The 127672-nt window shown below is 36.2% G+C and overlaps 1 protein-coding gene across 3 annotated transcripts; it reads left to right on the top strand.

Moving 5' to 3' along the window:
• Window positions 1-46625: 46625 nt before the first annotated feature.
• On the top strand, window positions 46626-122460 carry LOC136390835 (membrane cofactor protein-like). 3 transcript variants are annotated; one of them, XM_066361860.1, is made up of 12 exons: window positions 46626-46789; window positions 58829-59011; window positions 61799-61846; window positions 62671-62706; window positions 87108-87207; window positions 92343-92428; window positions 94431-94628; window positions 110571-110753; window positions 114541-114591; window positions 120649-120684; window positions 121177-121237; window positions 122172-122460. In XM_066361860.1, the coding sequence occupies exons 1-12, from the start codon at window positions 46657-46659 to the stop codon at window positions 122383-122385; spliced, it is 1329 nt and encodes a 442-aa protein (XP_066217957.1). In that variant the 5' UTR covers window positions 46626-46656; the 3' UTR covers window positions 122386-122460. The 3 variants fall into 3 exon arrangements, with proteins under 3 accessions (XP_066217957.1, XP_066217958.1, XP_066217960.1); XM_066361861.1 differs by lacking the exons at window positions 46626-46789; window positions 58829-59011; window positions 61799-61846; window positions 62671-62706 and adding exons at window positions 83174-83226; window positions 86193-86378; XM_066361863.1 differs by lacking the exons at window positions 46626-46789; window positions 58829-59011; window positions 61799-61846; window positions 62671-62706 and adding exons at window positions 83977-84094; window positions 86193-86378.
• Window positions 122461-127672: the final 5212 nt, after the last annotated feature.

Genomic DNA, 127672 nt, shown 5'->3' with positions numbered 1-127672 from the left:
CTAGAACAGGAGGAATTTGAGTTTGCATTGTTAAAGCAAAGTCTAAGTTTAAGGAACATAGGCAACTCTGCTATTCAATGTAGTAATAGTAATAATACATGCCTGACAGCGAATAGTGTAACTCAGAATACACTATTTTACATATTTTAAGACTTTGCAAATTTCTATTCAAGAACAGGATTTAACATACCATACTAACTTCCAAAAAGCATGCAAAATAGAGTGGCTACACTCATTTTTCTTTCTTTTCCCCCCCCTAAGCTGCAATGCTTTTATCATTTCCAGGCTCATCTATGAATGGTTACACTGAAATGAATTCTTTGTAAATTGTAACACCGCTGCCCTCCTGTGGACTGTTAGGGCATTTAACAAGCCCTTTCTTAGCCCTTCAAATTGTCTTTATTCAGAGGTTTATCATTTATTCCCAAAGATCATTTATAATTTTTTTTATCTGGTATCAACTGGTCCTTTTTTAGTTTCCTTTTTTGAAATTAACATCTTTAAATGACTAAACTCTGCCTCTTAGTGCTTAATATGGAGAAGTATAACATTGGGGTCTGAGGTCAAACATTTTTCCTTCCCTCTCATTTGCATACCAGCAGAAAGTGAACAATTACCCTATGCATAATTTAAAAAAAATTTTTAATTTTAATAAAATTGAAATTATTTGTAGTACAGTGTCATTTATTTATTTATTTATTTATTTTCACGGAGAGGAGGAAAGGCAGAGAGATAGACTCCCACATGTACCTTGAATAAGATCCACCCAGAAACCCACTAGGGCCCATTTGGGACGTTGCTCTATTGCTCAGAAACTGAGTTCTTCTTAGCTCTTGAGGTGGAGGCCATGGAGCCATACTCAGTGCCTGGGGCCAACTCACTCCAATCGAGTCTTGGCTACAGAAGGGAAAGAGAAAAAGAGGGAGAGAAGCAAGAGGGGGAGGGGTGAAGAAGCAGATGGGTATTTCTTCTGTGTGTCCTGACCGGGAATCAAACCCAGGACATCCACAACCAGGCTTATGCTATACCACTGAAAAACTGGCCAGGGCCAGTACTGTATCTTAAAGTTGGAATAAATACAAATTCATTGATCATAAATTGCAAAACTCAATATAATAAAGATGTCAATTCTTTGTAACTGATATATAAATTGAGTATAATCCAATTAAAATTCCAGCAGATGTTTTATAGAAATTGAAAAAGTGATTTTAAAATTTATATGAAAAGACAATAGAATTAGAATAGTCTAAATCATTTTGAAAATATAATTAAGGGACTCATTCTACTGTCAAAACTTATTATAAAACTTACCAAAAGTGCATATAATAAAGACTGTGTGTTATTGGTAAAAGGATTATCATAGAAAATAATGGAACAGAATAAAGAGTCTATAATATACCCTTTCAAATATGTCTATTTGATTTTATTACAGATGTACAAACAGCTTAGTGGGAAAATAGCAAAAGGACAAGCACAACTGAACATACATATACCATAAAAGAGGAACACAAGTATGTTAGCACCATGTGCGAACATTTACTTAAAATAGATCTTAGACTTTCCTAAATATAAAATTATAACAGTTTAACTTGAAAACAGAACATATTTATGACTTGGCAAAGATTTCTTAAATTCAAAAGCATAATTTTTATATAAAAAAATTAATAAATTCAAAATCTTAAAAACTCAAAGCTTCTGTTCTCAAAGACTATGTTATAAGAATTTTTTAAATGAACCAAAGATTGGAAGAACATATTTCCAATACACATATCTGATAATGGACTTTATATAAAGAAATTCTCAAAACACAAAAAGAGGCCCTGGCCGTTTGGCTCAGAGGCAGAGCATTGGCCTGGCGTGCAGGAGTCCCAGGTTCAATTCCCGGCCACGGCACCCAGGGGAGGTGCCCATCTGTTTCTCCACCCCTCACCCTCTCCTTCCTCTCTGTCTCTCTCTTCCCCTCCCGCAGCCAAAGCTCCATTGGAGCAAGGTTGGCCTGGGGCTGGGGATGGCTCTGTGGCCTCTGCCTCAGGCGCTAGAATGGCTCTGGGTGCAACAGAGCAGTGCCCCAGATGGGCAGAGCATCGACCACTGGTGGGCATGCCGGGTGGATCCCAGTCGGGCACATGCAGGAGTCTGTCTGATTGCCTCCCCGTTTACAACTACAGAAAAATACAAAAAAACAAAAAAAAAAAAAAACAAAAAGAAAAAAGTCACAAATTTTAAAAATAATCAAAAGTTTTTAATAGGCCGATTACATCAAAGTAGATATATGGATAGCAAAAAGTACATGAAACATTGCTCAATATAATTAATAAATACACAAATATAATTTAAAATTATAATGAGATACCATTGAACAACCACTAGAATGGCTGGAAATAAAAACAAGAAAAAAAATAACAATACCATATACTGTCAAGGATAGGTAGCAATTGGAACTCTGAAACATTACTGTAAAGAATGCAAAGTGGCCCTGACCAAGCAGTGGTGCCGTAGATAAGAGTGTCAGCCTGGGATGCTAAGGACCCAGGCTCAAAACCTCAAGGTCACCGGTTTGCACACAGGCGCATCTGGCTTGAGCGTGGGTCACAAGCTTGAGAGTGGTATTTCAGTTTGAGCATGGGATCATAGATATGACGCCATGGTCACCGACTAAGCCCAAAGGTCGCTGGCTTGAACCCAAGGTCACTGGTTTGAGTAAGGGGTCACTGGCTCAGCAGGGGCCCCCTGGTCAAAGTACATATGAGAAAGCAATCTATGAACAGCTAAGATGCCACTGCCACAACAAGTTGATCCTTCTCATTTCTCTCCCTTCCTGTCTGGAAGGAAGGAGGAAGAAGGAAAGAAGGAAGGAAAGAAGGAAGGAGGGAGGGAGAGGGGAAGGAGGAAGGATCAGAGGGAGGGAAGGAAGGAAAGAAGGAAGGAAGGAAGCTTATTTCAGAACACCTTTTTGTAATTTCTTATAAAGTTACACATACACTTTCAAAAAAACTCAGCAATCCAAGTGAATTGAAACATGTTCAAATAGAAACTAATATAAGAATATTTATAGAAGCCTTACTTATAATCATCCCCCATTAGAAACATACACATATTTTTGATGTGGTGAATGGCTGAACAAGCATGATACATCTATATAATGGAATAACATTCATCAACAAGAAGAAATAAGCTTCTAATTCAAACAACAACACAAATGAATATCAAATGCATTGTGCTAAGTGAAATAAGCCACACTCAGACACTGTATTCCCATTCTGACACTCTAGAAAAAAACATTATAGAGCTACAAAACAGATCAACGGTTGGCTATTTGGGGAAGGTGGCTGGAGGTGACTTTGGGAGGGTTGATTACAAAGTGTTGTGAAGAAATATTGAAGAGTAGTGGAACTCTTCTATGTCTATTATGGTGGGAATTACATGACTAGTGTTTTCATTTTTTAAGCTTCATACAAGCTGTCCATTTAAAAGGCTATAATTTACTGAATGTGAATTATATCCAGTAAACCTAATTTAAACCACTACTGCAATTAACAGCAGTTTAGCACAGCATAGAAAAAGATCAGTGGACCTTAAGTAAGTACAATAGAATTTCAATATGTTTGAAAGAAAAAAAAAATTAACATAGAGGGAAAGACAGCCTGGGGAAGAGTAGCAAGCAGGTCAAATATGCCTGTTAATGGAGTTTCATAAAGAGAGTAGAAACAACAATATAGAACTATTTGAATAAATAATGTCCAAAAATTACCCACATTTTATCCAAACAACAATCTATAGTCCAAAAAATTCAGTGGCCCTAGCAGGATAAGTAAATGTTTAAAATTTACTATGAAATGCTCACATTCTGAACACACCATCGTTAAACTTCTAAAAACAAAAGATAAAAAGAAACACAGCCAGTGAGACATCAGAAGCATATAACTTTCCCCACTTCTTTAAAGAATGACAGCTGACTTGTTTTAGGGAACTGTGGAGACAGTAAAACAATAATATCTGATAATGTGATGAAAAAATAGATAATAAATGTCTGTCAAAAAAAATCTTTTAAAGCTGAAGATTAAATTTAAAAAATAAAAACAAAAGGAAACCATTTTGCTTGACTATTAATGGCACAGTAGATAGAGCATCTACCCAGGATGTTGAGGTTCCCGGTTCAAAACCTCACAATCTAGACTGAGCATGATCTTGCCAACTTGAGGGTAAGTCACCAGCTTGAGTGTGAAATTCTCAACATAATCCCAAGGACAATAGCTTGAGCCCAAAGGTCACTGGCTTGGCTTGAGCCCCTGGTCAAGTATGAAAAGAAATCAATAAACAAATACAGTGAAGCAATTATGAGTTGATGCTTCTTATCTCTCTCCACTCACACTCTCTCCCTCCATGTCTGTCTGTCTGTCTGTCTGTCTCTCTATCTCTCTCTCAAAAACAAAAAAAGCATTCTGAAATAAAAGCTAAGAGAATTGTCACTGCCCTACCTGAACTACAAGAATTGCTAAACAAAGTTCTTCAGGCTGAAGGGAAATGATGCCTGATGGAAATTCAGATCCCCACGAAGGGAGGAAGAGCACTCTCCTGGCTTAAAACACTGTGCATTGTGGGCCCTTGTCTGTTGCTCAGATTTAATCTAAATCCCAGCCAGTGTTTTGCTGTGTTTTGTTTTGTCTGTGATTTTCCCCAAATTCTGGCACCCGTTGTGGATCCTGAAATCAATCTGGAGGGTCATGCCCAGCATTTTACTTTCTAAGATGCAGAGCAGAACAGGAGATACCAGAGTATATGGGTGCGAAGGCGAAATATTAAATTTTAACTTTACCCCAGGTTATGAGATTACAATTTACAATGTGATTTTTGATCTCTGAGTTCCAGTACAAAATATTTGGAAACGACAGCCCTACTTCCACTGGCCTTTCTTTTTCTTGAACATCCCAGTCCTGCATGCTGTTGAGACATGATGAATTAATTCTCTTTGCATATCTTTGCATGGCTAGCTTCTCTCCAACTTTTACACTTGAGCTCAAGTATTACCTTATTAGAAGACTTTCCTGCCTTCAAAAAGGTCAGGGTAGTAAATCAGTGTCAACATGGATTTTTATTTAAAAACAAATCCTAGAAGTAAACAGCATCAAAAGTTATATTTGAGCTTACCTAAAAATTGTCCATGGTAGTCAGACCTTTCTCAAAACTTGTCAGTTATGGAAAAATAGAGAAAACCAATAATCTATAACGGCAGTCCTTTCTATGGGAGAAAAGATTATATCTCTTTATCTGGAATTAAAATACACAAATAAAATATTTTTATAAAAGGTTAACATCCCACCTTCAGGTCCTCGTCTCTGTGTTCCAGGGGAAATTACTATTTTGTACTTGATTTCTTTCCTGTGTTAAAGCAGCTTTGCATTAATTCTGGAATTTCTCTGCTTTTCAGTGGTCAAATGTCCGGATCCAGTAGTCAACAATGGAAGAATTGTGTCAATAGTTGGAACAAAATATTCCTACAGAACGAGGGTTACATTTCAATGCCTGAAGGGATTTTTCTTTGAAGGCAGGAACAGTGCTGTGTGTGGAGCTAACAGTACTTGGGTGCCTGGGCTGCCAAAGTGTACTCAAGGTACAAAGGATTTTTTTTCTTTTTTCTTTAGATTTTATTTCTCTGACAATCATTATCAATGACATGGGATTTTCAAAAAGTAGCAGTGTTTGTAATTATCTCTGTCTCATATTAATTTTCTTTTTTTTAATTTTTTTTATAAATTGTTATTAATGTTAATGGAGTGACATCAATAAATTAGGGTACATATATTCAAAGAAAACATGTCCAGATTATCTTGTCATTCAATTACGTTGCATACCCATCACCCAAAGTCAGATTGTCCTCCATCACCTTTTATCTAGTTTTCTTTGTGTCCCTCCCCCTACCACTTTCCCTCTCCTCCTTCCCTCCTGCGCCCTTCCTCCCCCACCCCACCCCCTAACCACCACACTCTGGTCCATGTCTCTTAGTCTCATTTTTATATCCCACCAATGTATGGAATCATGTAGTTCTTGGTTTTTTCTGCTTTATATTGCAATAATTTCACTTCGTATAATGTTATCAAGATCCCACCATTTTGTTGTAACTGATCCGATGTCATCATTTCTTATGGCTGAATAATATTCCATAGTGTATATGTGCCACATTTTCTTTATCCAGTCTTCTGTTCAAGGGCTTTTTGGTTGTTTCCATGTCTTCGCCACTGTGAACAATGCTGCAATGAACATGGGACTGCATGTGTCTTTATGTATCAATGTTTCTGAGTTTTGGGGATATATACCCAGTAGAGGGATTGCTGGGTCATAAGGTAGTTCGATATTCAGTTTTTTGAGGAACCACCATACTTTCTTCCATAATGGTTGCACTACTTTACAGTCCCACCAACAGTGAATGAGGGTTCCTTTTTCTTCACAGCCTCTCCAGCATTTGCTATTACCTGTCTTATTGATAATAGCTAATCTAACAGGTGTTAGGTGGTATCACATTGTAGTTTTGATTTGCATTTCTCTAATAACTAATGAAGATGAGCATCTCTTCATATATCTGTTGGCCATTCGTATTTCGTCCTTGGAGAAGTGTCTGTTCATGTCCTCTTCCCATTTTTTTATTGGATTGTTTGTTTGGTTGTTGTTGAGTTTTATAAGTTCTTTGTAAATATTGGATATTAGGCCCTTATCTGAGCTGCTGTTTGAAAATATTATTTCCCATTTAGTTGATGTCTGTTTATTTTGTTGTCAGTTTCTCTTGCTGAGCAAAAACTTTATAGTCTGATGTAGTCCCATTCATTTATCTTTGCCTTCACTTCTCTTTCCTTTGAAGTCAAATTCACAAAATGCTCTTTAAAACCCAGGTACATGAGTTTAGTACCTATGTCTTCTTCTATGTACTTTATTGTTTCAGGTCTTATATTTAGGTCTTTGATCCATTTTGAATTAATTTTCGTACAAAGGGACAAGCTGTAGTTGAGTTTCATACTTTTGCATGTGGCTTTCCAGTTCTCCCAGCACCATTTGTTGAAGAGGCTTTCTTTTCTCCATTGTGTGTTGTTGGGCCCTTAATCAAAAATTATTTGACCATATATATATGGTTTTATTTCTGGACTTTATATTCTGTTCCATTGGTCTGAGTGTCTATTTTTCTGCCAATGCCATGCTGTTTTGATTGTCGTGGCCCTATAATATAGTTTGAAGTCAGGTATTGTAATGCCCCCAGCTTCATTCTTTTCCCTTAGGATTGCTTTGGCTAATCGGGGTTTTTTATAGTTCCATATAAATCTGATAAAGTTTTGTTCCATTTCTTTAAAGAATGTCATAGGGATTTTGATGGGAATTACATTAAATTTATATGTTGCTTTGGGTAATATGGCCATTTTGATTATATTTATTCTTCCTATCCACGAACAAAGAATATTTTTCCATCTCATTGTATCTTTTTTGATTTCCCTTAACAATGCTTTATATTGTAGTTTTCATTATATAGGTCCTTTACATTCTTTGTTATGTCTATTCCTAGGTATTTTATTTGTTTTGTTGCAATCGTGAAGGGAATTATTTTTTTGAGTTCGTTTTCTAATATTTCATTGTTGGTGTATAGAAAGGCTATGGACTTTCGTATGTTAATTTTGTATCCTGCGACCTTATGGTATTGGTTTATTGTTTCTAGTAATCTTTTTGTGGAGTCTTTGGGGTTTTCGATGTATAGGATCATATCATCTGCAAAAAGTGATACCTTTACTTCTTCTTTTCTGATATGGATGCCTTTTATTTCTTTGTCTTGTCTGATTGCTCTGGCTAGAACCTCTAGTACCACATTAAATAAGAGTGGAGAGAGTGGACAACCCTGTCTTGTTCCTGATTTAAGGGGGAAAGCCTTCAGTTTAGTGCCATTTAATATGATGTTAGCTGATGGTTTATCATATATGGCCTTTATCATGTTGAGATATTTTCCTTCTATACCCATTATGTTGAGAGTCTTAAACATAAAATTGTGTTGTATTTTATCAAAAGCCTTTTCTGCGTCTATTGATAAGATCATGTGATTTTTGGTCTTTGTTTTGTTGATATGGTGTATTACGTTAACCGTTTTACGTATGTTGAACCATCCTTGAGATTCTGGGATGAATCCCACTTGATCATGATGTATTATTTTTTTAATATGTTGTTGTATTCGATTTGCCAGTATTTTGTTTAGTATTTTAGCATCTGTATTCATTAGAGATATTGGTCTGTATTTTCTTTTTTTGTGCCGTCCTTGCCAGGTTTCAGTATGAGGGTTATGTTGGCCTCATAAAATGTGTTTGGAAGTATTGCTTCTTCAAATTTTTGGAAGACTTTGAGTAGAATAGGAACCAAGTCTTCTTTGAATGTTTGATAGAATTCACTAGTATAGCTGTCTGGGCCTGGACTTTTATTTTTGGGGAGGTTTTTAATGTTTTTTTCTATTTCTTCTCTACTAATAGGTCTGTTTAGGCTTTCTGCTTCTTCTTGACTCAGTCTAGGAAGGTTGTATTGTTCTAGGAATTTATCTATTTGTTCTAGGTTGTTGAATTTAGTGGCATAAAGTTTTTCATAGTAATCTCAATAATTCTTTGTATATCTACAATGTCTGTGGTGATTTCTCCTCTTTCATTTTGGATTTTGTTTATATAAGTTCTTTCTCTTTTTTCCTTGGTAAGTCTTGCCAGGGGTTTGTCAATTTTGTTGCTCTTTTCAAAGAACCAGCTCCTTGTTCTATTAATTTTTTCTATACTTTTTCTGTTTTCTACTTCATTTATTTCTGCTCTGATTTTTATTTTCTCCTTTCTTTGGCTGGTTTTGGGTTGTTTTTGTTATTCTTTTTCCAGTTCCTTAAGGTGTGAAGTTAAGTGGTTCACTTGGGCTCTCTCTTGTTTATTCATATAGGCCTGAAGTGATATGAACTTCCCTCTCATCACTGCTTTTGCTGCATCCCAGAGATTCTGATATGTCGTATTGTCATTTTCATTTGTCTATATATATCTTTTGATCTCTGCGCTTATTTATTCTTTGACCCATTCATTTTTTAAAAATATGTTGTTAAGTTTCCACATTTTTGTGGGGGTTTTTCCTCTTTTTTGCAGTTGAATTCTAGTTTCAAGGCTTTATGATCAGAAAATATGCTTGGTACAACTTCGATTTTTCTGAATTTGCTAATTTTATTTTTATGACCCAACATATGGTCAATTCTTGAGAATGTTCCATGTACACTAGAGAAAAATGTATACTCTGCATTGGGATGAAGTGTCCTGTAGATGTCTATCATATCCAGGTTCTCTAGTGTTTTGTTTAAGGCCACTATATCTTTATTGATTTTCTGATTGGATGACCGATCCAGAGCCGTCAGCGGTGTATTGAGGTCTCCAAGTATGATTGTATTATTGTCAGTTTTTGTTTTTAGGTCAATAAGTAGCTGTCTTATATATTTTGGTGCTCCTTGGTTTGGTGCGTATATATTAAGGATTGTTATGTCTTCTTGATTCAACATCCCCTTAATTATTATGAAATGACCATTTTTGTCTCTGAGTACATTTTCTATCTTGTAGTCAACATTATTAGATATGAGTATTGCTATGCCTGCTTTTTTTTGGATGTTATTTGCTTGGAGTATTGTTTTCCAGCCTTTCACTTTGAATTTGTTTTTATCCTTGTTGCTTAGATGTGTTTCTTGTAGGCAGCATACAGTTGGATTTTCTTTTTTAATCCATTCTGCACTCTGTGTTTTTTTATTGGTGTGTTTAATCCATTTATGTTTAGTGTAATTATTGACACTTGTGGATTCCCTATTGCCATTTTATAAATTACTTTCTGTTAGTTTGTATCTTGTTTGATTCTTCTCTTTTGTTTTCCTATCATTTGTTTTTGTTTGTTTGTATTCCATTCTTCTTTCCTCTGTTGCTAACTTTTTTAAGTCATGTGCTTTTGAGGTGGTTTTTTCAAGGGTGGTTACCATTAAGTAATGAAAAGTGTACCTACCATATTCATTGTAGTACCCTATCTTGCGAGTGTTTCTGCACTTCATCGTCTTTTGCTACTGTTAATCTCTGTCCTCTCCCCTTTCTTTTTTTTGCTTTTGTTGTCATTGTTTAAATTTGGTTTTATTGTGTTTTTGGTGGAGCTTTTACTTGTAGTTTTGTTTTGTTTTGTTCTTTGAATCTGGTTGGAAAACCCCCTTTAGTATTTCCTGGAGTGGGGGTTTTCTGATGATAAATTCCCTCATCTTTTCTGTATTTGTGAATGTTTTTATTTCTCCTTTGTACTTAAAGGATTACTTTGAAGGGTATAGTATTCTTGGCTGAAAGTTCCTCTCTTTCAGGACTTTAAATATTGGGGTCCACTCTCTTCTAGCTTGTAGAGTTTCTGCTGAAAAATCTGATGAAAATCTAATAGGCCTTCCTTTATATATTGTATTCTTCTTTTCCCTGGCTGCCTTGAGAATTTTTTCTTTGTCATTGATTTGTGCCATTTTCATTATGATGTGCCTTGGAGTAGGTTTGTTGTGGTTAAGAAAACTCGGTGTTCTGTTTGCTTCTTGAATTTGAGGCTTTAGTTCTTTCCACAGGCTTGGGAAGTTCTTGTCTATTATTTATTTGAATAAATTCTCCATTCCATTTTCTCTCTCTTCTCCCTCTGATATACCTATTATTCTTATGTTATTTTTTTTTTGATGAAGTCAGACAATTCCTATAGGAATTCTCATTTTTTTAAATTTTTCAGTCTCTCTCTTCTTTTCTCTGTTTTGCCTCAAGTTGCTTGTCTTCTATTTCACTAATCCTACCTTCTATCTGGCCTGTTCTATTAGTTAAGCATGTTACCTTGTTTTTCAGTTCATGAATTGAGTTTTTCAACTCTGTTTGATTTGCTTTTATAGTTTCAATTTCCTTGGTAATATATTCTTTGTGTTCATTGAGTTGCTTTCTGAGCTCCATAAATTGCCTTTCTGTGTTTTCTTGTATATCTCTGAGTATTTTTAGGATGTCTATATTAAATTCTCTGTCATTTAGCTCCAAGGTTTCCAATATATTAAATTTTTTCTCCATAGATTTTTCCATATCTATCTGTGTTACTTCTCTTTCTTTTGTATGCATGGTATTTCATTTCCTTTTTCTTAATGGTATCTGAGAGTGGTCTTCATGATACCAGTTCACCTTCTGGGTATGGAACTCTCAGATGCTCCAAGGATAAATTTTTCTATTTCTGGTTGTTGAACTTGTTGAAATTTTGGGGAGATTATTTGGTCCGTGTCCTCACGGCGACATTTCTATGACGTCACTCCTGTCTCATATTAATTTTCATGACAGATGTATGACATAATTTATTTTATAGAGTCTCAGCACATTACATACATCACAATGGTGTCTAAATTGCTGTTGTTTGGTGTTTCTCATGTGGAACAATGGATCACAATCATATATCAGAGGAAATTGAAGCACTGTAATTTATACCTAAAAAAGGTTGAAATCTAAAGGCAAGATTTATATAAATTTTCAAAAGTAATAATTACCAAGTAGTTGCTCCTGTCTTCATTTTCTTTTCCATGTCCAGAGCTCCCTGTGCAAAACCTACAATTTTCAGTTTCTCAGGTTTAGTAGCAATCTGCTCATATTTTTCAAACTTCTTAAATGGCTCCTGATTTTTTAAATTCTTTAAATATCTCATGATTTACACCCATTTGGCACTTTTAGTAAGAAAGGAGGAAGAACATATTTATAACCATTCTAGCCGTTATACTTTGTGGTTCTAAAACTATTTGCCATGGTCCACAGACATTAGTACAAACTTAGACAAGTAATATAAACCTTTAAGGTGTTTACTTACTTATAAAATGATGTAATTCCTTCATCACTGGTTAATAGTAAAGTTAAAATGGGGTGTATTTCGAGCACTTAGCACAACACCTGACCTATAGGAAGCTCTTAAAGGAAGCTCATATCTAATTTACAGCATCACTGCAGTTAATATTAGTGAAGAGGACGGGCCATCGCTAATATTTTTTAACACATATGTTTTCTATGTCACCAATATTGCTATTTTATTATTTTTAAAATGATCTGTTGACACCTTTACAGGTTATCTTTGTGATCCAGGATGACGTTTTATTACCTGGACCACAACCGATTTTATTCTTTTTATGTAGTACCTTTTAAATTGGGAAATCTCTGCTGTCCTAGAACAAGACCCCACCTCTCCCTGCCTCATGTAATTAGCCTTTTTCTTTTTACTGATTATTTTTTTGGCAATAGAAAGTAAATTTCACATCAACAGAAAGACAGGAAAAGTCCTTATTTATTGAAATGAAATGGAGGACTTCATGAATGGACTACTCATCAGCTGCTCTGCTTTGGAGGTTATTTTGACATGGTAGATGGAATTATTTTTCTGTATTCCAATCTCTGGCTTCTCTTTGATTTCAGCAGGAACAAGGGGCAAGAGCTATATAGCAGTCACCACTTATCTGCAGTTTACCTTTCTGTAGTTAAAATTGCTTGGAATCCTGGTGTGGAAATATTTAATGCAAATAACAGGAAAGAGTAATTCATAAGTATAAGTTACTTGCCATTCTGAGTGGCATGATGACTTCTCACACTGTCCCACTATTTCCCTGCTAAGAGGAGAATCATCCCTTTGCTCAGTGTATTCACCTCACTTCACATCATGTGGGCACCGTATCATCTCACATCATCACGAGGAGGAGGGAGCGTGCAACGCAACATGATATTCTGAGAAGAATATCACATATTTTTATTATAGGATAGTATTATAATTATTCCATTTTATTAGTAGTTGTTTATCGCTTATCTTCCCAAATTTATGAATTAAACTTTATTATAAATGTGTATATACAATAAAAACATCATATATAATATGATTCAGTATTATCCAGTTTCCCGGGCAGGGATGAGTATCTTGTTCCATGTGGACAAGAGGGGACTGTATTGGGAAGAGCTTAGCCTGACTAGACCTCACACAGGTTTTAGTTTGGCTCTGCTTATTATAGTAACATCATTTCTTTGGGCTTAGTTTCCTCTTAAACATAAGGGTATTGATCTCAAATTTAAATGACTAGCTCTTGTTTGTTTGTATATTTTCTGTTGTCCTAACATTTTAAAGGAATAAGGGGAGTTACCATCTAATTAACATAGTAATTACAACACCTTTATATAATTCCTCTATACCTGGAAACTGGTAGCTTCCTTGAGTACTTTAGTTGCGTGTTATAAGGTTTTGGAGGGAAACTAATGCTTTTTTGGTGAACTGATACATTAAGATTCTTGTGACATTTAAATTCATTGACCCACCCATGTTTATTCACATGGTCCTAGTGAGCACACACACTGTGGGATACCGAGTTTGTTAATATGCTCTTTCAAAAGAGTTGACCATAAGTATTTCATAAAGGTTTTATAAAAGAACAGATATTTCTAGTGTTTCAAAGAAGAGAAGATTGTGAGGAAATGTATATAGGGAGGATAAAATACAGGGTTCTTTTCTTAAAATCAAAAATCAAAATTTCATATTAGACTGTTAATTATATTTTATCATCATTGAGGAAAGACTATGAAAAAAGGATCCATAGTAACATAGAATGATGACAAGATAGATATCATTGTTTTAATATGAAAAACTGTGAAGTATTAAACAAAAAATAAAATAATAAAAAGTATGTAGTATGATACAAATTAGACAGTTAATTTCTTAGAGATACATATGTTTATGTTGAATACATAATTTTAATGATTTTTATTACTTAATTTCTAGATTTCCATTCTAGAATCCAAAACATTCTTATGCAAAATTTATATGTACTTGTATAGATATATATTTAGCTAACTTCCCAGAAGAGAAATTGTAAAGAGAAGAAAATAATATATGTTCCATTTAGAGAAATAATCTTTTTTTTAAAAGATAAATCAAATTAAATCTCTAATTTTGTATTGTTATTAAATGTAATAAATTCCATGTTTCCAGGTGTTATGCCTACTGTTCCAGAAATAACTCCAGTTTCAAGCAAACCAGGTCCAGTAACTCTTCATTCTATTAATATTATTAATAATGTCATAAGGTGATGCGTAAAAATGAATGTATTGTGAGGAAACAGATGGCTTTTGGTGGACAGATACATTAAGATCGCATGTGAAGTTTACATTCATCGACCCACCCGTGTTTACTCACATGGTCCTCATGAGCATATGCACTGTGGGATACCGGGTTTGTTGATCTGCTCTTTTAAATGAGTTAACCATAACTGTATCATAAATGATTGATAAAACACTGATACTTCTACTGTTTCAACAAAGAGAGAATTGTGAGGAAATGTTTATAAAACGATAAACTACAGAGATCTTTTCTTAATTATCAAAAATTAAAATTCCTCCGGTGACTGTCAAATATCTTTTATCAGTTAGACAAAACTAAACAAAAAGAATTCGTAGTACCATGTAATGATGAAAAGGTAGATATAATTGTTCTAGTGTGGAAAACAGTGAAATGCTAAGCAGAAAACCAAAGGATTAAAAATATGTAGTATGATACAAAATGGACAGTTAATTTCTTAGAGATACATATGTTTATGTTGAATACATTATTTTAATGATTTTTATTACTTAATTTCTGGATTTTCATTCTAGAATCCAAAACATTCTTATGCAAAATTCATATGTACTTGTATAGATATATATTTAGCTAACTTCCCAGAAGAGAAATTGTAAAGGTAAGAAAATAATGTATTTTCCATTTAGAGAAATAATCTTTTTTTAAAAAGATAAATCAAATTAAATCTCTAATTTTGTATTGTTATTAAATGTAATAAATTCCATGTTTCCAGGTGTTATGCCTACTGTTCCAGAAATAACTCCAGTTTCAAGCAAACCAGGTCCAGTAACTCTTTTTTCTATTCATATTGTTAATAATGTCATAAGGTGATGGGTAAAAATGAATGTATTGTGAGGATACAGATGGCTTTTGGTGGACAGATACATTAAGATCGCATGTGAAGTTTACATTCATCGACCCACCCGTGTTTACTCACATGGTCCTCATGAGCATATGCACTGTGGGATACCGGGTTTGTTGATCTGCTCTTTTAAATGAGTTAACCATAACTGTATCATAAATGATTTATAAAACACTGATACTTCTACTGTTTCAACGAAGAGAGAATTGTGAGGAAATGTTTATAAAATAATAAACAACAGAGATCTTTTCTTAATTATCAAAAATTAAAATTCCCAGGTGACTGTCAAATATCTTTAATCGGTTAGACAAAACTAAACAAAAAGAATCCGTAGTACCATGTAATGATGATAAGGTAGATATAATTGTTCTAGTGTGGAAAACAGTGAAATGCTAAGCAGAAAACCAAAGGATTAAAAATATGTAGTATGATACAAAATGGACAGTTAATTTCTTAGAGATACATATGTTTATGTTGAATACATTATTTTAATGATTTTTATTACTTAATTTCTGGATTTTCATTCTAGAATCCAAAACATTCTTATGCAAAATTCATATGTACTTGTATAGATATATATTTAGCTAACTTCCCAGAAGAGAAATTGTAAAGGTAAGAAAATAATGTATTTTCCATTTAGAGAAATAATCTTTTTTAAAAAAGATAAATCAAATTAAATCTCTAATTTTGTATTGTTATTAAATGTAATAAATTCCATGTTTCCAGGTGTTATGCCTACTGTTCCAGAAATAACTCCAGTTTCAAGCAAACCAGGTCCAGTAACTCTTTTTTCTATTCATATTGTTAATAATGTCATAAGGTGATGGGTAAAAATGAATGTATTGTGAGGATACAGATGGCTTTTGGTGGACAGATACATTAAGATCGCATGTGAAGTTTACATTCATCGACCCACCCGTGTTTACTCACATGGTCCTCATGAGCATATGCACTGTAGGATACCGGGTTTGTTGATCTGCTCTTTTAAATGAGTTAACCATAACTGTATCATAAATGATTTATAAAACACTGATACTTCTACTGTTTCAACGAAGAGAGAATTGTGAGGAAATGTTTAAAAAATAATAAACTACAGAGATCTTTTCTTAATTATCAAAAATTAAAATTCCCAGGTGACTGTCAAATATCTTTAATCGGTTAGACAAAACTAAACAAAAAGAATCCGTAGTACCATGTAATGATGATAAGGTAGATATAATTGTTCTAGTGTGGAAAACAGTGAAATGCTAAGCAGAAAACCAAAGGATTAAAAATATGTAGTATGATACAAAATGGACAGTTAATTTCTTAGAGATACATATGTTTATGTTGAATACATTATTTTAATGATTTTTATTACTTAATTTCTGGATTTTCATTCTAGAATCCAAAACATTCTTATGCAAAATTCATATGTACTTGTATAGATATATATTTAGCTAACTTCCCAGAAGAGAAATTGTAAAGGTAAGAAAATAATGTATTTTCCATTTAGAGAAATAATCTTTTTTTAAAAAGATAAATCAAATTAAATCTCTAATTTTGTATTGTTATTAAATGTAATAAATTCCATGTTTCCAGGTGTTATGCCTACTGTTCCAGAAATAACTCCAGTTTCAAGCAAACCAGGTCCAGTAACTCTTTTTTCTATTCATATTGTTAATAATGTCATAAGGTGATGGGTAAAAATGAATGTATTGTGAGGATACAGATGGCTTTTGGTGGACAGATACATTAAGATCGCATGTGAAGTTTACATTCATCGACCCACCCGTGTTTACTCACATGGTCCTCATGAGCATATGCACTGTGGGATACCGGGTTTGTTGATCTGCTCTTTTAAATGAGTTAACCATAACTGTATCATAAATGATTTATAAAACACTGATACTTCTAGTGTTTCAACGAAGAGAGAATTGTGAGGAAATGTTTATAAAACGATAAACTACAGAGATCTTTTCTTAATTATCAAAAATTAAAATTCCCAGGTGACTGTCAAATATCTTTTATCGGTTAGACAAAACTAAACAAAAAGAATCCGTAGTACCATGTAATGATGATAAGGTAGATATAGTTGTTCTAGTGTGGAAAACAGTGAAATACTAAGCAGAAAACCAAAGGATTAAAAATATGTAGTATCATACAAATTGGACAGTTAATTTCTTAGAGATACATATGTTTATGTTGAATACATTATTTTTATGATTTTTATTAGTTAATTTCTGAATTTTCATTCTAGAATACAACAAAACATTCTTATGCAAAATCCATATGTACTTGTATAGCTATATATTTATATTTAGGGTAACTCCCAGAATAGGAATTGTAAAGATAGAGAAGAATGTGTATTTTTCATTTAGAGAAATAATTAATCTTTTTTAAAAAGTAAAAATCAAATTAAATCTCTAATTTTGTATTGTTGGTAAATGGAATCAATTTCATGTTTCCAGGTGTCAAGCCTACTACTAAACCAGGTCCAGTAACTCTTTATCCTATTCATATTGTTAATAACTTCATAAGGTGATGAAAATAATTTTATATGTAAAGTAGCACTTATTTAATTATAAATGAAGTTAAACTTGTTTTGGCCCACTTTTATTTATTCCTGTTCTTCACTCATTTTTTAATTAGGTTTCTAAAATGTTTTTTCATTGATTTGACAGAATTCATTAAAATTTCAATACACTTTTAACATGAAGTTAACATTTTAACTAGTTTTTATTGCCTTATTTTTTGGTGAGTATATTTTTAAGAGTTTATATGTTTGGATATAGTTTATATAATTTTTAATTATGTAAATAGTATACAAATATAAATTCATAAAAATTAAAACATTACAAAAATATACAGAGCAAAATATTGTCTTCTCTTTCTCTAATTCATTATCTGAGTTAATCTCTTAATAGTAGCTCTGGCTGGTAGGCAAAGTGGATAGAGTGTTGGCCTGGCATATGGATGTCCAAGGTTCAATTCCCTGTTAGGGTACACAAGAGAAGAAACTATGCCCTTCTATTCTCCTCCCTCTCCTTCTTTTCACCTCTCCGTCATTCTCTTCTTTTTTTCTCTTCCTTTTCCTGTTGCAACCAGTGGCTCACTTGGTTCAATCGTGGACCCTCAGTGCTGAGGATAGCTGGATGGTTCCAGCATTGGCCTTAGGTGCTAAAAATAGCTCAGTAATAGAGCATCAGCCCCAGACAAGAATTGATGAGTGGATCCCAGTAGGAGTGTATATGGGAGTTCATCACACAATTTTCCCTCCTCTCACTAAAAAAAAAAATCACTTAATAGTTTAGGTGTCTTTTTATCTGCTTCTGTACATTAATATTCTCGTATGCATATACATACACATATTTCAGTGTTCTTTTTTGTTGTTGTTGGTAACCAAAAATGGAATCATGCTCTTCATATATTTCTAAACTCTCATATTTTACATTTACTATCTTATATTGGGATTATATTTACATTTATTCCCACATTTTTTTCTTTTTTTTTTTTTTTTTGTATTTTTCCTAAGTTGGAAACGGGGAGGCAGCCAGACAGACCCCCACATGCACCCGAACAGGTTCCACCTGGCACGCCCACCGGAGGGGTGAAGCTCTGCCCATCTGGGGCGTAGCTACGTTGCAACCAGAGCCATTCTAGCACCCGAGGCAGAGGCCACAGAGCCATCCTCAGCGCCTGAGCCAACTCTGCTCCAGTGGAGCCTTGGCTGCAGGAGGGCAAGAGAGAGACAGAGATGAAGAACAGGGGGAGGAGTGGAGAAGCAGACGGGCGCCTCTCCTGTATGCCCTTCCCGGGACGCCCGCACGCCAGGGCAACCCTCCACCACTGAGCCAACCGGCCAGGGCCTATTCCCACATTTTTAATGATGGCTTCAATATATACCATATTTATTTAACATTTTCTATCTGTGACATTTATATGTGCAGAAATTTTACATTAATAGTTAGTTAGATGTATCAGTTTCTCTCTCTAGTGGCTATATGTGTTCAGTATCTATGGTGAAAATTGGAGTTCATCACCATGCTAAAATCATATAAAAATTTCAACCATATGTCCTTATTGCATTCTTTTTTTTTTTTTTTTTTTGTATTTTTCTGAAGCTGGAAACGGGAGAGACAGCCAGACAGACTCCCACATGCGCCCGACCAGGATCCACCCGGCACGCCCACCAGGGGCGACGATCTGCCCACCAGGGGGCGATGCTCTGCCCCTCCAGGACGTCGCTCTGCCGCAACCAGAGCCACTCTAGCGCCTGGGTCAGAGGCTAAGGAGCCATCCCCAGCGCCCGGGCCATCTTTGCTCCAATGGAGCCTTGGCTACGGGAGGGGAAGAGAGAGACAGAGAGGAAGCGGGGGTGGAGAAGCAAATGGGCGCTTCTCCTATGTGCCCTGGTCGGGAATCGAACCCGGGTCCCTGCACACCAGGCCGACGCTCTACCGCTGAGCCAACCGGCCAGGGCCCCTCATTGCATTCTTTGCACTTAAATCACTGTTACATCTCACCTTGGTATATACACTTTTTGTCTTCTATCCAACTGCTTGCAGTGCCAGTTTTTATCATAGGTTAAATTCATAGGTGTTCTTCTTGTCTCTCTTCCCTTGAACTCTGCCTACACCACATCTTTTATGCTTCCTTGTACTGCTATGATATGTTTTAATCTCTGTCAGAACACTGGTTTTTCAGAAATGTTCAAGCCACTTTCTATGCTAATTTCTACAGATCAACTTTTATTTTATTTTTACCACTTAACCATTTCATGGGTACATGTCAGGGGCATTAAGTACATTCCCACTGTTGTGCAACCATCACTTCTGTACATCCAAAACTAAAACTGAAACATTATATACATTAAACAACAATTTTTCATCCGTTTTGGCCCCTGCCCAACCCTGACAATTGTTATTTAATTTTCTGGAAATTGACTACCTTAAGAACCTCACAGAACTGCAATCACTTCTGGCATATTTCATTTAGTGTAAGGCTTTCAAGGTTCATGTACCCTGTAGCATGTATCAGAACTCTATTCCTTTTTATGATTGAGTAATATTCCATTGTTTGTATATACCACATTTTTTTATTCATTCACTGATGATAGACACTTGGGTTGTTTCAAATTTTGGCTATTCTGAACATGCTTATCTGAATATTGGCATTTGAGGACCTGTTTGAGGCCTGTTTCAATTTGGGGTACACACCCAGGAGTAGAGCTGCAGGGTTACGTGGGTATTCTCTGTTTACTTTTTGAGGAACAGCCACATGGTCTCCATAGCAACTGCATCATTTGACATTTCCATCAGTGATGCAGGAAGTTCCAATTTCCCCACCTCTTTACCAATACATGTTATTTCTTGTTTTTGATACTAGTCATTCTAATGTATCTCACTGTGATTTTTATTTGCATTGTGGTTTTTTTTTATTAGTGGTCATGTTTCCTGTGCTTCTTGGTGTTTTGTATATCTTCTATGGGGAAATATCTATTCATGTCCTTTGCATATTTTTGTCTGGGGTTTTTTCCATTACTAAGTTTTAGGAGTTCATTATGCATTTTGGATATTAATTCCTTATCAGATGTATTCTTTGCAGGTGTTTTCTTTTATTCTATGGATTGCCTTTTCAATCTATTGATAATTGTTTTTAAATTTGGTGAAGTCCAATTTATCTATGTTTTCCTTTGTCACTTGGACTTTTGGTGTCACACCCAAGAAATCATTGTCAGATTTATCATCATGAAGCTTGTCTTCTATGTGTTTTTCTAGGAGTGTTATAGTTTTAGCTCTTATTTAGTTCTTTGATTCATTTTGAATTTATTTCTGTATATAATGTAAGATAAGGATCAAACTTCATTGGTTTGTATGTACATATTCAGTATTCCAAGAACCATTTGTTGAAAGATTGGTCTTTCCCAATTTAATGTTCTTTGCATCCTTTCATTCAATCATTTGACCATATATGTGAAGCTTTATTGGTGGGCTTTGTATTCTATTCCATTAGTGTGTCTGTATTTCTGCTGTACCACTGTGTTTTGATTACTGTAGCTTTTGAGTAAATTTAAATTCAGATAATGTGAGTTTTTTCAACTTTGCTCTTCCATTTAAGATTGTTTTGGCTATTTCTAGTCCCTGAGATCTCATATGAATTACATATAGATTTTTCCTATTTTTGCAAAATGTATATTCAAGATGTTGATGTGGGTTGTGTATAATCTGTAGATTGCTTTGTGTAGTTTAACATCTTTACTATATAAGATCTTCAAATGTATGAACAAAAGTTGTCTTTTCATTTATTTATATTATCTTCTGTTTCTTTCAGCAATGTTTTATAGTTTCCAGTATAGGAGTCTTTCAGCAACTTAGTTAAGTTTTCTACCTAAGTAGTTTACTCTTTTTGAATCCTATTGTAACTAAACTGTGTTTTTTCTTTTACACTTTTATTTGATTTGCTCATTGTGACTGTATAGAAATGCATCTGATTTTTACTTGTCAATTCTGTAGCCTGTAACTTTAATAAAATGTATTTATTAGTTGCAGCAGGTGAATGATGTGAGTGCCTGCCTATGAGTATAATCTTTTCAGTTTTGTACTTCAAAAGATCATGTCATCTAGAACAGAGATAATTTATTTCTTCTTTCCTAATTTGGATGCTTTTTTTCTTGCCTGATTCTCTAATTGTAACTTTCACTATTATATTGAATAGAAATGGCAAACATGGTTATCCTGTCTTGTCCTGATCTTAAGGGAAAAACTTTCAGTCTTTCACTTTTAAGCATGATGTTAGCTATGGATTTTTCATAAATGGGACTGATTATGTTGAAATTTCACTGTATTACAGAGTAACCTCTACATAATTTATTAAGCCTTTCTGTATCTTTTCATTGTAAGTAGAATTTCTTTTACACCATAGACTATTATTAACAATACCCCAATGATAAATTTGCATGCTATACCACAGAATATTGTCACAGGAAATCTTACTGGAGAAGAAGACTTATGACATTAAATATAAATTTATAATATTTTATGATAATACTTTAAATGAGAAACATTAACATAATTTATGTAAAGAAAATAAAATTATGTGAGATTCTGTACAAAGGCAAAGATCAAAACTTATTAATTTAGACTTTTATAAGCTTTACTATTTTTTACTTCTTTTTAACATTATTTCTATTTTTTTTCTTCTTTTTAGCACATTACAAATCAGCAGCTGAACGATTTGAGTATTTAGGTAAAGATATAGAAATTATTTTGGTTTTTATACCCCTCCCTGATGAGACCTTAGAGTTCTAAGTGGAAATATCATATTTCAATTTTCCGTACTTAGATAAACAACCTGTCACAAATGTGATAATGGCATGTATGCTTATTTTAAGAGTACAGATAACATGACAGATATAAGCAGAAGTAGGACTGCACACATGTAGATAATACAGTTTTTAAGGGTGCCTCAAATGAGAATTCCTAATAGGATGAAGGGTTTTCTCAATTGCTGTGTTTATATGGAGGTTATAATACATAAAACTGCTTTGCAGGTGACAGTGTTCTTTTCTGTTGGCAACTTGTAAATCAAGTTTTTCTATTCATACATTATATACACATAAATTGGATTAGTTTTTGTTTTAAAAAGGCTGGTGGAGCACACTTTATGTAGGCTCACAAGGTTCACACAATATATACTAAAGGAAATGATAGAGTATAGTTGTGATAGTTGAATGAAATACAAGGATGTTTGATGAAAAAATGAAGAAAAATATGTACTACTTTTATTTACATTAGACTACTTTAGTAAGGTTAACCTTTTTATAAAATGCACCTTAGGCCTCTTATATTTTCTCTCTGAATACTGTGGTTAAACTGTCATTGTGTCAGTAAATCTGAAGTCATGTTGAGACAATAAACATGTCATTATTTTTTTGTAAAAGAAAAAAATCAGAAGGAATCATAACATTGTATGTTTTGACTTGTAGAAATATAATAAAAATTATAGCAGCTTAGAAGCAGAGATAATACTTACTGACATTTCTAAGAATTAAGATTTTGTGGTATTATATATGGCTCTCTGGATAGTCAGAAATGCATGTTTAAGTTTCTATGTGTAATTTATCCATGTACCCTGGTGTTTCATTTGCATTCTTAGAATGTTTTTGGTATTGGAAATTAAGACTGTGTCTTAAATTGGGGGTGGCATGCATGAAGAAGGATTGATGATGCGATAACACATTGTTTATGACATTGCAAAATGTGTCTATGTAAACAATTAACAGAACTTCATTTACAACTTAGTCCACAGACTCACTTTAAGGGAACAATATAAATGAAATTGCTAACAAATCATAAGAATGATAGACTGAATACTAAATGCATTATAATAAGATAACATATTCTTAAAATGATTTTCCTCTAATCTAATGAATTCTAATTTTTATAATAATTTTTAATTTTTAAAATATTTCTAAATTTTATAATCTGATTTGGTGACTGAGCACAAAACCTTGACAAGTGAGGCTCCTATTAAGCATTTCACAAGTTAGACTCTAAGCCTGGAATCAGATGAGAAGGGTTCTGGGATCAAAATGAGCTGGAATCACTAGCAGTCACACAAAACTAGATTGATAAACATTTTCTTTGCTGTAGTTTATAGATGATCTGATAAAAATTAAAGTAAATCTTCTCTCCGGAGATACACATGTGCTCAATTTTTCAAACTGATTTTTTTTCCTCAGGTGGCCAACTCACAGCTTTGACTGTTCTTATGGTACGTAGTGTCCCGAACGTGATTGATACTTAAATCAAAGTATTAATGTGAAAAAGTACATTTTTAATGAGTTGATTAGTTTCTATATTTTTTATAGCTTGAAATTAAGTAAACTAGTCTAGAAATATCAGACCTTTGTATGATATTCAACCTTGTGTTGGTGATTATGTATTTATTTGTATTCTATATGTCCACTTAGTAACAAATCCTAAATAACATTTTTTTTTCAAGGTGATTGGTCATATGAGTTTGCATCCCAAATATGTTTTGAGTAATATTCTAAATTAAGCAAGAACTCTTCTCTGGCATATTTAAGTGTTTTTTTGTTTGTTTGTTTGTTTGTTTTTTTACAGAGACAGAGAGAGAGTCAGACAGAGGAATAGATAGGGACAGATAGATAGGAACAGAGAGAGATGAGAAGCATCAATCATCAGATTTCTGTTGTGACACCTTAGTTGTTCATTGATTGCTGTCTCGAATGTGCCTTGACCGCACATCAGCAGACTGAGTAAACCCTTGCTCAAGTTATCGACCTTGGGTCCAAGCTGGTGAGCTTTTCTGCTCAAGCTAGATGAGCCCGCGCTCAAGCTGGCGACCTTGGGGTCTCAAACCTGGGTTCTCTGCATCCCATTCTGGTGCTCTATCCACTGTGACCCCACCTGATCAGGCCTGAAGGTTCTTTAAGTGATTCCAGGGAATGGCATTTAGACAGTGAAGTATCCAAATGGAATATAAATGTATATTTGCTTAAATACAATAGCATTCCTGGACACTGAAATGTAATCAATATTAGTTTCTTCTGCTAGATTTTGAAACTAGGTAATTATATTTTAGAGTAGTATGTCATTTGTTTTCTGCTTTCTTGTAGTTCCTGGCATTGCAGTAGTTGGAACCTGTGTGTACAAATGTCTTCATGTCATGAAGAATGTATTAATTAAACATGTTTCTTGAACATATTGGTGGTTTTCCTTCTTGACATACTTTCATGCAGATTTTGTTTGCATTCTATATCGTGTTGTTAAAAACTGTGCCTGTGTGAGTGTGCTGTCAGAATTGCATTTCCTTACTAAAAATATTTTCACCTACTTTTACTATCAATATAACAAGAGCAATCTGTGCAGAATTGCTTTAGCTTTTACGACTGTAAGAAAAATTTCCATGGGGTTTGAGGTTAAGCTCTTCAGAATATTATGGATCATTATGGGGCCTTTCTCACCCCAGGTATATCCTATTTCTACAGTGCATTGCTGTCTGAGACTAAATTTAAAATTGTTCACTGTGAGACTTTGACAATTCTATTCACTGTCATTTTTAGGAGAAAGCCATGTTTGAATAACTCAAGTGGCTGTAAGATACAATATAGGTGTCCTGCTCAAATACACAATATGATTTTTTTGTTGTTGTTTAGACTTGTTATTTATACATGTCATACTAGAGAATTAAAAGCAACACTCTTTGATATTCTTCTTATGTTCTATTAATTGACTGTGTTAAACTTAAAGTTGCTGCAATTGGCCAATTACCAGGTACTTCATTAACTTCATCTGCCTTGTTAATCTATAAAAATGGAAAAGGGAGAATTTAGGGTAGAAAAATGTTCAAATATATATCTCGTAAGGAGAATAAGATTTGTAAATATCACACTTAAATTTTAATAAAATAATTTACAATGTAATAAAAGATTTAAAATAAATCTGGAGCATAGACCAAGATTAAAATATTGGATTGCCAGCAATTTGTTTTTGCTTGTCATTTTGGAGATAGCTTCGAAATAAAATTAATATTTTTAAGATGTTTTATATTTTTGGTTTTATAATATATTATTCTTTTATAATAATTTTTGGGTTTGGGCTATGTAATAAAAGTACACTTTTCACTTATAAAAAGCTCAAACTTTTTTTAATGATGACATCAGATCATTTCCAATAACATGAATGGACCTTGAGAACAGTATACGGAGTGAAATAAGTAAATTAGAAAAAACTAAGAACTATATGAATCCATACATAGATGGGACATAAAAATGAGACTCAGAGACATGGACAAGAATGTGATGGTAACAGAGTGCAGTGTAGGGGTGGATGGGGTGAGGAAGGAGAGAGAGGGGGTGGGGGAGGGGGGGCACAAAGAAAACCAGATAGAACGTGACGGAAGACAATTTTACCTTGGGTGAGGGGTATGCAGCATAATCAAATGTCAAAATAATCAAGAGATGTCTTCTCTCAACATATGTACCCTGATTTATCAATGTCACTGCATTAAACTTAATAATAATAATAATAAATCAAACTTTTTGTATATTATTATCTTTTAAATATTCACAAATCCTTCACTTGAATCTTAAATCTTATATTGTAGAATACACAATATACATATTACTCTATTTGTAGTACAAAATATTCTTAAAATAACATATACACAGCTGTCTGAGTAGGAAATAATCTTGGTGGATTATTTTTACAATTCCTAAAGGTTCAGGAAAAAATAACTTCTAAAGAAAGCAAAACAAAATAACTTTGTGTTTCTCACTTTCTTTCCTTAAAACATCAGTGTGTACTCAGATGAGCCCGGACAAACCAAGTTGAGCATAGGGTCACTGACTTGAGCATGGGATCATAGGCATGATCACATGATCTCTTGCTTGAGCCCAAAGGTCATTGGCTGGAAGCACAAGGTGTGACATTGAGCCCAAGATCGCAGGACTGAGCAAGAGATCACCAGCTTGGCTGGAGCCCCTGGTCAAGGCGCATATAAGAAAGCAATCAATGAACAACTAAAGCGCTGCAACTACTAGTTGATGCTTCTCATCTCTTTCCCTTCCCCTTCCTCTGCTTCTCTGTTTCTTTCTCTTTCTCTCTCTCTCTCTCTCTCTCTCTCTCTCTCTCTCTCTCTCTCTCACCCACACACACACACACATACACACAAATTAGTGCATCAAAATACTTATAAGTTTTTTAATACAAGTTTAAATCAAACACTCTAGCTATGCTGAAACTCTTGCTATCAATTTAATGAATGCCAAAGTTAATGTAAAATAACTGTGATTAGAAATTCAGTTTTAGGCCTGGCCAGAGAGTTTGGTTGCTTAGGGTATCATTCCGAAGCACAGAAATTGCTAGTTCAATGCCTAGTCAGGCCATATCCAGAAAAAATATTCCTGTTTCTCTCTGGCTCTCTAAATTTCTCTCTCCAAAACCAATAAAATAAAACTTTAAAAAAAAGAAATTCAATTTTATATCATCATTTTCTTGAAATACAATCATTTTTTTATTAAATAAATGTTTCTTTAAATTTATATTAATGCTTACTTATCTTCTTTGTTGATTGTATTTCTATATAAAAATGTATCTGTAGAAAAAGATTGTACTACTACAGGAAATAAAATAAATGGACTTCAAAATACAGGAAAATATAAGGGTCTTGAAGATTCCGGGATAGGCCTAATTATTACATCAGGCCCACAACAGTCCTCAGGCAGTTGCTCTAGTACAACTGCAGTCCTTGCCAGTAGTGGTTCACAGTGCTGCCCCCATGTGAAGGGATTCAAGTAATTTAACAAGCAGTTCTCTGCTCTAATACCAAGCATTATCGACGGTGCGATTTATCCTGAACCATCTTTTCACTGGAGGAGGGAATTAAAATATGTATTCCATCAAAGGTATAATGAGTTTCATGAAATGAATTAATAAGTATTACAAGCATACTTCTATAAGATTTTTCCACCTATAGACAAAATGAACATTACTAGGGCTGCTTAGAATACACTGTTGTTCAGATGAAAGTTAAAAAAGAGTAAGGAGTGTAAATTTGTGATTTCCACATTAGGCAGCTGAGGTTCCCATCTTAGAACCCTGATTACAAGTGCTATTTTAACCGGTTCACTGAACTCAACAAATTTTAGGTATCCCTACTGCCAAACCCATGAGAACTGGCTGAATACCACAACTGCTAACTCTTACCCCCCCCAAAGAAAAATATTCAATATCCAAATGTAACACATAGTTCTGACACTGGGTGGGTATCCCAGAAGTATTTGCTGTGACAAGCACAATGACTGGCACTGTTAGTTTTAGTCTGTCTGTTACGGCCTGTTTACTGAGCAATTTTGACTTCCTAAACTAAAAATATTATCAGAAAATTGTTTTACAGTAAATAGGGTAAAAATGCTTTTTAAAAATATTGTTTCAGGGACCTGAAGATGGCAGCAGAATAGGCGGACACACAGACGCCCAGCTCTCACCACCATCTGGAATACAAATCAATTTAGGAAAAATCAGCGTGAAAAACCAACTTTGGACTACAAGAACAGCTCTCAAAAACCAAGGGCAAATAAGAAGCCACAACAAACCTGGAAGGGAGCACCTAAATCTCCCCTGCTTATAGTAACGAAATGAGGGGTGAGGTGGAGGGCCCAGAGGGGATCTCACTCCAGGGAAAAGAGCAGAAAATACTGCTCACAGACACCTGCCTGACGACCAGGGAGCAAGGTGTGTTGAAAAACCAGCTTATCTCCCAAGTGGAAAGGAGAGAGAGAGGGACAGACTGTGAGGGGCTAAGGAATGCAGGAGATGACCTAAAAAGCTGACTCATCTGTGCTGGAGGCAGCCATAGCTGGGGGAGGGAATGATCCTTCCACAAAACAGTACTGAATTGCTTCCAGATAAGAGATTTCCAGACATCTCTCCAGCTCCAATCAGCGCAAAAAGACACAGCTGAAGCATGACCAGTGGTGGTGCAATGGATAAAGCATCAACCTGGAATGCTGAGGTCGCCGGTACAAAACCCTAGCCTTGCCTGGTCAAGGCACATATTAGAGTTAATGCTTCCTGCTCCTCCCTCCCCTTTCTCTCTCTCTTTCTCTCTCTCTCTCCCCCCCCCACTCTCTCTCCTCTCTAAAATATAATAATAAAAAAGAAGTAAAAAAAAAGACATAGCTGAAAACAAGAAGTGGGGAGGAGGGGCAGTAACTCAAGACTCCATGGAGATCTGAGAGACACCTCCCCCTACTCAAGCTTAGAAAACACCCCTTTTCCAAGAGGATTAATTGGTGGAAGAGTCCTTCAGAGTCTCAGGTTATACCCACCACATTTCTGGATACAGTTTCAAGGAAGCCCCCTGCTGAGATCAGTAAACAAGACTATCACCTGTTAAGAAACAAACAAATCAAGACTTCAAAGCTGCCCAAATCTGAAAGTGGATTACAGATAATAGCTGATACCAACCCAAGAAGACCTAGAAATAACACAATTGAGAACTGGAGGCAGACAACACCAAGCCTAGACTCAAACAACTCTACAAAAAAATACCCAAACACATATAATGAGAAGACAAAGAAGTGCAATCCAAATGAAACCACAAGAGAAACCTTCAGGAGATGAACTGAGTGATATGGAAATAATCACACTTCCAGATGCGGAGTTGAAAACAATTATTGTAAGGATGCTTAGGGACCTTAAAACAACAATGGATGCTCATTATGAACACCTAAATAAAGAAATAGCAAGTATAAAAAAGGATATTGAAATATTAAAAAAGAATCAGTTGGAGATAACAAATACAATATTATAAATAAAGACTACAATGGAAGGAATTAAAAACAGGATGGATAGAGCTGAGGATCGAATCAGCGAGTTGGAGGACAACTTGAATAAAGGCAAGAAAGCAGAGAAGAAAAAAGAAAAGAGACTCAAAAAGTCAGAGGAAACTCTTAGAGAGCTCTGTGACAACATGAAGAGAAATAACATCTGCATCATAGGAGTTCCTGAAGAAGAAGAAAAAGAACAAGGGATAAAGACTTTGTTCAATCATATCATAGCTGAAAACTTCCCTAAATTAATGCAGGAGAAACTCTCACAAGTTCAAGAAGCACAGAGGACTCCATTAAAGAGAAACCCAAAGAAACCTACACCAAGACACATCATAATTAAAATACCAAATCTAAGTGATAAAGGGAAAGTATTAAAAGCTGTAAGAGAAAAAAAGCTATCACCTACAAAGGAGCCTCCATAACGATGACATCCAATTTCTCAACAGAAATACTTGAGGCCAGAAAGCAATGGCAAGAAATATTCAAAATAATGCAGAACAAGAACCTACAACCAAGACCACTTTATCCAGCAAGGCTATCCTTTAAAATCGAAGGAGAAATAAAAAGCCTCCCAGAGAAAAAACAACTCAAGGAATTCATTACAACCAAACCAATGCTGCAGGAAATGTTAAGGGGCTTGTTGTAAACAGATCAAAGTGGGGAAAGAATATAGCAAAAAGGAATACAGCTTTAAAGAATAAAATGGCAATAAACAACTACATATCAATAATAACCATAAATGTAAATGCATTAAATGATCCAATCAAAACATAGAGAGTAGCTGCATGGATAAGAAAACAGTACCCGTACATATGCTGTGTACAAGAGACACACCTTAGAACAAAAGATACACATAGATTGAAGGTAAAAGAATGGAAAAAAAAAAACATTTCATGCAAATGGAAATGAAAAAAAAGCTGGGGTAGCAATACTTATATCAAACAAATTGGACTTTAAAACAAAGGATATAGTAAAAGATAAAGAAGGCCACTACATAATGATAAAGGGAGTAATCCAACAGGAAGATATAACTATTATAAATATCTATGCACCTAATATAGGAGCACCTAAATATATAAAGCAGACTTTGATGGATTTAAAGGGCAAGATCAATAGCAATATTATAATAGTAGGGGATTTCAATACCCCACTAACATCACTAGATAGATCCTCAAGAAAGAAAATTAACAAAGAAACAGCAGACTTATTGGACACACTAGATCAACTCGATTTAATAGATATCTTCAGAACCTTACACCCTAATGCACCCTATACATTCTTTTCAAGTGCTCATGGTACATTCTCTAGGATACACCACATGATAGGGCACAAAAGGGCTCTCAACAAATTTAAGAAGATTGAAATCATATCAAGCACTTTCTCCAATCACAACGACATGAAACTAGAAATGAACCACAACAGAAAAGCTCAAAAATTCTCAAACACAAGGAAACTAAATAGCAGGTTGTTAAATAATGAATGGAATAAGAATGAGATCAAAGAAGAAATTTAAAAATTTCTAGAAACGAATGACAATGAGTATACATCAACTCAATATTTATGGGACAAAGCAAAAGCAGTACTGAGAGGGAGGTTCATAGCACTACAGGCATACTTTAAGAAACTAGACAAAGCTCAAATAAACAACTTAACCCTGCATCTAAAAGAACTAGAAAAAGAACAGCAAGTAAAGCCCAAAAGTAGTAGAAAGAAGGAAACAATAAAGATCAGAGCAGAAATAAATGACATAGAGGCTAGAGTAACAATACAGAGGATCAATGAAACTAGGAGCTGGTTCTTTGAAAAGGTAAACAAGATCGATGAACCTTTAATTAGACTCACCAAGAAAAAGAGAGAGAGGACTCAAATAAATAAAATTAGAAATGAGAGTGGCGAAATAACAACTGACATAACAGAAATACAAAATATTGTAAGAAAGTATTATGAAGAATTGTATGCCAAAAAACTAGACAACCTAGATAAAATGGACAAATTCCTTGAAATATACAATTTTCCAAAAATCAATCTAGAAGAATCAAAAAACCTGAACAGACTGATTAGAACAAACAAGATTTAAACAGTTATCAAAAAACTCCCAACAAAGAAAATTCCAGGGCCTGATGGCTTCACAAGTGAATTCTACCAAATATTCAAAGAACTAACTCCTATCCTTCTAAAACTATTTCAAAAAATTTAGAGGAAGGAAGACTTCCAAGCTCCTTTTATGCGGTGAGCATAATTCTGATTCGAAAACCAGGCAAAGACAATAAAAAGAAAGAAAATTATAGGCCAATATCCCTGATGAATTTAGATGCTAAAATTCTCAACAAAATATTAGCAAACGGGATCCAACAATATGTGGAAAAAATCATACACCATGATCAAGTGGGATTTATTCTGGGGAGCCAAGGCTGGTACAATATTTGTAAACCAATCAATGTGATTCATCACATAAACAAAAAAAAAAAAAAAAAGAAAAACCACATGATAATTTTAATAGATATAGAAAAAGCATTTGATAAAATCTAGCAGCCATTCATGAACAAAACTCTCAGCAAAGTGGAAATACAGGGAACATACCTTAACATGATAAAAGCCATCTATGAGAAACCCACAGCCAACATCATACTCAATGGGCAAAAATTAAAAGCAATACCCTCAAGATCAGGAACAAGGTAGGGGTGCCCCCTTTCACCACTCTTCTTTAACATAGTCCTGGGAGTCCTAGCCACAGCAATCAGAGAAGAAGTAGAAAAAAAAGGCATTCAAGTTGGAAAAGAAGAAGTAAAACTATCATTATTTGCAGATGATATGATATTGTATATAGAAAACCCTAAAGTCTCAGTCAAAAAACTACTGGAGCCCTGGCCGGTTGGCTCAGCGGTAGAGCGTCGGCTTAGCGTGCGGAGGACCCGGGTTCGATTCCCGGCCAGGGCACACAGGAGAAGCACCCATTTGCTTCTCCACCCCTCTGCCACGCCTTCCTCTCTGTCTCTCTCTTCCCCTCCCGCAGCCAAGGCTCCATTGGAACAAAGATGGCCCGGATGCTGGGGATGGCTCTGTGGCCTCTGCCTCAGGCGCTGGAGTGGCTCTGGTTGCAACATGGCGACGCCCAGGATGGGCAGAGCATCGTCCCCTGGTGGGCAGAGCATCGCCCCATGGTGGGCGTCTCGGGTGGATCCCGGTCGGGTGCATGTGGGAGTCTGTCTGACTGTCTTTCCCTGTTTCCAGCTTCAGAAAAATGAAAAAAAAAAAAAAAAAAACTACTGGACCTGATAAATGAATTCAGCAAAGTGGCAGGATATAAAATTAATACTCAGAAAATAAAGGCATTTTTATTCTCCAACAATGAACATTCAGAAAGAGAAATTAAGGAAACAATCCCCTTCACTATTACAACCAAAAAAATAAAGTATCTAGGAGTAAACTTAACCAAGGAGACTAAAGACTTATACTCAGAAAATTACAAAGCATTGATAAAAGATATCAAGGAAAATACAAACAAGTGAAAGCATATACCGTGCTCATGGTTAGGAAGAATAAACATCATTAAGATGTCTATTTTACCCAAAGCAATCTATAAATTCAATGCAATACCAATTAAAATACCAATGACATACTTCAAAGATATAGATCACATATTCCAAACATTTATGTGGAACCAAAAAAGAACACGAATAGCCTCAGCAGTCTTAATAAAGAAGAATAAAGTGGGAGGTATCACACTTCCTGATATCAAGTTATACTACAAGGCCATTGTACTCAAAACAGCCTGGTACTGGCATAAGAACAGGCATATAGATCAATGGAACAGAACAGAGAACCCAGAAATAAACCCACAGCTCTATGGACAACTGATATTTGACAAAGAGGTAAGGAAATACAATGGAGTAAAGACAGCCTCTTTAACAAATGGTTTTGGGAAAATTGGATAGCTACCTGCAAAAAAATGAAACTAGACCACCAGCTCACACCAGTCACAAAAATAAACTCAAAATGGATAAAAGACTTAACTGTAAGCCGTGAAACGATAAGCATCTTAGAAGAAAACATAGGCAGTAAGCTCTCTGACATCTCTCGGAGCAATATATTTGCTGATTTATCTCCATGGGGAAGTGAAATAAAAGACAGGATAAACAAATGGGACTATATCAAACTAAAAAGCTTTTGCAAAGCTAAAGACAATAAAAACAGAATAAAAGACAAACTACACAATGGGAGAACATATTTGACAATACGTCTGATAAGGGGTTAATAACCAAAATTTATAAAGAACTTGTAAATCTCAACACCAGGAAGACAAACAATCCAATCAAAACATGGGAAAAACAAATGAATAGACACTTCTTCAAAGAGGACATACAGATGGCAAATAGGCATATGAAAAAATGCTCAACATCACCAATCATTAGAGAAATGCAAATTAAAACCACAATAAGATATCACCTCACACCAGCCAGAATGGCGCTCATCAACAAAACAACACAGAATAAGTGCTGGCAAGGATGTGGAGAAAAGGGAACCCTCCTGCACTGCTGGTGGGAATGCAGACTGGTGCAGCCACTGTGGAAAACAGTACGGAGATTCCTCAAAAAATTTAAAATCGAACTGCTTTTTGACCCAGCTATCCCACTTTTAGGAATATACCCCAAGAACGCCATAGATCGGCTCCAAAAGGAGAAATGCACCCCCATGTTTGTGCAGCATTGCTCACAGTAGTGAAGATCTGAAAAGAGCCCAAGTATCCGTCAGAGGAAGAGTGGATTAAAAAGCTTTGGTACATATATACTATGGAATACTACTCAGCCATAAGAAATGATGACATTGGATCATTTACAATAACATGGATGGACCTTGATAACATTATACAGAATGAAATAAGTAAATCAGAGAAAACTAAGAACTATATGAATCCATACATAGATGGGACATAAAAATGAGACTCAGAGACATGAACAAGAATGTGATGGCAACAAATGTGGGCTGTGGTGGGAGGGGTGGATGGGGTAAAAAAGGAGAGAGGGGGTGGTGGAGGGGAGGAGTACAAAGAAAACCAGATCGAAGGTGACAGAAGACAATTTGACTTTGGATAAGGGGTATATAGCAAAATCAAATGTCAAAATAATCAGGAGATGTTTTCTCTCAACATATGTACCCTGATTTATCAATGTCACTGCATTAAATTTAATTTTAAAAAATGGAAAAAAATATATAAAAAAGAACACCTTAGGGGGAAAATACATAATAGGTACAAGTTATTTTAATCAAGGAAACTATAATTAATAAAGACCATAATATCTGCTGTGCTTCAGACATAGATAACAATAAATGTTACTAATTCAGAGATCCTGGAAAAAAATATTTTTCAATTTGTTGGCAATTTATTTTATTTTATTTTATTTATTCATTTTAGAGAGGACAGAGAGAGACAGAGAAAGGGGGGAGGAGCAGGAAGCATCAACTCCAATATGTGCCTTGACCAGACAAGTGCAGGGTTTCGAACCGGTGACATCAGCATTCCAGGTTGACGTGTTATCCACTGAGCCACCACAGGTCAGATCAATTTTTTGGCAATTTAAAGAAGCGATTCAATTAATGTATGGCATTTGTTGTTTACTTAATCTAATGTCAACAAACAAAAAGTCTAAAAAAGTCAATAAAAATTTAGATCAGTTGCGTACTTCTACAATGTGTCCGTAAAGCCGTGGTGTACTTTTGACCGGTCACAGGAAAGCAACAAAAGAAGAAAGAAATGTGAAATATGCACCAAATAAAAGGAAAACCCTCCCAGTTTTTGTAGGATGATGTGGCAGCATGTGCGCATGAGCAGATGATGACATAACACCGTGGAGCAGCCCACGGCTATGCCAGTCAAGATGTGGACAGTACAGAGGAAAGTTCACTGTGTTCTGTGGCTCGCTAAACTAGAATCCATGACCAAAGTGCAACATGAATATCGGCGCATATATAAAGAAGCGCCACCACATAGGAATAACATTACTCAGTGGGATAACCAGTTGAAGGAAACCAGCAGTTTGGTGGAGAAACCCTGCTCTGGTAGGCCATCAGTCAGAAACGAGTCTGTAGAGGCTATAGGGCAGGGGTCCCCAAACTTTTTACACAAGGGGCCAGTCCACTGTCCCTCAGACCGTTGGAGGTCTGGACTATATAAAAAAAAACTATGAACAAATCCCTATGCACACTACACATATCTTATTTTAAAGTAAAAAAACAAAATGGGAACAAACACAATATTTAAAATAAAAAACAAGCAAATTTATATTAAGAAACTGACCAGTACTTCAATGGGAACTATGGGACTGCTTTTGGCTAATGAGATGGTCAATGTGCTCCTTTCATTGACCACCAATGAAAGAGGTGTCCCTTTCGGAAGTGCAGCAGGGGCCGAATAAATGGCCACAGAGGGTTGCATGTGGCCCGCGGGCCTTAGTTTGGGGACCCCTGCTATAGGGGATAGCTACCTAAGGAGCCCTAAATAATCTGTGCGTGAGCCCACATCGAACTGCAGTGAATAGGTATGAAACTGGGAGAGTTTTCCTTTTATTTGGTGCAGATTTCACATTTCTATTGTCTTTTGTTGCTTTCCTGTGATGGGTCAAAAGTGCACCATGACTATACAGACACAATGTATAAAATGTTAGAAGGGTCTAACACTCAAAAACAGCAAATGCTAGCTTGGTTCAACGTGAACAGTGTGACCTTGTAGATTTCTTAAGGACACAGGACACACTCTAATTTCTGGCCTTGGTGGTTTTCTCTCCTTCCTTGAATAAAAAGCTATCTTATTTACACATGTCACCTAACAGTAGGCAGCATTGTAGGGAGTAGCCTCAGATAACCTCAAGTTGTATCTGAATTCATCTGTGTGTGCATCTCCCCTCACTTGCTAAAGGCAGAGTAACCATTAAGCCACGTATTTCAGAAAAGGAAACTTAACTTAGTGTGTGGGTTGTTGGTGTTAGAAAAGGAAACGACAACACCTAGCTCAGGTAGCACTCTCTGCTCAGTTGGAATAGGTCCTTCCTTTATCCGAGGCCTCACATCAAGCAGAATTTTCTTCAAATGAGCCAGTGGGCAAAGAGCAGGGACTGCCACTGGTAATGCAATTGCATTTTTACATTTTGTTTTACAAGTGTATAAAATTTAGTAGCACAATTTGGGCCAAAGCAACTTGTCTTTGAGAAGGAAATTAAGAGGGAATCAGAGTGGACCAAAGTAAATACTGTTTTACGCTATAAAGACCTTTTAATAGACCTTAAGTGCTCCTTTCCTTTCTAATCTCTGGTGAGAAACATTTAGAAAGATGAATTTGAGAAGAAATAATCAAGAATTAAATACAGCAGATAAGTTTACTGCACGCACACTGCTCACAAAAATTAGGGGATATTTTATTGCTTCATATTCATTTTGAAATATCCCCTAATTTTGTGAGCACTATGTTTTTACTGACTAATTTTCAAGAATGTAGTGATGCTTAGCAGCAGGGATGACTGTATTATTTATTTTTTAAAGACTAATTGAAGTATTTTTCAACCAAAGACTATTATTCTTATCAATATAAATAGACTTTTACATAAGGTTCTAATTCAAATTTATATTTCTCATTTCAATATATATATGTGTGATATTGATATATATGTGTAAATATAACTTACATTCTGTTGTCAAATAGCCTCTCAATTCCTGAAATCTATAAGGAAAATAGTTTTGTGTAGAAAATATTTTTTAAATGACACAAAAACAAGCATTTTTAAATTAAAAGGTTTTATTTTTTGCTTAAAATAATTATTTTACAATTGGGATTATTGACTGCTTTGACGATAAGTTACACAAACATCTCAACTAGTATACAATTCTTAACATATGTACCAAAAACTTAATCATGTAGTTAATGACTTCTTTCTAAACCGTATTCCAGTGACTTTCCCGTTTAAAATTTGGAGGCTAATTGTTTCTAATAGAGTATCAATATCTTCAAATATTGATAGCTTTTATATCAAAGTTCTACTCAGATATTAATATCATATATACTACATAAGCCAATTCAACCTTTCACAGCACATTCACAATGTTACTAGGAAAACTGGACTACCACACCAAAGATGTTACAGAGTACACAAAATTCTGAATGGCGGAGCGAAGGTCACGGAGTGGTTTTCTTTAGGAAACAATTCTACCAAAAACATAGGAATAGAAGTAATATTAAATGTTCAAGACATATTAAATACATGACTAGCTCCAAATTGTCAGTTAGTATGCTGCGTTTTATGGGATATTAAAACTGTTCCCATCTATGGAATACTAAGCTGATACCCAAGACAATAAAAGCTTCCTGTATTCATATCCCGCTATTTTCTGGTTGTACCAAAAGATAAACAACCAGCAAGTGATTCACCTCTTTAAAGAGAGTATTTATATTTTAAAAATGGGATGAAGTGAAATTTCCTCCTTCTTAGAAATGCTTCTAGAGATACTAAAAAATCTTACATTTACAAAATAGTTGATAATAATATTCCTGGAGAAGGATCCAAGATGGCAGCAGAGTAGATGGATGTCACACTCGCCTCCTCCAGGAACAAACTAGAGTTACAACTAAATTTGAAAACAACCATCCTGAAAACCCAGTTCAGAAATTAAAGAAGAACAGTTTTATAACCAAGGATTCACAGAAGAAGCCACATTAAAACAAGTAGAAAGGTCAGAGATGTGAAAAGGGCTGGCCCTGCTCGCATGAGCAGCAGCTAAGGTCTGGGGGGCTATTGCAGCTGCAAGAGAGTAACACTGAGAAGTGTGGGCCTGAAAACCCAAGCCGGAATCCCCAGCCTAGAGCATCAGGAATGTGAAGAGGTGCCCACATAGCATTTGACTGAAGAGCTGTGAGGTTTCTGTCTGCCAGAAAGAGACAGGAATTCACAGAGACATGGGATCCCTCATAATGGGCCAATGTATAGAGTCTTGGTAACAGCCACTTATCCTGGGATTCTGTGAAAGGAAGGATGAGTTGACTAGAGATGTGTGAGGAGAGTCTGAAGTTTGCGGCTCTGGTGAGAGACACAGTGGGGGACAGCCACCATGACTTCTTTGATGAATTATTGTCCCATACTGAAGCTATCAACTTTCATGGGTGGAGCACTCCCATCTGTGTGGCATCATATTGAGGGAAAATAACAGCCACACACCTTCAGGAATCCCTCTTGCCCACCCTGAAAAGATTAGGCCCTACTGTGGAATTGGTGGCCTTGGCCAGGAAATTGAGTTCTGGACAGATTATGGGACTGACTATGACTCATTTGTTTTTCTTTGATGTAGGAGGTATTCTCTGACTTTCCCAAGAATCTTACTCCTGCTTCCCTTTAATAGGAGATGCAGTAGAACTGCCCTGCTGGCTGGTGGCAGAACAACTCTCCAGAGGCTCCTTCAGTGGATGAGACTAACAAGGAGCTGGCAGATCTCAGAGTGCCTTCAGTCTTTTGCTGACCAGCCCCAAGTCAAGTTGACCTTGATGTACAGCTTGGTCCTTACACACACAGCTAAGTCCAGCAGAGGCAGCCACAAACTGTGGATTGCTCATAGCTCCATGCAGGTTGCTGAGAGCCAGTCACAGGCAGCATCTTACATTGGTCGGCACAGGTTGCTCCTAAGAAGCCCAGAACCAATAAACCTAATGGCCAATTTCAGACATCAGAGTAGTATCCAATTAGCTGTACAGGCAACATATTCAAAGGAGAGCTCGCCAGGCACCATACACAGCTGAAGTGGATTCTGCTGCCCATGGTCAGCACCTGCACAGCAACTTGCATGCTTTGGTTAAGGTAGAGCCTCACAGACAGACAGCCTGAGGGTCAGTTTCATGTACAGTGGGCCAAATTGCAATCAAGACGGAATTACAATTGAAAATGAATAAAAATTTGGGGTAGCAATAATTATATCTGACAACATAGACTTTAAAATAAAGGCTATCATAAGAGGTAAAGAAAAACACTACATAATGATAAAGAGAGAAATCCAAGAGGATATAACCCTTGTAAACATTTATGCACCCAAAGTAGGAACACCTAAATATGTAAAGCAAATTTTTTTTTTTTACAGTAACAGAGAAAGAGTCAGAGAGACGGATAGATAGGGACAGAGAGACAGGAACGGAGAGAGATGAGAAGCATCAATCATCAGTTTTTTGTTGCGACACCTTAGTTGTTCATTAATTGCTTTCCCATATGTGCCTTGACTGCGGGTCTTCAGCAGACTGAGTAATCCCTTGCTCGAGCCAGTGACCTTGGGTCCAAGCTGGTGAGCTTTTTGCTCAAACCAGATGAGTCTGCACTCCAGCTGCCGACCTCGAGGTCTTGAACCTGGGTCTTCTGCATCCCAGTCTGACACTCCATCCACTGCGCCATGCCTGGTCAGGCTAGAAAGCAAATCCTGATAGACATAAAGGCAGATATTGATAGCACTATAGGCATAGCGAGGGATTTAACACCGCTTTGACATCAATGAATAGAATTTTCAGACAGAAAATCAACAATGAAAGTGCTGCTTTAAATAGCATATTATATCTACTGAATTTAATTAATAGCATCAGAGCATTTCATCCCAAACAGCATAATAAAGATTATTTTTTATTTATTTATTTATTTATTTATTTCTATTGTTCTGAAGTGAGAAGGAGGGTGGCAGAGACACACACTCCCTCATGCGCCCGACCAGGATCTACCTGGCAAGTCCTAGGGGACAATGCTCTGCCAATCTGGGTATAAATAACATATTACCAACTAGGGAGATCAAGAAAGAAATCAAAAGATACTTTGAAACAAATAAAATTAAGAACAAAATAACCCTAAATTTATGGGACAGCTGTGAAAGCAGACCTAAGAAGAACATTTATAGCAATACAGGCCTACCTCAAGAAAAGAGAAAAATCTCAAATGAACCATCTAACCTTACACTTAAAGGAACTTGAAAAAAACAACAAGCTAAGTGAGTAGAAGGAAGGAAATAATAAAGATCAGAGCAGAAATAAATAAAATAGAGACTATATATATATAGTTATAATATATATAGTTATAAATAGAGATATAAATATATATACAAAAGATCAATGAAACCAAGAACTAGTTCTTTGAAAAGATAAACAAGATTGACTAACCTTTAGCCAGATTCATCAAGGAAAAAAAGGAGCACCCCAAAAAGTAAAAATCAGAGATGAAAGAGAAAACATAACGACAGACAACAAAGAATTACACACCATTCTAAGAAAATATTATGAACGGCCCTGGCTGGTTGGCTCAGTGGTAGAGTGTCGCCTGGCGTGCAGAAGTCCCGGGTTCGATTCCCACCAAGAGCACACAGGAGAAGCGCCCATCTGCTTCTCCAGCCCTCCCCCTCTCCTTCCTCTCTGTCTCTCTCTTCCCCTCCCGCAGGCGAGGCTCCACTTGAACAAAGATGGCCCGGGCGCTGAGGATGGATCCTCCGCCAATGCCCCAGGCGCTAGAGTGGCACTGTTCGCAACAGAGCAACGCCCTTGAGGGGCAGAGCATCACCCCCTGGTGGGTAGCGCGTCTCCTCCTAGTGGGCGTGCCGAGTGGATCCCGGTCGGGCACATGTGGGAGTCTGTCTGTCTCACCCCGTTTCCAGCTTCAGAAAAATGCAGGAGAAAAAAAAAAGAAAATATTATGAACAATAATATGCCAACAAATTGGATAATCTGGATAAAATAAATGAATTTCTAGAAACATACAATCTTCCAATACTGAATCAGGAAGAATCAGATAATCTAAATAGACAGAATACAGGTAGTGAAATTGAAGCAGTATCAAAAACTCCCAACAAAAAAAAGTCCTGGACTGGGTGACTTCACAAGTGAATGCCATCCAACATTCAAAGAATTAACACCTGTCCTTCTCAAAGGATTCTCAAATTTTAACAAGAGGGAAGACCCCCAACTTTATTTTATGAGGCCATCATTATCCTAATTCCAAAACCAGATAAAGACACTAAAAAAATTATAAGTTTGTATCCCTGATGTACCTAGATGCTAAAATAATCAGCAAAATATCAGCAGACTAGATCCCGCATACATTAAGAAGGCCATAAAACACAATTACATGGGATTTTTTTCAGGGGATGTTCAGTTGGTACAATATCTGCAAATCAATAAACACAATACACCACATAAACAAAATGAAGAATAAAAATCACATAATCCTATCAATAAAGGCAGAAATAGCATTTCATAAAATCCACCACATATTTATGAAAATAACTCTTAGTAATGTGGGAATAGAGGGGAAAACCTCAATCTAATAAAGGCCATATATGACACCCCATAGCCAACATCATATTCAAGGGGCAAAAACTACAAGTGTTTCCCTTAAGATCAGGAACAAGACAGGAATGTACGCTATCACCACTCTTATTCCGTGTACTACTGGAAATCCTAGCCATAAAAATAAGACAAGAAGAAGATATAAAAGGCATCCAAATTGAAATGGAAGAGGTAAAACAGTTACTTTTTGGAGATAACATGATATAATATAAAAAGAAGATTACACACACATACACGAACACACACACACAACACTAGAACAGATAAATGAATTCAGCAAAGTATCAGAATACAAAATAAATATCCAGAAATCAGTTGCATTATTATTATTATTACTATTATTATTATTTGTATTTTTCCAAAGTTAGAAGCCAGGAGGCAAACAGATTCCAGCATACGCCCCACGGAGATCCACCCAGCATGCCCACCAGAGGGCGATGCTCTCTCCATCTAGGGCATTACTTCTTGCAGCCTGAGCCATTCTAACACCTGGGGCAGAGGCCATTGAGCCATCCTCAGCGCCCGAGGCAACTTTGCTCAAATGAGCCTTGGCTGCAGGAGGGGAAGAGAGAGACAGAGAGGAAGGAGAGGGGGAGTGGTGGAGAAGCAGATGGGCGCTTCTCCTGTGTGTGCTGGGTGCGAATTGAACCTGGGTTTCCACATGCCAGGCCGACGCTCTACTGCTAAGCCAACCAGCCAGAGATAGTTGCATTTTTATATACCAATAATGACCTATTAGGTAGGAAAACCAAGAGAACAATACCATTCACAGTTGCTTCAAAAAGAATAAAATAACTAGGAATGAATTTAACCAAGTATATAAAAGACTCGTACCCAGAAAACTATAGGATACTGAAGAAAGAAATTAAAGAAGATACAAACAAGTGAAACATATATCATGTTCATGCATTAAAAGAATTAACATCATTTAAATGTCCATATTAGCCAGAGTTTTCCCACATAATTGATCCGCAATGTGTCCTGGGCAGAGAGACTTTTTTAAGCTTTCCTAGTGCTTCTAATACACAGGTAAGGTTGAGAACCTCTTCATTAGAGACTCTTCACTCCCACAGTCTGTTTCTACATGGAAACTTAAAAAGATAAAAGCAAAAGGATTATATTTACTTAAGAAATGTGAGGTTTCAGTAAATCAGACTATTAAAGATATCCAAATTGCCTAAGACTTCAGGCAAGGGCTTGATGCCTGGCTAACAAACAAGATGATCTGTGGTTTAAAAGCACAGAAGCAATTTTTCTAATACCAACACTGGAGGAGAATTAGCTTGACTATAAGTAATAATTTTAACAAATTTTATTTGGGTTTAACTTGGGTTATTTTTTATACTTGTATACTGCTATAATATATGCAGGGAGAACATTCAAGATAATTAATGGTACGTTTTCGGTGAGAATGTTGAAGAGAGCTAGAACTGGAGGAATTTGAGTTTGTTAAAGCAAAGTCTAAGTTTAAGGAACATAGGCAACTCTGCTATTCAATGTAGTAATAATACATGCCTGACAGCGAATAGTGTAACTCAGAATAAACTATTTTACGTATCTTAAGACTTTGCAAATTTCTATTCAAGAACAGAATTTAACATACTATACGGACTTCCAAAAAGCATGCAAAATAGAGTGACAACACTCATTTTTCTTTCCTTTTTTCCCCCTAAGCTGCAATGCTTTTATCATTTCCAGGCTCATCTATGAACAGTTACACTGAAATGAATTTTTTGTATATTGTAACACCACTGCCCTCCTGTGGACTGTGAGGGCATTTAACAAGCCCTTTCTTAGCCCTTCAAATTGTCTTTATTCAGAGGTTTATCATTTATTCCCAAAGGTCATTTATAATTTCTTTATTTGGTATCATCTGGTCCTTTTTTGGTTTCCTTTTGTGAAATTAACATTTTTAAATGACTAAACTCTGCCCCTTATTGCTTAATATGGAGAAGTATAACATTGGGGTCTGAGGTCAAACATTTTTCCTTCCCTCTCATTTGCATACCAGCAGAAAGGGAACAATTACCCTCTCTATAATTCATGTACAAAAAGTTACTAACCCAGCTATTTTACTTGTTAGCCCAAAAAAACCTACACACAGCCCTGGCCGGTTGGCTCATCGGTAGAGCGTCGGCCTAGTGTGTGGAGGACCCGGGTTCGATTCCCGGCCAGGGCACACAGGAGAAGCGCCCATTTGCTTCTCCACCCCTCCGCCGCGCTTTCCTCTCTGTCTCTCTCTTCCCCTCCTGCAGCCAAGGCTCCATTGGAGCAAAGATGGCCCGGGCGCTGGGAATGGCTCTGTGGCTTCTGCCTCAGGCGCTAGAGTGGCTCTGGTCGCAACATAGCAACGCCCAGGATGGGCAGAGCATCGCCCCCTGGTGGGCAGAGCTTCGCCCCTGGTGGGCGTGCCAGGTGGATCCCGGTCGGGCGCATGCGGGAGTCTGTCTGACTGTCTCTCCCTGTTTCCAGCTTCAGAAAAAAATGGAAAAAAACAAAACAAAACCCTACACACAGATGGTAATGTCTATGTTTGCAGGAGGAGCCACAGATAATTTATGCAGCTATTAAAAACACTCAATTATTGTATGTTACAGGGGGAAGCCTAGTACCGAATATCAGAAACAAACAACAGTTCTGCTATCCTGGGACATAGGTTGCAGCTTGTGGCTTCAAGTCTGTAATCTACTGACATTCAGATAAGATGGGTAGGTTTTTCCAGCTTTGAGATATAATTGATCTATCTCATTGTGTAGAATGATTGCAGAGAAAAATAGATTTTGTTGTAACAGTAAATGGCCAACATTGAACTACAGACATTTCTGCTAGGTCACTTTTATAAAAGTAGGAATGAAGAGAAATGATAACTCCCCTCACTGAGTCCCATTCACTGTCTCCTTAATTGTACCTTCTATAATTAAGTGTCGTATGGAGTGCCTGGGTACCATAATCAAAGACACTGTGGTGTTATTTTGTTAACAGAGATAATCATGGCCAAATCAATGCCAACAGAAGACCTCGGTTTGAGGTGTGGTAAGGGGAAGGAATTTATTCAGTGAAAACTGCTCAACCCTGAAACAGCACGGCTGTGGGACAGCACAGTTGTGAGATAGTTCAATCATGAAATAGCGGGACTACATAACAGCTCAACTGCTGGACAGCAGGACTGTGGGACAGCAGGACTGGGAGATGGCCCACAATGCGACCCTGGCAACCTCAATACAAGTGCTTTAGCTCCAGCAGGAAAAAGGAAGTCTTCAATGAAAACTGAAAATGTCCTTCCCCCTAATAGGTGTGAAGCCAGCTCATGTAGGAAGACTTCTCTCCCTGACCCGGATTCCTATGTTCCCATGAAAATGAGGGCTCCAAATCCACAGTGTGATTGGTTGAAAACACACTGTCTTGATTAGTCAGAATTTAGCCACTCCTGATTGATCAGGAAATGCAAATGAGGATAAAACTGCACAGATTCAATTAGTCTGGGAAAGTCTCAGTTCTATTAAACCTCTCTTATAAGGGTCAAGATGGCAGGATCACTGTGCAGGAGGCTTGGCAGCCCAGTCTCTGGGTTTTTCCTGTAATGCCGAGGGCATGAGGGGCCTCTGTAAACATAGGCTACTAGGCTGTGGTTATGAATCTTGCTCATTTTTAATGTTCTAGAATTGAGATTGCTTCACCACAAAAGTCTCCCTCCTATTAATTCTTCCTTCTCATCCAACCAATCATGGCATTAATTACATCCACTAATTTGACACTTAAACACACTTGGGCCCTGGCAGGGTACAATTGATCAGTTGATTTCCAGTCAGGGCACATACAAAAATGAACCAATGATGGCATTAATAAGTGGAACAATAAAGCCATTGTTTCTCTCTTTTTCCTTCTCTCTCTCCCCCTTCCTCTCTCTCTAAAAATCAATAAAACAAAGTATTTTAATTTAAAACATGTTTGTACTTATCTTTTTCAAGCATATGTATTTTGTCTTCAATAAAACAGTTCCGAAATGGCAAGGGCTGCATAGATTGAGGCCCAGTGTACTTAATTGGATAGTATTTAATAATTCAGCAACACGGGGTCCTCTCAAGGGAACAAGGGGCAGTCATTTACTTTGGGGTAAAGGGTGCAATGGACAAACCATTCTGTGTTTTGAAACCTAGCAGGCCTTGAGAGGGAGAATTCAGAAGCAGACAAGATACCACGGAAATCTCAAGAATTGTCCCTATTTATGTCTGATTAATGCCAAATTACAGCAGGGGCCCTGGCACTATTGACAGTCTGGAGACCCAGAGGCAGGTTAAACGGTTTGCATACTGGACGTGCGCCCTGGGCCCCGACTTCTGAAAGGCCTGGCAAAATCCCAACATTCCACTTCTTTCTAATATAAGGGACCCGATATTTTCTTCTGCCCCTGGGACCTCAAACGACCTTAATCTGCCTCTGTGGAGACCCCAGGACAAAAGTGGAATCCTAGGGTCTTGACCCCTAAATGACTCACTGTCTAGAGTTTAGGTTTCTATTTTTAGGACCATGCGCTTTATTTTGCCATCCAGGTTCCGCAACGATGACTTGGCCAGCTCTTGTTTCAACTTCCACCGTTCCTGAGTGGGGTGGTAACTGCCCGTTTAAGGACAAGGCGATGAACCACAAACTCCCCCAAACCGCGGCAGTGCTTCAGGGTAGCTGTGAAGAAGGATCAGCCCCGCAAGTGCGGGCAGAGCCTGAGCTGTCAGAGGGTGGGGGAGCTGACCACGGCCAGGCCACGCCCCACTCCCACAGGGCGAACGCCCCGCCCATTCTGAGGCTCCTCAAGGAAGCCTGCCATTGGTCCGCCCGTCCCTTCCGTCACGGCCCTCATCGCGCCCACTAGCGGTACCTCACCTGACACATTGTGAGACTGGGAATTGTTGCATCTCCCACCCGCCACAATCAAAAAGGTAAATGCTCGCTCACTGTCCCTCCGGTTTCCCGCTGATGTCGGGAAAAATGACGGTGTCTCCCAAGCCGCGCAGGGCACCTTCCTACCACTTCGAGAGTCTCTTTTCTTCTTGGCGCTTCGCTGGGATCCATTTGGTGACCCTAGAGCTCCTGCTACCCTCAGGCTCCGGTAGGGGACCGGAAAGGTTGTGAGCTCTGGAGACGAACTGGAGCGGGTTGGGAGCTAGCTTCCCTGAGCCCAGGGCGGAGGTTACTTTGCCTGGTGGGTGGGGTCGTAGGCACGGGGCTTGGTCGACCCGGGTGGTGCAGAGTTGGGGTGGAAGGCTCAGCCACAGATCCTCAGGGTTGTGCTGTGGCGGATCCGGGACGTGGGGACCCGGTAGTGCCCGCGGCGACGGCTAGTTGGTGATAGTCAACTATTGGAACTAGAGACAGTAATCAAACCATAGTACTAATATGTTATAGGCTAAGACAGGTGCCTGGGGAGAAGAAGCATGATTCTCTGACAGTATTTCACAAATGACTGGTATAAAGGAATAATTTTGTGCTCATCAAATAGGTTAAATGGCAACTTTGGGACTTCTGTACTTGCTGTCGCTCAGTCTGGGTACATTCTTCTCCTGCATCTTGTATAATTGGGGCCTTTCTTCCAAACTGAGTTATGATGTTACCCCTTTCAGGACCGTTTCTAAGCAAACTATTTCAGGAAGACCTACACAATCCAGCTCATACTCCCCGTAACTTGTAGACACTCTTCCAAAACTATCACTTCTATTTTATCTCTATTAGAATGAAGATATTTTCTCTGTCTTCTCACATTTCTCTTTGCAAATGAACAATTTCCTACCTTGGTGTCAGCACTCATTTAAAACTATTAAGTGCCTTCCCCCAAAAAATAATAATAAATATAGTAGTCAGTAAAAATTCTAATCAAACAAAAAACTAAAGCTACCCTGAGAAAAATGAAAAGAAAAACAAACTTTACAAAATTTATGGGAGATAGCAAAAGGAGTTATAATAAGAGAAAAGTTTATAGGTATACAGGCCTTTATTAATAGGCAGAAATAATACCATATAAACAATATAATTTACATCCAAAGGAACTAGAAAAACGAGGAACAAACAAAACCCAAATTAAGTAGAAGAAAGGAAATAAGAAATAGAAAAAAAATTTTTTTTAAAAAAGGAAAGATCAGTGAAGCTACGAGGTGGTTCTTTGAAAGGATAAATAACATTGACAGACTTTGATCACGAAACATAAAGTAAAAAGAGAGGAGACACAAATGAAAAAAATCATAAATGAAAAAAAAAGATATTGCTACTGATAACACATAAATATAAAGGATCATTAAATAATATATGAACAGGCCCTGGCCAGTTGGCTCAGCTGTAGAGCATTAGTCCAGCATGTACAAGTCTGGGTTTGATTCCTGGTCAAGACACACAGGAGAAGCAACCATCTGCTTCTCCATGCCTCCCCATTCTTGCTCATGCCCTCTCTCTCTCTCTCTCTCTCTCTCTCTCTCTCTCTCTTTTCTTCCTGTAACTATAGCTCAAATAAACCAGTTGGCCCCCAGGGCTGAGGATGGCTCCTTGGCCTCACCTTAGGTACTAGAATAGCTGGGTGGGTAGCAATGAAGTAGGGTTCCAGGTGGGCAGAACATCACCCCAGAATAGGTTGCTGGGTAGATACCAGTTGGGGTGCATGTGGGAGTCTTTCCCTCCACCTCCCTGCCTCTCACTTGTTAAGAGAAATAAAGAAAGAAAGAGAGAAAGAAAAAGAAAGAAAGAAAAAAACAAAAGAACAAAAGAAAGAAAGGTGAGAGAGAATGAAAGAGAGAGAAAGAAAAAAGAAAGAAAGAGAGAGAGAAAGGAAGGAAGGAAGGAAGGAAGGAGACTACAGAAACAACAATATGTCAACAAACTGGATAATCTAGAAAAATGGATAAATTTCTAGAAGCATACAAGCTTCCAAGGCTAAAGCAGGAAAAAACAGAGAATCTGAACATACCAGAAACTAGCAATAAAACTCAAGCAATTTTTTTTTAATTAACAACAAAATGAAGCCCAGGGCCAATAGTCTCACAGGTGAACTCTACCAAATATTTAAAGAATTAATACCTACGTTTTGAAACTATTTCTGAACATTAAAGAGGAAGGAATATTCCCAAACTTATTTTATGAGGCTAGCATTAGTCTAATACCAAAACAAAACAAAGACACTACCATAAAAAGAATTACAGAACAATATCCTTGATGAAAATAGATATTATAATTCTCCACCAAATTCAAATCTGTTAAAGTGATTACAGGGTGGGACAAAAGTAGCTCACAGTTGTTCATATGGAAAATAAAATAATACAATAATAATTAATAATACAAGAATAAACTCTAGTTTTGTGTACTTATAACTGTGTACTTACTTGCCCCACCCTATACATATCATGATAAAATGGGATTTATACCAGGGATGCAGGGGTGGTTGAACATCCAAAACATTCAATGTGATTCATTACATCATTAAAACCAATGATAAATATCATAATTATCTAAATAGATGCAGAAAAAGCAGTTGACAGCCCTGGCCGGTTGGCTCAGCGGTAGAGCGTCGGCCTGGCGTGCGGGGGACCGGGGTTCGATTCCCGGCCAGGGCACATAAGAGAAGCGCCCATTTGCTTCTCCACCCCCCCCCTCCTTCCTCTCTGTCTCTCTCTTCCCCTCCTACAGCCAAGCATCCATTGGAACAAAAATGGCCCGGGCGCTGGGGATGGCTCCTTGGCCTCTGCCCCAGGCGCTAGAGTGGCTCGGGTCCCCAGAGGGGCAGAGCATCGCCCTCTGGTGGGCAGAGCGTCGCCCCTGGTGGGTGTGCCGGGTGGATCCCGGTCGGGCGCATGCGGGAGTCTGTCTAACTCTCTCTCCCCGTTTCCAGCTTCAGAAAAAAGAAAAAAAAAAGCAGTTGACAGAATTTAACATCTATTTATGACAAAAACACTCAACGAAGTGGTGTAGAAGGAACTTACCTTAACTTTTTCAAGCCATATGTAACAAGCACACAACTAATATGTTCAAAAGTTTTCAGGAATAAGAAAAGGATGCCTACTCTCACCACTTTTATTCAAAATAGTATCAAAATTCTGAGCTACAGCAATCTAAAAAGAAAAAGAAATAAAAAGCATCCATATTGTATAGAAAGAAGTAAAACTGTAGGCATTTTGTAATGACATGATACTATACATAGAAAATCCTAAAGAATCCACCAAAAAATTCATGGAATTAATAAAGGAATTCAGTAAAGTAGCAGGATACAAAATTAATGTACTAACGGTACTGAAGCTGGTCAAGTTCCTAAACATGAATAAGAAAAAATAAGGAGGAGAAATAAATAAAACAATCTCATTTACAATTGCAAGGAAAAAATTTAAAAAACAATAAATTTTATCAAAGGGAATAAAGACGTGTACTTAAAAACTATAGATATTGAATAAGACACACATAAATGGAAGGATATACTATGCTCATGTATTGGAAAGATTAATATTATGAAAATGACCATGATACACAAAGTAATCTATAGTTCCAATACAATCCTTTAAAAAATATCAATGGCCTTTCTCTTTTCTAGATCTATATCCATTTTAGGATTACTACTTGTTATAGAACAAAATAATAATCCTAAAATTGATATAGAACCACAAAAGGCACCAAATAGCCAAAGCAACCTTGAGAAAGAAGAATAAAGATGGAGGTATCACACTCCCTGGTTTAAAACTGTACTACAAAGCAGTAATGATCATAACAGTATGGTACAGGTACAAAAACAAACTCAGAAATCAATGGAACAGAATAGAAAGCCCAGAATAAACCCTTGCTTATATTGTCAACTAAGCTACAAAAAAGAAGAAGAATATACAATGGAGAACTTAAAATCACAATCCCTTCAATAGTGTTGAGGAAAATGGACACTCTCTTACACCACGTACAAAAATAAACTTAAAATTGATTAAAGACATAAATATAAGCCTGAAACCATAGATATCCTAGGAAAAACATAAGTAATAAACTGTTTGACATATCTCTTAGCAATGATGTTTTGGATATGTCTCTTCAGACAAGATCAAAAGCAAAAATAAGCAAATGGGTCTTTATCAGTCAAAAATGTACTACATGGCAAAAGACATCATCAAAAAATGAAAAGACAACCTACAGTATAGAAGAATACACTTCCATGTATATATATCAGATAAGCGATTGATAACCAAAAATATATGAGGAACTCATACAAATCAATAACAAAATTAATAAACAACCAATCAGAAAACAGGCAAAAGATAGGAAAGGCATTTCTCCAAGAAGGCACACTTATGGCTAACAGACATACGAAAAGATGCTCAACATCACTAATCATCAGGAAAATGCAAATCAAAACAGCAGTGAGATACCACATCACACCAGTCAGGATGACTATATTTAAAAAGTCGGAAAATGAGAGGCAGAGCATCACCCCCTGGTGGGCGTGCCCGGTGGATCCTGGTCAGGCGCATGCGGGAGTCTGTCTGACTGTCTCTCCCCGTTTCCAGCTTCAGGAAAATACAAAAAAAAAAAAAAATTAATAAAATAAAATTAAATTAAAAAGTCGGAAAATGATATACGGAGAAAATGGAGCCCTTGTGCACTGTTGGTGGCACTGCAGATTGGTGCAGTCACTATGGAGAGCTGTATGGATATTCCTTAATAAAATAAAAACAGATCTACAGTACAACCCAGCAACTCCAATTCTGGGTAATCTAAAAGCTATATGCACATATTTGTTCCTTGCAGCATTACTTATAATAAGATATGAAAACAAAGTAGGTCTCAATCAGTAGAAAAATAAATAAAAAATTGTGATATATATACAGAAAGTGGAATATTATACTGTAATAAGAAAAACAATAAATCTTGTCATTTGCAGCAACATGGATGGACTTGAGTGTTCTGCTAAATTAAGTAAGATAGAGAAAGAAAAATATGATATGATTTCACTTATTGTGGAACCGAAAAAAGCAAAACAGCCTGACCTGTGGTGGCACAGTGGGTAAGCATCGACTGCAATGCTGAGGTCACCAACTTGCCTGGTCTTGGGATATATGAGAAGCAACTACAGGTTGATGCTTGCCATTCTTTCCAACCTCTTTTTCTCTGTCTCTCTCTCCTCTACCCAACTCAATCAATAAAAAAACTAAAAATAAATAAAAAATACCTAATAGAAACAGTGAATAAAGAAGTGGTTGCCAGAAAGAGGCAGATGAAAAAGTGATTTCAGCAGGAACAAGGGGCAAGAGCTATACAGCAGTCACCACTTGTCCGTGGTTTCACTTTCTGTAGTTTCAATTGCCTGCAAATCTGGTGTGAAAATATTTAATGCAAATAACAGGAAAGAGTAATTCATAAGTATAAGTTACTTGCCATTCTGAGTGGCATGATGACTTCTCACACTGTCCCACTATTTCCCACCTAAGACGAGAATCATCCCTTGGCTCAGTGTATTCACCTCACTTCGCATCATGTGGGCACCGTATCATCTCACATCATCACTAGGAGGAGGGAGCGTGCAATGCAATATGATATTCTGAGAAGAATATCACATATTTTTATTATAGGATATTATTATTATAATTATTCCATTTTATTAGTAGTTGTTTATCGCTTATCTTCCCAAATTTATGAATTAAACTTTATTATAAATGTGTATATACAATAAAAACATCATATATAATATGATTCAGTATTATCCAGTTTCCCAGACAGGGATGAGTATCTTGTGCCATGTGGACAAGAGGGGACTGTATTGGGAAGAGCTAAGCCTGAGCTGACCTCACACAAGGTCTTAGTTTGGCTCTCCTTATTATAGTAACATCATTTCTTTGGACTTAGTTTCCTGTTAAACATAAGGGTATTGATCTCAAATTTAATGACTAGCTCTTGTTTGTTTGTATATTTTCTGTTGTCCTAATATTTTAAAGGAATAAGGGGAGTTACCATCTAATTAACATGGTAATTACAATACCTTTATATAATTCCTCTATACCTGGAAACCGGTAGCTTCTTTGAGTACTTTAGTTGCGTGTTATAAGGTTTTGGAGGGAAACTAATGCTTTTTTGGTGGACTGATACATTAAGACTCTTGTGACATTTAAATTCATTGACTCACCCGTGTTTACTCACATGGTCCTAGTGAGCATATGCACTGTGGGATACTGGGTTTGTTAATATGCTCTTTCAAAAGAGGTAACAGTAAGTATTTCATAAAGGATTTATAAGAGAACAGATATTTCTAGTGTTTCAAAGAAGAGAGGATTGAGAGGAAATGTATATAAGGAGGATAAACTGAAGAGTTCTTTTCTTAAAATCAAAAATCAAAATTCCTCATTAGACTGTCAATCATATTTTATCATCATTTAGGAAAGACTATGAAAAAAGGATCCATAGTAACATAGAATGATGACAAGATAGATATCATTGTTTTAATATGAAAAACTGTGAAGTATTAAACAGAAAATAAAATAATAAAAAGTATGTAGCGTGATACAAATTGGACAGTTAATTTCTTAGAGATACATATGTTTATTTTGAATACATTATTTTTATGATTTTTATTACTTAATTTCTGGATTTCCTTTCTAGAATCCAAAACATTCTTATGCAAAATTCATATGTACTTGTATAGATATATATTTAGCTAACTTCCCAGAAGAGAAATTGTAAAGATAAGAAAATAAATGTGTTTTCCATTTAGAAAAATAAACTTTTTTTAAAAAGATAAATCAAATTAAATCTCTAATTTTGTATTGTTATTAAATGTAATCAATTCCCTGTTTCCAGGTGTTAAGCCTACTGTTCCAAAAACAACTCCAGTTTCAAGGAAACCAGGTCCAGTAACTCTTTACTCTATTCATAATGTTAATAATGTCATAAGGTGATGGGTAAAAATGAATGTTTTATGGGGAAACAGATGGCTTTTAGTGGACAGATACATTAAGATTGCATGTGAAGTTTACATTCATCGACCCACCCGTGTTTACTCACGTGGGCCTCATGAGCATATGCACTGTGGGATACCGGATTTGTTGATATGGTCTTTTAAATGAGTTACTTTCATACTCACTTATTGCTATAGTCTGAAACAAACTTGAAATATCTCAGAGGTATGCCTATAGTTAAAAAACAATGTTTAAAGTATTTGAGGATGACCAAAAGCAGGGAGACACTAGAGGTTTCTTGATTCTTGAATGAAAGAAACCACTGTAACATAACAAAATATTTCCTCTACTCAAGTGCATGAAAACAGTAACATTCTGGGTAGTAAAATTTTTAAACTTTTTTTTAATTTTACTAAAATTGAAATTACGTATAGTACAGTGTCATTTATTTACTTATTTATTTATTTATTTATTTATATTCAGGGAGAGGAGGAATAGGCAGAGAAATAGACTCCCACATGTACCTTGTCTAAGATCCACCCAGCAACCCCCCTAGGGCCCATTTGGGACATTGTTCTATTGCTCAGAAACTGAGTTCTTCTTAGCTCTTGAGGTGGAGGCCATGGAGCCATACTCAGTACCTGGGGCCAATTCACCAATCGAGTCTTGGCTACAGAAGGGAAAGAGAAAAAGAGGGAGAGAAGCAAGAGTGGGAGGGGTGAAGAAGCAGATGATTACTTCTGTGTGCCCACCGGGAATCAAACCCAGGATATCCACACGCCAGGTTCACGATCTACCACTGAGGCAACCGGCCAGGGCCAGCACAGTATCTTTAAGTTAAAATAAATACAAATTCATTGATCATAAATTGCAAAACTCAATATAATAAAGATGTCAATTCTTTGTAACTGATTTATAAATTGAGTATAATCCCAATTAAAATTCCAGCAGATGTTTTATAGAAATTGAAAAAGTGATTCTAAAATTTATATGAAAAGATAATAGAATTAGAATAGTCTAAATCATTTTGAAAATATAATTAAGGGACTCATTCTACTGTCAAAACTTATTATCAAACATGCCAAAAATACATATAATAAAGACTGTGTGTTATTGGTAAAAGGATTATCATAGAAAACAATGGAACAGAATAAAGAGTCTATAATATACCCTTTCAAATACATCTATTTGATTTTATTACAGATGTACAAACAGGTTAGTGCGAAAATAGCAAAAGGACAAGCACAACTGAACATACATATACCATAAAAGAGAACCAGAAGTATGTTAGCACTATGTGCGAACATTTAATAAAAATAGATCTTAGACTTTCCTAAACACAAAATTATAACAGTTTAACTTGAAAACAGAACATATTTATGACTTGGCATAGATTTCTTAAATTCAAAAGCATGATTTTATATGCAAAATTAATAAATGTGAAATCTTAAAAACTCAAAGCTTTTGTTTTCAAAAGACTATGTTATAAGAATTTTTTAAATGAACCAAAGACTGGAAGAACATATTTCCAATACACTTATCTGATAATGGACTTTATATAAAGAAATTCTCAAACACAAAAAGAGGCCTTGGCCGGTTGGCTCAGTGGTAGAGCATCAGCCTGGAGTGCAGGAGTCCCGGATTCGCTTCCGGGCCAGGGCGCACAGGAGAAGTGCCCATCTGCTTCTCCACCCCTCCCCCTCGCCTTCCTCTCTGACTCTTCCCCTCCCGCAGCCAAAGCTCCATTGGAGCAAGGTTGGCCCGGGTGCTAGGGATGGCTCTTTGGCCTCTGCCTCAGGCGCTAGAATGGCTCTGGGTGCTAAAGAGCAACTGCACCAGATGGGCAGAGAATCGCCCCCTGGTGGGCATGCCATATGGATCCTAGTTGGGCACATGCGGGAGTCTGTCTGCCTGCTTCCCTGTTTCCAACTACAGAAAAATACAAAAAACAAAAAAACACACACAGAAAAAGAAAAAAGGTACAATTTTTAAAATAATCAAAAGTTTTTAATAGGCCGATTACATCAAAGTAGATATATGGATAGCAAAAAGTACATGAAAAGTTGCTCAATATAATTAATAAATACACAAATATAATTTAAAATTATAATGAGATACTATTGAACAACCACTAGAATGGCTGGAAATAAAAACAAGAAAAAAAAACTAACAATACCATATACTGCCAAGAATAGGGAGCAATTGGAACTGTGATACATTACTGTAAAGAATGCAAAGTGGGCCTGACCAGGCAGTGGTGCCCTAGATAAGAGTGTCAGCCTGGGATGCTAAGGACCCAGGTTCAAAACCTCAAGGTCACCGGTTTGCACACAGGCTCATCTGGCTGATCTTCAGGTTGAGCATGGGATAATAGATATGACCCCATGGTCACTGACTAAGCCCAAAGGTTGTTGGCTTGAACCCAAGGTCACTGGTCTGAGTAAGGGGTCACTGGCTTATCAGGGGCCCCCTGGTCAAAGTACATATGAGAAAGCAATCTATGAACTACTAAGATGCCACAACAAGTTGATCCTTCTCATTTCTCTCCCTTCCTGTCAGGAAGAAAGGAGGGAGGGAGGGAGGGAGGGAGGGAGAAAGGAAAGGAGAAAGAAAGGGATGGAGGGAGGGAGGGAGGGAAGGAAGGAAGGAAGGAAGGAAGGAAGGAAGGAAGGAAGGAAGGAAGGAAGGAAGGAAGGGAGGAAGGGAGGGAGGGAGGGAGGGAGGGAGGGAGGGAGGGAGGGAGGGAGGGAGGGAGGACATTTCAGAACACCTTTTGGCAATGTTTTATAAAGTTAATCATACACTTTCCAAACAACTCAGCAATCCAAGTAAATTAAAACATGTTTACATAGAAATCCATATAAGAATATTTATAGCAGCCTTTTATAATCACCCCACATTAGAAACATACACATATTTTCCAGGTGGTGAATGGCTGAACAAGATCTATAAATGGACTAACATTCATCAACAAGAAGAAATAAGCTTCTAATTCAAACAACAACACAAATGAATATCAAATGCATTGTGCTAAGTGAAATAAGCCACATTAAGAGGCTGTGTTCCCATTCTGACACTCTAAAAAAAACATTATAGAGCTACAAAACAGATCAATGGTTGGCTATTTGGGGAAGGTGGCTGGAGGTGACTTTGGGGGGAGGGGTTGATTACAAAATGTTGTGAAGAAATGTTGAAGAGTAATGGAACTTTTCTATGTCGATTATGCTGGGAATTATATGACTAGTGTTTGAAATTTTTAAGCTTCGTACAAGCTGTCCATTTAAAAGGGTATAATTTACTGAATGTGAATTATATCCAGTAAACCTAATTTAAACCACTACTTCAATTAACAGCAGTTTAGCACAGCATAGAAAAAGATCAGTGAACCTTAAGTAAGGACAATAGAATTTCAATATGTTTGAAAGAAAAGAAAAATTAAGATAGAGGGAAAGACAGCCTGGGGAAGAGTAGCAAGCAAGTCAAATATGCCTGTTAATGGAGTTTCATAAAGAGAGTAGAAACAACAATATAGAACTATTTGAATAAATAATGTCCAAAAATTACCTGCATTTTATCCAAACAACAACCTATAGCACAAAAAATTCAGTGGCCCTAGCAGGATAAGTAAATGTTTAAAATTTACTATGAAATCCTCACTATCTAAACACATCATGGTTAAACTTCTGAAAACAAAAGATAAAAAGAAAAACAGCCAGTGAGACATCAGAAGCATATAACTTTGTCCCACTTCTTTAAAGAATGACAGCTGACTTGTTTTAGGGAGCTGTGGAGACCGTAAAACAATAATATCTGATAATGTGATGAAAAAATAGATAATAAATGTCTGTCAAGGAAAAAATCTTTTAAAGCTGAAGATGAAATTAAAAAAAATAAAAATAAAAGGAAACCATTTTGCTTGACTAGTGATGGCACAGTGGATAGTGCATCTAACCAGGATGTCGAGGTCCCTGGTTCAAACCCTCACCATCTAGAGCATGATCTTGCCAACTTGAGTGTGAATCGCCAACTTGAGTGTGAAATCATCAACATGATCCCAAGGACAATAGCTTGAGCCCAATGATCACTGGCTTGGCTTGAGCCCCTGGTCAAGTATGAAAAGAAATCAATAAACAACTACAGTGAAGCAATTATGAGAAGATGCTTCTTATCTCTTTCCACCGATGCTCTCTCCCTCCATGTCTGTCTGTCTGTCTGTCTGTCTCTCTCTCTCTCTCAAAAACAAAAACAAAATAAGCATTCTGAAATAAAAGCTAACAGCATTGTGTCTGCCCTACCTGAACTACAAAAATTGCTTAAACAAAGTTCTTCAGGCTGAACGGCAATGATGCAGAATGGAAATTCAGATCCTCACGCAGGGAGGAAGGGCACTCTCCTGGCTTAAAACACTGTGCATTGTGGGCCCTTGTCTGTTGCTCAGATTTAATCTAAATACCAGCCAGTGTTTTTGCTATGTTTTGTTTAGTCTGTGATTTTCCCCAAATTCTGGCACCCGTTGTGGATCCTGAAATCAATCTGGAGGGTCATGCCCAGCATTTTACTTCCTAAGATGTGGAGCAGAACAGGAGATACCAGAGTATATGGGTGCGAAGGCTAAATATTAAGTTTTAACTTTATCCCAGGTTATGAGATTACAATTTACAATGTGATTTTTGATCTCTGAGTTCCAGTACAAAATGTTTGGAAACGACAGCCCTACTTCCACTGGCCTTTCTTTTTCTTGAACATCCCAGTCCTGCATGCTGTTGAGACCTGATGAATTAATTCTCTTTGCATATCTTTGCATGGCTAGCTTCTCTCCAACTTTTACACTTGAGCTCAAGTATTACCTTATTAGAAGACTCTTTCCTGCCTTCAGAAAGGTCAGGGTACTAAATCAGTGTCAACATGGATTTTTATTTAGAAACAAATCCTAGAAGTAAACAGCATCAAAAGTTATATTTGAGCTAACCTGAAAATTGTCCGTGGTAGTCAGACCTTTCTCAAAACTTGTCAGTAATGGAAAAATATAGAAAACCAATAATCTATAATGACAGTCCATTCTATGGGAGAAAAGATTATATCTCTTTATCTGGAATTAAAATGCACAAATAAAATATTTTTATAAAAGGTTAACATCCCGCCTTCGGGTCCTTGTCTCTGTGTTCCAGGGGAAATTACTATTTTGTACTTGATTTCTTTCCTGTGTTAAAGCAGCTTTGCATTAATTCTGGAATTTCTCTGCTTTTCAGTGGTCCAATGTCCGTATTCAGTAGTCAAGAATGGAAAAACTGTATCGGTAACTGGAACAAAATATTCCTACAAAACGAGGGTTACACTTGAATGCCTGAGGGGATTTCTCCTTGAAGGCAGCAGAACTGTTGTGTGTGGAGCTAACAGTACTTGGGAGCCTGGGCTGCCAAAGTGTACTAAAGGTACAAAGGATCTTTTTTTCTTTTTCCTTTAGATCTTATTTCTTTGACAGTCAATATCAATGACATGGGATTTCCATAAAGTAGCAGTGTTTGTAATTATCTCTCTCATATTAATTTTCATGACAAATGTATGACATAATTTATTTTATAGAGTCTTAGCACATTATGTACATCACAATGGTGTCTAAATTGCTGTTGTTTGGTGTTTCTCATGTGTAACAATGGATCACAATTATTTATCAGAGTAAATTGAAGCACTGGAATTTATACCTAAAAAAAAATGAAAATCTAAAGGCAAGATTTATATAAATTTTCAAAAGTAATAATTGCCAAGTAGTTCATCCTGTTTTCATCACTTTTTTTGCATGTCAACACTTCCCAGTGCAAAACCTACAATTTTCAGTGTCTCAGGTTTAGTAACTATCTGCTCATATTTTTTAAAATTTATAAATGGCTCCTGATTTTTTACATTCTTTAAATATCTGATGATTTGCACCCATTCGTCACATTTAGTAACAAAGGTAAAAGAACATATAGCCATTCTAGTCATTATACTTTGTGGTTCTATAACTTTTCGGTGGTCTGCAGACATTAGAACAAACTTGGACAAGTAATATAAACCTGTAAGGTGTTTACTTACTTATAAAATGATGTAAGTCCTTCATCATTGCTTAATAGTAAAGTTAAAATGGGGTGTATTTCGAGCACTTAGCACAGCACCTGACCTATAGGAAGCTAGGAAGCTCATATCTAATTTACAGCATCACTGCAGTTAATATTAGTGAAGAGGACTGGCCATGGCTAATGATTTTTAACACATATGTTTTCTAGGTCACCAACATTGCTATTTTATTATTTTTAAAATGATCTGTTGACACCTTTACAAGTTATCTTTGTGATCCAGGATGATGTTTTATTTCCTGGACCGCAATCGGTTTTATTCTTTCTATATAGTACCTTTTAAACTGGGAAATCTGTGCTGTCCTAGAACAAGACCCCACCTCTCCCTTCCACATGTAATTTGCCTTTTTCTCTTTACTAAACTTTCTTTTTGGCAATAGAAAGTAAATTTCACATCAACAGAAAGACAGGAAAAGTCCTTATTTATTGAAATGAAATGGAGGACTTCATGGACGGACTACTCATCAGCTGCCCTGCTTTGGAGGTGATTTTGACATGGTGGATGGAATTATTTTTCTGTATTCCAATCTCTGGCTTCTCTTTGATTTCAGCAGGAACAAGGAGCAAGAGCTATACAGCAGTCATCACTTGTCCGTGGTTTCACTTTTTGTAGTTTCAATTGCCTGCAACTCTGGTGTGAAAATATTTAATGCAAATAACAGGAAAGAGTAATTCATAAGTATAAGTTACTTGCCATTCTGAGTGGCATGATGACTTCTCACACTGTCCCACTATTTCCCACCTAAGACAAGAATCATCCCTTGGCTCAGTGTATTCACCTCACTTCGCATCATGTGGGCACCGTATCATCTCACATCATCAATAGGAGGAGGGAGCGTGCAATGCAATATGATATTCTGAGAAGAATATTACATATTTTTATTATAGGATATTATTACAATTATTCCATTTTATTAGTAGTTGTTTATCGCTTATCTTCCCAAATTTATGAATTAAACTTTATTATAATTGTGTATATACAATAAAAACATCATATATAATATGATTCAGTATTATCCAGTTTCCCGGGTAGGGATGAGTATCTTGTTCCATGTGGACTAGAGGGGACTGTATTGGGAAGAGCTTAGCCTGAGCAGACCTCACACAAGGTCTTAGTTTGGCTCTCCTTATTATAGTAACATCATTTCTTTGGACTTAGTTTCCTGTTAAACATAAGGGTATTGATCTCAAATTTAATGACTAGCTCTTGTTTGTTTGTATATTTTCTGTTGTCCTAATATTTTAAAGGAATAAGGGGAGTTACCATCTAATTAACATGGTAATTACAACACCTTTATATAATTCCTCTATAGCTGGAAACCGGTAGCTTCTTTGAGTACTTTAGTTGCGTGTTATAAGGTTTTGGAGAGAAACTAATGCATTTTTGGTGGACTGATACATTAAGACTCTTGTGACATATAAATTCATTGACTCACCCGTGTTTACTCACATGGTCCTAGTGAGAACATGCACTGTGGGATACTGGGTTTGTTAATATGCTCTTTCAAAAGAGGTAACAGTAAGTATTTCATAAAGGATTTATAAAAGAACAGATATTTCTAGTGTTTCAAAGAAGAGAGGATTGAGAGGAAATGTATATAAGGAGGATAAACTACAGGGTTCTTTTCTTAAAATCAAAAATCAAAATTCCTGATTAGACTGTCAATCATATTTTATCATCATTTAGGAAAGACTGTAAAAAAAGGATCCATAGTAACATAGAATGATGACAAGATAGATATCATTGTTTTAATATGAAAAACTGTGAAGTATTAAACAGATAATAAAATAATAAAAAGTATGTAGTGTGATACAAATTGGACAGTTAGTTTCTTAGAGATATATATGTTTATTTTGAATACATTATTTTTATGATTTTTATTACTTAATTTCTGGATTTCCATTCTAGAATCGAAAACATTCTTATGCAAAATTCATATGTACTTGTATAGATATATACTTAGCTAACTTCCCAGAAGAGAAATTGTAAAGATAAGAAAATAAATGTGTTTTCCATTTAGAAAAATAATCTTTTTTTAAAATATAAATCAAATTAAATCTCTAATTTTGTATTGTTATTATATGTAATCAATTCCCTGTTTCCAGGTGTTAAGCCTACTGTTCCAAAAACATCTCCAGTTTCAAGGAAACCAGGTCCAGTAACTCTTTATTCTGTTCATATTGTTAATAATGTCATAAGGTGATGGGTAAAAATGAATGTTTTGTGGGGAAACAGATGGCTTTTGGTGGACAGATACATTAAGATTGCACGTGAAGTTTACATTCATCGACCCACCCGTGTTTTCTCACATGGTCCTCATGAGCATATGCACTGTGGGATACCGTGTTTGTTGACATGCTCTTTTAAATGAGTTAACCATAACTGTATCTTAAAGGATTTATAAAACACTGATACTTCCTTCTAGTGTTTCAAAGAAGAGAGAATTGTGAGGAAATGTTTATAAAAACGATAAACTACATGGATCTTTTCTTAATTATCAAAAATTAAAATTCCTCATGTTACTGTCAAATATCTTTTATCGGTTAGAGAAAACTAAACAAAACGAAACCGTAGTACCCTTTAATGATGATAAGATAGATATAATTGTTCTAGTGTGGAAAACAGTGAAATACTAAGCAGAAAACAAAAGGATAAAAACTATGTAGCATGATACAAATTGGACAGTTAATTTCTTAGAGATACATATGTTCATTTTGAATACATTATTTTTATGATTTTTATCAGTTAATTTCTGAATTTTCATTCTAGAATACAAAACATTCTTATGCAAAATCCATATATACTTGTATAGATATATATTTATATTTAGGGTAACTCCCAGAAGAGGAATTGTAAAGATAGGGAAGCATGTGTATTTTTCATTTAGAGAAATAATTAATCTTTTTTAAAAGGTAAAAATCAAATTAAATCCCTAATTTTGTATTGTTGGTAAATGGAGTCAATTTCATGTTTCCAGGTGTAAAGCCTACTCTTCCAAAAAGAACTAAACCAGGTTCAGTAACTCTTTATCCTATTCATATTGTTAATAACTTCATAAGGTGATGAAAATAATTTTATGTGTAAATTAGCACTTATTTAATTATAAATGAAGGTAAACTTGTTTTGGCCCACTTTTATTTATTCTTGTTCTTCACTCATTTTTTAATTAGGTTTCTAAAATGTTTTTTCGTTAATTTGACAGAATTCATTAAAATTTCAAAACCCTTTTAACATGAAGTGAAATTGTAACTAGTTTTCATTGCCTTATTTTTTAGTGAGTATATTTTTAAGAGTTTATATGTTTGGATATAGTTTATATAATTTTTAATTATGCAAATAGTGCACAAATATAAATTCATAAAAATTAAAATATTACAAAAATTTACAGAGCTAAATATTGTCTTCTCTTTCTCTAATTCATTATCTGAGTTAATCTCTTAATAGTAGCTCTGGCTGGTAGGCTCAGTGGATAGAGTGTTGGTCTGGCATATGGATGTCCAAGGTTCAATTCCCTGTTAGGGTACACAAGAGAAGAAACTATACCCTTCTCTTCTCCTCTCTCTCCCTCTTTTCATCTCTCCCTCTTCCTCTTCTTTTTTTCTCTTCCTCTTCCGGTCCTGCAACCAGTGGCTCACTTGGTTCAAGCGTGGACCCTCAGTGCTGAGGATAGCTGGTTGGTTCCAGCGATGACCTTAGGTGCTAAAAATAGCTCAGTAATGGAGCATCAGCCCCACACAAGAATTGATGAGTGGATCCCAGTAGGAGTGTATATGAGAGTTCGTCACAAAATTTCCCCTCCTCGCACTTAAAAAATATCACTTAATAGTTTAGGTGTCTTTTTATCTGCTTCTGTACATTAATATTCCTTTATGCATATACATACACATATTTCAGTGTTCTTTTTTGTTGTTGTTGGTAACCAAAAATTGAATCATGCTGTTCATATTTTTCTAAACTTACATATTTTACATTTAATATCTTATGTTGGCATTATATTTACATTTATTCCCACTTTTTTTTCTTTCTTTTTTCTTTTTTTGTATTCTTTCGAAGTTGGAAACGGAAAGGCAGCCGGACAGACTCCCGCAAGCACCTGACCGGAATCCACCCGGCACGCCCACCAGGGAGGCGAAGCTCTGCCCATCTGGGGCGTCGCACTGTTGAAACCAGAGCCACTCTAGCACCCGACACAGAGGCCACAGAGCCATCCTCAGCACCGGAGCCAACTCTATTCCAATGGAGCATTGGCTGCGGGAGGGGAAGAGAGAGACAGAGATGAAGGAGAGGGAAAGGGGTGGAGAAGCAGACGGGCACCTCCCCTGTGTGCCCTGGCTGGAAGCGAACCCGGGACTCCCGCAAGCCAGGCCGAAGCGTCTCCACTGAGCCATCCGGCCAGCGCTTATTTCCACATTTTTAATGATGGCTTCAATATATACTATATTTATTTAACATTTTCTATCCGTAATATTTATATGTGCAGAAATTTTACATTAATAGGTAGTTGGATGTATCAGTTTCTCTTTCTAGTGGCTATGTGTATTCAGTCTTTATTATAAAAACTGTAGTTCATCCCCATGCTGAAATCATAAAAATTTCAACCACATGTCTTTATTGCATTCTTTGCACTTAAATCATTGTTACATCTGACGTTGGTATATACACATTTGTCTTCTCTCCAACTGCTTGAAGTTCCAGTTTTTATCATACATTAAATTCATAGATGTTCTTCTTGTCTCTCTTCCCTTGAACTCTGCCTACACCACATCTTTTATGCTTTCTTGTACGGCTGTAATATGTTTTAATATCTATCAGAGCACTGCTTTTTCAGAAATATTCAAGCCACTTTCTATGCTAATTTTTACAGATCAACTTTTATTTTATTTTTACCACTTAACCATTTCATGGGTACATGTCAGGGGCTTTAAGTACATTCCCACTGTTGTGCAGCCATCATTTCTGTACATCCAAAACTAAAACTGAAACATTATACACATTAAACAACAATTTTCCAGCCGCCCCGGCCCCCGCCCAACCCTGACAATTGTATTTAATTTTCTGGGAATTGACTACCTTAAGAACCTCACAGAACTGCAATCACTTCTGGCTTATTTCACTTAGTGTAAGGCTTTCAAGGTTCATCTACCCTGTAGCATGTGTCAGAACTCTATTCCTTTTTATGATTGAGTAATATTCCATTGTTTGTATATACCACATTTTTTTATCCATTCACTGATGATAGACACGTGGGTTGTTTAAACTTTTGGCTATTCTGAACATGCTTATCTGAATATTGGCATTTGAGGACCTGTTTGAGGCCTGTTTCAATTTGGGGTACAGACCCAGGAGTAGAGCTGCAGGGTTATGTGGGTATTCTCTGTTTACTTTTTGAGGAACAGCCACATGGTCTCCATAGCAACTGCATCATTTGACATATCCACCAGTGATGCACAAAGTTCCAATTTCTCTACGTCTTTACCAACACGTGTTATTTCCTGTTTTTGATACTAGCCATCCTAATGTATCTCACTGCGGTTTTTATTTGCATTGTGGTTTTTATTGACTAGTGGTCATATTTCCTGTGCTTCTTGGTGTTTTGTATATCTCCTTTGGGGAAATATCTATTCATGTCCTTTGCACATTTTTGTTTGGGGTTTTTTCCATTACTAAGTTTTAGGATTTCATTATGCATTTTGGATATTAATTCCTTATCAGATGTATTCTTTGCCGGTGTTTTCTTTTATTCTATGGATCGCCTTTTCACTCTATTGATAATTGTTTATAAATTTGGTGAAGTCCAATTTATCTATGTTTTTCTTTGTCACTTGGGCTTTTGGTGTCACACCCAAGAAATCATTGTCAGACTTATCATCATGAAGCTTGTCCTCTATTTGTTTTTCTAAGAGTGTTATAGTTATAGCTCTTATTTAGTTCTTTGACCCATTTTGAATTTATTTCTGTATATGATGTAAGATAAGGATCAAACTTCATGGATTGTATGTACATATCCAGTTTTCCAAGAACCATTTGTTGAAAGATTGGCCTTTCCCAATTTAATGTTCTTTGCACCCTTTCATTCAATCATTTGACCATATATGTGAAGCTTTATTGGTGGGCTCTGTATTCTATTCCATTGGTGTGTCTGTATTTATGCCTATACCACTGTGTTTTGATTATTGTAGCTTTTGAGTACATTTAAAATCAGGTAATGTGAGTTTTTCCAACTCTGCTCTTCCATTTTAAGATTGTCTTGGCTATTTCTGGTCCCTGAGATCTCATATGAATTACATATAGATTTTCCTATTTTTGCAAATGTATATTTAAGATGTTGATGTGGGTTGTGTATAATCTGTAGATTGCTTTGTGTAGTTTAACATCTTTACTATATAAGATCTTCAAATGTATGATCAAAGGATGTCTTTTTATTTATTTATATTATCTTCTGTTTCTTTCAGCAATGTTTTATAGTTGCCAGTGTAGGAGTCTTTCAGCAACTTAGTTAAGTTTTCTACATAAGTAGTTTACACTTTTAGAATCCTATTGTAACTAAACTGTGTTTTTTCTTTTACACTTTTATTTGATTTGCTCATTGTTACTGTATAGAAATGCATCTGATTTTTACTTGTCAATTCTGTAGCCTGTAACTTTAATAAAATGTATTTATTAGTTGCAGCAGGTGAATGATGTGAGTGCCTGCATATGAGTATAATCTTTACAGTTTTGTACTTCAAAAAAATCATGTCATGTAGAACAGAGATAATTTCTTTCTTCTTTCCTAATTTGGATGCTATTTTTCTTGCCTAATTCTCTAATTGTAACTTTCACTGTTATATTGAATAGAAGTGGCAAACATGGTCATCCTATCTTGTCCTGGTCTTAAGGGGAAAACTTTCAGTCTTTCACCATTAAGCATGATGTTAGCTATGGGTTTTTCATAAATGGACCTGATTATGTTGAAATTTCACTGTATTACAGAATAACATCTACAGCATTTATTAAGCCTAACTGTATATTTAATAGTAAGTAGAATTTCTTTTACACCATAGACTATTATTAACAATACACTAATGTTAAATTTGCATGCTGTACCACAGAATATTGTCACAGGAAATCTTACGGGAGAAGAAGAAGACTTATGACATTAAATATAAATTTATAATATTTTATGATAATACTTTAAATGAGAAACATTAACATAATTTATGTAAAGAAAATAACATTATGTGAGATTCTGTACAAAGGCAAAGATCAAAACTTATTAATTTAGGGATCTATAAGTTTTACTATTTTTTACTTCTTTTTAAAATTATTTCTATTTTTTTCCTTCGTTTTAGGACATTACAAATCATCAGCTGAACGATTTGAGTATTTAGGTAAAGATATAGAAATTATTTTGGTTTTTATACCCCTCCCTGATGAGACCTTAGAGTTCTAAGTGGAAATATCATATTTCAATTATCCGTACTTAGACAAACAACCTGTCACAAATGTTATAATGGCATGTATGCTTATTTTAAGAGTACAGATAACATGACAAATATAAGCAAAAGTAGGACTAGAAACATGTGGATAATAGTTTTTAAGGGTGCCTCAAATGAGAATTCCTAATAGGATGAAGTGGCTTTCTCAATTGCTGTGTTTATATGGAGGTTATAATACATAAAACTGCTTTGCAGGTGATAGTGTTATTTTGTGTTGGCAAATTGTAAATCAAGTTTTTCTATTCATACATTATATACACATAAATTGGGTTAGTTTTTATCTTACAAAGGCTGGTGGAGCACATTTTATGTAGGCTCACAAGGTTCACACAATATATACTAAAGGAAATGATAGAGTATAGTTGTGATAGTTGAATGAAATACAAAGATATTTGATGAATAAATGAAGAAAAATATGTAGTACTTTTATTTACATTAGACTACTTTAGTAAGGTTAATCTTTTTATAAAATACACCTTAGGCCTCTTATATTTTCTCTCTGAACACTGTGGTTAAACTGTCATTGTGCCTGTAAATCTGAAGTCATGTTGAGATAATAAACATCTGATAATTTTTGTGTAAAAGAAAAAAGTCAGAAGGAATCATAACATTGTATGTTTTGACTTGTAGAAATATAATAAACATTATGGCAGCTTAGAAGCAGAGATAATACTAACTGACATTTCTAAGAATTAAGATTACGTGGTATTATTTATTACTCTCTGGATAGTCAGAAATGCATGTTTAAGTTTCTATGTGTAATTTATCCATGTATCCTGGTGTTTCATTTGCATTCTTAGAATGTTCTTGGTATTTGAAATTAAGACCGTGTCTTAATTTGGGGGTGGGATGCATGAAGAATGATTGATGATGAGATAACATATTGTTTCTGACATTGCAAAATGTGTCTATGTAACCAATTAACAGAACTTCATTTACAACTTAGTCCACAGACTCACTTTAAGGGAACAATATAAATGAAATTGCTAACAAATCATAAAAATGAAAGACTGAATACTAAATGAACTACAATAAGATAACACATTCTTAAAATGATTTTCCTCTAATCTAATAAATTCTAATTTTTACACTAATTTTTTAATTTTTAAAATAATTCTAATTTTTATACTCTGATGTGATGACTGAGCACAAAACCTTGACAAGTGAGGCTCCTATTAAGCATTTCACAAGTTAGACTCTAAGTCTGGAATCAGATGAGAAGGGTTCTGGGATCAAAATGAGCTGGAATCACTAGCAGTCACACAAAACTAGATTGATAAACTTATCCTTTGCTGTAGTTTATAGATGATCTGCTCAAAATTAAAGTGAATCTTCTCTCTGTAGAAACACATGTGCTCAATTATTCAAACTGATTTTTTTTCCTCAGGTGGCCGACTCACAGCTTTGACTGTTCTTATGGTACGTAGTGTCCGGAACGTGGATGATACTTAAAGTATTAATGTGAAAAAGTACATTTTTAATGAGTTGATTAGTTTCTATATTTTTTATAGCTTGAAATTAAGTAAACTAGTCTAGAAATATCAGACCTTTGTATGATATTCAACCTTGTGTTGGTGATTATGTATTTATTTGTATTCTATATGTCCACATAGTAACAAATCCTAAATAACATTTTTTTTCAAGGTGATTGGTCATATGAGATTGCATCCCAAATATGTTTTGAGTAATATTCTAAATAAAGCAAGAACTCTTCTCTGACTTATTGAAGATTCTTTTTTTTTTTACAGAGACAGAGAGAGATTCAGATAGTGGGATAGATAGGGACAGACAGACAGGAATGGAGAGAGATGAGAAGCATCACACATCAGGTTTCTGTTGTGACACCTTAGCTGTTCATTGATTGCTGTCTCGAATGTGCCTTGACCATACATCAGCAGACTGAGTAACTCCTTGCTCGAGCAGCGACCTGGGGTCCAAGCTAGTGAGCTTTTGTGCTCAAGCTAGATGAGCCCACACTCAAGCTGGCGACCTTGGGGTCTCAAACCTGTGTTCCCCGCATCCCAGCCCGGTGCTCTATCCACTGCGCCACCGCCTGATCAGGCCTGAAGGTTCTTTAAGTGATTCCAGGGAATGGCACTTAGACAGTGAAATATCCAGATGGAATATAAATGTATATGTGTTTAAATAAAATAGCATTCCTGGACACTGAAATGTAATCAATATTAGTTTCTTCTGCTAGATTTTGAAACTAGGTAATTATATTTTAGAGTAGTATGTCATTTGTTTTCTGCTTTCTTGTAGTTCCTGGCATTGCAGTAGTTGGAACCTGTGTGTACAAATGTCTTCATGTCATGAAGAATGTATTAATTAAACATGTTTCTTGAACTAATTGGTGGTTTTCCTTCTTGACATACTTTCATGCAGATTTTGTTTGCATTCTATATGGTGCTGTTCAAAACTGTGCCTGTGTGAGTGTGCTGTCAGAATTGCATTTCCTTACTAAAAATATTTTCACCTACTTTTACTATCAATATAACAAGAGCAATCTGTGCAGAGTTGCTTTAGCTATTATGTGTGTAAGAAAACTTTCTGTGGGGTTTGAGGTTAAGCTCTTCAGAATATTATGGATCATTCTGGGGCCTTTCTCACCCCAGGTATATCCTATTTCTACAGCGCATTGGTGTCCGGGACTAAATTTAAAATTGTTCACTGTGGAGACTTTGACAATTCTATTCACTGTCATTTTTAGGAAAAAGCCATGTTTGGATAACTCAAGTAGCTGTAAGATGCTATATGGGTGTCTTGCCCAAATACCAATTTAATTTTTTTTTGTTTAGAGTTATATTTATACATGTCATACTGGAGAATTAAGAGCAGCACTATTTGATTTCTTCTTATGTTCTATTAATTTACTGTGTTAAACTTAAAGTTGCTGCAATGGGCCAATTACCAAGGCACTTCATTAACTTCATCTGCATTGTTAATATATAAAAATGGAAAAGGGAGAATTTAGGGTAGAAAAATGTACAAATGTACAAATATATATCTCCTAAGGAGAATAAGATTTGTAAACATCACACTTAAATTTTTAATAAAATAATTTACAATGTAATAAAAGATTTAAAATAAATCTGGAGCATAGACCAAGATTAAAATATTGGATTGCCAGCTATTTGTTTTGCCTGTCATTTTGGAGATAGCTTCAAAATAAAATTAATATTTTTAAGATGTTTTATATTTTTGAGTTTATAATATATTATTCTTTTATATTAATTTTTGGGTTTGGGCTATGTAATAAAGGTACACTCTTCCCTCATAAAAGCTCAAAATTTTTTTACTGATGACATCAGATCATTTACAATAACATGGATGGACCTTGATAACATTATATGGTATGAAATAAGTGAATCAGAAAAACCTAAGAACTATATGAATCCATACATACATGGGACATAAAAATGAGACTCAGAGACATAGACAAGAATGTGATGGTAACAAAGGGGGGTGTTGGGGGGATGGGGCGAGGAAAGAGAGACAGGGGGTGGGGGAGGGGAGGGGCACAAAGAAAACCAGATACAAGGTGATGGAAGACGTTTTGACTTCGGGTGAGGGGTATGCAGCATAATCAAATGTCAAAATAATCAGGAGAGGCCCTGGCCAGTTGGCTCAGCGGTAGAGTGTCCGCCTGGCGTGCGGGGGACCCGGGTTCGATTCCCGGCCAGGGCACATAGGAGAAGCGCCCATTTGCTTCTCCACCACCCCCCTACTTCCTCTCTGTCTCTCTCTTCCCGTCACGCATCCAAGGCTCCATTGGAGCAAAGATGGCCCGGGTGCTGGGGATGGCTCCTTGACCTCTGCCCCAGGCACTAGAGTGGCTCTGGTCGCGGCAGAGCGATGCCCCAGAGAGACAGAACATCGCCCCCTGGTGGGCGTGCCGGGTGGATCCCGGTCGGGCGCATGCGGGAGTCTGTCTGTCTCTCCCCGTTTCCAGCTTCAGAAAAAAAAAAAAAAATCAGATGTTTTCTCTCAACATATGTACCCTGATTTATCAATGTCACTGTATTAAATTTAATAATAATAAAATCAAACTTTTTGTATATTATTATCTCTTTTAAATATTCACAATTCCTTCACTTCAATCTTATATTGTAGAATACACAATATACATATTACTCTATTTGTAGTACAATATATTTCTAAAATAACATATACACAGCTGTCTGAGTAGGAAATTATCTTGGTGGATTATTTTTACAATTCCTAAAGGTTCAGGAAAAAGTAACTTCTAAAGAAAGCAAAACAAAATAACTTTGTGTTTCTCACTTTCTTTGCTAAAAATATCAGTGTGTATACAGATGAGCCCGGGCTCACCAACTTGAGCATAGGGTCACTGACTTGAGCGTGGGATCATAGGCATAATCACATGATCTCTTGCTTGTGCCAAAGGTCATTGGCTAGAAGCACAAGGTGCGACCTTGAGCTCAAGATTCAGGCTTCAGCAAGAGATCACCAGCTTGGCTGGAGCCCCCTGGTCAAGGCGCATATGAGAAAGCAATCAATGAACAACGAAAGCGCTGCAACTACTAGTTGATGCTTCTCATCTCTTTCCCTTCCCCTTCCTCTGCTTCTCTGATTCTTTATCTCTCTCACACACACACACAAACACACACATACAAAAACAATTAGTGCATCAAAATACTTATATATTTTTAATACAAGTTTAAATCACTCTAGCTATGCTGAAACTCTTGCTATCAATTTAATGAATGCTGAAGTTAATGGAAAGTAACTGTGATTAGAAATTCAGTTTTAGGTCTGGCCAGAGAGTTTGGTTGTTTAGGGCATCATCCCGAAGCACAGAAGTTGCTGGTTCAATCCCCAGTTAGGGCACATCCAGGAACAATATTCCTGTTTCTCTCTCACTCTCTAACTTCCTCTCTCTAAAATCAATAAAATAAAACATTAAAAAAAAGAAATTCAATTTTATATCATCATTTTCTTGAAATACAATCATTGTTTTATAAAATAAATGTTTCTTTAAATTTGTATTAATGCTTACTTATCTCCTTTGTTGATTTTATTTCTAAACTGAAGGCTTTCCCCCTTAAATCAGGAACAAGACAGGGTTGTCCACTCTCTCCACTCTTATTTAATGTGGTATTAGAGATTCTAGCCAGAGCAATCAGACAAGACAAAGAAATAAAAGGCATCCATATCGTAAAAGAAGTAAAGGTATCACTTTTTGCAGATGATATAATCCTATACATCGAAAACCCCAAAGAATCCACAAAAAGACTACTAGAAACAATAAGCCAATAAAGTAAGGTCGCAGGATATAAAATTAACATATAGAAGTCAATAGCCTTTCTATATGCCAACAATGAAACAATTGAGAACGAACTCAAAAGAATAATCCCCTTCACGATTACAACAAAAAAAAATAAAATACTTAGGAATAAACATAACAAAGAATGTAAAGGACTTATATAATGAAAAGTATAAATCATTATTAAGGGAAATCGAAAAAGATATAATGAGATGGAAGAATATACCTTGTTCTTGGTTAGGAAGAATAAATATAATCAAGATGGCTATATTACCCAAAGCAATATACAAATTTAATGCAATTCCCATCAAACTTCCAATGACATTTTTTAAAGAAATGGAGCAAAAAATCATCAGATTTATATGGAACTACAAAAAACCCTGAATAGCCAAAGGAATCCTAAAGAAAAGAATGAAGCTGGGGGCATTACAATACCTGACTTCAAACTATATTATAGGGCCATGACAATCAAAACAGCATGGAATTGGCAGAAAAATAGACACTCAGACCAATGAAACAGAATAGAAAACCCAGAAATAAAACCACATATATATAGTCAAATAATTTTTGATAAAGGGGCCAACAACACACAATGGAGAAAAGAAAGCCTCTTCAGCAAATGGTGCTGGGAAAACTTGAAAGCCACATGCAGAAGAATGAAACTGGACTACAGTTTGTCCCCCTGTACTAAAATTAACTCAAAATGGATCAAAGATCTAAACATAAGACCTGAAACAATAAAGTACATAGAAGAAGACATAGGTACCAAACTCATGGACCTGGGCTTTAAAGAGCATTTTATGAATTTGACTCCACAGGCAAGAGAAGTGAAAGCAAAAATTAATGAATGGGACTACATCAGACTAAGAAGTTTTTGCTCAGCAAGAGAAATTGATAACAAGATAAACAGACAGCCAACTAATTGGGAAATGATATTTTTAAACACCTGCTCAGATAAGGGCCTAATATCCAAAATATACAAAGAACTCATAAAACTCAACAACAAACAAACAAACAATCCAATAAAAAAATGGGAAGAGGATATGAACAGACACTTCTCCCAGGAAGAAATACAAATGGCCAACAGATATATGAAAAGATGCTCATCTTCTTTAGCTATTAGAGAAATGCAAATCAAAACTGCAATGAGATATCACCTCACACCTGTTCGATTAGCTATTATTAGCAAGACAGGTAATAGCAAATGTTGGAGAGGCTGTGGAGAAAAAGGAACCCTCATCCACTGTTGGTGGGAATGTAAAGTAGTACAACCATTATGGAAGAAAGTATGGTGGTTCCTCAAAAATCTGAAAATAGAACTACCTTATGACCCAGCAATCCCTTTACTGGGTATATACCCCAAAAACTCAGAAACATTGATACGTAAAGACACATGCAGCCCCATGTTTATTGCAGCATTGTTCACAGTGGCCAGGACATGGAAACAACCAAAAAGCTCATCAATAGATGACTGGATAAAGAAGATGTGGCACATATACACTATGGAATACTACTCAGCCATAAGAAATGATGACATCGGATCATTTACAGCAAAATGGTGGGATCTTGATAATATAATACAAAGCGAAATAAGTAAATCAGAAAAACCAGGAACTGCATTATTCCATACGTAGGTGGGACATAAAAGTGAAACTAAGAGACATTGATAAGAGTGTGGTGGTTACTGGGGGAGTAGGGAAAGGGAAAGGGAAAGGGGGAGGGGGAGGGGGAGGGGCACAAAGAAAACAAGATAGAAGGTGACAGAGGACAATCTGACTTTGGGTGATGGGTATGCAACATAATTGAAAGACAAGATGACCTGGACTTGTTATCTTTGAATATATGTATCCTGATTTATTGATGTTTCCCCATTAAAAAAATAAAATTATTTAAAAAAAAAAATCTTCTCCTGTGATCCAGTGCTCCAACACAGAAGCCAGACTTGGATACAAGCTAAATAAAACCTGTCCAGCATATTCCCACAGGGACATTGTATATGTTGTTTGCAACCCTGGTTTCATGATGAATGGCAGTGACTTAATTAGTGTCATGCCAGTAACAAACAGGTACCAGGTATACCTGCTTGTATCAAAAAGGGTAAAGTTATTTTCAGAAATTAGCACAGGGATTTTTCTCAGAATAAGAGAAAGTGTTTTTGAATATGCACTTGCCTTGAAAAAGCTAAAGCAACCTCATTGTTTTATAAGATATGTGCTTTATCTTCTCACCAGATTCTTTCCTTTCCCCTTTCCTTTCTAAGTAGGGTGAGCAAAAGTACATGAAAGGGAATTTTTTTTTTTATTAATGTGGAAGAAGAAAATGCACCTACCTTATTTAGGAGCAAATGCTGACAATAGTATTGGTTGGTAATTTGATATTTAAAGCCAAAATATCATCCAGAAGGAGAAGTGGATGTTCTGAAGAGTAAAACTGACTTTTAAACTCATTGAGTAATCTTTTATAATATTAGTTATCATTTGGCACTTTTATAAGTCTTCTAAGTGCTTACCACTTTCACTGGGGCCTCTAAAACTGTTACAGTCTTAGACCATAAAACTGTTATAACAGTTAATATCTGCATTCTAAACTGAGAATTTCCTGATTATACTGAGTATTATTGGGATTTTTTTAGTTGATGAACTACTGCAACTTACTTAAAGTGAAATTTTTTTGAAGGTCCAACGAGTTGTTACATAAGAGAAGAAAGAAGAATTGGTAGATACCAGGGTTCCCATACATCTTTTTGAGTAGACTTTGAGAGATGGGAGCTTGTGTTAACTTCTGGAACACTGCTATGGGACTCCGAGTTACATTGAATCATGTAGCTAGACTTGCTCACTTGTTCCTTTTCTGGGTGGTAAGTTTTACTAAATATTTTAAGTTCAATAAGCTTGAGTGTGTGTGTGTGTGTGTGTGTGTGTGTGTGTGTGTGTGTATGTGTGATTTGAGGCCCTATATCACACTCTTCAGTATAACTCATAGGGAATTATCACTTCTCAAGAATGTTTTAATGTGCCTTTCACATTACAAATTGTCACTTTTAGATAGATTTAAATAAATGTTCTGAACAGCCAGCCCTTTCTAATTTTTAAATTGAAAGTTTGGATTACATTTACCCTTGGTCTTGTCCATCATTTGGCATTGTCAAAATAAGCTGGCTTATTATGCAGTAGCAAAATCTTTCACAACTGACAGTGAAATGTTTTTATGCAAAGTCATGTGAGTCTGGTGTCCTGAGATCCTAATTTTACCCCAGTGACTAGAATAATACTAATAAAACTGGGAAGGACAGAAAAGCCCAGCAGAACTTGACTGTAATCCTGTGGTCAAATGCTTGGTGTTTTAGATTAAATGAAGACTAGATTAAATTAGAAAAACCTTAAACCCAAGTATGATTATTTAAGAATTCAATACTAATATGGCCCAGAAAAGACAAGTATAAAAGTAACATGCCACTTTACCCACCACTAGGAATAGGCTCCAAAATCACTTCAAAACTATATAAGTGATATTTTTCTGGCATTGGATCCTCTCTACTTTCTTTTTAGGTCTTTCTGCAGATTTCATCATTTGTATCTTCTTGGTTAGTGTCACCTTACACATGATATTAAAACACAGAAAACAGTAAGTTTAATTCTTGTTTGAAATTAAACACAGAAACATAAGTTATATTAAAGTAATATAACAATGAGGTAACAGGACCAGGAACATGGTATCTTACATGTCAATTAATAGTCATTGATGCCAAATCAACGCCAACAGGAATCCCTAATTTGGTACCCGTAAAGGAGGAAACTATTCACTGCCGAACAGCTCAATTGTAATAAAGCATGACAGTGAAAATAGCACAGCTGTGAGGCAGCCCTGGAGCCAGTAGGCAGTGGACCCCTCTCCGCCTCGATAGCTCTGCTCTGCTCGGCTCCTTGCTGTTCTGCTCTGCTTCCTGCCAGTCTGCTTTGTGCTGCACTGGTCTTTTCTGACGTGTGTTGGTTTGCTCCATCCTGTTCTGGTGAGACTTCTTTGGTGTTTCAGCTCAGCCAGGTTAATGCAGCCTTCAGCCTTTTGTTAAAAGGGAAAGTAAGCTTGAATCAGAAAGAAGCTGGCTCACATAGGCAGAATTCTCCACCCCTGGTCCTTGACTAGTCCATCCTCATGCAAATGAAAATTCCAAATCCTCACAATTTGAGTGATCCAAAAGGCACTGTCCTGGTTGGCCAGAAATGAGCTGCTCTGATTGGTGGGTGAAGATGTTAATGGGGACATAACTGTACAGGTCTGATTGGATGGAAAAAGCCTTAGTCCTAGAGGATGAAATAGGATTCTAGGAACTTTTTTATAAGGGTTAGCTCAGATAGCAGAAACACAGGAGAGATAACCAAGTCCGATGATTCTAACATGTCAACCACAAACTCCAGCAAAATTTCTTTAAAATACTATATTACCTGGTGCCATCTGAATACATTGTTCACAGTTGTACAATGCCTAAAGTAGGTATTGAACATGGAGGGGTTGCACTGAAACTGTGTAATGATGGCATCTATGAACCTGAGTAGCTTCTTTGAAGCCTGAGAGGGCCTGAGCAAGGCAAGTCTGGCAAGGGTCTACAGTTGGGATGTATGTTCGACTGTCATGTTCACCAGAGGATGGTGTTTAAATGACTTGACTTCAGGAAAGAGCATTTTGTGACCAAATGAGATAAGGAAATAGTGCATACTATATTTTTCTCATGAAGATTCATAATCATCATGGGAATAAAATCCTATTATAAAGAACCCAGTTTAATGTTTAAACCAGTGTTTCCCAAACTAATTGGATTACACATTTTTTTTCACATAATGCGTTTACCTTCTTTTGGATCTAATGTTCCATTTAACAGACATTTAGGGAATCTAGAAAGATGGTCAGGAGGTAGATCATCAAAAGCTTTCAGGCCATAACAAGGAGTTGGGGCTTATCCTATAGAAACCTAGGCAAGCAAAAAATATGTTCAGATTTGCATTTTCACAAAAGGGCAGGAACGGGCCATCAGCCAATGCAGCTGTGGTGGGATCAAGAGGATGGAACAGATGCAAGAGGTGTCTTCACTATTAAGAATGTAGGATTTTCAGGATTTAATGTCCACTTGAAAGTAGGAAGAAGGAGACACAAAGACAGAGTCAAGTAGAGGTCACTGGGTGGTCCTCATGTTTTACTAAAAGAAGAGAGGGGCAGTTTTGTAAGGAAAGATTATGAGTTCAGTTCTGACTATACCACTTTGTGGCACCTGTGATGTGGGACTCAAGGGAGGGGCCTGGATTCAGGTAGGTTACATTTAAATCACAATTGAAGTTTTTGGACCAAAGAAACATAACATGTAAAAATAGGAGTTAACAGCTATCCCACTTTTAGGAATATACTCCAAGAACACCATAGCACTGTTTCAAAAGAAGAAATGCACCCCCATGTTTATGGCAGCATTGTTCACAATAGCAAAGATCTGGAAACAGCCCAAGTGTCCATCAGTGGACAAGTGGATTAAAAAGCTTTGGTACATATATACAATGGAGCACTACTCAGCCATAAGAAATGATGACATCAGATCATTTACAACAACATGGATGGACCTTGATAACATTATACTGAGCGAAATAAGTAAATAAAAAAAAAACACTGAGAACTATATGATTCCATACATAGGTGGGACATAAAAATGAGACTCAGAGACATGGACAAGAGTGTGGGGGTTACGGGGAGTGGGGAGGAGGAGAGGGAAGGGGTTGGGGGAGGGGAGGAGCACAAAGAAAACCAGTTAGAAGGTGACAGAAGACAATTTGACTTTGGGTGATGGGAATGCAGCATAATCAAATGTCAAAGTAACCTGGAGATGTTCTCTCTGAACATATGTACCCTGATTTATCAATGTCACCTCATTAAAATTAATTAAAAAAAGAAAAAATATATGGGTTAAAACCAATCTCAGAAGGACAGTAAGGCTTAAAAGGCAAGAGGGGAAAGAACAGTCAAGGGTGGAAGAAAGCTAAGAGACAGTAGTTTTGAAGAATTCAACGGAGCAAAAGGTCTCAAGAGGGAAAAATAGGGGAGTGTCATTTGCATGGCTTTCCTCACAGGAAGTTAGAGGATAATTTTAGTAATTATAAAATTAAATTAAAAAAGTGTGGTTTCTGTGTCTTTTCTTCGTGCTCCTAAATTTGCTTTCAGAACATTGCATATGTAGGAATATTTACAAACTTTGGGAATGCCTACAAGCTCAAATAATTCAAATTGTTTCTATTAATTATTAAGTTTATTAACATGATTATACCAATACTATATATAAATGCCTATAATGGCATGAACCAAATATATTACATTAAATTGCTTAGCCTCACTCTTGTTTTATTTCTATTTTCTAAACAGCTTCATTTTATTTTTTGATAGTTGATATAGCAGTTGAACTCCCTTAACTACTTTTTGTAAATAACATAAGTAATCATTTAAAAATGGATATCCAGTAACAAAATTAAATATTTTAAAAGCCATCTAACATTTGAAGAAATAACTATGCTAATTTTTTCTAGTCAACTAAGATATTTTGATGAGATATAAATATTATCATAACTGAAAAACTACTACTTTATACTATTCTTAATGTATCTTTTATAAGCTGACCTCTTAAATATGGTACTTAATGGCATGCTATAAGGAACCTCAGAAGTAATCTTTCTTTCCCAGTAATTTTGTAATACTTTATTTCAGAGTTCTACATGGTTGTATAATCACATTTTCTTGTCCTTTGTTAAGTTCAGCAAAGTAGTTGTAGAAGCACGGTGAGATGTATGTACTTTCAAGAAGGAAATTAAATATGTTCTCTAAAAAGTCATTTAAAGTTTTAGTGCTGTGTGACCATGTAAGGATTTTGAATTAAACATCAAATATAAAAGTTTCTTTCAAGTTAGATTGGAAAATTTTGTTCCAAATAGGTAAATATATATGATCACATTTTAAGATAAATGCTTCTTTTGATTTTTTTTCAAACTGAGGGTCGCATTTATCAGTCATTTAGAGTACTGGATCTGAGGTAAAGCAGCCTAATGTCAACTTCTAACCTGGATCCTTATCAGCCAAACAAATTATTTATTTTTATGGACCTTTCCAAAAACAGGAATTATAGTGATTATTTCATAGGCTACTTCGGATAATAAAATGGAATCATCCATGGAAAGTACTTACCATGTGTTGTGAATTGTGGAAAGAGAACAACTGTTACATCTTTATAGAAATTGTGGCCATGAATAAAAGTTTTACTTTTTTCTTTCTTCTTCCACTTGGCAATTATTATACAAATACAAGCCCTACAGAAGGAGATCTTTATTTAGAAACACAGGAAGTATATTCTACAGATCCACACAACCCAGCAACCTAATTAGGAGATAAACGAGTATTCAATTATATTGAGATATTTTCATTAATTTCTATAACAGCATTTCCTTCTGTTTCTCAATAAATATAATACTAAATATATATGGTTCTATTGCACAGTTCTTTGAATCATGCAGAGAAATTGTTAACTTACCTATGTCATATTGCCAAATGATGTCCCCATTTTTTTAAACTCATTCATGCATTCAACAAATATTTGAATAAATAGTAAAATGTTAAGAATAAAATAAATAAGATGATAAGTATTATGAAATGAAATAAAGAAGGAATGGGGGATAGAGAGGGCAGGGTGGTGAAAAGAAGTCCTCACTGAGAAAACAGCAAGGAACCAGACCCGTAGGGTAAGATCATTCCAGGAAGAAAGATCAGCAAGTGCAATGACTAGAAGGTGTGTGCATGCTGTGGCCAGTGTGGCTTAGTAGGGACTGACTGAGGGAGAACGTGGTAGAGAAGAAGTCAGAGAGATAAGGGAAGGAGGGTGAGGATGAGTGATCACGTAGAGTATGCCAAGTCACTGAATAAACTTGATGTTTATTCTGTTGGAAACCATTGGAAGGATTAAGTGGAGGAGTAAATGGTCACCTTAACTACTGTGTTAAGAACAGAGTTTAGAAAGCCAAGGTTGGCAGATGGAGAATCGGTGAGGACTCTCTGACAATGATCCAGGCAAGAAGCTGTGAGGGCTACCACCAAGTTGGTGAGAAGAGGTCAAATTCCGCATGCATTTTAAAAATATTGACAATAGGCTTTTTAAAAAACAGTTTGTATCAGAATATGAGAATATAAAGCATTGTCAATGACAATGTCAGCATATTTTGCCCTGAGAAACTGGAAGGGTAAAATTGCTGTTAAGTAACACGCCTGCGAATGTAAAAACAGGATCAAGGAAATAAACCAGGAGTTCCACTTTGGAGATGTGTGAAGTATGAAGTATCAAATAGACATCCAAGTAGAAGTGTCAAGAAGGCAGCCTGATTTACAAAATAAGTCCAGCCTTGAGATACAAATTTGGGCCTTGTCAGTGTGTGGGAGTACATAATATCAAGATTAAATAAGGTCACTAAAGGTGAGAAAGAGGCTAGTGGAAAAAAAATGTCCAAGTGCTGAGCCTTGGGTCCTCCAACATTAGGAGTCCTGGTTTGAGAAGGAACCAACAAAGAAGTAAAGACGCACCCTTGACAGAAGGGGGAAGAAAAACACCCTGAGTGTGGTGGTCCAGAAGTCATATGAAGAAAGAAATTTAAGATGAAGAGAGGAATCAACTCTGTCAAATGCTGCTGATAGATCAAGAAAGATGAGTAGTAAAAACTGTCCATTGTATTTAGCAGCACAAAACTTGTTAGTGAACTCAACAAGAATAGTTTTGGTGGAGAGTAAGGGAACAAGACCCTGACTGAAGTGAGCTTAAGAGAAAAATTAGAGACATCAACTATACACAACTCTTTCAAGGAGACTTGTTATGAGGAGGAGCAGATAAGTAGAATAATGGCAAAACCAAGAAACAAATTAAAGGAAATATTTTTTTTACCTTATTTCACATATAACATAGGGTCAATATAGAAAACTAAAGGCACAAAGAAAAGAAAATATCCACAATCCTATCAACTATTACTTAGTGGTGGTATATTACCAACTAATCTCTTTTACATGTATCACTATACTATTTTTTTAATAAAAGAAATATCATAAGGTATGTACTGATCTGGAGTCGGCGTTTTCCACTTAGCAAATAGAGCAGTTTCTCACACTGATATTTTTTTATACTGCTTGTTGCATAGAATTCCATCCCATGAAGTTGCCTACCATTGATTCCTTAAGACTTTTACTAGACACTTTGGGTTTATATTTTTTCCAAAATTATACACCTTGGCTCACAGCTCAAATAGTTTCTATGGGATAAACTTTAAATGAAACGGGTAGTTTGAAAGCTATTTCCATTTTAAGTCTTTTCACATACAGAGTAGTTATGTTAAAACTAAAATTTTGAGGGCTCTGGTCCATCAAAATGTTCACTCACATTGGTTGTCGTTTTCATTGTTTGCCAACTATTGTGAAAAAAAATGTTAGTTCCTTTTGTTTGCTCTTTTATGACTGTCACGTGACTTTTATTCTTTTAACAACTCTACCCCCCCCCAAAAAATAGTCTTGCTCATTCGTAATTTCTTAGTGTTGTTTGAGATCCTTTAGCCAGAAACGATCTACTTCTCTTAACTGTTTTCTAACCATCCTATCACTAATGACATTCATCTCTTTTAAGAATTTGCCATTGCCTGACAGGGCAGTGGTGCAGTGGATAGAGCATCTGACTGGGATGCAGAGGACCCAGGTTCGAGACCCCGAGGTCGCCAGCTTGAGCGTGGGCTCATCTGGCTTGAGCTAAAAGCTCACCAGCTTGGACCCAAGGTCTCTGGCTCGAGCAAGGGGTTAGTCAGTCTGCTGAAGGCCCGTGGTCAAGGCACATATGAGAAAGCAATCAATGAACAACTAAGGTGTCACAACAAAAAGTAATTAATGATTGATGCTTCTCATCTCTCTCCGTTCCTGCCTGTCTATCCCTCTCTCTGACTCTCTCTCTCTCTCTCTCTCTCTCTCTCTCTCTGTCCCTGTAAAAAAAAAAAAAAGAATTTGCCATTTAGTAAACCCTTGTCCTTACCTTTCTCAAGTTTATGCATTTTTTTCAATAAAATATTTTATTACTAAAAGGCAAGGGCCCCATAGGTTGAAGCCCAATATGCTTAATGGCACAGTGTTTAATAATTTACCTTCCCAGGGGTCCTCTGGAAGGATTAGGGGGTAGAGTCATTACATTAGGGATTGGGAGTGCAATGGCCAAAGTATCTTGGTGATTTTGAAAGCTAGCCGTCTTTGACGGGATTCTGTGGCAGGCATTCAACCACGGAAATCTCAAACACTGTCCCTAATTATGCCTGATTAATGTCAATTTTGAGCAAGGACTCTGGCACTACTGACAGTCTGGGGCCCCTAGGACAAAAGTGGAACCCGAGGGGGGTATTTGTTTGCCCTTAGGTGACCCACTGTCTACTAGGCTCTGGGCTTGTGTTTTCAGGTCAGTGTGCTTTGTTCTTATATCCAGGGTTAGAGGAAAGGCACCGTGAAGACTTGGCCAGCTCTAGTTTCCTGTCCAGAGCTGCCAACAGAACTTGAGGTGTTAGAACCCGGTAAAGACAAGCCAGATGTGCTACTTTGCCAACTCCCGCGCGGGCCCCGCCTTTCTTCTCTCGGATTGGGCCCGCCCACCCCAGTCGGAGGCGCAGGTCACACCCACCTGCTGTCACTTAACCCTTTGTGAGTCTGGGGATTGTTGCGTCTGGTACCCGCGTTCGAAAAGGTAACATATTTATATAAATGCTCACTGTCCTTTCGGTTTCCGGCTGATGTCCAGAAAAATGACGGCGTCTTGCGGGATGCGCAGGACTCCTCCCCGCCGCCCTGAGAGTGTCTCTTTTTCGTGGTGCTTTGTGGGGATCAGTTTGGTGGCCCTAGTACTCCAGTTACCAACATCCTTCGGTAGATGGATCGTTGGGGAAGGTGTGCACTTCAGAGGTAAACTGGAGCGGGCGGGGGAGCAGGCAAACCAGAGCCCAGGGCGGGGGATTCGTTCGGCCTGTGGGGTCGGAGGCACGGGGCTTGGTCGACCCGGGCGGTGCGGGGCTGGGGCGCAAGGCTCAGCCACGGATCCTCAGGGCTGTCCTGTGGCGGATCCGGGTCGTGGGGACCCGGCGGTGCCCGCGGTTAGAGCTGCTTGACGGTCCGCACTGAGCCTCGCGGGACGTCGGACGCCGCGGGGTGTTCACCAGGGTGAATCTTTGTCTCCAGCAAAGGCTTGCAGGTTTTAGGGGACTGAGTCAATCAGGATGGGAAGCCCTAAAAGTCAGGGCTGGCTGTGGAGTGCCCTTTGCTTGGGGATGTTGCTAGGGCCAGTGCTGTGCCGGTAGGGAGTGTTCGCGCTGTGTTTCCTGCGCGGGGGATGCCTTGGTGAGCGGGGTGTTTGTGCCCCATTGGGTTTGGTTGGGGGACTGGGGGTCAGGTGTTACGCGGTGTGTGCGCTTTATGGAAGTGTCCAGGCCAGAGGTGTGGAGTGTAGGGCAAGAAAAATCACTATTTGCCTTGTACGGGATGTGGGGAGCGCATTTTGTTCGTGGAACCCTTAAGTGAGAGCTCCTGTCTGGGCGCTGAGATTTAGAAGAATTAGGAAGGTAGCGCAATGTGTTTTGTACATAAAGGTAACGGGGGTTGCTTGTTTCCCTCAAATAGTATTGCCAATTCGTTTGCGGGCTGTTGCTTTTTTATTTTTTATTTTTTTAAGCCATGGATTTGCCTTTCTATTTCCATACAATATAAACCATATTTTCTTCTATTCCCAAATGTCTTTTGGACAATGTTTTTCTTGTGTTCATTAGGTTGGGTTTTCTTTAAGGGAAGAGCTGAAACGCCCTGAAAGATACTGGTAGCCAAACCAAGTGAGAAATGAGAATCGTAAGAAATTAGTAATAAGTAATAGTAATATGGGTTTTCCCCTACAGCTCATAAACCAAAAGGCTGCATCCACTAAATTTGATATCTGTTTCATTGAATGGAATGAGTAATATATATATACATTTACCATATATTAAAAGTATGGTATTGTATGGAAAGTCATATTAGCAATCCTCTTTTCTCTGTGCTTTCAGGATAGTTTCTGAGATTGAGTGCATAAAGCAAAGAATACTTACATAATTTAATCACAGACACTCTGTTATATGATTTCCTTCTTGATGGTTCGAGGAAATTCTAGAATGATGATGTGCATTTGTATCTGAACAGAATTGCATAGAATGTATAGCTCATGTTTGTTTTCCTATTGTAAGTATGAATGTCTAGCTCAAGGTGTTCAGTAAATATAATGTTAATAAAACTCACCTCTATACTAATCCCCTTTTAAACAATGCTGTTAATTACTAGGGCTTTGGGTTGCTTTTTGCTTTTGTTTTGTCTTGGACAGCTGTTTGAGGAACATTTAGATATCAAGGTCAGTATAGTGGGAATGCTGAAAACATTTTGCCAGTAAGTCGATTTTAGGGTATCGTGGAAAAGAAATATTGGACTGTGTAAAGATAAAAAATTTTCCAATTTAGACTGTCGTGTAAAAGAAGAATAGAATTTTACTTTTTTATAGAGGTCTTATGATTTGTCTCACCATTAAGACTAGTCCAGGGAGTAAGAAATGAAAAATTCCTTGGGAATCAAAATAGATCTATCTCCTTTCTCCTTACTTCTTTAACCATATAGGAAGGGCCTGTGCATTTTTTTTTTTTTTACTTGGTGTAGCTCCACCACATTGCTTTACATAATTATTCTAATAGTGTTTGGTTTTGAAATAATTTAAAAGAAGAGGAATTGCTGAAATAAAAATTATACCAGGGAGCACAAGAGCTACAAAAAATAAGTAAAAAAATCTAAAAGCATAACAATGTAGTAGCTTTATTGTAGGGATATATTGGATCTACCTCAGGGAGCTTCTGAGGGAATGCATGATTCATTGATCAGTGAAGGGAGATTATATCAATATTATATTTAAAATAATGTCCAAAAAAGCAGGGGTTTTTTTTTTCCTGTTGTGCAATTTAATGTAGTTAATTGTGATATTTACATGGCATATATTTACTTATATAAAATGCTCATTTCACTAATACAAAATCTATGAAGTGAATTCTTATATTTCAAAATACTTTAATCTGTATTTATTTCCACCTATGAAATACAGAATGCTTATTTAATCATCACCCCTTACCCTAGCATTTCTTGAGTACTGGGTAGAGTATAGTAGTAGAAGTAGGCATATGACCCCTGACTTCAAGGAATTTGCCTCTTGAGAAGAGATTGAGCCTGAAGTACAAGTGATCATAAATTTGTTTCAAACTGTGAAAGGGTAATTTGAGCAGTGTGCTGTATACTATAGAAGACTTTTGAGGAGAAAAGTAAATTTTGAAATGAATTTAGAACAAGGGACATGGTGCATACATCTATATAAATACTTTCAAGACCTAAGACATTGATTTTGTTTCTTAAATTTACTGTGGAATAAAAATTGAACTTATTCCCCAACAAACCAAATGCTAATAGAATGTTACTCAAAGCACATGTGGCACATTATCCACTACTAAGAACTTGGATAAAAGCAGGGAACAATTATTTAATATTATGCCAAGGACTTTTCTATTTATTCTGTACTACCTGCCTGCTGCCAGGCCACAGTCCCTGCTGGTCAAAGAGAGTGCATATTTTATTTTTATGTTTTTGTTTTCTTATTTTTAGATACATGTTTTACTCTACCAACATATAAAACTATGCAACTCAGGGGAAACGCTAAACGTTCATATAATATTGGGGAGAGAATATATTTTGATTGTAAACCAGGATACTATTATTCAGTACTTTTGCCCCGCAATACATTTTGTAAGGCAGATGGCACATGGCACCAACTTGAAGAGGCTTGTCACAGTAAGTAATGGAAAACTTTCTTTTGTTTATTTATTTATTTATTTTCTTTTTTTGTATTTCTCTGAAGTTGGAAACGGGGATGCAGTCAGACAGACTCCCACATGTGCCCCACCGGGATCCACCAGGCACGCCCACTAGGGGGCGATGCTCTGCCCATCTGGGGCGTCGCTCTGTTGCAACCAGAGCCACTCTAGCGCCTGATGCGGAGGCCACAGAGCCATCCTTAGCACCCAGGCCAACTTTGCTCCAATGGAGCCTTGGCTGTGGGAGGGGAAGAGAGAGACAGAGAGGAAGGAGAGGGGGAGGGGTGGAGAAGCAGATGGGCACTTCTCCTGTGTGCCCTGGCCGGGAATCAAACCCAGGACTCCTGCACGCCAGGCCGATGCTCTACCACTGAGCCAACCAGCCAGGGCCAAAAAACTTTCTTTTGTATGCATATATGCTTATTTTAGCATTTTTAAAAAAATACATGATAAGGCAGTGATGATTTTCTCATGTGAAAATAGATGTTAGGTAGCCACACAGATTTTCAGGATTTGACAAATCTCCCAGGAGTTTCTTTGTAGGCAGTTGGTTGATTGGGTAAAGGTGAATTTTATATTTTTCCTTATAATAGTTAGCTGAGGAAAATAATGTTGTAAGAATTGAAAAAAAAAGTATAGAATTTTGATTTTGATTTAAAACTATTTTGAAATTTGTATAAAAAATAAATTTGAAATATCTTTTTAGAAGATAGATGTGTTACTCTACGAATTGAAAATGGTCGAGTAACTTACCCACAAGGTGGCACTGAATTTGGTAAAGACATTCATTATTATTGTGATTATGGGTAAGTTGATTCTTAAAAAAAAGAGGTAAATGTTACTAGCTCTATATTGTTTTTCTCTCTTAAGCATGTCCATAATGTCGATTTTATTTTGCTTTCTGTGTGTCAAGTTGTACTTGTAGCCAATCAACTTGGTGCTTTTTATGGAGACTGAAAAGATATGTACTTAATAGAAAGAAATTTAATGTGATGAAAAGCCAAATTATATAAGCCTTTTTATATGTAATAATAAGCTTATTGTAAGCATCACAAATGTAATCATTGTGACTATTCTTGACAACAAAGTATACTTTATTTTTAAAAATAATAATTCTCAGAGTTGAAGGAGGGTTAACAGAAATGTTGTGTTGTTGAAGTTCTCTAATAATTCCTAACATATCTTCTGTCTGGTGTTCTATCCTTTATTGTGAATAAAGTATTAAAGTCTTATTATTGTAGAAATGAGTGTTATGTATCAATATGTGTTTCTTTAATTTTGTTTGTTGCACATATTTTAATGGTCATTAGCTGTCATAAATACTTATAACTGTTATATCTCCTTGTTATATGTACTTTTAATTAATAATATTTAAAGTTCTTTGTCTCTTGTAAACTATTTAGATTTTAAATCTGTTTTATCTGATGTTAGTATAACCACCCTTGCTCTTTTGGGAATAACTGTTTGCATGGGATAGCTCTTTCTAACCATTCATTTCAACTTAATTTTCTCTTTGGATCTCAAATCAGTCTCTTGTAGACAGCATTAGTAGAATCATATGTTTTGATCCATTATGCCAACATTTTTCTTTTTATTGAGAGTTTGTTACTTAAGTGTAAACTAGTTAGTAATAAGGAGGAACATTTGTCTTTGTGCTACTTGCTTTCTATATGCCTGATATCTTTTTTTGTCCACTTCCTGCATTGCTATGGTCTTTTTTTGTTGTTGTTTGTCTTTTTGTAATAAAATATTTGAATTCTTTTCTCATTTTCTTTTGTGTATATTTGATGGCTGTTTTCTTTATGATTACTGTGGGGATTACATATAAAAGCCTAAAGTTACATCAATCTAAATTAGAATGTATACCAGTTTAAGACACAAAAGGCTAACTCCTTTATAGCTCTGTAACTACCCCATTTCATTGTTACTTCACAAATTACATCTTTTTATGCTTGTTCCAAAGCAGAAGAGCATAAGTTGATAGTTCTTTTAAATTCATTAGCTCTTAACTTATATAGAAAACAAGATTTGCAGTTAAAAAAGAAAGTTATAGCCCTAACTGTTTTTTGTTCAGTGGTAGAGTGTTGGCCCAGCATGTGGATATCCCGGTTTGAGTCCTAGTCAGGGCACACAGGAGAAGCGACCATTTACTTCTCTACCCATCCCCCTCCCCCTTCTCTCTCTGTATCTCTCTTTCCCTACCACAGCCATGACTTGATTGGTCCAAGCACATCAGCACCGAGCAGGCGCTGATGATGGCTCCGTGGAATCTGCCTCAGGTGCTAAAAGAGAATGGCCCAAGAAGAGCAGGCAGGGCATAGGCCCCAGAAGGGGGTTGTGAGGGTGGATCCCAGTCAGGATGCTGGCAGGAATCTGTCTCTCTCCTCTCCTTTCACTTGGGGAAAAAAAGGTTACAGTAATATGATACTAGTTTTTATGCTCATAATAGTTTTCTTTAAATGTATTTTTTTTCTTAAGTTGTACAGAACACAAAAATTAGTTACAAACAATTGTAACAATAATACAACCTTTTATAATTGCCCATGTATTTACCTTTAGTGATGTTTATTTCTCCATATGGGTCAGAATTAATTTTAGTGTCCTTTTATTTGATCTTGGAGGACTCTTAGAAATTCTTGCAGGAAAGTTCTAGTGGCTACACATTCCCTCAGCTTTTGTTTACATGAGACTGTCTTTTTCTCCCTCACACTTTTGAGAGAAGTTTTACTGGATAGAGTATTTTTGGTTTCAAGTGTAGTTGTTTTTTTTCTTTTAGTGCTTTTAGTATATCAGCCCACTGTCTCCTGGGTTCCAAAGTTTCTGAGTTTCTGATGATCTACTAATTATCTGATTAAGGGTCTCTTGTGTGTGATGACTCATTTCTCTCTTCCTAGTTTCAAGATTCTCTCTTTGTCTTAGGTTTTTGAAAGTTTAATTACAATAGTTTCTAGGTATCAATGGGGGATTATTCTCAACACTCCCCATACCCACCCTGTGGTTACCAACCTAAGTCTCTTTTATTAAAGGGCATAGTGTTTGCATATAACCTACAGACATCCTCCAATACACTTTGAATCACCTCTACATTACTTATAATACCTAATATAATGTAAACACTATAGAAATAGTTGTTACACTATTTTATTTATGGAAAAAATGAATTTTTTCTTTTTAAGAATATTTTCAATTCTTGGTTGGTTAAATCCACAGATATGAGACATGCACATTTGGAGAATCAACTGTTCTCCAAATGTTGTGGCTTAGTGTGGATCACTTTGAAAGCATTTTACCTGTAGGTCACTTTGTTCTTGGATGTTTATATTCATGTCTTTTATCAAATTTGGGAGTTGTCAGACAAGGTTTCTTCAAATATATATATATATTTTTTCCCCATTTCTTTCTCCTTTGGATGTTTTCATAATGAAAATGTTGATTTGCTTTATGGAACCCCACAGCTCCATTAGGCTCTGTTAAGTTTTTTTCACTCTTGCTTCTTTCTGTTCTTTAGACAGAATAATTTTCATTATCCTGACTTCATGTTCATTGATTTTTTCTTCTACCTGATCAAATCTGGTTTTAATCTCTCTAGCGAATTTTTAATTGCAGTTGTACTTTTGAACTGAGAATATCTTCTTTTTTTTTTTAGGTTTATGTCTCATTGATATTTTAATTCGTTCACACATCATTTTCTTGACTTTCTTCATTTCCTCATTTAGTTCTCTGAGCATCTTTAAGATAGTTAATTAAAGTCTTTGTCTAGTAAATCAGCCATGAGGACTTTACCAGGAACAGTTTCTGTTGATTTTTTTAAAATGGACCATACATTCCTCTTTCTTTGTATGCCTTGTGATTTTTTTGATAGAATACTGTATTTCAATTTAATAATGTGATCATTCTTTTCCACTTCCTTAAACCTTGCTGGGTTTTGTTATTGTTTCTGTGTTTTTTATTGTTGTAGGGTGTCTCTGTGTTGAAGAACAGCCTGAGATGTAAATTGAAGGTCTTCTCAGGTTGTTTCTGAGCCTTTTCTTGAGTACATGCACTCAATTTCTAATCTTTCATATATCTGCAGTAATTTTGAAGATCTGTGTTATTAATGTCTGGCTCCTGAGAGAGGAAAGGAAAAACATGAAGTAGGAAAAGAAAGGGTGCAGGATCTTTAAGTCCCCAGAAAGTCATTTCAGCTAGAGAGCAATGGCTGGCTAAAGAGGGAGGAGATGTCACGACAATGGCTGCCCATCTTTTTGTCCATTTCCTTGTGATCAGAAGCAGTTATCAGAGCACAGAGCCCTGAGATTGGTAAGACAGGGCTTTTTTGCCCATCTGGCTGCTGTAAGCTGCTCCAAGAACATACACACAGCTTCCTGCTACATTGTCAACAGTGAGAATGTGTAACTGCTGTTTTCCTAAAAGCTGAAATTATATTCACTGTTGGAGTCTTCCTGGAAGTCACAAGCCTTCAATAGTTTCCAGAGTTCCAAAACAGTTACATCAAGCAGATTCTGCCATTGAAATTGTTGTCTACTTGGAGAGACAGAGTCCTAGTGCTTCCCACTCAACTTTTCAGAAGTCTTTCTTTCAACAATCAAATATGGAGAAAATGAACCTTGATGTAATAACCAATTGGAACTATGTACAAGCAGTTTCACTATTTTTAACTTAATCAAATAAAAATAATGGAACATCTGTTTAATAGTTACAGAGAGAGACTGCTAAAGGATTTTGAGGGATATGATATATTTAAGACATAAATTCTTCTCAAAGAAATTATAACATTATTGAGAAACATAATATATACAGAGAAATGTCAAAGCAAAATAGTAAATAGAAAGTACCAAATATACTGCTCACAAAACTTAGGAGATATTTCAAAATGAATATGAAGCTATAAAATATCTGCTAATTTTTGTGAGCAGTATAGTTATTCATGATTACTGCAAGGAGAATCCAGAATAAGAAAGAACTGTGAATTTAAACCATCAGAGAAGATTTTATTAAGTAGGATGCATCAGCTATTCCTAAAAATAATCCTGATTTAAAGACTACATGCATACCTCATTTTATTGTTCTTTGCTTTGTTGCACTTCACAGATATTGCATTTTCATCAATATCAAGGTTTAACTCTCCACTAGCAAAAATATTACAACTCAGCTAAAGGCTCAAATGTTCGTTAGCATTTTTTTTAGCAATAAAGTATGTTTTAATTAATGTATAAACATTGTTTCTTTAGATGTAATGATATTGTACACTTAATAGACTACAGGATAGTGTACATAAAACTTTGTATGCATGGGTAAACCAAAACATTTGTATGACTCGATTTTTTGTGATATTCACTTTATTGACGTGGTCTAGAATCAAACCCATAACATCTCTTGAGGTATGGCTGTATTAATAAAAACTAAAACTTACCTACACTCTCTATGTGTCAGATACTAACTCATCTAATACTAAAACAACACCATGAGATATATACTGTTATCTTCTTTTTACAGATAAGGAAAGGAAAAAAGAGAAGCATTTAAGGGACTTGCCCAAGCTCAAATAACAAGTCAGTTGTGGAGCTGGGTCTCAAATGCAGTCAGGCAGGCTCTAGGGCCTGGTCTCTGTTTGTTGTCCTGACTAAGCAGAATACAAGGAACAAAGATAGATATATATTGATAAATTAATGTGCATGCAATTACCAGAAATAGCAAGGAGGCCAGACTGTCAGGCATAACAGATTTAGATATCTTTGGTCTTAGCCAGCAAGTGTTCAAATGCAAAAAAGGATCAAATTCTAGATCTAGTTAGAATTTTCATTATATTATGTCAATTAAGAAAATGCCCCTGCAAATTAATGTAGTGTGGAAAAACAACTATGTGAAATTTTCCTCTTTTTATATACATCTGGTTAACTGAGGGAAAAAAAGTAACCTTTTCTTTATTTTTTTCATTTAGTTATCACTTAGTTGGTAAACAAATTCTGAACTGTAAATTTAATGGAACAAAAGTGTTTTGGGATGGTGATGCCCCCAAATGTGAAAGTAAGTAAATTTTCACTTTAGAATTTAGATCAGCAATTCCAAATCATTGTAACCTTGAGACATATTTATGCTAACTTTTTTGAAATTAAAGTATAGTTGACATACAATAGTATATTAGTTTCAGATGTACAACATAGTAATTAAATATTTATGGGCCTTACACTGTAATGACTACAATAAGTCTGGGAAACATTTGTCACAATATAAATTTATTCCATTACTATTGAATATATTCCCTGGGCTGTACATTACCTCATCCTGGTGACTTATCTCTTATAACTGAAAGTCTATACCTCTAATTCTCCTTCACCTTATTTACTCACCCTCCCAGCCCCCTTTACTTGAAATCATGATTTTGTTCTCTATATCTATGAGTTTATTTCTGTTTTGTTTGGTTTCTTATAGTAGATCCCACATAAAAGTGAAATCATATGGTAGTTACTTCTGTGTCTGCTTTACTCTACTTAGCATAATACCTTCTAGGTGCCTCTATGCTGTTGGAAACGACAGTATTTCGTTTTTATTTATGGCTGAATAATATTCCATTATATGTGTATGTAGTTTTGTATATTATATATGTATACATATATACACATAGATAAATATCTCACATCTTTTTTATCCATTTATCTATTGACGGAAGCCTTCCATCAATAGATTGCTTCCATATCTTGGAAATTTTAATAATGCTACCAAGATCCTAGGAGTGTGCTTATCTTTTGAATTCATATTTTTGTTTTTTTCCCATAAATACCCATAAGTAGAATTTCTGGATCGTATGATACTTCTATATTTAATATTTTGAAGACCCTCACAACTGTTTTCCATAGTGGTTGCATCAATTTACATTCTCACCAACAGTGCAGGAGGGCTCCTTTTTCTCCACATTCTTACCAACATTTGTTTGCCCTTAATGTTTTTGAATTAACGAAGACCCCAAAGAGCTTTGCTTTATGTGGATTATGCCAATTGACATTCATTATTACTGGAATTAAAACTGAGAAATTTCTAAAGTAATTATTTGTCAATTTATTTTTTAAAATAGTAAACTCAATACATTGTAAAATATTCCAAGGGTTTTCTACACAAAATAAAAAAAATTCCAAAACAAATACGGAGAATAGTGGCATTGTTTTACATTTTTATAAATCTCTTCATAATCTGGCTAAAGGAAGACATATAGATTCAATCTGTTCTGAAGTAACACAATTTATAGCTTCTGGTAAATTGCACTGTACTTTACAAGGATAAAAGTGAAGGCAATTTCTTAATATTATTGTGAACCAATGTGTTAGTAAATGGATATATTTATAAATTATAAAGCATTTCTTAATTAGCAGTGAATTTTATTTTTAATCACAAGCAAATTTTCTCATTAAATTTCCAGCAACTTTTTTTTTTTTTTGTGGCAGAGACAGAGAGAGTCAGAGGGAGGGACAGATAGGGACAGACAGACAGGAAGGGAGAGAGATGAGAAACATCAATTCTTTGTTGCGGTTCCTTAGTTGTTCATTGATTGATTTCTCATATGTGCCTTGCCCGGGGGGCTACAACAGACCAAGTGACCCTTTGCTCGAGCCAGCAACCTTGGGCTCAAGCTGGTGAGCCTTGCTCAAACCAGATGAGCCCACGCTCAAGCTGGCAACCTCGGGATCTCAAACCTGGGTCCTCCGCATCCCAGTCCGATGCTCTATGCATGGCGCCACTGCCTGGTCAGGCTCCAGCAACTTTTATAATGACTAGAACAAAACTTAGCATGACCTTATAGGTAAATATAGGAATTTCATATAGATAGTAAAGAAAATGAGTTTTATTTTGAACATTTATTTCTACATGGTTTGATGTTGGGGTGATATATAGAAACTTAAATGATTGGATTCACAAGTAGACCATAGAAATCATATGTCAATAATTTTATTGAAGGTGGTTCATAGGATTTTACTAATGTTGTCTTAATCTTTCATCTTTCATTTTTCCTCTTATTTCTTTATCTCTTTTTAAGAGATTTTCTGTAAAACACCTGAAAAAATAAAAAATGGAAAATACACCAATGGCCACAAGGATACATTTGTATTTAATGAAGAAATAATTTATAGTTGTGATTCTCCAAATGGAACAGAGAAATATATGCTTATTGGAGAGAGCACGCTTACTTGTATGGCAACTGGCCTTTGGAGTTCTATCCCTCCTCAATGTAAAGGTATTTTCATTTATTTCCTTCTTCATTTGTAAATACTGTGGGAATACTTTGTAAATAGTTTTACCTATATAACTAAACGAATAGTTGTATGTGCTTCATCCTCCTGTTAAATTGACTTCTTAGTTAATTTAGTATATGTCAAGTTGAATCAAAAATAGTTCTAGTGAGAGTAATGGCAGGGTAGGAAGTGATAACGATAAATCTCCCCCAAAACTCAACAAGATCTTCAAACAGAAACAAAAAAACCTATCCTTGGAGCCTCCAGATGTTTCGCAATACACCCGAAGGTATGATCGAGCGAAAAATTGGCTAAATATATAACCAAACCCCGAAGGAAATAGGGAGTAAGAAATGCTCCGCCTTCCTCACTAACCTAAACAGAGCAGCTTTCACTGGAAACTGAGAATATAGAAACTAAGGTGGGCATAGGGGGTGAATAGATCCAGGCTGCGGCACAAATGGCCAAACCAGGCTGTGGCACGGAGATCCAAGCCGAGGAAAAACTGTTCCTGTGACAACCCGGGCAATACAGCTAACACTCACACCAAACGCAGACAAAGAAAGACAAGCAGGGCAGCCATTTTACCCGATCTCCTGGTCGGCACGCACAGATAGTGGGTGAGAGATTCCTTCCAAAGCCCCAGAAGTGGGCGCCCGTGTTGTCCCACAGAGAGGCAGAGTCAGAGGCATTTGTGTGGGCTGAAAGTGGAATCTCCGGGCCGCCCCAGCGCCCTGGGGGAGCCGTGCATGGGGAGGGAGCAAGAACTAATTCCAACGCTGGAACTTTAACGTGTGGAAGGGGGTTTCACTCAGAGGGTGAGGCCACTGGTCTGATATCCCGGTCTGCGCATGCAGATAGTGAGCGAGAGTTTCCTCCGAGTGCCTCGGCAGTGCCTGCCCATGTTATCCCACAGAGGGGCAGAGTCAGGGGCCTTTGTGTGGGCCAAAAAGCGGAATCTTGGGCTGCCCCAGTGCCCTGAGGGAGCTGCGCACGAGAAGGGAGAGAGAACTAATTCCAACACTGGAACTTGTCTGTGCGGGAGAGGTTTCACTCAGAGGGTGAGGCGGCTGGTCTGATATCCTGGTGGTGCACACGGAGAGTGGGCAAGAGACTCCTCCCAGCACCTCAGGAGAGGGAGCCCATGTTATACCACAGAGGGGCAGAGTCAGGGGCCTTTGTGTGGGCCAAAAGTGGAATTTCAGGCCGCCCCAGCGCCTTGAAAAAGCTGCACATGGGGACGGAGTGAGAATCAATTCCAACGCTGGAACTTTTCAGTGTGGGCGGGGGGTTTCACTCAGAGGGTGAGACTTCCAGCCTGACATCCTTGTCTGCGCGCGCAGATAGTGAGCGAGAGTTTACTCCAAGCGCCCCGGGAGTGGGTGCCCACCCTTGTTACCAGACAGAGCCAGAGGTCTTTGAGTGGGCGGAAGCCCTGCCTGATTATGCTAGCAGCTCTGACTGACTGAGCCTTACCCAGAGCCCTGTGCTGAGTGGGAATAGAGTGGGGAGTTGCCAGCTCTTTGAGCCTCTTACTATCCAGGCAGAGGCAGCAGCAACCCCATAGCTGGATTATCAGGCTACTAATTGAGGAAGAAAAGACTAGGAGAGAGGCTCCGGGAACACAGACTCTCTCACTGTCAGAGCCTATAAATGCTAATGAGCCTCGACTGCCAACGAGACTGAAGCACAATACATGACATCGCCATAGAGACTTATCAACTGCAAACCTCTACCTGAGCGTGCCAAAGGGGCAGAACCTGGGGTACAGAGTCACCGACCAGGAAGAGGGAGAGAAAAGAAAAAGCAAGAAGATAACCTCTCAAAATCAAGAATAATCTGCAGACTTTATAACCTATCCCATTTTATTATATTTGTTCGTTTGTTTCTCTTATCTTCATCCTTGAATTTTTTTTTTTCCTCCTCCAATTTGTTGGACTCTCTACCGGTCTTACTCTCTCCTCTCCTTGAACTACACTACCCATAAGTGTTACATCTCCCATTATCTTTTCTTTCCTCTTCCTTTCTCTCTATGAGGGTTGCACTCCAAAACCCTTAACTCTCTCTCTCTCTCTCTCTCTCTCTCTCTCCTATTTTTTCTTTTTTCTTCTTTTAGTGGTTCCCTCTTTTTTTCTCTCTCTTTCTTTCTTTTCTCCCTCTATATTAGTTTCTTCCTTTCTCCTTTACCTCTCCTCTCATTCAAACCTCAATAACGAACAAATTATCTTATCTGGGACTCAAACTTATGTTTGTGGCATTTTGGGGGCTTTTAACTTCACCTTTTTAACTCACTAGCAGTGCTCCCATCCATGGCTCTCCATTTTATCAAGCTCTTGTTCCACTAAATACAATAGTAATTTTTTAATTTGCCCCCCATTTTCCTGTTTTCCTCTTATTCCTCTCATCATAACTCTTAGTCAACCAACACCTAAATGCAAATCATTTTATTCTTGATCCAAATTTTTTCATTATTTGCTTTTTGTGGGTCCATACCCCCCTTTTTAAATTTTTTTTATTTTTTTTCTTCCCCCTTTATTACTTTTCCCCAATTCAAGCCCTCCATTACAGGCATTGTTTGTTCTATTAAATACAATATAATTCAAAGTTCACCACAAGATTTTCTCAAGAAAGAGGGGAGAGGAGAGGAGAGGAAAAGAGGAGGGGGGGAATAATTTCCTTTTTTTAATTTTTATTTTATTTTATTTTTCTTTATTTCATCATTAATTTTAAAAAAACAACTTTTTTCAATTTTTTATTTTTTTAACTTTTTATTCTTTATTAACTCTCAATACTATCAACAAAACCACCCTCAGATGCCATTAAGGAAGAGAAAATCAAATATCATGGATACAAAAGAAAGAGAGGTAACACAGATAGATGAGGAAAAATCTATGGAGAAAAAATTTAATATATTGGAAATCTTGGAGCTAAATGACAGAGAATTCAAGATAGAAATCCTAAAAATACTCAGAGATATACAAGAAAACACAGAAAGGCAATTTAGGGAGCTCAGAAAACAACTCAATGAACACAAAGAATATATGTCCAAGGAAATTGAAACTATAAAAACAAATCAAACAGAGATGAAAAACTCAATTCACGAGCTGAAAAACGAGGTAACAAGCTTGGCTAATAGAACAGGCCAGATAGAAGAGAGGATTAGTGAAATAGAAGACAAGCAACTTGAAGCACAACAGAGAGAAGAAGAAAGAGACTCAAAAATAAAAAATAAAAATGAGATAGCCCTACAAGAATTCTCTGACTCCATCAGAAAGAATAACATAAGAATAATAGGTATATCAGAGGGAGAAGAGAGAGAAAACGGAATGGAGAACATGAGAGAAAATGGAATGGGGAACATACTCAAAAAAATAATAGATGAGAACTTCCCAAGCTTGTGGAAAGAACTAAAGCCTCAAGTTCAAGAAGCAAACAGAACTCCAAGTTTTCTTAACCCCAACAAAACTACTCCAAGGCATATCATAATGAAATTGACACAAACCAACAGCAAAGAAAAAATTCGCAAGGCAGCCAGGGAAAAGAAGAATACAACATATAAAGGAAGGCCCATTAGATTATCATCAGATTTCTCAGCAGAAACTCTACAAGCTAGAAGAGAGTGGACCCCAATATTTAAAGTCCTGAAAGAGAGGAACTTTCAGCCATGAATAATATACCCATCAAAGCTATCCTTCAAATATGAAGGAGAAATAAAAACATTCACAGATACAGAAAAGATGAGGGAATTTATCATCAGAAGACCCCCACTCCAGGAATTACTAAAGGGGGTTCTCCAATCAGATACAAAGAACAAAAAAAAAATAAAGCCACAAGTAAAAGCTCCAAGAAGAACACAATAAAACCAAATTTAAACTGTGACAACAACAAAAAGAAAGGGGGGAGAGGATGGAGATTAACAGTAGCAAAGGACGATGGAGTGCAAAAGTACTCACAAAATAGTGCACTACAATGAACAGGGTAGGAACCCTTTTCATTAATTAAAGGTAACCACCATTGAAAAAACCACCACAGAAGCACATGAGATAAAAAAGATAGCAAGAGAGGAAAGATGTATGGAATACAACCAAATAATAACAAAAGATAGAAAAACGAAAGAGAAGGATCAAACAAGACACAAAACTAACAGAAAGCAATCTATAAAATGGCAATAGGGAACTCATAAGTGTCAATAATTATACTAAATGTAAACGGATTAAACTCACCAATAAAAAGACACAGAGTAGCAGAATGGATTAAAAAAGAAAATCGAACTGTATGCTGCCTACAGGAAACTCATCTAAGTAACAAGGATAAAAACAAATTCAAAATGAAAGGCTGGAAAACAATACTCCAAGCAAATAACATCCAAAAAAAAGCAGGCGTAGCAATACTCATATCGGATAATGCTGACTACAAAACAACAAAAGTGCTCAGAGACAAAAATGGCCATTTCATAATGGCTAAGGGGACACTGAACCAAGAAGACATAACAATTCTTAATATATATGCACCAAACCAAGGAGCACCAAAATATATAAGACAGCTACTTATTGACCTTAAAACAAAAACTGACAAAATTACAATCATACTTGGAGACCTCAATACACCACTGACGGCTCTAGATCGGTCATTTAAACAGAGAATCAACAAGGATATAGTGGCCTTAAACAAAACACTAGAGCACCTGGATATGATAGACATCTACAGGACATTTCATCCCAAAGTGATTGAGTATACATTTTTCTCCAGTGTACATGGATCATACTCAAGAATTGACCATATGTTGGGCCACAAAAACAACATCAGCAAATTCAGAAAAATCAAAGTTGTACCATGCATATTTTTTGATCATAAAGCCTTAAAACTAGAATTTAACTGCAAAAAAGAGGAAAAAAATCCCACAAAAATGTGGATACTAAACAACATACTTTTAAAAAATGAATGGGTCAAAGAAGAAATAAGTGCAGAGATCAAAAGATATATACAGACTAATGAAAATGACAATACGACATATCAGAATCTATGGGATGCAGCAAAAGCAGTGTTAAGAGGGAAGTTCATATCACTTCAGGCCTATATGAACAAACAAGAGAGAGCCCAAGTGAACCACTTAACTTCACACCTTAAGGAACTAGAAAAAGAAGAACAAAGACAACCCAAAACCAGCCGAAGAAAGGAGATAATAAAAATCAGAGCAGAAATAAATGAAATAGAGAATAGTAAAACTATAGAAAAAATTAATAGAACAAAGAGCTGGTTCTTTGAAAAGATCAACAAAATTGACAAACACTTGGCAAGACTTACCAAGGAAAAAAGAGAAAGAACTCATATAAACAAAATCCAAAATGAAAGAGGAGAAATCACCACGAACACCGTAGATATACAAAGAATTATTGTAGAATACTATGAAAAAATTTATGCCACTAAATTCAACAATCTAGAAGAAATGGATAAATTCCTAGAACAATACAACCTTCCTAGACTGAGTCAAGAAGAAGCAGAAAGCCTAAACAGACCTATTAGTAGAGAAGAAATAGAAAAAACCATTAAAAACCCCCCCAAAAATAAAAGTCCAGGCCCTGACGGTTATACCAGCGAATTTTATCAAACATTCAAAGAAGACTTGGTTCCTATTCTACTGAAAGTCTTCCAAAAAATTGAAGAAGAAGCAATACTTCCAAACACATTTTATGAGGCCAACATAACCCTCATACCAAAACCAGGCAAGGATGGCACAAAAACAGAAAACTACAGACCAATATCTCTAATGAATACAGATGCTAAAATACTAAACAAAATACTAGCAAATCGAATACAACAACATATTAAAAAAATAATACATCATGATCAAGTGGGATTCATCCCAGAATCTCAAGGATGGTTCAACATACATAAAACAGTTAACGTAATATACCATATCAACAAAACAAAGAACAAAAACCACATGATCTTATTAATAGACACAGAAAAGGCTTTCGATAAAATACAACACAATTTTATGTTTAAGACTCTCAACAAAATGGGTATAGAAGGAAAATATCTCAACATGATAAAGGCCATATATGATAAACCATCAGCTAACATCATATTAAATGGCACTAAACTGAAGGCTTTCCCCCTTAAATCAGGAACAAGACAGGGTTGTCCACTCTCTCCACTCTTATTTAATGTGGTACTAGAGGTTCTAGCCAGAGCAATCAGACAAGACAAAGAAATAAAAGGCATCCATATTGGAAAAGAAGAAGTAAAGGTATCACTTTTTGCTGATGATATGATCCTATACATCGAAAACCCGAAGGACTCCACAAAAAGATTATTAGAAACAATAAACCAATACAGTAAGGTCGCAGGATACAAAATTAACATACAGAAGTCCATAGCCTTTCTCTATGCCAACAATGAAATATTAGAAAACGAACTCAAAAAAATAATCCCCTTCACGATTGCAACCAAAAAAATAAAATACCTAGGAATAAACATAACAAAGAATGTAAAGGACCTATATAATGAAAATTACAAAGCATTGTTAAGGGAAATCGAAAAAGATACAATGAGATGGAAAAATATTCCTTGTTCTTGGATAGGAAGAATAAATATAATCAAAATGGCCATATTACCCAAAGCAATATACAAATTTAATGCAATTCCCATCAAAATTCCTATGAGATTTTTTAAAGAAATGGAACAAAAAATCATCAGATTTATATGGAACTATAAAAAACCCCGAATAGCCAAAACAATCCTAAAGAAAAAGAATGAAGCTGGGGGCATTACAATACCTGACTTTAAACTATATTATAGGGCCACAATAATCAAAACAGCATGGTATTGGCAGAAAAATAGACACTCAGACCAATGGAACAGAATAGAAAGCCCAGAAATAAAACCACATATATATGGTCAAATAATCTTTGATAAAGGGGCCAACAACACACAATGGAGAAAAGAAAGCCTCTTCAACAAATGGTGTTGGGAAAACTGGAAAGCCACATGCAAAAGAATGAAACTCGACTACAGCCTGTCCCCGTGTGCTAAAATTAATTCAAAATGGATCAAAGACCTAAATATAAGACCTGAAACAATAAAGTACATAGAAGAAGACATAGGTACTAAACTCATGGACCTGGGTTTTAAAGAGCATTTTATGAATTTGACTCCAATGGCAAGAGAAGTGAAGGCAAAAATTAATGAATGGGACTACATCAGACTAAGAAGTTTTTGCTCAGCAAGAGAAACTGATAACAAAATAAACAGAAAGCCAACTAAATGGGAAATGATATTTTCAAACAACAGCTCAGATAAGGGCCTAATATCCAAAATATACAAAGAACTCATAAAACTCAACAACAAACAAACAAACAATCCAATAAAAAAATGGGAAGAGGACATGAACAGACACTTCTCCCAGGAGGAAGTACAAATGGCCAACAGATATATGGAAAGATGCTCATCTTCTTTAGTTATTAGAGAAATGCAAATCAAAACGGCAATGAGATACCACCTCACACCTGTTCGATTAGCTATTATTAACAAGACAGGTAATAGCAAATGTTGGAGAGGCTGTGGAGAAAAAGGAACCCTCATCCACTGTTGGTGGGAATGTAAAGTAGTACAACCATTATGGAAGAAAGTATGGTAGTTCCTCAAAAAACTGAAAATAGAAATACCTTATGACCCAGCAACCCCTCTACTGGGTATATACCCCAAAAACTCAGAAACATTGATAAGTAAAGACACATGAAGCCCCATGTTCATTGCAGCATTGTTCACAGTGGCCAGGACATGGAAACAACCAAAAAGCCCATCAATAGATGACTGGATAAAGAAGATGTGGCACATATACACTATGGAATACTACTCAGATATGAGAAATGATGACATTGGATCATTTACAGCAAAATGGTGGGATCTTGATAACATTATACGAAGTGAAATAAGTAAATCAGAAAAAAACAGGAACTGCATTATTCCATACGTAGGTGGGACATAAAAGTGAAATTAAGAGACATTGATAAGAGTGTGGTGGTTATGGGGGGAGGGGGGAAAGGGAGAGGAAAAGGGGGAGGGGGAGGGGCATAAAGAAAACTAGATAGAAGATGACAGAGGACAATCGGACTTTGGGTGATGGGTATGCAACATAATTGAAAGACAAGATAACCTGGACTTGTTAATCTTTGAATATATGTATCCTGATTTATTGTTGTCGCCCCATTAAAAAAATAAAATTATTAAAAAAAAAAAAGAAAAAAAAAAAGGAAAAAAAAAATAGTTCTAGCCTGACCAGGCAGTGGCGCAATGGAGAGAGCATCAGACTGGGATGCAGAGGACCCAGGTTCGAGACCCCAAAGTCACCAGCTTGAGCACGGGCTCATCTGGTTTGAGCAAGGCTCAACAGCTTCGACCCAAGGTTGCTGACTTGAGCAAGGGGTTACTCGGTCTGCTGAAGGCCCACGATCAAGGCACATATGAGAAAGCAATCAATGAACAATTAAGGTCTTGCAATGTGCAACAAAAAACTAATGATTGATGCTTCTCATCTCTCCGTTCCTGTCTGTCTGTCCCTGTCTATCCCTCTCTCTGACTCTCTGTGAAAAAAAAAAAATTTAAAAAAATAGTTCTAGTTGTAGAATTACCCACCACCAACGTAGTCTTGACATTCCAGTTTATACAACATGAACCACTGTGTGTACATGTATAAGTTATTACTTTTTGCTTTAAAGAAACAAAAACTCAACATATACTGGCTAAAAAATAAAGTTGTTTTTATAAAACGTCTGAGAGACACAGCTATAGCTAATGCTGAAGTGAGTTGTAAAAGACTACCTCTCTTAGCAATAACAATAATTAACTCTGGACATACATATTTAAAAAACAATGTTTAAGGCACTAGAGAATAACCAAAAGCAGGGATACACTGAAGGATATTTGATTCTTGGGAGAAAGGAATCACTCAATAACAACAAAATATTTTCTTTTTACATGTGCATATGGAATGTTCTATATGATAGACCATATTCTGAACAATAAAATAACTTTTTTTTAATTTCAAAGAATTGAAATCAGGGTACATTATATAGTCATAATGGAATGAATTTAGAAATCAAAAGCAGATAATTTTTAAATCTTCAAATTCTGCCTTGCATCTCATAGTGATGTTTCAGTCAGTGATGGATTGTATATACGATGGTGGTCCCATAAGATTATTATGGAGCTGCTATCACCTAGAAATTTCCTATCATAGCTATCATAATGCTATAACACAATGCAGTACTCATGTGTTTGTGATGATACTGGTGTAAACAAACCTACTGTGTTGTCAGTTATATAAAAATACAGCACAGCACTTACAGTTACAATAGTATGCTATACCATCAAGGGTTCTATAAATACACTCTATTATGTTCACACAATGATGCAACCGCCTAATGACACATTCCTCAGAATGTATCCCTGCTGTCAAGCAGCTCATGATCGGTATTTAACAACCATGTAAGACACTTCTCACTACCCAATAAATCAAAAAAGAAGTCACAAGATACAGTAGAAATGTTTTGAATTCAAAAAGAATGAAAATGCAATGTATGAAAGAATCAAAATTTGTGTAATACAATAAAAGCACTGCTTAGAGAAAAATTTATAGCATAAAATACATCATAAAAATTTGTAAGTCAATAATATGGAACTTTCATCTTAAGAAAGTAAAAAGGAAGAGCAAATTAAACTCAAAACATAGAGGTGATAATAAAGATAGAAATCAATGAAACTGAAGAGATAATAATAGAGAAAAATCAATAAAATTAGCACCTGGTTCTTGGAGAAGATTGATTAAATTGATAAACCTATAGCTAGAATGACAAGTAAAAAAGATGATATTTATTACCAATATCAAGAATGAAAAGAAGATGACACTAAATATCCTGCAGATGTAAGGAATAATAAGGGAACATTACAAAAAAAAAATTATGCCTATAAATTTAGCAACTTAAATGAAATTGACAATTTCCTTGAAAGAAACAAATTACTTGTGTCTATTGATAAATGACTGGATAAAGAAAGTGTGATATATATATATATGTATGTATATATATATATATATATATATATATATAGAGAGAGAGAGAGAGAGAGAGAGAGAGAGAGAGACTTTATACATACATAAACACATACACACACAAAATGTAATATCACTTAGCAATAAACAGGTATAAAATCTTGCCATTTGTGACAACATGGTAGGGACCAGACAGTATTATGCTAAGTGAAATAAAAATGAAAGACAAATATTGCATGATTTCACTTACATGTGGAATCAAAAACAACAAAACAAATTAACAAACCAAACAGAAAAAGGCCCATGGCTACAGAAAACAAGCTGATGGTTGCCAAAGGGGAAGGAGTGGAGAGATGGATGAAAAGAAAATATTGAGTGCAATGACATCGACCTTAAACCTTCACCCAACATTTTAATAAAACACTTTTTTAAAATTATTTATTTATTTATTTATTCACTTTTAGAGAGGAGAGAGAGAGAGAGAGACAGAGAGGGATAGAGAGGAGAGAGAGACAGAGAGAGAGAGAGAAGGGGGAGGAGCTGGAAGCATCATCTCCCATATGTGCCTTGACCAGGCAAGCCCAGGGTTTCGAACCGGCAACCTCAGCATTTCCAGGTCGACGCTTTATCCACTCCGCCACCACAGGTCAATGAAACATTTTTAACCATGGGAGCATATTTAAAAACAACAAACAGCCAAAAACCTCTTTAACTTCCAAACCGTGCTTTGCCACTTAGTTGGGTTACCTTGGCTAAGTTTATTAATCTCTCTAAGGCTCATTTTTCTTGTTAGTAAAATGGTAGTAGCCCATCAAGGTAGTCATACAATCAAAAAGAAAAAAATTTTAAAACATACAAAATACCAAAACTATTTTAAAAAATAGGTGACCTATATAGTCCTATATTTATTAAACAGACTTAAAACCTTCCCACAATAAGAACTACAGATCCAGATGGCCTACCTGGGGAATTCTACCAAACATTTTACAAATAAATAATAGCATCTTTACAAAAACTCTTCAAGAAATAAAAATGGAGGGAATATTTCTCAACTTGTTTTATGAAGACATTTATGTGATATCAAAACCAGAAACAAAAATATTGCAAGACTATTATAAACGATACTTTAATATTATAGAAACTTCTAACCAAAAGATCAACAAATTAAATCCCACCATATATAATAATGCATTATAACTAATTAGGATTTATTGCATAAATGTAAAGTTGTTTCAAATTCAAAAACTAATCAATATAATTTACAATATCAAGAGACTATAGCCTGACCAGGTGGTGGCACAGTGGATGGAGAGTTGGACTGGAATGCGGAAGACCCAGGTTTGAAACCCCGAAGTCACCAATGTGAGCAGGGTCTCATCTGGTTTGAGCAAAGCTCACCAGCTTGGACCCAAGGTCACTGGCTTGAGCTAAGGGTTACTTGGTCTGCTGAAGGCCTACAGTCAAAGCACATATGAGAGGGCAATCGGTGAACAGCTAAGGTGTTGCCACGAAAAACTGATGATTGATGCTTCTCATCTCTCTCCATTCCTGCCTGTCTGTTCCTCTCTCTGACTCTGTCTCTGTAAAAAAAAAAAAGAGAGAGAGAGAGAGAGAGAGAGAGAGAGAGACTATAAAAAAAGAAAACAATGTGAGATCTTACTAGATGTTTCCCAAAAGCAATTGATAGAACTCATCATCTTGTCATAACACTTAAGAGTAAACTAGGAATAAAAGGAAAAAAACATCTCAACCTGATAAAAGGCATTTACAAAAATCTTACAGCTTACACTATTCTTAATGGTGTAAAAACTTACTTGTTTTCTGCTAAGGTAGGAACAAGGAAAGTGTCATTCCCTCTTACCACTCTGTTCAACATTGTACTGGAGCTCCTACAAAAAGGCAACTAAAGAAATGGGCGTATAAATCAAAATGAAAAGAAGCAATAAAATAATTTCTTCACTTATGACACAATCGTCTGTGTAGAAATTTTCAAAGATTTTAGTTTTATCAAGGTTGCAAAAAATAAGATCAACCTATGGAAATCAAATGTATGTTTATATACTAGCAGCAAACCACTAGAAATTGACATTTTAAAATTACTGTTTAGAACACCTCCAAAACATAAAATACTTTCATATAAATCTGTGTGAAAAATTTGAATCCTAAAAAAAATACTAAGTATTAATAAAGGAAATTCAGGAAGACCTCAATACAGGGTGAGGCAAAAATAGGTTTACAGTTGTTCATATAGAAAATAATATAATAATTAATAAATAATATGACAAGAATAAAGTCTATGTTTTATGCACTCAACAAGAAATCTACTTTTGCCCCACACTGCACATGAAGGGATATATATTGGTCATCAAATGGAAGACTCGGTATAATAAAGACATCAATTCTATGTATTTGTCCTATAAATTCAGGACAATCCTAATAAAAATTCCAACAAAACATTTTGTAAATTGATAAACTGACTCTAAAAGTTATGTAGAATGACAAAAGAACTAGAATAGTTAAATAGTTATATACATGGATGCACTCTACCTGATGCCAAGTTTATAAAAAGAATAATATAAGGCATATAATTAAGACAGTGTGACATTTATAAAAGGATAACAATATAGAGCAATGGAACTAAATACTGAATCCAGATTTAAACCTTTGTATATATACCTCCTTGATTTTCACCTCAGGTTTACAATCAATTTAGTGGGAAAAAAATGATTATTTTGTCAAAAATGGTGCAGGGAAAAAAAAATCAGAACTATGTTAGTTCCATACACAAACATTTACTCAGAATGGGTCATAGACTTATCATGTAAAACTAAAACTGTAAGACCTTTTTTTACAAAAACTCAAGAAATATCTTTGACCTAACCAAAAACTTTTTAAATACAACCCATAAATCATGATTCTTCAAAACATGTTAATAAATTGGATATTCCAGACTCAAAACCTCTGGTCTGCAAAACTGTTAAGAAAATGAAAATAAAACAATAGGGAGAAAACATTTGCAAAGCACCACATCTTGTAATGGACTTTTATCTACAATAAATAAAGAACTCTCAAAGCTCAACAATAAGAGAATAATCCAAAACTTTTAAATAGGCAAAAGATTTTAATATACCTATTCACCAAACATAATATACAGATGACAAAAAAAGTAAATGAAAATGAAAATTTGCTCAATAACATTAGTAATTACAAACATGTCATTAAAACCACAAAGAGATGCCACTAAAAATCTTCTAAAATGTCTGCCATGAACAAAAACAAAAGTCTAACAATGGCATATACTTGCAAGGATATGGAACAAATAAAACTATTATACATTGCTGGTAAGAATGCAAAGTGGTATGACCATTGGAACTGTTTTACAATCTCTTACAAAGTTTGACATACACTCACTGCACACTTGGAAATCCAAATAAAGTGAAAACATATTCACCTAAAAGCCTGTATTAAAATATGTACATTCACTTTAGTTGTAATCATACCCCTCTGGAAACTACCCATATGTTCTTTAACTGGTGAATAGAGGAACAAATCTGATACATCCATACAATGGTATAAATACATAGCAATAAAAAGAAAAGAGCTCCTGAATGATGCAGCCACAGAAATAAAACCAAATATATTTTTCTTAGTGAAAAAAGCCATTCTCAGGAGAATAAGATCCCATTCATGATATTCTGGAAAAATAATACAATAGAGATTGAAAACAGAGCCATGGTTGGCTGATTGGTGCAGGGACTAGAGTTTGATCACACAGTGGCATGAGGAAATGTTAGGAGATAATGGAACTTTTACATGTCTTTATTTATTTATTTATTTATTTTTTAATAAATCATCTTGTGTGGTAGTTAAACTTTTTTTTAAGACTTTATTTATTCATTTTAGAGAGGGGAGAGAAAGAGAAAGAAGGGGGGAGGAGCAGGAAGCATCAATTTCCATAGGTTCCTTGACCAGGCAAGCCCAGGGTTTTGAACCGGTGACCTCAGCCATTCCAGGTCAATGCTTTATTCACTGAGCCACCACAGGTCAGTCTACATGTCTTTATTATTGTGGTAATTTCACAGTTACTTGTATTTATCAAAACTAATACAGCTGTGCAATTAAAAGGGTGAATTTCACTGGATGTAAATTATATACAGTAAACCCAATTTCAAAGCAAATACTTGGTGAAGTTGACAACAGACAGGCACAACAGTGAAAAGGTCATGATAAAGCAGATCTAACACGATTTGAAAAGAGAGATTGTAATGAGAAAATCCCACAGAACTGTGGGAGAGTAGCAAGCAGTTAAACATACTTGTAATTGGAGTTTCAGAAAAAAAAGAAAGAAACATGTAGAAAATTATTTGAAGAAATACAGGCCAAAAATATTGAAATTTTATCTAAAACGATAACCCCACTAATCCAGGAAATTTAATAAACCTAGCAAGATAAATATATTTTTTAACTGAAAAAAAATCCCACTGAACTAAACAGATCATGGAAAAACTATTGAAAACAAAATATAAAAGAAAAAGCAGCTAGTGTGACAGAAATCTCTATTGTATTACTATTCCAGAATATCATGAATGGGATCATATTCTTCTGGGTATGGCTTATTTTACTAAGCAAAGTACATTTGAATTTCATTCCTGTGGCTGCATAATTCAGCAGCTTGGTTTTTTTTTACTGCTGTGTTTTTATACCATTCTGTGGGCGTACCAAACATTGCTCCACCCCTTGAAGTAAAAAGGATTGCTGATTTACCTTAAGGAACTGTGGAGACTAAAAGGCAATACTATTGCTAATATGCTGAAAGGAAAATAAAACACTTAACCAAGATATAGCTGTCAAGGCAAAATCTTCAAAACTGAAGGTGAAATAAAAACACTTTCAGGAAAAAAGTAAATCTAAGAGAATTGTCATTACCTAATCTGCACTGCGAGAATTGCAAAAGGAAGTACTTCAGGCTGAAGGGAAAGACACCTGATGGAAATTCAGATCCAAATGCAGGGAGGAAGAGCACTCTCCTTGTTTAAAGCTCGGTGCATTGTGGGCCCTTATCTTTGCTCAGATTTAATCTCATAAAAAGCTCTCTTGTACTTTCTACCCTCACCAGTGTTTTTTATTTTTTTCCAAATTCTTCCAAACCCATTACTGCATTCTGAAATCAATCTAGAAGGTCATAACCAGGATTTTACTTCTTGAGAAGAGTAGATTGGGAAATACCAGAGTTTGAAGTCTAAATATTAACTTGCAACAATAATATCAGCCTTGTGTGTTTATGTAATGGTTTACAATCTAAACTTTGTTCTTTTTTTTTTTTTTTAATCTCTGGGTTGCAGTCTAAAATGGTTGGAAAACAAGACCTTAACTTTGTTGGCCTTTCTGTTTCTTGAAGAGCCCAGTTCATATGTGTTGCTGATACCTAAAACTTTTTCTTTGCATGTCTTTGCATGGCTACCTTCTTGTCAACGGTTAAGTTTCAGCTTTCCCACAAGAGTCTTCTGCCTTTCTAAATAAAAGGGCAGCATATTGTGATCAGTGTGGGCATGAAATTTTAAAACTCTCTAGAGCCAAAAAGTATCAAAAGTTGCATTTGAACTTCCCCAGAAATTGTATCTGGTAGACTTTTCTTAAAATTTGCAATAAAATAAAAAATGTATGAAACCAATAAATTATAATAACTGTTTGTTCTATGTGGAAAAGAAGTTATCAGATTTCTCTAAATCTGTTTAAGTAGAATTAAAATGCACAAAAAATGTATTTTTCTTTTTTTAAAATAAACATCATTCCTCGTATCTTTCCACTGGAAATGGCTACTTTGCACTATTTTTTTTCTGGTACTATGTTAAAGCAACTTTCTATTAATTCTGGGTATTTCTCTGCTTCTTAGAGATCACATGTGACATTCCAGTACTCAAACATGGAAGATCAGTATCAGAAAGGAAAGAGAAATATTTCTACCAAGATGTGATTGAATTTGAATGCCTCGAAGGTTTCCTCCTTAATGGCAGCAAGTCAATATCATGTGGTAGAAACAATACTTGGGAGCCTAAGATGCCAACATGTATTAAAGGTACATACTCTATCATTTTCCTTCTTGTGTTTTAATTTTTATTTCTTTGTCATTAACTATCAATGATACAGACCATTGAAAGAAGCAATTTGTCTGTTGTGATTTTGTATGTGTTCATAGAGCACTTTATAAATGTCACATAGCAACAATTTTTTGGGATAAATTGAATCCTGGGAATATTTACCTTCATAAGTAAAGAATGAAAGGCACCATTTATAGAAATGAAAAAATGATAATACCCAAGGGATTTATCCTACATTACTATATTTTTCAATGTTAGTTCTTGTCGATACAAAAGCTCTTACTTTGAGTCATTCAAATTTAGTAACATCCTACTTACATTTTACAAAATTTCTTTAAATTCATGATATTGACAATCATTCATCACTGTTAGTAATAAAAGGAGGAAGAATCTATGTACAGCTATTTTAGTTTATTCTTAGTGATTCTAAAATTATTTGCCATAGTCAGATATAAACAAGTATGTAAACTTGGGCAAGTTAAACTTCCAATGTATTTACTTACAAGGAAAATGGTTTAATGCCTTTCTCACTGGGTGATTAAGAAAGATTAAATTGTTTGAACTTACACCACTTAGCACAATTCCTGACATATAGTAACCTCTGACAGGAAGCTCACATATGACTTATAGAAGCGCTCCAATTGATGTTAGTGAAAGCAAGGTCTATGATGTTTGTTTTCCAATATGCATGCTTTTGTTTTGTTTTGTCACCAATTTTACTATTTATATTCATTTCAAAAGTGATTTTTTTTGGCCCTGGCCCATTGCCTAGTGGTAGAGCATCAACCTGGCATGTGGAAGTCCCAGGTTCAATTCCCAGTCAGGCCACACAGGAGAAGCAACCATCTGCTTCTCCAACCTTCCCCTTTCCCTCTCTCTTCTTCTCCTGCAGCCATGGCTCAATTGGTTTGAGTGCATTGGCCCCTGGCACTGAGGATGGCTCCATGGCCTTGCTTCAGGTGATAAAGTAGCTCCATTGCCAAGCAATGGACCCAGAGCATTGCCTGGTAGGAGCTTGCTGGGTGGATTCCAGTTGGGGCACATGTGGGAGTATGTCTCTCTGCCTCCCCGCCTCTCACTTAATTTTTAAAAAAGTGATTTGTTGACACATTTAAAGGCATCATCCCAGCCCAGAATTGTGTTTCAATTCCCAGACTGCCAGTTCAATTCTTTGTATATAGTACAATTTGAACTGGTAAATTCCTGTCTCTAGAACAAGACTTGTATTTCTACAACCCCCACCACAATTACCCCTCATCATACAATTATTCTTTTCCTCTTTTCTGAGCATTTCTATTTGGCAACAGGAACTAAATTTCATACCAACTGAAAGGCAAGAAAAGTTGTTATTTATTGCAATGAAATGGAGGACTTTTTGCATGGACTACTCATCGGCTGCTCTGCTGAAGACTTGAGAGATTATTTTGGTATAGTGGAAGGAATTGTTGAGGGTTTTGAACTTAAATCTTAATTATTGTCTTCTAATCTGCTTGTATATTTTCTGTTGTCCTAATACTTTATGGGACTGAGGGGAGTTGTGCATGTTGACATGGTAATTAAAACACCTTTTTAATAATTCCTGTACACCAGGTCCTGGTAGCCTCCTGGATTATCTTAGTTGAGTGCTCTGAGGTTTGAGGGGGAAGAGATGGTTTTTTGTTGAACTGATATGTAAAATTGCATGTGAAGTTTGTACTCGTTGACCCATCCATATTTACTCACATGATCCTAGTGGATATATGCACTGTGGAATACTATGTTTGTTGATATCCTCTTTTGACTATGAAAATTTATAAAGGATATATAAAACACTGATACAATTTACTGTTTAAAAGTAGAGGTGAGAATTGATTGTGAGGAAAAGCTTAGGAAGAAGAGAAATGACAAGGATATTTTATTTTTTTAATTTTAATTTTTTTATTTATTTGTTTATTCATTTTAGAGAGGAGAGAGAGTGAGAGAGAGAGGGAAAAAGGGGGGAGGAGCAGAAAGCATCAACTTCCATATATGCCTTGACCAGACAAGTGCAGGGTTTTGAATCAGTGACCTCAGCGTTCCAGGTTGTCGCTTTTTCCACTGCGTCACCACAGGTTAGGCCAACAGGGATACATTTTAAAAATCAGAACTCCTCATGGTATTATTAATCAATTTTTTATTATTAGTTTGAAAAAACTATACAAAGGACCAATAGCAACATATAATAGTGATAAAGTAGATCTGATTGTGCTAATATAAAAAATGCTTATGAAATACTGGAAAGCCCGGCTGTCATACGAAATGACTGCTGTTCTAGATATTATAAATTGTAATTAAAATGATTTGTGCAAAGGTGTCCGCTAATTCAAACTGAATTACCCAGGGCAGGCGGTGAGGATGCCCCTTTGCTTAGTGCCCCATGGGGTTTCCCCCTTCTACTTGCTTAATTGCTTAAAGTAGAGTGCAATGAAGGAAACCACTGGCGGTACATTTCTTAAGAGCCACCGCAAGCTCAATAAATAAAGGTGATTTAAATAAGAAAATGTTAATTCACATGTCAAAGAAAACTGTTTTAATCCTTTTTGCGTTTTGGTCAGCATTACTCTTTTTTTTGCATTTCTCCCCTGCCTTTGTTCAAGGGACTCATTTTGTCGAGACAGGCTTTTTTGTCTTGCATCTGAGGCAAGCCTTTTTTCTCTATATGCTCATCAGTCTCATTTTGCCGAGAAAGACACATTTGCTCTGTGACTGAAGCAAGCCTTGTCTTTCTCTGCTCAGTGGTTTCTTTTTGTCAAGAAAGCCATTTTTGTGCAGCTTTAGCTCCTTTTCTCTCCTCTTCAGTGCTGTATTTTCTAGGAGGCATTCTTAAAAGAAATTACGTTAAGACGTAGTTTTTATGTAAAACAGATGATTGCCAATGCAAACAAATGTTCACCTTCCCCCTGACCTGCTCAATTTGCATTCAGCCATGGCAACTTCACCCCATTGGCTAGTACAGTTATGCAAGCAACCAATAAGCTATCGGCAACAAACAGACACTTAAGCCGCATATAATAAAGATTAAGCTGAAAAGGATACAAATTATTTGATATAATACTACTTGGATGTTATATTTTAAATATATATATTTACTCTGATCATATTATTATTATTATTTAACTTCTAGGGTTTCCATTATAAAATATAAAATTGTAGTGAACATTCTTATGTATAAGAATGCACATATATCCTGTGCACCTGTGTAAACATATATTTAAGTCATATTCTCAGAAGTAGAAATGCAAGTTCAGAAAGTATGCCTATTTTTAATTTTTTTCTTTTTTTTCTGAAGCTGGAAACGGGGAGGCAGTCAGACAGACTCCCGCATGCACCCAACCGGGATCCACCCAGCACGCCCACCAGGGGGGATGCTCTGCCCATCTGGGGCGTCACTCTGTTGCGACCAGAGCCAGTCTAGTGCCTGAGGCAGAGGCCATGGAGCCATCCCCAGCGCCCTGGCCAGTTTTGCTCCAATGGAGCCTTGGCCGCGGGAGGGGAAGAGAGAGATAGAGAGGAAGGAGAAGGGGAGGAGTAGAGAAGCAGATGGGCGCTTCTCCTGTGTGCCCTGGCCGGGAATCAAACCCAGGACTCCTGCACTCCAGGCCGACGCTCTACACTGAACCAACCGGCCAGGGCTGCCTATTTTCAATTTTGAGGAATAATTAATCTTTCTAAAAAATAAAAATTCAAATTAAGTCCATAATTTTTTATTGATAACACTGATGAAAGGAATCTAATTTATTTTTTCAGATATCAGGCCTACTACTCATCCAACCACGCCTCCAGCTTCAAAATATCCAGGTTCAGTAACTCTTTATCCTACTTATATTCAAAATTTTGTAAGCTGATGGATGAAAAGGCATTTCTTGTTTTAATCTTAATTTCTTTCATTATAAATGAGGTTGAACCTTTTTTTGTTTATTTATTTGTACATTTATTTATGTCCTTTGCTCTGTTTTCTGTTAGATTTCTAAAATATTATTTTTCATGATTGTGCAAGCTTATTATAAATTAAAAACCTTTTAATATATAATGAACATTCTGTCCAGAGTTTTTGTTTTGTTTTCTTTTGTTTTGCCTTAATTTTACTAGTTCATTTTCTTTTAAATTTTTGTATTATATCATTGGATGTAGATTTGTTTCTATAACTTTTGCTACATGAGTAGTATACAAATGTATTTTTTTAAATTTTCAAACATTACAAAAGTATACAGATAAATTATTAGTTCTTCATTTCTTTCTCTGTTCATTATCTGGATTTGTCACTTTTAGGTGTCCTTTTATTCGTTTCTGATGTATAAAGATACATCAATATCCTTATATAGGTAGTTATGCATATTTTGGCATTTAAAAATTTTTTATTAACCAGAAATGGATCCTACTATTCATATTCTTCAAAAACTCTCACATTTTACACTTATAGTCTTAGATTTAGGTTGTGTTTAGATTTATTTCCATCCTTTTAAATGATATTCTTAATATATGGCATATATTATTTAACTATTCTCTTATCAGTGGCCAGTTAAATGTGCAGAAGTTTTACAGTAATAAGTAGTTGAATGTATCAAACTTTTCCCTAATGGCCATGAGTGTTGTGCCTCACACAAACTTTAAGTCTTCAAATTATATAGACATTTCATCCATGTGGTCTGATTCCATTTTTGCATTTAAGTCGTTGGTATATCTGAAATTCATTATGGTATATGGAATGAGATTAGGTTCTTCTCCACGTCGCCCACCTCCACTCAGTGGCTAAGTAACACCACATATGGAATAAATTGTCTTCTCTCCAACTGTTTTATCATATATTAAATTCATAGATATTCTAGTCTCCTTTCTGTTCCCTTAAATTCTGTCCATTCCTGTGCCAGCATTAATTTTTTTTAACTTAGTACTATAATATGTTTTAACATCTGGCAGACCAATTCCTATCCGGAAATGTGCAGGATACTCTCATGTTAGTTTTATCAGATAAACTTTTATTTAATTTTTAAAGCATTTCAACCAGCCTAACTGTACAGTTCACTGGCATTAAATACATTCACATTGTTGTGCTACCATCACTACTTTCTCCAAAACTTTTTATCTTCCCAAACTGAAACCTTATACCTATTAAACAGTAATTCCCTATACCCCTCCTTCCTGCCCCAGTAGTCTCTATTCAAATTTCTGTCTCTATGAATTTGGCACCCCAGATACCTCATATAAGTGAAATTTTACATTTATCTTTTCTATATGGCTTATTTCACATACCATAATATTTTTAAGGTTCACCCATCTTAGAGTAGCATGTATCTGAACTTAATTTCTTTTCTGGATGAAAATATTCCACAGTTCTTATATACCATATTTCCTTTATGCATTCGTCTGTTCATAAACGCTTGAGTTGTTTTCACCTTTTGACTATTCTAAATTTTCTTTTTCTGAATATTGGAATTCAACTATCTCTTTGAGTACCTGTCTTCAGTTTTGAAGGTATATGCCTAGGAGTAGAATTGCTGGGTTTTATGGGCATTCTGTGTTTAATTTTATGGAACAATCACACAGTCTTCCACAGCAGCAACACTTTTTTACATTTCCAGCAGTGATGCAAAAAGGTTCTGATTTCTGTACCTCTTTGCCAATATGTTATTTTGTTTTGTTTTGTTTTTTATAATAGCCATCCTAATATATAGTAGGTAAAATATCTGACTTAGTATCTTATTGTGGTTTTTGTTAACATTTTTTCCTTAGTGATGTGTGGAGCATTTTTCTCTGTGTTCCTTTGCTATTTGTATATCTTCTTTAGAGAAATGTCGTTCAAGTCCTTTGTTCTTTTTTGAACTGGGTTGGGAATTTTGTTATTGATTTACAGGAGTTCATTATATATTTTGGATATTATTCACTTATCAAATATATGATTTACAGATATTTCTTTCCCTTTTGTGGGTTGTCTTTTCACTCTATTAGTAGTGTTCTTTGATGCACAAAAGTTTTTTGCATGCCCCCTTCTCCCCAGCCGGGCAAGATTGAGCTCACACCTGAGCCCAGTGGTGGCCAGCTGGCTTCCACCCCTGCCAGCAGAACCGGGCTTTTGTCTCTCGCTGCCGCCCACCCTCCGGTGTGCCCTCAGCTGCGTGGGTGGGGGCATTGCAGCTCAGACCCTAAGACTCACTACTGTAGACCCAAAACCTCCCTCCTTCTATGCGACTCTGCTCTGAGTGCTGTGGGGGAGCTTGTTTGGCTGCTCTCCTGCTTCCCTTTGCTGGTATTGCTGTTTCCAGGGAAAATATTCACTTCAGCTTTGGGGAGTGACTCGTCCCAGGGGTTAGGGTGGCTACCTCCCAAAATGTTTCTCCCTGTGCCTCCTAGATTACACTCTCTTCCTGTTACTCTGGTCCTCTCCTCTCTCCCCCCACCCCCAGGAGCCCCGGGTGAGAGATGTTCTGCGCGGTCCCTTTAAGAAGGATCCTGGGTCTGAGAAATCAGACTTATTCTCACAAACAGTATCCTGACTTGTTTCCAGCTAAATACTGTCCTTATGCCTCTTCTGGGCTCTGGGGCTGCAGGCTGGGGCTTTGTTCCTGGGGCTCAGGACCCTTTCCCCTCTGCTAAACTCACTTCCCGCCACGCAAGTCTCTCCCTGCTGCGTTTGCTCTGGGGAGCTGGGCAGCCCTCTCCGTGTTTCCGCTTTTCCTACCAGTCTCGGTGTGGCTTCTTCACTGTTCCTTGGTTGAAGTGTCCTCTTAGTTTAGTCCAAAGTTGGTTTTTCCAGATGATAGTTCTTAAAATTAGTTTGTAATCCACTTTGATTCTGGGAGGTAGATGTTGGTACGTCACCTATTCCAGCACCATCTTTAAACTGTCGATGCACAAAAGTTTTTAATTTTGATGAAATCTGGTTTATCTATTTTTCTTTGTTGCCTGTGTTTTTTGGTGTTACATTCAAGAAATCATTGCCAGAGCTAACATCATGAAGCTTTTCTTCTATGCATTCTTCTAAGACTTTAATAGTTTTAACTTTTATATTTAGAGTTTTTTTATCTCTTTTGAAATAATTTTTGTATATGATGTAAGGTAAGTATCAAATTCCATTCTTTTGCTTGTGGATTTACAGTTTTCCAGGAATCATTTGTTGAAAATACTACACTTTTCCCACTGAATGTTCTTAGAAACATATTGTGGACAATCATTTGACCATATATGTTAGGCTCTCTATTCTATTCCATTGGTCTGTATTTCTTTAATGTGAGTTCCATTCAGTTTTAATTATTATAGCTTTGTAATCAGTTTTGAAATCAGAAAGCATGAGTCCTCTCAACTTCACTCTTCTTCCTCAAGATTGCCTTGAATATTCCAAGGACTTTACAGTCCATATAAATTTTAGGCTGGATTTTTTTTTAATTCCTGCAAAAATCACCCTCAGGATTTTGGTAGAGGTGGCACTTCATCTGTAGGTTTGATTTTGCAGTATCTACATCTTAACAATGTTAGGTCTTCTAATCCATAAATAAGGATGTGTTTTTATTTATTTAGGTGTTCTTTAATTTTTTTCCAAAATATTTTCTTGTTTTGTTGTTGTATGAGTCTTTTACCTCCTTGGTTATTCTAATGTTTTTTATTCTTTCTGACATTATAAGTGAAATCGTTTTTTAAATTTTATTTTTGGATTATTTATTTGGATGTATATAAATGCACCTGATGGCCCTGGCCACTTGTCGCAGTTGTAGAGTGTTGGCTGACATGTGGATGTCCCAGGTTTGATTCCCAGTCAAGGCACACAGGAGAAGAAGTCATCTGCTTCTCCATCCCTCCACCTCTCACATTTCTCTCTCTCTCTCTCTCTCTCTCTCTCTCTCTCTCTCTCTCTCTCTCCCTCCCTCCCTCCCTCCCTCCTGCAGTCATGGCTCAGTTGGAGCAAGTTGGCCACAGGTGCTGAGGATGGCACCTGGGCTTGCTGCTGAGGAGAGCTCAGTTGCTGAGCAACGGAATGATGCCCCAGATGGGCAGAGCATCACCCCTAGAGGGCTTGCCGGGTGGATCTATGTTGGAGTGCATGTGGGACTTCGTCTCTCTGCCTCCTCTCCTCTCACTGAAATATATAAATAAATGCAATTGATTTTTGCGTGTTGATTTTATAGTTTATACTTTTGCCAAATTCATTTGTTCGTTCTACCAGGTTTGTGTGTGTGTATCTGTGTGTGTGTTTGTGTATGTGTGTGAGTATGTGTGTAATCTTTAAAGTTTTCTACATAAAAGATCCTGTCATTTGTCAAGAGAGATAATTTTATTTTTTCATGCCAAGTTTGATGCTTTTTATTTTGTTTTACCTAATTACTTGATCCAAATGTCTAATATTATATTGAATAGGAGTGGCAAATGTGGGCATCCTATCTTGTCCCAGATCCTAAGGGAAAAACTTTCAGTGTTTCACCATTGACTGTGATGTGGGATATATATATATGGCATGTGCATGAGAGACACAGAGAGAGAGAGATGGACACAGGAAGGAAGAGAGATAAAAAGCATCATCTCATAGCTACATCACCTTAGTTCTTCACTGATTGCTTCTCACATAGACCTTGACCCTGAGGGGCTCAAACTGACTCAGTGACCCTTTGCTAAAACCAGAAATCTTGGGCTTCAAGTCAGCAATGTTTGGGCTCAAGCTAGTGACCATGGGATCATTTCAATGATCCCACACTCAAGCTGACAACCCAGTGCTCCAGCCTGCAACCTTGGGGTTTCAACATGAGACCTCAGCATCCCAGGTCAATGCTCTATCCACTGTGCTACCACTGGTCAGGCTGTGGGTTATTTATAAACGGACTTTATTATATTAAAGAGGGTTTCTATACCAGATCAACTTCTAATCATTTTTAACCCCTCCTCTTTTTTTAATTTTAAGTAGAATCATGTTGAATTCAAGGCTAATTTTGAGAATATAATAATGATAAATTTGCTCACAGTACTACCACACAGTGTGTTAGTGCACAGGAAGAAGAATGTTGTTGACATACAATTTATTGTTGATAATAAATTTTGAATATTTTATTATTTTATCTTTAATAAAAACACTAATATAATTTATAAGAAAATTAAATTATAAGTAATTTTATACAAATGCAAAAAATCAAAAGCAATGAAGTTATAGGTCTTTAAGTATTATTTAGTCTTTCTTTCTATTAAGTTTATCTAGAATATCTCAATCCCCATGTATTACCATCAGCTGAAGAGATTGTGGAATTAGGTATTAGTTTAATTTTTAATAATTCTCTATTATGAGACATTAGAGTTCTACATGAATAGATTATGTTCCAATTATTTGTCATTATTTTATTGATTTTGACTAAGAGAGTGACAGGGAGAAAGAAAGAGGAGGGGAAGGGTGAGAGAGAGAGAGAGAAGCATCATCTTGTTCCACTTAGTTGTTGCATTTAGTTTTGCACTTATTGATTGCTTCTCATATGTGCCTTAACTAGAGATGGAACCTGGGGTCCCTGCATGCTGGGATGATGCTCTATCCACTGAGCAACCCGGCCAGGGCCCAATCATTTGTAGTTAGGGAAAAATAAAGATGTCACAAGTTATTAATAATTGACATTTATAGTTATTTTAGTATTGCAGATACCATAACAAATGTGATAGTACGTGTGGACATGTGTAAGTAATTTTTCTAATCTTATAAATTCTAATTAGTCTATTTAATTTTACTAAATAATTGGGTATGGTAACTACACGTACTAGCAGTCATGCTAAAACTAGATTGATACTTTTTTTGTGGTAGTTTTTGGATGAGCTCATCAAAAGTTAAATTCAGCTGCTATCTGGGACCCATACATGTTCAATATCTTTAAAAATAGTTTCATTTATTTTCAGATCCAGGAGTCAGTGTTCTAATGCTTCTTACTCTATGTAAGTATCTCAAACTTGAGTACCACTTAAATAAAAATATCACTGTGAAGAAGTGCATTATTTCTAAATTATTTTTTAGATTCTATAGCTTTTATAGTTTGAAATTAAGTAAACCAATGTAAAAGAAAAACCTGACCTTTTATACTGTATACTACCTTTTGTTGGTGATTGTATATTCATTTATATTTTATATGTCTACTTAGTAACAAACCCTAAATAATAGATATTTTATATAATTAGTTATATGACTTTTTCATCCCCAAAATGCTTTAGGTAATTTTTTAAACTAAACAAGGAGTCTTGTCTGACTTACTATGGACTATTTAAGTGATTCCAGTGAATTGCATTTAGACAGTGAAGTTTCCAGATAGAATATAAATATATGTGCTTAAACAAAATAACACTTATGACTACTGAAATATAACTGACATTAATTTCTTCTGGCAGTTTTAAAGTCTTGTTACATGTCATTTGTTTTCTTGTTTCTTATAGTTATTATCATTTTAGTAGCTTGTATCTGCTTGTGCCAATTTCTTCGCAGAAGGAAAAAACGGTAAATTACACATATTTCTTCTAATTTATTGGTCCTTCTCACTCTTGACATACTTTTGTGTCATTATTTTATGTGTTCTGTATTGCATGCCATCTGTTTTTAAAATGTGCTACTTTAGTGTGTCATCTAAATTACATTTCTTTACTAAAATTACTTCATCTGCTTTTACTATCATTGCAACAAGAGTAATCTGTGCAGAGTTGCTTTAGCTATTATAACTGTAAGAAAAAAGTTTGTGATATGTTAGGTTTAAGTTCTGCAGCTTACCATGGACCATGATGGGCCCTTTCCAACCCTAAGTATACCATATTTTCTAAAGTGGACTAGTGGCAAGAGTTCAACTTGAAATAGTTCACTGTGGCGACTTTGAGGTATATTCACTGGAATTTTTAGGATAAAGACTTCCATTTGTCTATATAACTTAGGAAGTTGTAAGAAGCTATGTAAGTGTCTTATTCAAATACCCAATTTGATTTCTTTTGTTTTAGTTTTTACTTATACAAGTTAAACTGGGAAATTAGAAGCAACACTGTTTGATTTTGCTCTTATGTTTCCTTAATTTACTAGGAGGTAGTAAACTGATAGGGTTAAACTTAAAAATTACTAAGAAGGGTAATATTTACAAAACATATCATTAACTTTATCTGTTTTTTTATTTATAAAACTGAAAAAGGGTAGGTTTAGAAGAGTATACAAGTGTACTAACACATATCTTCTCAGAATAATAGCATTTTTCAACATCAAACTTAAATTTTAATAAAGTAATTAACAATTTAATGAAAGACTTACAGTAAATCCTGGAGCATAAACCAAGATTATGCTTTGAAATTTCTGATTTTTAGTAACTTTTTTGTAGCTTTTGAAATACTTTTGAAACTAAACAATAATTTTTTAAATGTTGGTATTTATGATTTTATAATGTTTACTTCAATAGATTGGAGCATCCTCCCAGTGTGCCAGGGTTGCCAGATCAACCCTCATTCAGTGTTGGGCCATCTTCAGGACCACCTCCAACAGAACCTGCAGAACCTCCTCCAAGTTTACCTTCAGGACCACCTCCAGGAGCACCTATAAAACCACCTCCAGGAGCACCTATAAAACCACCTCCAGGAGCACCTATAAAACCACCTCCAGGAGCACCTGCATGACCACCTGCAAGAGTCAGCAAGTAAATGCAGGGATGAGTGGAGAAATGAGTCAGTGTTGTTGTTTTTCTCTCTTTCTCTCCCCCCTCCCCCATCCTCTCTAAAATAAATAAATAAAAATAAAATAAAAACCAAAAGGAGACCCAACAATCTTTTATTTGAAATCAAAGAATTACAATTCACACAGCACAGATTCAGGAAGAAATTCATACTATGTCCCAATTATAGGGACAAGGATAAAAAGGCTTTATAAGAAAAGAAGAAAAAACAATTCCTATTGGCTCTGAAAAGCTGAGGTACTCTTTACTTGTGCATGATTGGTTACTGATGGTATCTTCAAATAGAAAGTTCATAATTATCAGTTCTTGAGATGAGGATTTGTATTCCTGATGGCTTTACAAACATTTGTTTATAAGACAACGTTGCTTTGGCTTAGTCCAAAAGTTGTTTTGTCCAGGTCAAACATTCCAAAGGTTCAAGAAGCAAGACATGCAAGGTCATTCCTCTTAAACAGCTTGCTCAAGCTTCACTTTAAAATGGCTTCCCTCAGTCAGCTTTCACAATGTATCTTTTCCTTTTTTATATTAATCATCTGTTTTTGGCTATGTAACAAAAAATGTTTTCTACTCATAAGGAGTTCCAACTTTTTTTATGTTATTGGCTGTCCTTTATAAATACTCAAAGAAGATGAACTCAAAGAGGCACACAGCAAGACACATCATAATTAAAATGCAAAAGGTTAAAAAAGAGAGATGCAAAAGGTTAAAGACAAAGAATCTTAAAAATAAGAGAAAAGCAATTAGTTACTTAGAAAAGAACTCCCATTAGATGTCAGCTGATTTCTTTTTTTTTTTTGTAATTTTTTTTTTTCTGAAGATGGAAACGGGGAGAGACAGTCAGACAGTTTCCCACATGCGCCCACCAGGGGGCGATGCTCTGCCCCTCCGGGGCGTCGCTCTGCCACGACCAGAGCCACTCTAGTGCCTGGGGCAGAGGCCAAGGAGCCATCCCCAGCGCCCGGACCATCTTTGCTCCAATGGGGCCTTGGCTGCGGGAGGGGAAGAGAGAGACAGAGAGGAAGGAGGGGGGTGGAGAAGCAAATGGGCACTTCTCCTATGTGCCATGGCCAGGAATCGAACCCAGGTCCTCCGCATGCCAGGCCGATGCTCTACCGCTGAGCCAACCGGCCAGGGCCAGACGTCAGCTGATTTCTTAAGAAGAAATTTTGCAGGTCAGAAGGGATTGGCAAGAAATATTCCAAGTGATGAAAAGCAAGGACCTACAACCAAGAGTACTCTACCTAGCAATGCTCTCATTTAGAATTGAGGGACATATAAAGAGCTGCCCAGACAAGAAACAACTAACAGTTTATCACCACCAAACCAGTATTACATGAAATGTTAAAGGGTCTTCTTTAAGAAGAAGAAAAGATTTTTCAAAATGTGAATGGTAAAATGACAATAAACACATATCTATCAACAACTGAATCTAAAATAAATGAACAAGCAGAACAGAGACTCACAGATGGCTGCCAGATGGGAAGGGAGTTAGAGAAATGAGTGAAAAAGGTAAAGGAAATAAGAAATACAAATTGGTAATTACAGAATAGTCATGGGAATATAAATTACAGCACAAGAAATATAATCAATAATATTACAATAACTATATAAGGTGTCAAAGCAGTAGGTAGGAATGGGGGGTATATGTGCTATTTCTCACATCTGCTCCATCAAGTAAGGTTCTACATGCTGTCAATAACAACGAAAGAAAGAGAAAAGTTGTTTATTAATAAAGACATGTATTATCTCCCATATCAAGAAAGTAGTCCTAGGGTTGGTACATTTAGCAGCTCAATATCAGTGCTTTGTGTCAGCATCTCTGTAGTTTTCTTGTCTCCCCTCTCATACATTACAGATGGCTTCAGAAACTTAGTATCCTGTCCTCACACAAAGTTCAAAGACAAAAAGGGATATGCCTCAGTGATTCTTTTTCCAAGTGAGGAGTATGTCCCCGAAAACCCAGCAGTCTCTCCTTCATCGGCCAGGACAGCATCACTTGTCCACACCTTGACTGATCACTGGCAACGGGGACTGGAATTGACATAAACAAATCAGCATTCACCTCCGGGACCTGGGGAAGCGCTCTGGAAGTCCTGGCATAGTGGGCATCTGCAGTCACAAAGGAGAGGGAGGTTCTGCCCCGACATGTTTGCTCTCACATCTTTGTAAGCCTTTCCACAGACACCTCCTTCTACTGGGGTGCCATATTGAACTTTGATCTGCCTACTAAAAGTTCCCAAAGTGCTGTACATGCGCCAAACCACACTGAGTTATAGCAGTTATTTTATTGTTTGCAGCACCACTGGATTCTGAGCATGTTAAGAGCAGCTCAATATCAGAGACCATTTTTTTTCTACTATATATGTCGGGAGCCGATCCACTAGTGCTGGCTAACAAGGTCACAGCAGAAGAAGATCCACAACTGCTGGTTGACAAAGTCACAGCAGAAGAAGACCAATGGCTGCTGGTTAATAAAGTCACCGCAGTGAAGACTAACAGCTGCGGGTTGACAAAGTCACCGCGGAGGAGAGGCACAATGATACTTCCCCCTTTTGACCTTTTTGAATTAATCTGGCCTTATATCCCCCCTTTTCTGGGTGTGTGCTATCATTTATGGCACAGGGATAATAGTACCGTGCTTTCCCTGTAGATTCATAGTAATTTCTTTGGAAATGAGACAGAGGGTGTGAGTTCCACAGAAAAGCCTGTAAGCCCCTTGAATTGGGCTCATAGACATAAGAGGCTGGCTATGATATCCCTCATAAAGGGTTAAGTTGGTAGGAGAACTTCTTTTTATTAATCATGTTAGAAAGAATAGATTGTGACTTATGAATAGGTAGGAAACAGTAACTATACACAGAGCACCTTTCAGCCTTCACTTAATTCATCACTTTTCCTCCCTAGCCTTCTCATGTGGTAGAGTAAAGAAACTTTCCATTCTTCTTGCATACCTGACCTGCAGGTGGTGGAACACTCTGAGAAAAGTAAAGTTAGAACTTAATTAGTGTATGAATATAGTAATAAATAAAATTTGACTAGACAATAGTATCCTAGACAAGGTAGAGTTATTAATCAGTACTGACCTTTTGGAAGTTTGTATCAATATTGTTATTGCTGTTCAAGTTATTGTATAATTGTTCTTTGAATGACTTACAGTTTATAGAAATGAATTAACTGTTACCTAGAAAATGTAACCATAGTGAAACAAAAACAATGATTAATCAATGTATTCTGAATATCATGTGATTGTAACTTAGTGTGTGTGCATAAAAGGAAAGCTAGACCAGCATTTGAGAGAGATGCCTGGCAGTAAATGCTAACTAGAGAATAAAGAGAAAGAAAAGAATTCGGCTCTCTCACTCGATTCGTGCCGACGCCGTCTCTTCCTGTGGGACCCCTGGATCCTTCCCCCCGGGGCTGGACCCCGGCATATATATGCCTAGCAAGGTGCCTGGCTTACACCAGCTGTGCAATATATGTTTGTTGAAAAGAATAAATGTTTGGTGAGGAAATAAGGCTAGGCAATGTAGGTTAAAGGGTACCATTTCAGGGTAGTGTTATAGATTTTTTAAAGAATTTATTTATTCATTTTAGAGAGGGGGGAGAGAGAGAGAGAGAGAGAGAAGGTGGAGGAGCAGGAAGCATCAACTCCTATATGTGCCTTAACCAGGCAAGCCCAGGGTTTCAAACCAGCAACCTCAGTGTTCCAGGTTGATGCTTTTTCCACTGTGCCACCACAGGTCAGGATAGTCCTATAGATTTTATAGGTAGTTTTAATGTGTTCTTCCTTTGTCTTTATGTGTACCCATTGACCAAACTCCACAGCAGATGATAGACAATTGGTACCAGGCAGTAAGTTTATGTAACAGAGACAGGTAAGCAATTTCCAGCTTGTAACTTGATAGAATGTGAATAAGCAAACCCAGGAAAGGAAAGGTGAGTGAAGGATAAGTCCTCCCTGAAGAAACTGATGAAATATTCCTACTACTTAGCAGAATCTCAGAGGTACTCTACTCACCCTCATCTGATAAGTCACAGTTTTTGATTCCAGGTGAAAAGTCATAATATATTGATCACAGTTGCAGACCTGATGAGATTGAATATCTTTGTGCTTTCTCTTGATAAACAGAAGAAAGAATTAGCAAACTTGAAGATATCATAATGGAAATTAATGAGTTTGAGGAACAGAGTGAAAAAAGATTGAGGTGAATAGAGCCTAAGGGACCTGTGCAACCTGAAGGACACCAATAAACAGATGGATAGACACACACTGTGGGAATCTCAGAAGAAAACAAAGAGAAAGGAGCAGGAAAGATCTTTGAAGAGGGCTAAAACTTCTGAAATTTGATAAAAGACATGAATATAAATAACTTCCAAACTCAATAAACTCCAAGTAACATGAACTCAAAAAGACCCACATTAAGACACATAATAATCAAACTTTTAAAAGTCAACAGCTAAGAGAGATCTTGAAAGCTGCAGGAGAGAAGAAAATTATCATATAGATGATCCTAAATAAGATAATAGCAGATTTCTCATCAGAAACTTGGATGTCAAAAACTCAAAGTGATTAAAAAAAACATACCGTCAAGAAAAAAATTCTCTATACAGCAAAGCTGAGATTCAAAAGTAAGGGACATATTAAGACTTTCCAAGAAATAAAAGCTGAGGGAGTTTGTTACTACTAGACCTGGCTGACAAAAAAAAAAAAAAAAAAAAGCTTAAAAGAGTTCTGAAAGACTCCTATAAAGATGCTAGAAACCTAAAGTTATATGAACAAATAAACATTTCACTAAAAGTAAATATTGGAGCAATAATACAATCTAGTATTTTTATAACAATTGTTTGTGTTGGAATTTTTTGATTTGTATGTGATTAAAGAGAGTAATGCTTTTTTAAAAAATAAAAAAATAGAAGTTAGTATTTCAATCAGTAGTGTAGAAGCAAGTACAACATTACCAACCAAAAAGGGTAGGAATGGAGCTATAAAAACACTGTTTTGGTAATTTATTGAGGTTAAATTTGTATAGTCTCAAATTGGACTGTTATAAATGTAGGATAAATGTAATCCTAATTGGAACTACAGATAAAATCACTATAGAATATGCACAAAAGGGAATGAGGAAGAAATTTTAATATTTCATTATAAAAATCAACTAAACACAAAAGAAAACTGTAATGCACAAAAAGAGTGATCAAGAAAAAGATAACTTAAAGGCAACAAATAGCAC

Source organism: Saccopteryx leptura, chromosome 2 (genome assembly GCF_036850995.1).
Source record: "Saccopteryx leptura isolate mSacLep1 chromosome 2, mSacLep1_pri_phased_curated, whole genome shotgun sequence".
NCBI lineage: Eukaryota > Metazoa > Chordata > Mammalia > Chiroptera > Emballonuridae > Saccopteryx > Saccopteryx leptura.
Note: the sequence above shows the minus strand (reverse complement) of the source record. Positions and strands in the feature narration are given on the sequence as shown.

What these genes read in the sequence shown, in the direction of transcription:
- LOC136390835 (XM_066361860.1), top strand. Translation starts at nt 46,657, where the DNA reads ATGTCGGGAAAAATGACGGTGTCTCCCAAGCCGCGCAGGGCACCTTCC. An exon ending in CCTGCTACCCTCAGGCTCCG is followed by an intron (nt 46,790 to 58,828) that starts GTAGGGGACCGG and finishes TCTGCTTTTCAG; the next exon opens with TGGTCCAATGTCCGTATTCA. An exon ending in TCCAGCTTCAAAATATCCAG is followed by an intron (nt 114,592 to 120,648) that starts GTTCAGTAACTC and finishes ATTTATTTTCAG; the next exon opens with ATCCAGGAGTCAGTGTTCTA.